Here is a 144,179-nt window from a genome sequence, read left to right on the forward strand (position 1 = left end):
CGCTTTTTCAAGTCTTTCATTTTCTGTCTGCAAAAGAAGAGATACATTTTTCTTGTAAATACGTATTTTGATCATTCTGTTATATGCTTGAATAATTTCGCAACTCTGACTGAAACAAACAGTTTTCTTGCATTATATCAAGCTTCCGTCGTAAGACAGATATGATAAGTGTATAATTCCACTGTATTTGCTCATACTTTTCAACTGTGTTAATAGAACATGTGCTCCAAAGATTCTCAAACCATTTTCCGCAGAGGCAATTCCCACATGCGTAGCGTTGTCATCACTGTGTCGGATTTTTATCATATTTGCATTATCATCTGTAAGTTTTCATACTCTCACACAGGATCACCAAAACAAGCAGATCTAATAAAAACCTATCAGTATACCTACTCTGTCATTTCCAGTTATCATATGTTCTTCTTACCTCCGTTCACGGTAGTGAAAGTCAAATGGACTGCATGCATACCATCCAAGCCGCGCTGTATGCTTTCACCCGGTATATCACTTGTTTTTCTTGGAAAAGGCGTGACATTGCATACTACACCATGAAAATTCGTATGATGCAAGCAGTGGCTATGGCAGTTAGCCACAGGTAAATGGTTCGAATAATGCACTTTCATGAATTTTAGTTCGTGGTAATTGTTATTAGCTTAGGGGGACAACGAGTATTGGTAAGTATTCATAATTTTAGAGAATTCATAAGTATATATAAGATGATGTAGTTGAATGAAACACTTTTTCTTTTCATGTCTTGTGATTTGTGCTTGGCATTAAAAGAAAATGATGTACCTTTTGTGCTTTCGTCGTATTCATGTCCTGCCTGCAAGTATATAAAGACAACACAAATTAATATAATGATTTTTCTTAACGGAAAAATTGTAAAACTTTCTCTGTGATGTCTTCATCGGCATTGACGTCATACGCCATGTGACAAAAAGAACTAGTTTTATGTTTGTCTGAGTCCTCTTGATCAATAGACGTAAAATAATTTAAAATCAAGGGTCCCTTTAAAGACTGAAAAGAGTGAAACAGACAGGATTTTTCCTCTTCTTCGAGGAAACGTAATACATTCAGTTGTCACAAAGGAAATTTTTTCACTAACAACAAGTTAACTCAGTAACCTGTCCAGTTCCCGTCTTCCTCTGCAACTGCATTTAGCCGCCGGGATGAATATGTTATTCTGTGACAACTTTTCTCATGTGTCATGAACTGCTTAGGACAGCACTCGCTTGGTTGCCGGGGTTGGTCCGCTACATGCAATAATTTTCTCCATCTCTGCCCATAAGCGCTCGATGGGACTGCGGTCAGCACCTTGTGAGGTCAGTCCAACAGCTCAACGTCTCCATTCCTTTGAAACCAGTGTTTTACACAGTTCGCCGTGTGGACAGCAAAACTGTCATGTTGTAAGATTATTCTGCATTTCGAAAATCTCGAACCAACAGAAAGAAGCAATATGGCCTCTAGTATTTCGCAGCAGTAATGGCTAGAATGCAGGCGGTCCATTTGGCACAGAACGCCACAGTCGTTTTCTGCGAAATAAACCTTTACGTGTTTTTGAGCAAATGGTTCTAAAAATGACCAGCAAGCATGTTTCCTTCTAGAAAGCGTGCAGCAGCAGTAGAATGAAGTTCATAACGATAATGGCAGAATCGATCAAAGTATTTGGTAAATTCATACTCTGGAATGGTATTTCTCTATCAAAGAAGTTGCTTGAAACGGTCAAAATTTCAAAATAGTTTCGAATCGAGGCTCTGATGGCTAAAAGCGTCTTAACTTACTGCTACTGTGGAATCAGCACAATTTCCGTGTCAGAAACCTGCTGTTTGTTAACCAGTTAATACATAGAACTGAATTTATTCAACATCTATGCTTTTTAAGCTAAGCGCATCACACGTTACGGTACAATGAATGTGGAAAATGTGGGCGTCAGTGGTCTTGTGGACTGAAACTGGTTTCGTGGATGCGAGGTATGGGTTTAAAAAATGGTTGAAATGGCCCTAAGCACTGTGGGACTTAATATCTGACGTCATCAGTCCCCTAGACTTAGAACTACTTAAACCTAACTAACCTAAGGATATGACACACATCCATGCCCGAGGCAAGATTCGAACCTGCGACCGCAGCAGCAGCGCGGTTCCGGACTGAAGCGCCTAGAACCGCTCGGCCACAGCGGCCGGTGGCATGGCTTCGATTCCCACTTCCGTCATGTATTTCAAACACACACGAACAGATCACATTCACGTCTAGTAATGTCAAGTGAAGAACGTCAGGTCGCACCGTAGTTCAGAATCCGCGTTGTAAACATCATACCCGTACGTTACCAACTGGGTAGAGTAGAGTTAGTTTGGGAAGGCCGAGGCGGATTGCACTCCCCACGATTTCTTCAGTGGTAATAATAATTATAATAATAATAACGATAACAAAAACAACTATAAAAATTTAATGTTACTCGATAGCCTGGTGAAATTATTTCAATTGGACGCCACTTTGACGTTTTCCATGGTCCAAATTACCCCAGTAACCCTACTGGAAAAGGTGCCTAACATTCTGCGTGGGGTATCTTTGTTCTAAGTCGTGTCTCCCTACCACTTTCGCGCAACGGCGCTCTGAGCGTGTTTTTTAGGGAATTGACTAGTTTGAACCTGGGACCTGTTGCTGGTAACGAGACGCCACAACACACATGACATGTAGAATTCAGAAGAGTTCAGTGAGACTAGCAATGATATAACAAAATACTTAATGATTTCAGCGTCAGCTCCACTGCACTCCCTGTAAAAGAATCTTAATACTAACTAAATTTAGTGGAATGGGTTCAAGGCTTTCCTATTTTTAGTTAGCTGGTGAAATAACGTCGAAAAAGCAGTTAAGTTTACCATTGGAAATTTTATTCTACTCACAAAATATTGTTTATAAATTGGACTATTGATAAAAGGAAATGTTTTAATACAGGATGGTAAAAACCAACTTCGTTCAACAAAAATGTGAACGAATATTCTCTGACTGGGTTTCCAAGTTCTACAGTGGATCGAAGGATGACCTATGCCATATCACAACTATAACCTAGGTTTAAATTAAGTTTCACAAAAGAGAAAACTATCAAAATGGTCTACAGTGACCCTCAATTATCTTTCATTACTTATCTAACTTGTCGTAAATTACAGCGGCTGATGTGGCTTCTCAATAACTATATAACAGAAAAATCATCGCGTTCCATATTTTTACCTCAAGTGGCAAATGTGAACACCATGAGCTTTAATTGACGAGCGACACTAGTATTACGCAAAAAGGGGATGTAACAGATGAGACTTCTGCAGTTCTGAGTGAAGCTTTATGTGCTGGTATGCGGCATCGCGTGCGTTCATTCCCTTGTCGGTGTTCGTCAGGGGGCAGCGGACAGCACAGCTCCGCTCACCTCGCCGTCTCAGAAGCAACTCTCTAATAACTTCTCCTTACTACAATTTACCGAAGTTGGTTTAAAATAAACTATCTGGCTGTGTTTTCATCTGACCGATCATGGTCTCAATGTTAACCTTAAGCTCCGCCCACAAAAATTCTCTCTATCCAATGAGAAACGTTATACTTTTCGTGGTGGGGCAATGTTTTTAAAGTTTGCAACGTAACAGAGACGCGAAAAAGTCTCACGCTAAAACTTGCAGCTTTTGTATTCCTCTTAGCGTTATCGTAAGATCTATACTGTTCTTCTGGAGGGCTCTATCTTTTAACATGGACTGGGGGGTGGTCCTGACGTAACAGAGACGCGAAAAAGTCTCACGCTAAAACTTGTGGGTGGTGTAGCCCTTTTTGTGTTATCGTATGATCTATACTGTTCTTCTGGAGGTCTCTAGCTTTTAACATTGGCTGGGGGGTGGTCCTGACGTAACAGAGATGCGAAAAAGTCTCACCCTAAAACTTGCGGGTGGTGTGGTCCTAGCGGTTAGCTGGTGACGTGGGTGTCCGTCCGTCCCTTATCGTAGGGCCTTCCAGCTTAACACGGTTCTGTTCTCGGGTTCTGTTCTCATTTCTCTCCTCGGAACTGCGTCTGGCTCACGGTGATAAGGTATGACATGCATTTAGGCGTTCTTGTGTTAGTCTGTGGTATTCCATTGGCTCACTCGTTACTCGTATTACTTTGGTTGATTTAATGTCACGATTTATTCGGAGCTCTGTGACATACTACTGCATTTGCTTATCATGTCAAGGTTTTATGGAAGGTGTTGGATTTGCCTGACACCTTACATATCACCACCCTTCGAACTTAATTTTTGCACTGAAGTTAGGCAATGATTTAATCGTTGTCTAAGTCACTCAAAAAGTATTTCGTTATCTAAATTTTGTTTCCTACTGTTCAGCCACATTAGTCTGTTCTATGCTAGTTTATATTACTAATTTATATTTTTATATTCTTCCACATTATTCTCAAAAGTGACAAGAGAAGAATAATTTTATGCTATTATTAATTTTTAATTACTTTCTTTCTTTATTTAAGTGTGAAGTTTATTTTTTAAGAAGTTTGTTATCGAAAGTGAGGAAACTTTTACATCGATTTTCTTAGAAATATATATTTTTATAAATGTAGTAATTAAGTAAAATCTATTCGTAACACATTTTCTAAATATCATGTACAAGTAAAATGTTTTTGTTTCTCGACACTCATTTCAACATTGTTCCACTAACAAATAAGAAATATTTCCAAGAATTTCTTTGACAAAGAAATATACATACTCAAGTATTGAGATATTATCCTAACAAATGGTACAAATGTTTAAAAAAAAAGGGAAAACCTCCAACAAGACAATTTTTTATTATTTGTTTTTATAAGGAGAAAATAAGCAAAATATAGTTATTCTTTTATTTTTATGAGGAGAAAATAAGTGGCATATAGTTTTAGCGTTTATTATGCCTTACTTTTGTTCTTTATATACTGCCCATTTCACAACTAATGACCTATTTTTATCGATATTCTATTTTTTACTTAAGTCCATAGTCAATGACTATTATTTTGTAGTTTATTAGCTGTCTGGTGTGCTTAACTTATTTAGTTTTTCACACGTTTATTTTGCACAATTCCTACATCACATAATTTGATTTCACACATTCACACAATCCTATGAATGTTTAAGCATGAGGTTGGCGAATGTTTTTGCACGAAGGTGATGGACTTGAGCAAGATGGATGTGGGCAAGTATTTGATGTACAGCTTCGTTCGTCATTCCTTGTTGGCCTTGCAAGTGTGTGTTGCTGTTGTGGAGGTCCCATAATGGAATGGACCTGTGAGTGCAGAATCTCGTGGTTTACTGGCTTTGTATGCGTGAAAGTCATCGTTATGTGTCGTTGCAATACTTCGCAGACGACTAGTTTACAATAGGATAGGGATTTGGGAAGGTATCTCGTCTATTATTCACCCATCTTCTTTCTTGGTCTCAATCTTGCGAAACTTCAACTTCTGTTCTTCCTGCTTTTTCTCTGCTTCTTACTTGATTCTTGGTTCTTCTGTGGGCAGGATATGGAAATATTTATTGATAACTAGTCGCTATAAGTTCTCCTCTTAGTAACAGTTTGATAAATTGTTTGGGCGTGTCATTTCTACTTTGCGGACGTTTTCTACATCTACATCTACATCTACATTTGTACTCCGCAAGCCACCCAACGGTGTGTGGCGGAGGGCACTTTACGCGCCACTGTCATTACCTCCCTTTCCTGTTCCAGTCGCGTATGGTTCGCGGGAAGAACGACTGTCTGAAAGCCTCCGTGCGCGCTCTAATCTCTCTAATTTTACATTCGTGATCTCCTCGGGAGGTATAAGTAGGGGGAAGCAATATATTCGATACCTCATCCAGAAACGCACCCTCTCGAAACCTGGCGAGCAAGCTACACCGCGATGCAGAGCGCCTCTCTTGCAGAGTCTGCCACTTGAGTTCGTTAAACATCTCCGTAACGCTATCACGGTTACAAAATAACCCTGTGACGAAACGCGCCGCTCTTCTTTGGATCATCTCTATCTCCTCCGTCAATCCGATCTGGTACGGATCCCACACTGATTAGCAATACTCAAGTATAGGTCGAACGAGTGTTTTGTAAGCCACCTCCTTTGTTGATGGACTACATTTTCTAAGGACTCTCCCAATGAATCTCAACCTGGTACCCGCCTTACCAACAATTAATTTTATATGATCATTCCACTTCAAATCGTTCCGTATGCATACTCCCAGATATTTTACAGAAGTAACTGCTACAAGTGTTTGTTCCGCCATCATATAATCATACAATAAAGGATCCTTCTTTCTATGTATTCGCAATACATTACATTTGTCTATGTTAAGGGTCAGTTGCCACTCCCTGCATCAAGTGCCTATCCGCTGCAGATCTTCCTGCATTTCGCTACAATTTTCTAATGCTGCAACTTCTCTGTATACACAGCATCATCCGTGAAAAGCCGTTTCGGACTTCCGACACTATGTACTAGGTCATTTATATATATTGTGAAAAGCAATGGTCCCATAACACTCCCCTGTGGCACGCCAGAGGTTACTTTAACGTCTGTAGATGTCTCTCCATTGATAACAACATGCTGTGTTCTGTTTGCTTAAAACTCATCAATCCAGCCACACAGCTGGTCTGATATTCCGTAGGTTCTTACTTTGTTTATCAGGCGACAGTGCGGAACTGTATCGACCGCCTTCCGGAAGTCAAGAAAAATAGCATCTACCTGGGAGCCTGTATCTAATATTTTCTGGATCCTATGAACAAATAATGCGAGTTGGGTCTCACACGATCGCTGTTTCCGGAATCCATGTTGATTCCTACATAGTAGATTCTGAGTTTCCAAAAACGACATGATACTCGAGCAAAAAACATGTTCTAAAATTCTACAACAGATCGACGTCAGAGATATAGGTCTATAGTTTTGCGCATCGCCTCGACGACCCTTCTTGAAGACTGGGACTACCTGTGCTCTTTTCCAATCATTTGGAACCTTCCGTTCCACTAGAGACTTGCGGTACACGGCTGTTAGAAGGGGGGCAAGTTCTTTCGCGTACTCTGTGTAGAATCGAATTGGTATCCCGTCAGGTCCAGTGGACTTCCCTCTGTTGAGTGATTCCAGTTGCTTTTCTATTCCTTGTACACTTACTTCGATGTCAGCCATTTTTTCGTTTGTGCGAGGATTTAGAGAAGGAACTGCAGTGCGGTCTTCCTCTGTGAAACAGCTTTGGAAAAAGGTGATTAGTATTTCAGCTTTACACGTGTCATTCTCTGTTTCAATGCCATCATCATCCCGGAGTGTCTGGATATGCTGTTTCGAGCCACTTACTGATTTAACGTAAGACCAGAACTTCCTAGGATTTTCTGTCAAGTCGGTACATAGAATTTTACTTTCGAATTCACTGAACGCTTCACGCATAGCCCTCCTTACGCTAACTTTGACATCGTTTAGCTTCTGTTTGTTTGAGATGTTTTGGCTGCGTTTAAACTTAGAGAGAAGCTCCCTTTGCCTTCGCAGCAGTTTCCTAACTTTGTTGTTGTACCACGGTGGGTTTTTCCCGTCCCTCACAGTTTTACTCGGCACGTACCTGTCTAAAACGCATTTTACGATTGCCTTGAAGTTATTCCATAAACACTCAACATTGTCAGTGTCGGAACAGAAATTTTCGTTTTGATCTGTAGGGTAGTCTGAAATCTGCCTTCTATTACTCTTGCTAAACAGATAAACCTTCCTCCCTTTTTTTATATTCCTACTAATTCTCATATTCAGGGACGCTGCAACGGCCTTATGATCACTGATTCCCTGTTATGTACACACAGAGTCGAAATGTTCGGGTCTGTTTGTTATCAGTAGGTCCAAGATGTTATCTCCACGAGTCGGTTCTCTGTTTAATTGCTCGAGGTAATTTTCGGAAAGTGCACTCAGTATAATGTCACTCGATGCTCTGTCCCTACCACCCGTCCTAAACATCTGAGTGTCCCAGTCTATATCTGGTAAATTGAAATCTCCACCTAAGACTATAACATTCTGAGAAAATTTATGTGAAATGTATTCCAAAATTTCTCTCAGTTGTTCTGCCACTAATGCTGCTGAGTCGGGAGGTCGGTAAAAGGAGCCAATTATTAACCTAGCTCGGTTGTTGAGTGTAACCTCCACCCATAATAATTCACAGGAACAATCCACTTCTATTTCACTACAGGATAAACTACTACTAACAGCGACGAACACTCCACCACCGGTTGCATGCAATCTATCCTTTCTAAACACCGTCTGTACCTTTGTAAAAATGTCGGCAGAATTTATCCTTGCTTCAACCAGCTTTCTGTACCTATAACGATTACGGCTTCGGTGCTTTCTATCAGCGCTTGAAGTTCCGGTACTTTACCAACGCAGCTTCGACAGTTTACAATTACAATACCGATTGCTGCTTGGTCCCCGCATGTCCTGACTTTGCCCTGCACCTGTTGAGGCTGTTGCCCTATCTGTACTTGCTCAAGGCCATCTAACCTAAAAAACCGCCCAGCCCATGCAACACAACCCCTGCTACCCATGTAGCTGCTTGTTGCGTGTAGTGGACTCCTGACCTATCCAGCGGAATCCGAAACCCCACCACCCTATGGCGCAAGTCGAGGAATCTGCAGCCCACACGGTCGCAGAACCGTCTCAGCCTCTGATTCAGTCCCTCCACTCGGCTCTGTACCAAAGGTCTGCAGTTAGTCCTGTCGACGATGCTGCAGAGGGTGAGCTCAGCTTTCATCCCGCTAGCGAGACTGGCAGTCATCACCTAATCAGATAGCCGCCGGATGCCAGAGAGGATTTCCTCCGATCCATAGCGACACACATCATTGGTGCCGACATGAGCGACCACCTCCAGATGGGTGCACCCTGTACCCTTCATGGCATCCGGAAGGACCCTTTCCACATCTGGAATGACTCCCCCCGGTATGCACACGGAGTGCACATTGGTTTTCTTCCCCTCTCTTGCTGCCATATCCCTAAGGGGCCCCATTATGCGCCTGATGTTGGAGCTCCCAACTACCAGTAAGCCCACCCTCTGCGACTGCCCTGATCTTGCAGACTGAGGTGCAACCTCTGGAACAGGACAAGCAGCCATGTCAGGCCGAAGATCAGTATCAGCCTGAGACAGAGCCTGAAACCGGTTCGTCAGACAAACTGGAGAGGCCTTCCGTTCAGCCCTCTGCAATGTCTTTCGCCCCCTGCCACACCTTGAGACGACCTCCCACTCTGCCTCAACGCGGGCAGTAAACTGGGCAACCACAGTCGTAGTCCGATCGGGGGATGCGTGGGACGACCTGGCCGTCCCCGACAAACCCCCATCCGGAACCCCACAGTGATGCCCATTGGCAACAGCCTCAAGCTGTGTGACCGAAGCCAACACTGCCTGAAGCTGGGAGCGAAGGGATGCCAACTCAGCCTGCATCCGAACACAGCAGTTGCAGTCCCTATCCATGCTAAAAACTGTTGTGCAAAGAACGTCTGAACTAATCAACAGAGAGCACAAACAAATCGACACAAAATTTAAACAGTTATTAAAATACAAGATTGCCTAGTAAATGCAGTAATGCTGCTACTTGCGCACTGCTGACACACTGCTCAGCGGCGGAAGGAGACTACGCGATTTTACACTATTCAGGTACTAAAACGTGATGCTACAACTCTCAAATACTATAATACGCCAGAAATTTATGAATTAGACAATGCAAGTACCAAAAACACGCAAAGAAATTAAGAATTAAACTATGTAGCAAATGAGTGAGCTAGGAGTATACGACTTGCTGTTGCAGCTGCTTATCCAACGATGGCAGTTTCAAGCATCAGCGTGCTGTTTAATAGCGGTAGTGTGACTTTTACACATATTTTTTACCAGTGGTGGCTTGCCAAAGCAGTCTTCTTGGCGGGCCGTTTTTTGCTCGCTTCGTTCATTCGGGGCGCCCCGGGGTTTATGAGCAGTGAAAGTCCGTGTTTGTTTGTCAGTCCCTGCACCGATCCCTTCCCTGTTCCGCCACCCTGTGGTTCAGCAGATATACAGCCCACTTCAGCTACAAGGGCCTTCTGTTGGTCTCGCTGTCCTTTCCGTTCTCTCGACGCTCCTGCCTTGTAGGAATCGTGTCTTGCTAGTTAAATCATTTTCTTTCTTGATACTTCTTGCGTTGCAACTTGTGGGTCGTTGTATCTGGTCTTTGTTGGAGTTTTTACAATGGTTCTTACAAAAAGTTTTACTTGTAATCATTTAACATATGTCTAGAACCTACATTGTTTTACGCCTTCTTAAAATGCTTTACAAATTTTGGTGCCCTTTCCATGTTGCAATTCTAAGAAATTTTGAGTCTTAACTTCTACAAAAATCCTCAAATTCTTTTTTTTAATTTTTTGTGTAGTGTCATGGTGTATAGCATTTTAATATTTCATGCTCTTAGACTATCTACGCTTTATCCCTTCACCTTAATCTATGGTACTATTGGTGTTATTTTTGTTTTTGTTTTTATTGAAACTACTTTCTTTTTCCCACCTTCCTCTCTCTTCATTCTTCTTTCTCCTGACGATCTTATCTGCAACATAATCTTGAAATATTGTGCTGATTATTTACCATTAATAAAATTAATCTTCAAACTTGTACTGAAAGTGTTTAATACTGCCAGTCTTAGGTAAAAATATCTCTGCTTTATCTCGTAAAATACCCTCTAATTCTCTTTTACTGTGTTCTGAAATGCCTTGAACTTCTAGCAATTTTTCGTCTATTTCTTTATGGACATCTAACATGGGTTGAGGCGATTCCCCCTTTTGTGCATACCATTCTAATTCTTCATCCTCTTTATCTCGCATCATTCTTAATTGTTTGTTTATAACTGGTATTTCTTCTCATTTTAGCTTTTGCTCAAAGAGAAGTGTGACATTCCCGAATGTTACGCTACCTTTGCACATATCTATTATCGCTCGTCTCTCATTTAAAAAATCTGCACCTATAATCAAATCTACAGTTAGTTTAGGTATAATCATGAAGTTGGTTTCGATCTTTTGACCTTGGCACGAAAGAGTTAACCTTGTTTGTCTTGTAACTTCCGCAGCATTGTTTCTAATAAGACCTGTTACTTTAATCTTAAGTGTTTTCAGAACTGGCAATTCCTCATTGGCATTACACTGCATGAATAAATTTTCTGAGATCGCAGTCAGTTCACTTCCACTATCAATTACAATATTGACTGGGACATGCTTTACCATGGCCTTCACAATTGGTTGAATTTGAAAGGGTTGGTTCTGTTCTTCTTCTTCTTCTTCTTCTTGCATCAACGAATCCTCCATTGAATCGTACATGAGTCTTTTTAGGAATTTCCCTTATTCTGTAGGATAAGCTTCGACTGTTACTTCTCTCTCTTTTATTTCCTCTTCTCTATTTCTTCCTTCATTTACACTTTCTTCAACATGCTCTACTTTTTCCTCATCCTCATCTATCTTCTCCTTCTTCGTCGCTACTTCCACATAATCTCATCTAAATGCTCTAACTATTGTTTCATAACTTCCTTCATTATATACGTTGGGTTGTGTGCCCACTCGTAACTTATTTTCAACTTCTGTCGACTGCGCATTATCCTCATAGAATTCGCTCTCCCAGGTTTCCATCTCAAATAGCTCTGCAATACTCATTACTTCGTCCTTTCCTCCTACACTCATTGTGCATGCCTCTGGTAATTCATTATCCTCGTCAGTATTCTCCCAATTAATTTCATCCCAACATGATATTGTTATTTTCTTGTCTTCATTTTCATCTGGTCCCTGCGGATTTGTTTCTTCCTTCTTCTTTTCTCGTCATAAGATTTTTACTTCTCTTTTCAAGGTGCTGAAATTGTCCTGGGTCGGTGTGTCATTCTCTTTGGTATGGGCTCTTAGCTGTCAATTCGAACGTTTATCGAGGTTTGGTGGTCTTACCTCCACCTCTTCTATGTGTATTCTCTTTCCTTGTTCAGCTTGTTGATAGTTGTTTCTTTGTTGATAATTTGTCGGTCTATTGGTTCTCCAGTACCCGTTCCGGTTGTCGTTATTCCCTCTGTAATAGTTGTTGCCGTTCCTGGGTGAATTATAGTTATTGCCATATTCTCTTCTAAATCCATAACCGGTTATTTGTTGAAATCTATTGTCGTTTCTTGGTGCGAAGTTATGACATGGTTCGTAATTATTGTTTCTTCGTACTGTGTCTTGTGGATTCCACTGCTTTTTGCTTTCGTTTTCACGTGCACTTCGTCTTTTTCTTGCGTCATCTTCCGAAAATATGAACTCTAGTTCCCTTAGAATACCTTTAAATGATTCGACGTTATTGCCTCCGCGACCTACTAATGATTGCTGGTATTTCAATGGTAGCTTCATCGCGCATAATTTAATCAACTCTCCGTCACTGTATGGTACATCTAAGCATTGATTTTTCTTTGCCATTAATTCGAAAAATTTCAAGGGACTCTTCTCTCCTGAAGTTTCAAAATATGGGTTCTGCAATAATTCGTACTTCACTCTGTTCTGTGCTTCGCTGGACCAATATCGTGAGAGAAACTTTTCTCTGAAATCTTCTTACGATCAGCATGTCGCTCCAACATTCTGCATGGTTTCTGCGACTTTTCCTGACATGTGTGCACATATAAAGTCTAATTTGTGTGCTAGCGTCCAGTGTTCTGGTAATCCTACTCGGAATTGATCAATAAAAGTTCGTGGATGTAATGAGTTTCCTTCTCGAAAGTGCTGAAATTTTATGACTGTGAGGAAATGATCGTTGTCGTACTTCGTCATAGTTCCATATGAAATTCGCGATTCTTCACCACTTTTGTTTCTGATCATTTCTCCCGTCGTTCTTTCCGGTTGTGGTAGATCCATTGGATACCGTCCACTGTAACTTTCGCCTACCCTTGCGTAATATTGTTGGAGTGGTACGCAATAATTTTCTTCCTTCGGTTGTGAACGTGTAGCTGAATGCATTGCACTGTACTCTTCGCCACCTGGCTTTCCCTTGTCAGGTATTGGTTTCGGTATCTTGTCTGGCTAACGTTGCTGCTTCATTGCACTATCCAAACTGTATTGAATCATACATTTGTGGTTCCACATGTGTTTGTGATGACGTTTATTCATCAAGAATTACGAAACGTGTTTGTTGCTGTGCGGGCTGTCTGATTTCACGTATGTTACTTTCCACCTGTGATTGGAATCGCAAATGCGTAATATCTTCGTTAATTTCTTGTTTTTCCGGTGCTGTTGCAGATACGGATGTGGTTGCAGACTCTGTATTTGTTCGATCCTGTTCACTACGCTCTTCAATGGTTTGCAACAACTCTGCTCGCAATTTCTGAAATTGTCGCTTCGTTTGCGCTTCTATTTTGACTATGCGGTTATCATATCTTTACAGCGCTGCTTTTGTGATACGTTTGTGTAACACACTTTTTTCAACAACTTCACTCGCTGTACCTGCTGCTTGTCTAGTAATTTCGTTTATCTGTTTCTCCAGTTTCTTGACTTTCCCTGGGTGTTGTTACGTAATGTTTTGATCTCGTCCTGAATGTCATTACGAATTGTTTGTACGTCCGCTTGCACCTTGTCAGTGTCTGTTCTCAATTGATTGTGACCTGTTATTAAGTTTCCTATCACCTCTCGAGATTCTTTTGACTCGTCTTCAGTATGACTTAGGTGTAACTGAATTTTTTTGTTTTGTTCTTTAATCTCACGCATTTGTCTCGTGGTTTCTGCAATTTGTTTCGTCGTTTCTGCATTTTGAATTTTAATTTGGTTCGCAATTTCTTTATTTTGCCTTGTCATGGTTTCTGTAATTTGTTGTAATAATTCTGCCAGATTGGTGGGTCCTATTGCGTTTTCTTCCGACGTCCTACTCTCTGTGTTTTCGCCCAACTGTTGGTTCGCAACCGATTGCATTGAACTGTGCTGTGACACGTGTCTGTTCGCATTCCATGTACTCTGTGGTGAGGGAGCTCTGATTACTTGTACTGTGGGTTCTACGTATTCAAGACGCCAGTTAGAATTCTCATCGACTGTCTCTCTACTTTTCTGCTCCTCTGTCGTATGCTGACTTACGTTTTCTACGCCTTGACGTACATTATCCTCGTTATGGTGCGTTATCTGACCTATTTCTCGTGATACTGCATCGTCTGTTGTACTGTCCTCTATTCTCTGTCCGTCTTCATGTTGCGTCTCTACCTCAAAACGGTCAAAGTCTCGATCTGCCATTGCTAATCTTTACGAATCCCTTATTTTCTGTTTTAAAAGCAATTCACGCGCCCTACTTCGAGTCAACATGCGCTCATACGATCTCACGCGTTTCATCAACTCTTTTTTCACACGACTTGACAAACCATTCACTTACTTGTTGGGTCAGAACCAACTTGTCAACGATGTATCCGCCACCTGTGCGCATACATTGGAGAGAAAACTTAATTCTAACAATACTAAAATTCATAACTTAATTATGCTATTGTCTCTGCCAGACTCACTTTCTATTGAATACTTTTACTATCTATCGCTGCAGCTACTGTTTTCGACTATGTATAACTTCAGAAAAAAAAATTTTACTACGAAAATTTTTCAACATGATATTTTTCTGACCTAGTTAGGCATGTGGTTGACCTTCAATCATGGTATTTTACCATGCTGGCAGGGTCGCCATTTTCTAACATTCTGCATGGTGTCTGTTTGTTCTAAGTCGTGTCTCCCTAACACTTTCGCGCAACGACGCTCTGAGTGTGTTTTTTAGGGAATTGACTAGTTTGAACATGGGTCCTATTGCTGTTAAGGAGACGCCAGACCACACATGACATGTAGAATTCAGAGGAGTTCAGTGAGACTAGCGATGATGTAACCAAATACTTAATGACATCAGCGTCAGCTCCACTGCACTCCCTGTAAATGAATCTTAATACTAACTAAATTTAGTGGAAGGGGTTCAAGGCTCTCCTATTTTTAGTTAGCTGGTAAAATAACGTCGGAAAAGCAGTTAAGTTTACCATTGGAAAGTTTATTCAAAAAATGGTTCAAATGGCTCTGAGCACTATGGGACTTAACATCTATGGTCACCAGTCCCGTAGAACTTAGAACTACTTATACCTAACTAACCTAAGGACAGCACACAATACCCAGTCATCACGAGGCAGAGAAAATCCCTGACCCCTCCTGGAATCGAACCCGGGAACCCGGGCGCGGGAAGCGAGAACGCTACCGCACGACCACAAGCTGCGGACAGAAAATTTTATTCTACTCACAAAACATTGTTTATAAATGGCACTAGTGATAAAAGGAAATGTTTTAATACAGGACGGTAAAAACCAACTGCGTTCAACAAAAATGTGAACGAATATTCCCTGACTGGGTTTCCAAGTTCTACAATGGATCGAAGGATGACCTATGTCATATCACACCTATAACCTAGGTTTAAATTAAGTTTCACAAAAGAGAAAACTATCAAAATGGTCTACAGTGACCCTCAATTATCTTTCATTACTTATCTAACTTGTCGTAAATTACAGCGGCTGATGTGGCTTCTCAATAACTATATAACAGAAAAATCATCGCGTTTCAGGTTTTTACTTCAAGTGGCAAATGTGAACACCATGAGCTTTAATTGACGATCGACACTAGTATTACGCAAAAAGGGGATGTAACACATGAGACTTCTGCAGTTCTTAGTGAAGCTTTATGCGCTGTTACGCGGCATCGCGTGCGTTCATTACCTTGTCGGTGTTCGTCAGGGGGCGTCGGGAAACACAGCTCCGCTCACCTCGCCGTCTCGGAAGCAACTCTCTTTTAACTTCTCATTACTACAATTTACCGAAGTTGGTTTAAAAGAAACTATCTGGCTGTATTTTCATCTGACTAATCAGGGTCTCAATGTTAACCTTAAGCTCCGCCTACAAAAATTCTACGTTATACTTTTCGTGGTGGGGCAATGTTTTTAAAGTTTGCAACGTAACAGAGACGCGAAAAAGTCTCACGCTAAAACTTGCGGGTGGTGTGGTCCTAGCGGTTAGCTGGCGACGTGGGTGTCCATCCGTCCCATATCGTAGGGCCTTCCAGCTTAACATGGTTCTGCTCTCGGCTTCTGTTCTCGTTTCATCCCTCGGAACTGCGTCTGTCTCATGGTGGGAAGGTATGACATGCATTTAGGCATTCTTGTGTTAGTCTGCGGTATTCCATTTGCTAACTCGTTACTCTTATTACTTTGGTTAATTTAATGCCACGATTTATTCGGAGCTATGTGACATACTACTATATTTGCTTATCATGTCAGGGTTTTCATGGAAGGTGTTGGATTTGCCTGACACCTTACAACTGACCTACGGATTAATGTGGTGTTCAAACCACTTTTCGTTCCTAGTGAACGTTCACAATGTTGCAAGGCGAATGCTGTATTAAAAGCAGATTGAAAAACATAATTGACCGAGAGGGATTCGACCCGGTGAGCATTTGGCTTCCAGCCAAGGACTTTACCACTAAATCATCGGCCTATACCTGTCAACAATGAAACGTTTCAATAGAAATGACCATCTCATACAGCTACGTCCGTGTTCTTTTGTACTGTAACCTCAAATTTCTTGTTTGTTTTTGTATTTACGAGGCACAGAATCGCATATTATCCACTATTTAGTGTAGATTTATCCTCTATGATGCACCTCTGTCGTTACGTTTGAGCAGGGGCAACGAGTGTTGTGTAAGGCTCAGTAAGTAGCTGTGCTGTAGGGCGCAATCATCCTCATGCGCGATAAAATAACATTGCCATTTCGATTTGCCGATTTCGCTCGACAACATCCTCCGTACAGCCCGGATATTTTACCGTGTGATCTTCACATCTATGGCGTCCTGAAGAAAGACGTCGGTTTCAGTCCGACGAGGAAGTGCGAGAGTGGGTGTGGTTGTGAAACAGTCAGCTGCCGACCGCGTTCTACGAAAGAGAAACTGATCGTCTCCCAGTAGCATATATGTTTTAAAACGTGTGGTGATTACTTTGAATGGAAGCATTCCATGGTCTCGTTGTGGCGGGTGTTCGTTTTTCATTTGACAGCGCCCTATATTACGAACTTCTAATGAGGAGCGAGTTATCTAATTAGGTTAGTCTGTGAGTCTCTGTACTTAAATCGTTTTTGATACCGTAGCTTTAAACCGTCTTTGCGATGGGCATGGACTGCGATTACTGTGTTCATGTACAAGCTAGTTTGGCATCTGTTTAATCACAGCTCCAGGCAGTGCTGGCTTCCATCATGCAGTTTGATGCTATTGCCAATTGACATCGCTGTTAGCGGCTGGACGTAGTAATTTAAGGGAAGTTTAGCATGCCCCACGAGTCCCCTGATCACTCCACTCTTGTGGTAAGCCGGATTACTGCTGGCAATGAGTTTGGCTTCTCACCCGTGATTGAGTGGCAAGATTTGGCAAGACGCAAAAGACTTTCCAGGAGAACGGTCGAAAGGCCACCCTGGTTTTCAAAAATGGTTCAAATGGCTCTGAGCACTATGGGACTCAACATCTTAGGTCATAAGTCCCCTAGAACTTAGAACTACTTAAACCTAACTAACCTAAGGACATCACACACACCCATGCCCGAGGCAGGATTCGAACCTGCGACCGTAGCAGTCCCGCGGTTCCGGACTGCAGCGCCAGAACCCCCTGGTTTTCCTGACGAGCTTGTATCAGGAGCAAGCTGTGACTGATGAAGAGCCTTATCCAGCTGCAGCTCTTTAACCTTTTTTCAGATGAAGCCTCTCAGCCCACAAGTTACCGGCATTCGCAGAGACTGGGAATATTCGTTGTTTGGAGCTCAACTGTTAGGCGCGTCATAGAGCGCCTTAGAGATATAGCTCCCAAGGAGGGGAAGAAGTGTAGTGTAGACTTTGTATCCACGTCGAGGGGTAGTCGTTCCAAATGTAGAAGCACATGGTACAGCCAACTGCATGTGGTAGCTCACGTTAATAATAACAATGTTTCTCTCTGCAACACCTTCTCCTCCATCATAGGGTGAAGGTAAGTCGGGATGCTCCTAATAGATTAGGGCTTCACTACACTTGGGAGATGGCTACGTGGAGCGTGGGGCTTATCGGGAGTGTAAATCGTGGTTTTGTTAGGTTACATGGTGTCAGAAGAGTACAAACAGGGTACGCTCTCAAAAGGAACATATAAGACAGGAAGAGCGAAGAAGTAAGAGTCATCAGTATTTAGAGTTGTAAATTACACCTAGCTGTGTTGGGAAAGAATCAGAGCTCCTGCTGCTCATATAAAACACTGGGGCAGAGATCGTTACAGGAACTGCAATTCTGTTGGTGGTAGCGTATTTGTTGCTGATAGAATAAGTTTAACTTATGGTTAAATTGAATTAGATGCTTTCTGTGAGTTAGTAGGTGTATAGGTTATAACCGGAATAAGTTAATAATTTGCCCCTTTTACGTACTCGCTGACTCAGATGATATATTTGGTGAAAGCTTCAATGAAAATTTGAGTGCCATTTCGAATAGGTATCCAACTCATACCTTCGATATGTTTGTAGAACTAAGTACTTGAAGTCGGAAGTTGGTACAAAATATCGTCTGATACTGTAATAAATGCTATCTAGATAAATTATTTTGAACAGTTTATTCAGAAGCCCACACAAGGTACAAGTGGATATGATAACGTAGTTGACTTTAAGAGGCAATCACTCCTGGGCAAGTATACTGCGTCATGACAGATACAGGAATTGGTGACCACAAGGTCGTTCCAGCATGACTGAATTTCGTAACATGCAAATTCCACAAAAATAAATTCAAATTATACCAACTTACAGGCAAATAAAAATCCACATGACACCTTCGTAAGAGACACTCTCCATACTATACACACCAACTGCTTCAGCGTCCACCTAATGTGGCTTGATCTCAGAGAAGTAGTATTGATGGCAATGGAGAGTTTTATACTAAGCCATAATTAATTACAGACAGAATAAATCCCACGTAGTACACAGAATAGGTCAGTACGCAATAGCAGAACAAACAAAAAGGCATGCCAGATTTAAAGGAGCGCAAAATCTCCAAGACTGGTGACGTCTTGCAGACGCGCGAGACTGAGCGAAGATTTAAATGCTGGATGTTTTTAATAGTTTACAAAACGAAACTCTCTCTCCAAATTTGGCAAAAATTAATAGAGTTCTGGTAGTATGTAAAATATATCAGCGACAAGACACAATAAACGCCTTCACTGCACGATAACAATGGTGACGTTATCAACGACTGCACCACTAAATCGGATTTACTAAGTAAGGTCTTCTGAAAATTCTCCATCAGATGCTCTAGGATTCATATCGAAAACACCTTCCTGCAGAGTAAACTGGAAACAGGTACTATAGGTTTAGCGAAGCAACGTAAGTCACTTAATAAAGGCAAGTATTTCTACCCATATTTTGTACCAATTAGGTTCGTACCAGAGTATGCTGATGAAATAGCTCAATTTTTTATACAATGGCTTGCTAGACGAAAGATCCGTGCTTAAATAGTGAAATGTTGCTCAAGTCACATAAATACACAAGAAATGAAATAGATATAATCCACTTAATTGTAGTCCCATATGATAACATCAATCTGTAGTAGAATTTTTGAACAAAAAATGGCTCTGAGCACTATGGGACTCAACTGCTGTGGTCATCAGTCCCCTAGAACTTAGAACTACTTAACCTAAGGACAACACACACATCCATGCCCGAGGCAGGATTCGAACCTGCGATCGCAGCAGTCGCACGGTTCCGGACTGCGCGCCTAGAACCGCGAGACCACCGCGGCCGGCAATTTTTTAACACATGAAGTGTTCTAATATGATAAGATACCCAGAAGAAAACGATCTATTGACACGTAACCCGCAGGAATTCCGAAAATATCGTTCTTGTGGAACACAGCTGCATCTTCATTCACACTGTGTAATTAATGTTATCTACAGATTATCTCAAATGGATATCATTTTACTATGTTTCCAAGAGCCTTCTCGCTGCATCCCTCACAAGCAGCTTCTAATCACATTCTTTGTCAATGGAGTACCTTCTCAGTCGTGTGACTGGATTTGTGATTTATTGTCAGAAAGGTCAAAGTTTTTAGTAACTGACGGGAAGTCATCCAGTGAAACAGAAGTGATGTATGATGGTGCCTAAGCCCTCTGCTGTTCACAACCTCTACAAAAGAAGAACTTTATTCCTTGTTAGAGAATGTCATTTTATGTTAGTAGCTATTTTTTGTTGAGAAATATGTCTCGTCTCGCTCATATTTGATTGTCATTGAATCAATATTTGTGTGTCAGCGACTAGCATTCTGTTTAATACTTTCGTTTAATGGCGCCAGGCTTGATTTCTAAGTCCCTGCTGTAAGAAGGCTCACCATGGTAGCTTAGCAGAATATTATAAGTTTTGGTGCATTCATAGAAAGGCTTCAAATTATCTGCAATAAAATTTAAATTTTAAGTCTAATATTTGAAGGAAATATTTTTAGAGCTAACGTGACACTGAACTGAGTGGGTTTGTTGTACTGCATTCAAAGGCAGTAACGTGTGATGAGCTCTCTGAAGTGTTCTCCGGCTACAGTGAAGCACCTGCAACTATGTGGGGGACTCGTCTTTGCTGCAACACTCGCAAGTAAGCGGCGGCCAACTCCAAGAGTGTGCTGTGAACAGAGGCTGCTTGCACGCGTCATTACGCTTGTTAACAGACCCAACTATGCATACAGATAGCGACTTGGCAGCACTGCGGGTGGTTAATTAGTGCAAAGAATCCTGCGCGTTGGTAGTTTGCGTTCCAATTTGTCGGGACGCGGCTACTCTTCCGTGTGGACATTATCTGGGTGGGCAACTTCCCGGCGCGTGGCACCATTAACACGCCGTCGCCGCTGCCTTCGCTTTAGCCGGTTGCGCCTCTCCTACTGAACCTACCACACTCACCCAGTAAGTCCGATACGCTGCAGTAGGTGAGTTATTTCAATGGATCACTCGCAGTTCACACTGTAGCAGGCACGGAATGATGGTTCATTAATACGGCAACACCTTGGTGCATGGAAAATACCCGTGTGACAATTTTGATAAGTATAATTTATGGCTAGTCTGGCTGCGACTGCAGGAAATACTGCTGTTCCCAAGATAAATCATGAAATGCATAACAGACCTATAATCGTCAGCCGTTGAAAAGATGCGTTACAACAGTTTCCGAGTTCGATGTTCTACAACTGGGTGTCAGAGCCTATGCAGTTTTTTTATTTATTTGACATATAGTCCACACGGATGTTTCCTGTAAAGACAAAAAGAATTGTTCGCTAAATCTTGTCTTATTGGAGTGGAGATCAGAAGTAGATTTCAAATACGAGTGCACGCTTATTGCGACGTAGTTTTCCATTAAACTTGCGAGATGAGATCCTGAGGCTTCCTTGTCCTCACCTCTCCTGCTGTCCCTACAAACCTGACACAGTAAATATGATAAGCTTTACTAGGTCAGTTATTTCAATCGATCACCTACAGCTCATCCTGCGGCTGGCACGGAATGACAGTTCATTAATACGACAGTACAACCATCTCACTTGGAAACAGCATAGTCACTCGAAGATGTAATAGCAGTCGACATATAATTTATAGAAAGAAGCAGATCGTTTAGAATTCAAATTTTGCAAATGTCTTTCTGTGTGAACATATTGGACGTTTTGATTTAAAATGTTCTAACTTTCATTAATCGTCTGTCCTGATAAACAGAGATAGCCGGTAAATTTCACTAAATCAAGTAATTCAGTCCCTACCTTTAAACAAAGACCTTCTGTACGAACAAATAGGATCAGTTTTATCTCCTGCGACACAATTCTACATTTCCGTAAAACTTCTTTCGTTACTTGTTTTATGCCAAAGTGACTTTGTGGGAATTGTATATGCAAGTTGCTATTTTGGTTTTTAGTGTTGTGTTAATCTGGAATTTGTTAGTTTACACGGTTGTGCATCAGTAAGGTATTGCCCTGCGTCGCCCAGTACTTAATGAAGCCACTGACCTATCATTTCTTTTTCGTATACCGCACATTCAAGATTTAATTTATGTTGTAGAAACAGATAAAAGTGTAAGATCCATGACGTTCATCAAGGAACCAGTTTTCAAAATGTTGTAGGCTAATGATTAAGATTTATATAAGAGTACTGTATTTTCCGCAAATATACAAAAAATGTCAATTTTTCCCCAAGCTGAACTCAAAACAGCATACAAGGAGCGAAAGAAGAGATAATCTCAACTCTAAGGCGTACATTATCAACAATGCTAATTTACTTTAACCTGCTTATTGTGATACCATTCCACTACAGCTGTTGTACTCTTCGGTATATGGACTCGCATTCGGGAGGACGACGGTTCAATCCCGCGTCCGGCCATCCTGATTTAGGTTTTCCGTGATTTCCCTAAATCACTCCAGGCAAATGCCGGGATGGTTCATCTGAAAGAGCACGGCCGACTTCCTTCCCTAATCCGATGAGACCAATGACCACGCTGTCTGGTCTCCTTCCCCAAAACAACCTACCAACCAACTCTTCGGTATCTAAAACTTAAAATTTTGTTGTTGTGGGAGTATCATTTTTCAGTACCTTTATTTTAGGCTTAATTTAGTTCACACATTTATTTTACAAAGTCTGCAGTTTTTTCCGTCACGTAGAGGTTTCTGGGATCATCTGTGTTCTAGGCATCTCGTCTTTGGTGTTGATCAAAAACACCCAGGGTTCTATGTTCGAACCCAGCCACTGCTTAAATTATGAAAAAAAAAATCACCAGCAATGGTGACTGAACACTTTCTGCATAAGATTACACCCTCTTTCTGCCAACGCTTTTATGAAAGACGGCGTAGGAACGGACAGAGTCTCGGGGATCGCACTTGTCCTTGGGGTAGTAAAACTGCTCTAAAAAGCCGAAGAATCAGCAATGATGAACAGTTTGAGGATGCAAAGGCAACTGAAACCTCTACGTTAAAGACATATAACGTATATCCACAGGAAATGTGGCCTGTAACTGAACAAGTGTCATGATGATTTGTCCATTGACAAAAGATTCCGATTTATGTACCCATTCGGATCTCTGAGAAAGAGCGGCCTAGGGGGTGTGACCTTGAGAAGCAGATGGGATAACCAAGTAAAGGGTAACATTCTACAGCTCAGAGAGTGGAGCGTTATAAGTTCCAGCGTGACAGGGAAGCTAGAAAATCTGAAAAGCGGGTGCAAAAGCCTTAACTAGGTATTGTGGAGATCATTGAAGTGAAATGTAAAGGGGATAAGGTTTTCTTGTCAGATGAGTAACGGATAATATCAACAGCAGCAGAAAATAATATAACGGGAGTATGATTCGTTATGAATAGGAAAATAAGGACGAGAGTGAGTTGCTATGAACGCGGGTGTTGCGAAGCCAACAGAAGAACGGATTACGAGAGAACACGGCCTTGTTAGTAGGCATGAAAGGCGCGAAAGATATGGGACAGCTACATATAGGTACATAGAAGGTGACTGCAAAGTAACCTTGGGTAACAACAGAAGTACTTGAACTGATAGAAGGAAGTAGAAAAATGTTCAGGAAAATACAGGAATACAACATATCGATCATTTAGGAACGAAATGTATAGGAAGTGCAGGACCTCAAGGCGAGATAGCTAGTGGAAGGAGTACATTGTAGGCCTCTGTGAGGGGGAAGACTTGTCTGATGAAGTGACAGAAAAATAAGCTGGGGTCTATATGGAAGACAAAATGGATCCAGTATTGGAGTAAGAATTCTAAGATCTTTGGAAGACTTGAGAGCAAGTAAGGCAGAAGGCATAGGTAACATTCCATCGGAATTCATAAAAACATTTATGGAAGTGAAACCAAAACGAATATTCAAGTTGGTCTGTAATATCTGGGACACTTTCGAAAAAAAAAGTCATCTACACAATTCCGTAGACTACAAGAAAAGGTAAGTACGAGATACATCGCACAATCAGCTTAACAGTTAATGCATCCAAGCTGCTGACAAGAATAATACACAGAAGAATGGAGAAGAAAACTGAGGATCTATTAGATGGAGATCAGTTCGGCCTCAGGAAAGTAAAGGCACCAGAGAGGCAGTTCTCACGCTACACTTGATAATGGATGAAACATTGAAGAAAATTCAAGACACATTCACAGGATTTGTCGACCTGTAGTTAGAACTGTACACTGTAACGTGGTCAACATCTTGTAAATTCTAGGAAAAATAGAGTTATACAATAGGGAAAGACTGGTAAAATACAGTATGTACAAGAACCATGAAGAAACAATACGATTGGAAGACCAAGAACCGGATTAAAATAAGTGTAAGTTAGGGATGCTGTATTTCACCCTTACTGTTCAGTCTGTATATCGAATAAGCGACGAAGGAAGTAAAAGGAAGGTTCAAGAGTTAGATTAAAATTGGGTATGAGTTATAAGATTCGCTGATGACATTGTTATCCTCAACAAAAGCTAAGAATAATTACAGAACCTGTAAAAATGAGTGAACAGTCTAATGCGTATTAAAGATGGATTGCGAGTAAACCGAAGAAAGACGAAAGTAATGAAACGTACGGGAAATGAGAATAGCTATAAGTTTAACATCAAAATTGATGATCACGAAGTAGACGAAGTTTAGTAGTTCTGCAACCTTGGAAGTAAAATTACTCATTATGGATGGAGTCAGGTGAACATAAGAAACAGCCTAGCACAGAAAAAAGTACATTGCTAACCCAGAGAAGCCTACCGTTACGAAAGATGAGTCATAACGCGAGGAGAAATTCCTGTGAGTGTACGTTTGTGGCACAACAACGTATGGTAGTGAATAATGGGCTGTGGCGAAACCGGAATAGAAGAGAATGCAAGGGTCTGAGATTTGGTGCTACTGAACAGCGCGGAAAATTGGATGGACTAATAACGTATAGAATGAGGAGCCTCTTCGCAGAATCTGCGAAGTAAGGAACATAAGGAAAACACTGGCAAGAATTAAGGATAGGCTGACAGGATTTGTGTTAAGCTATCAGGAAATAACTTTCAGGGCACTGGAGTGTTCTGTATAGCGTAAACGTTGTAGGGGAAAACAGAAACTGGAATACATCCAACAGATAATTCAGGGCGTGGAAGCGCTAATGTGAACTGAAGATGTTGGCAAAGGGGAGGAATTCGTGGTGGACTGCATCAAACCAGTCGTATGGATGATGACTCAAAAAAATTATATATATATATATATATATATATATATATATATATATATATATATACTCCTGGAAATGGAAAAAAGAACACATTGACACCGGTGTGTCAGACCCACCATACTTGCTCCGGAAACTGCGAGAGGGCTGTACAAGCAATGATCACACGCACGGCACAGCGGACACACCAGGAACCGCGGTGTTGGCCGTCGAATGGCGCTAGCTGCGCAGCATTTGTGCACCGACGCCGTCAGTGTCAGCCAGTTTGCCGTGGCATACGGAGCTCCATCGCAGTCTTTAACACTGGTAGCATGCCGCGACAGCGTGGACGTGAACCGTATGTGCAGTTGACGGACTTTGAGCGAGGGCGTATAGTGGGCATACGGGAGGCCGGGTGGACGTACCGCCGAATTGCTCAACACGTGGGGCGTGAGGTCTCCACAGTGCATCGATGTTGTCGCCAGTGGTCGGCGGAAGGTGCACGTGCCCGTCGACCTGGGACCGGACCGCAGCGACGCACGGATGCACGCCAAGACCGTAGGATCATACGCAGTGCCGTAGGGGACCGCACCGCCACTTCCCAGCAAATTAGGGACACTGTTGCTCCTGGGGTATCGGCGAGGACCATTCGCAACCGTCTCCATGAAGCTGGGCTACGGTCCCGCACACCGTTAGGCCGTCTTCCGCTCACGCCCCAACATCGTGCAGCCCGCCTCCAGTGGTGTCGCGACAGGCGTGAATGGAGGGACGAATGGAGACGTGTCGTCTTCAGCGATGAGAGTCGCTTCTGCCTTGGTGCCAATGATGGTCGTATGCGTGTTTGGCGCCGTGCAGGTGAGCGCCACAATCAGGACTGCATACGACCGAGGCACACAGGGCCAACACCCGGCATCATGGTGTGGGGAGCGATCTCCTACACTGGCCGTACACCACTGCTGATCGTCGAGGGGACACTGAATAGTGCACGGTACATCCAAACCGTCATCGAACCCATCGTTCTACCATTCCTAGACCGGCAAGGGAACTTGCTGTTCCAACAGGACAATGCACGTCCGCATGTATCCCGTGCCACCCAACGTGCTCTAGAAGGTGTAAGTCAACTACCCTGGCCAGCAAGATCTCCGGATCTGTCCCCCATTGAGCATGTTTGGGACTGGATGAAGCGTCGTCTCACGCGGTCTGCACGTCCAGCACGAACGCTGGTCCAACTGAGGCGCCAGGTGGAAATGGCATGGCAAGCCGTTCCACAGGACTACATCCAGCATCTCTACGATCGTCTCCATGGGAGAATAGCAGCCTGCATTGCTGCGAAAGGTGGATATACACTGTACTAGTGCCGACATTGTGCATGCTCTGTTGCCTGTGTCTATGTGCCTGTGGTTCTGTCAGTGTGATCATGTGATGTATCTGACGCCAGGAATGTGTCAATAAAGTTTCCCCTTCCTGGGACAATGAATTTACGGTGTTCTTATTTCAATTTCCAGGAGTGTATATATATTGGGTATGTGATTCTGATAGAAGTAAAGAAATTCTCAGAAAATAATAACTCAAGAAATGTAATAAATATTGACTGAATGGGAAAGCATTAGAAGAGTAGTAAAGATCAGACGAAGTATTAGACCATAAATTGTATATAGTAACCACCGAGACGAAAAATTTAGTATCATAGTAGAAAAGAACAATTCCTCATTAAAAATGTGAAGCTCTAGTGAGAGACGGTCCAAGAGATTCTTTGTGCATTAAAAATGTAAAGATCACACGTTGAAATTACAGTTAACTAACATATTAATTTGTTCTGACATCTACCTGAAAATGACCATAGCGGTAAAATCAGAGATATGTGACTTCGTACAAGGACTTAGCAACACTGGTTCATCCTGCCGGCTGTTCGTGAACAGTACAGGAGCGATGAATATGACGCTATTATTTAACGTACGCTTCACCATACACTGAAAGGAGTGTCGTGGAATATAGCTGCAGATGTAGAAATATTGAAAAGGTAAAATGATAAAAAATTTGAGCGCCTTAAAATTACTCTGGCGATTGCACACAATTTGATACGCTTAGTATAAAAGACGTTGGTTCTGCAATGTCAGATCCGACTGTATGAGTTCTATGGCTTAGATAATAACATCTCCGTCTGTTTTGCAAGTGGTGTTACAGCAAGTGCCTTCATATTAATGATTTCAGTCCCTTCACTTATGCAGTATATAATATGGAACACTTCGAAAATTAACTGCGACAGCATGACAGAAATGTTGAAACTGTAACAATCGAGTTTATTTATTTTAGAAATTTACTCACGCATCGCAAATTTATGTAATTTTTAAGATTAAATTCGTCGATTTAGAGCATATCGTGCACAATTATCACTCTCTGACTCACTGTCCACCAGCTTTCTAGCTTTCTGGTCGGAGTATCTGCCACAGTTGCCTAATAATACTTCATTCAAAGCGAAGTATCGGCAAAATCACGGAAAATCCTCAGTTACGCAACTGTTCGGAGTAAGAATATGCCTCTTTGACCATACTGTTCTTCCTGTCATTTTATCGTAGAATATCGGACGCTAAACAAATACGAAAAATTTTAAATATTCGCCATTTTAGCAGCAGTGATTTAGTAACATTAGTGGGAGATAAAAGATATAGCCTGACTATTTTCCAATGCTAGCGTGGACCATGTAGAGATATACAACTACTCACACGTTATCAGTGTTTGTAAGGAGAGACCAGACAATAAAACGGGAGAGATAATTGAGGAATTTGAAAACATAACTAGACAGCGAAGATGAAACATCTTGGCGTTCCCAGATTCACATCGAGGTATGCGGCGCAATAGTAGGACATTCGAAACGGAAAGGACCGTGGTACAGATCCACAACCCATCATATAGGTTTAGGTTTTGCATGATTTCCCCAAACTGCTGTAGGAAATTGAAGCCTTCTTGCTCTGAAATGGATACTACCTATCTTTCCCCGATCTGAGCTGGTGAACTGTGTCTAGGGACCTTGTCGTCGACGGGTTTTCCAAAATTGCTAGTCCATGTACGAGGCACGTGAACCTAGTGGTGTATGTATAAAGAATCGATTTCTCAGTACATGGAGTGAAATGTATTCTGGCGACAAATCAGTAACCGGCTTACGGCGTTCAATTGACACAGCGTAAAATCAACACACTATCATACTCGGCGGCCATTCGTTGAATCGAAGCAGTGCATCATCGCTTACATTGACTTGTGAACAAACTAAACTGTAAGCGGTTGGAACATGTAGTGGCATCATCTGTGTGTTCACATTTGATGACGGAAAGCATAGGCTTTTTCACAGAATACCGGCTGTTAGTGCGAGATCATTTTTCCACTGTATAAAATGGATATTAACGATTTTTGACTTCATTGTCATAGCGATATCTATCACATCGCTTCCGTGACACTCGTATGACACTCATTTCGAGGTAGCAAAATTCTCTATTTTGTACGTACAACTCAACTACAGCATGGAAAAAAGTCGACGAAATCGACAAACTAAATACAAATCTACACTCATATTTTGCAAGCCATCTTTCAGCGTGCAGCGGAGGGTATATCGGTTGCCACACATTTCCCACGTTTTCCCTTCCATTTCGCCAGCTGATGTATTGTTGGTAAGAGTTCGCCTGAACAGGAATTTCTCTTATTTTATCGTCATGATCACTTCATGTAATTTATGGGATATGACGGACGGAGAATAAGTAACGTAATGCTTGACTCTTCTAGAGACATGCGCACTCGGATAATGTTACTTGTAAATCGTGACGTGTAACAGCGATCTTCTCATGTCTGCTTATGGAACTGGATAAACGTTCCGTCACACTATCACACTTATTAAACGAGCCCGTGGAAGATATAATTAATGATTGGATAATCTGTATCTGCCCTGTAAGTGCTACCTACCGAGAATTAAGACTGAAGACCAAAAGTCAGGAATCTTCCGAACGAAGTGTCCGTAAGCTGCGTCCATGAGTAAATTACATTTGCTTAAAAATTATTCCCGTGAATTTTAGTACACTATCTGGCAGTCCTTCAACTAGTTTTATGTGCTCAGTTCCCTATAAACCGCAGAAGACTCACACGTTTCTGATTTGAAGACTGTGTACACAGCGACTAAGTTATAAAAATCACCCTTATATTCGTATTAGCTGGGGACATTACACTGCCCGGGTACACATTCATCAGAATTCTAATAGTCCTTCTCCTCCTTCCCCCTCACACATCCTGTATCCTCCATTGGGTCTTTGTACATCTGCTTCTGCCACTCTCTTTCTCCAATTCCTCCTCCCCACCTCTCCGTTCATATGCCATTCCCCATCTTTTCTGTCCATTTGCTCCTCCCCTTCCGTCCCTCTGTTCCTTCCTTCTCTGTCCATCTCCTGTTCCCTCCTCTAAGTATATCTCCTCCTACAAACTGTACCTGCTCCTCCCCCTCCCTCTGTTCACCTCAACTCCCCCACCTCTCTATCCATCTCCTCCACTCACTCGTTCTGTTTATCTGCTCCTCCTTCTTTCTCGGTCCATCTCCTCCCCCCCCCCCTCTCTCTCTCTCTGACCATCTCCAAAATCTGTGTATTGGCGCATCGTAGGCTACACTACTTTTAATCCACACCCCAAGCCCTTTGAGACGATGGTTGATTTTACCCTCACAGTGATTCCTTGCAGAAAGTGAGTGAGATGTATACCAAGTTTGACTGAAAGCGGTCTAAGGCTATAATATCTATGGATTTCTGTTTTCAGTGTTATTTTGATGTCTGAATATTGAGCTGAGTTGCTCTTAGAAGCAGCAGGGAAAGCACACTCGCATGTGGGTGAGTAGCATGAAAGTGTACAGCATCATCGTTTTATCAAATATCGCTGACAACAGTTCTGAAGAAAATATCCACATAACACTTGAATTCATGCGGTCTTCTTTAAGCTTCACGCTTCTAATATACAGGGTGATTCAAAAAGAATACCACATCTTTAGGAATTTAAAACTCTGCAACGACAAAAGGCAGAGCTAAGCACTATCTGTCGGCGAATTAAGGCAGCTATAGAGTTTCATTTAGTTTTAATTTGTTCGCTTGAGGCGCTGTTGACTAGGCGTCAGCGTCAGTTGATGCTAAGATGGCGACCGCTCAACGGAAAGCTTTTTGTGTTATTGAGTACGGCAGAAGTGAATCGACGACAGTTGTTCAGCGTGCATTTCGAACGAAGTATGGTGTTAAACCTCCTGATAGGTGGTGTATTAAACGTTGGTATAAACAGTTTACAGAGAATGGGTGTTTGTACAAAGGGAAAAGTTCTGGACGGCCGAGAACGAGTGATGAAAATGTAGCACGCATCCAGCAAGCATTTGTTCGCAGCCCAGGAAAACCGACTCGCAGAGTTAGCAGAGAGCTGCAAATTCCACAATCAACTGTATGGAGAGTCCTACGAAAAAGGTTAGTTATGAAACCTTATCGTCTGAAATTGGTTCAAGCACTGTCTGCAGCTGATAAGATTAAAAGAATCGATTTCTGTGATTTTATCCTTGCTCAAATGGAAACAGATGAATCTTTCGTTTCAAAGATTGTGTTTAGTGATGAAGCAACTTTCCACACTAACGGGAAAGTCAACCGTCACAATGTCTGTATATGGGGCACTGAGAATCCGCGGGAAACAACTCAGTGTGAACGTGACTCGCCTAAGGTGTACGTTTTCTGTGCCATTTCAGCCAATAAAGTTTTTGGTCCCTTTTTCATCGAAGGTGCTACTGCAACTGAACTACAGTATCTGGAGATGTTAGAGAATTGGCTGTTCCCTCAGCTCGAACAAGAAGCACAACAATTCATATTTCAGCAGGATGGAGTGCCACCTCATTGGCACTTATCTGTCCGTAACTACCTGAACGTCAACTACCCGAGGCGATGGATCGGCCGCCAGGCAGCCCGTGACAGAGCACTTCATCACTGGCCTCCAAGAAGCCCTGATCTTACCCCCTGCGATTTTTTCTTATGGGGGTATGTTAAGGATATGGTGTTTCGGCCACCTCTCCCAGCCACCATTGATGATTTGAAACGAGAAATAACAGCAGCTATCCAAACAGTTACGCCTGATATGCTACAGAGAGTGTGGAACGAGTTGGAGTATCGGGCAGATATTGCTCGTGTGTCTGGAGGGGGCCATATTGAACATCTCTAAACTTGTTTTCGAATGAAAAAAAACCTTTTTAAATACTCTTTGTAATGATGTATAACAGAAGGTTATATTATGTTTCTTTCATTAAATGCACATTTTTAAAGTTGTGGTATTCCTTTTGAATCACCCTGTACATGACACTAGTACACAGAGTCATATCACAAACAGAACAGACGCTAATGATGAGGTCGTGGTCCGCCATACTTTATGTGCTCCATTCTGGCTGAGAAACGACCAGGTAAGAGCCATTCAATCATCTTTTCGTTGGTCTCACTAGAAATAGTGTGAAGTGAAGGAGAAAACAATAACATATTTTCAACAAAAATCGGTTTTAAGCTTTTCTGTGTGTGCACCAGTTAACCTGTGCGCTTAACACCAACCTCCAATATTTTTCCAATGTAATTTATAGGTAACAGACAAATGTCAAATAAAAGTAATAAATGTCATACGTTGATATTGCACTTTCAAACCGAAATTAAACGTGGAGAATAAGTCCTTTCTTACCACAGTTAACAATATTCACAGTAAAATATTAACAAAGGGATAGATGAAACCATAAGAAACTCCTTATGTTTGATACCACATAAATCCTTAAAAACAGTATCTGAAAACTCAAGACTACGCCACTTCAGTCTGCCATTGTGCGTCACCTTGTTAACATATTACCTGATGTATAAATCGGGCGCATCCCTGCACTCTACAGTTTTAATGTAGCGGGCGCATCCCTGCACTCTACAGTTTTAATGTAGTTAGTGAAAAACTCTGTTCTACAAATCACCATACAGATACTTGACTTCAGATGTCCTCACACATAGAAATATAATAAGTGTTGATTTGTGGCTGGTTGCTGTCCCAACAACAACAACATTTCGCTTCAAATAACAGTCACGGTCTCCATCATGTCATCATATGACAGAATTGCAGAAATATAATTAACTTGTGTCTGGAGAACATGGCAGAAACTCCACAGGACTTCTAAAACTTTTCCATCTCCAGAGGAGTTTTATATCAAGGTGTGCCGACAGATACCCCGTAATAACGTGGAGCTCTCCCGAGATGAGACAAGGCGAAAATGTTCCGTCTTCAGACACCAGAGACCGCAGCAAACTTTCGTCTAATAACTGTTGCTTCTAGTGCACTGTGAGTGAAAAAGAACCAAGCGATACGACAATCCTATATTCCAATCCGAAACATCACTTCCGATGAGCCAGCTATTTGCGAAGGATTCAACCTTCAAAGCTCGATTCTAACCAGTATCTTTGATTCTGTTTATCTACGTCTCCATTCACACAGAAATTAGCTTCAGCCGTGAACAGTGCATCATAGCCGAAGCGACGATCATCGTCCAGCTTGCGTCTCGACCATTCTGCAAATGGTAACCGACGATCTGGATCGTCCGCGGTGTGATGCGGTAAAATTTTCATTTTGTGAGGGTGACATACATATGTGTCCAAATTGTCTTTATTAACGGATGGCTGACCTAAATTCCTTAAGACATGCGAAAAGTACTGCGCTCGGGACCCATACTGAACAATGACAAAAGAGCGGTTGATGTTGCTTCATGCACAGTCATTTCCGATCTTCCAGCTATCCGTTTGTCTACTACGGAACCATATCCACCGGACTTCCCAAGAAATTTCATCAGCACACTGTGGATAATGAGAGGTCTATTTTGGTGGTACTGTTTGCAATCCTATACGGAAATATCGGTGATCTTCTCTACATGTAAACAGGACGATCTCAGTGCGTCCATGCTGTGTTGACACCACGAACTTCACGACACTTGTAAAGAAGAAACATCGCTGATAACTCGAGAATGCATAAAACAGTCCTCAAATGAAAGGGCATCGTTGTTTCCTCTCCCCATCTGAAAGGTACGCTTTGCATCCAAGATGTGGGCTACCGAAATGGCCATCATGCTGGTAATACAGCCCCATAAGTTTCCACCCTCTGCCATCTCATAGTGACCACCTATGGGTGGTAGGGGAGGTTGACTGCCATACGTAGGATCCAAATTCAGTTCCCAGTATTTCCAGGGATTTTTCCTTCGTAGGAGGACCTCTAATTGGGACCATACAGGCTCGTGATGCCAAATGAGGAACAATTTGAGTGAGAAGTAGCGGCTACAAGATCTGCAAAGCCGAGAACGGCCGGAAGAGAAGTATACTGCCCCACCTCCATATATCATCCGAATGACACCATTGGCAAAGGATGACACGGCGGGTGGTCGGTACCAATTCACCAGTCAGAGCTCAGAACGGTTGACCTTTCCATCACACAATGCCTGAATTTAAATTTCTGTTTATGCACCTGTTTTGATTTTGGAAGGATGGTTCCACACCTATGGACCAGGATATGGAATCAAATGATCATGTTTGGACGCTTCGTCTATAATTACTTTCGTTTTATACATTTCAGAATGGTTTGATGTTCGAACGAAAATGATATAGAGCTCTTGCGCCATATGATGATTTTTCATAAGTATTTAAAACTTGAAACTTATCGTGTCTTTAAATTAATCAAAAATAATGTTACCTATGCACATAAAGTGAAATACATCTCGATCCCAGGGGAGGTTAGTTTTGGATCCGGGCACACTGAGAGTCCTTACACTACTTAAGACGAAATACTGCTGTTAGAGTTACGAAATAAAATTTGTAACGCCATAAATGTTTGTGTGTTAGTGAAATTACACTGAGGTGACGTAGACAAATGGTTCAAATTGCTCTGAGCACTATGAGACTTAACATCTATGGTCATCAGTCCCCTAGAACTTACAGCTACTTAAACCTAACTAACCTAAGGACGTCACACAACACCCAGTCATCACGAGGCAGAGAAAATCCCTGACCCCGCTGGGAATCGAACCCGGGAACCCGGGCGCGCGTAGTCAAAGGATGCCTCCTAATATGGTGTCGGACCTCGTTATACCCGTCGTAGTGCGGAAACTCGCAGAAATATTGAGCCATGGTGCTCTATAGCCATACGTAATTGCTAAAGTGTTACTGGTGCAGGATTTTATAAACGAACTGATCTCAGGATTACGTTCCATTAATGTCCAATGGGATTCATGTTGGGTGATCTGGATGACGCAATCATCCTCTCAAACTATACAGGATGTTCTTCAAACCAATTGCGAACTATTGCGGTCCGATGACATGGCGCATTGTCGTCCATAAAAATTCCCTCGTAGTCTGGGAACATAACGTGCACGAATGGCTGCAAATGCTCTCCAAGTAGTCGACCATAACCATTTACAGTCAGTTACCGGTTCGGTTGAACCAAACGACCCAGTCCATTCCATGTAAGCACAGCCCACACCATTATGGAGCCTATTACCAGCGTGAACAGTGCCTTGTTGACAGCATGGTCCGTGGCCTCGTGGGGTCTGCGCCACACGCGATCCCTACCCACAGATATCACCTACAGAAATCGGGACTCATCTGACCGGGTCGCGGTTTTCCAGTCGTCGAGGACCCAACTGATACGATCAAGACTCAAGGAGAGGTGCTGCAGGCGATGGCGTGCTGTTAGCAAAGACACTCGCATCGGTCGTCTTCTCCCATAGCTCATTAATGCCAAATTTCGTTGCACTATTCTAACCGATATGTTTACCGTACGTTCCACAGTAATTTCTGCGGTTACTTTACGCAGTGTTGCTTGTCTGTTAGCACTGGCTGATAGTGTACTAAAATTCATTGGAATAATTTTAAGCAAACGCCACTGCTCTCATGCATTCATTGTAGGTCATCGGCCACTGCGTTGTCCTTGGTGAGAGGTAATGCCTGAAATCTGGTATCCTCGAAATACTCTTTACGTTCTGGACCTCGGAATATTGATTTCCTTATCGATTTCCGAAATGGTATGTTCCATGTGTCTACCTCCAGCTACCATTCCGCGTTCAAAGTTAGTTAAGTCCCATCGTGCCGCCATAATCACGTCCGAAACCTTTTCAAGTGATAAGACAGCTCCGCCAATGCACTGTCCTTTTATACGGTGTGTACAGGATACTACCACTGTCTGTATATGTGCATATCGCTATCCCATGACTTTCGGAACCTCAGTGTACAGAGTTCATGATTTTAATTTTTCTTGTACATTATAGATTGCAGCAATCTGTCGTCTTTTTCAAATTTTATTATGCGGATCTAGATTTCGGCAAGAAGCTAGCCATTCTCAATGCTAAGATTACAAAAAGTACATAGTCAGATGATGTCACAAAAAGTTACAAGTAATGGTTTAACTCATATGGTTTGTATATTACATACCACTCTTATTTTCGCTCAATGCAAATTTCAAGTGGTTTACTTCCCCTGAATTTTATATACGTAGTTCATCTAGATGGTGCCATGTAACGAACCGATGTGTTCTCCATAAAGCTTGCCTTCTGCAAACAGTAGTATTCAATGAACTGTGGGTGAAGCTCGATCAGCAGGGACTTACATGCATTGATCGAAAATAATAGTTGTATGTAATATACTATCCATTTGAGTTACCCTATTACTTGTAACTTTTTATGAAATCATCTGACTATGTACGTCTTGTATTCTTAGCACTGAGAATGGCTAGCTTCTAGCCGAAATCTAGATCTGCATAATTAAATTTAAAACGGACGACTGATTGCTGCAATCTCTAATTTACAACATAACGGTCACTGAGTGCAACCGCTTTCCGGATGGAAGGTAATCTGATTTAATTTTTCTTATTAATTTAAAAGTTTTAAACAATATTTTAAATATGAACAGTTTTACAGAGGGAGGGATGTTGGGTGAGTGACTCATGACAACACGATACGGATATAGAGAACAAGTAAATTACTGAACAGGAGTAATAATCATGAATACTAACGCTGTTTAGCAAACTAGGAAAATTGTTATTTATGTATTATATTAGTTAGTGAAAAATAATATGAGATCTACGCTGACGTCTAGGTCGTGCTGCATTTGTCGTGATCAGTAGCACCATTTTCCCGTAGCATGCCACACTAGACACGCTCAGCGAACCTCAGCTGAGCAGTTCGTCTTGAATGCTGAAACAGGCAGAAGTGGGGAATTAGTTCTGTTCGGTCCAGAATATCTCACAAACTTGCCTAATAATCTGGCACTCTTCGTCATCTTTCATATTTATAGGTCAGTGACTGGATATCAGTTTCGTAAATCACTACGACGCGATTTTCAGAAGCCTCACACTAACATTAGCCAGTAGCTTATTACGTAGTGCATCAGGAATGTAATCGGCAAGTCTTTGGTTCAATACCTACAACTTTAATTTAAATTTATCATTTACTCTCATCGAAAGTGTTGAATAAAATATAATGAATCATAATTTTTGCCTGTGGTGGTGGTAAGTGCCTATGGGACCAAACTGCTTAGGTCATCGGTCCCTTGACTTACACACTACTGAATATAACTTAAACTAACTTACGCTAAGGACGAGACACACACACATGCGCGAGGGAGGACTTGAACTTACGACTGGGAGAGACGTGTGAACCGTGGCAAGGCGCCTTGGACCACGCGGCTACCCCGCGCGGCCATCATGTATTATTAATTCCGTATGTACAACAATAATTGATGTACATATATGTGGCTTAGAGTAGTCTGCGTTTTTTCAAATTTCTTGTTTCTTCACACACACTACCTTATCTTCTTCCTTTGGTTTTAAGAAGCACTTGAAGACCTACTTTGTTGAAATTGTAGAAGAGGTACCCATGCCGCAATTGTCATCAAGATGTTTCATGTCACTAAGTGTTGTTTACTAGTCCTTAAGCGTGTGATTGACTGCTGTCATACTACAGAATGAAAGTTTCTCTGCAGAGGAATGTGTGCTGATATGAAACTTCCTGGCACATTAAAACTGTGTGCTGGACCGATCTCCGAAATGAGGACCTTTGACTTTCGCGGGCAAGTGCTCTACCGACTAACCTACACAAGGAGGACTCACTACTCGTTCCTCACAATTTTACTTCCGTCGGTAAATCGTCCCCTACCTTCCAAACTTCACAGAAGCTTTTCCGCGTAACTTCCGGGACAAGCACTCCTGCACAAAGCACACTGCAGAGAACTGGCTTAGGGACAGGGTAGTGAATGTTCAAAGAATGAATTCTTCACACTAAAGCGGAGTAGTGAGTTCACTGCTGTCAAGAGTTTGTACATGTTAAAGGTGATAACCATAGATTTAGATTTCTTAGATAAGTTTCCTTTTTCTTGGGATTCAGACACTTCCTACCTGAGTGCCTAAGAGGCAATATCCTTTCTTCCAGGTGTGTTAGACCCGCAAGTTTCACAGAAGACCTTTGTTAAATATTGAAAGGCAGGGGATGAGGTACGGGCGGAAGTGAAGCTATGAGGGGCGTTTGAGCTGTTCTTGGATAGCTTAGTCGGTAGAGCAGTTAGGGTCTCGGTCCAACAAACTGCCAATAAATCATATATCAGCCTACACAACGCTGTTGGTAGAGTGAATATTTCGTTCTACATTATGATAACAGTCAAGCACACGCATAAGTAGTAACAAACAACACTAGTGGAATGACGCAAATTGCCGGCCACTGTGGCATGCGTTTCTCGTCTTCAGTTTCAGCAAAATAGGTCTTAAAATTCTTCTTAAGACCAAAGGAAAAAGACTACGCTGCTTGTGAAAAGAAATACGAAAGCAGTGTAGCACACGATGCCCGAAAACCCGTAATTTAATCATCCAGCATGTGAGAATGAGAACACTTACACATTTACATCGACAATTAAATATAATTGCAAAACTTTTGGAAACATTTCATCGTTGACTATTCGCACAAAAGGATGAAAGGAAAAGAGTTTAGTGTTTACCAGATTTTCGCTGTTCGTGCAGTAAAAGCGCTGCACGAAGCATAGTGTTTTAATATATTACTTCTCGACTGCCAGTTACATTCGAGATACATTTTACAGAAGTTTTCACATATACCACTGAATATACCAGAAAAACTGTATCATTGTATGACACATATTTTAGGAGATATGACACACAGTGGCAAGTGTGGATAATTGCCACATCATGCATGACGATTTAATTTATTACTTCCTTGTTATTAACAGTATTCGAAACACATTTCGCAGACAGTATCCTCGTACCAGGGGGTACCGGAAACAAGGTGAACTTCGTTGAACTTGTTTATTCACATATTAAACACAAACCTTCAGTACCCTTCAAAGTACTCTCCGCTTGCACTAATACACTTGTCTAGTCTTTTATTTCAATTTTCAAAACGTTGTTTAAATTCATCTTTTGTGACGCTAGACAGTGCCTCCGTCGTTTTTTTTCTTCACTTCAGCAAATCAGCAAAACGCTTTCCTAACATGTCTCCTTTCACTCTAGGAAACTAAAACCGTCGCACGAGGCAAGGTCAGGTGAGTATGGGGTTTGAGGAACAGGGTCTTACCGTTTCTGGTCAAGAACTGTCACACAGGCAGGGCTGCATGAGCGGGGGCACTGTCATGATGGAAAAACCAGTCACCCGACTGCCACAAATCAGGCTGCTTCCGTCGCTCACTGTTGAGCAGTCTTTCCAGAACTTCCAAGCAGAAAGCCTGCTTAAACTGTCTTACCCTGCGGATTTAACTCTGAATGGGCTACTCCTCTCAGACCGAAAAAACAAATCAGCATTGTTTTAATGCTTGATTTCACTGGACAAACTTCCTTGGGGCGAGGCGAACCTAAAATCTTCCACTGACTTGATTGTTGCTTTGATTCGGGATCGTAAGCACATAATCAAGTTTTGTCCCCTGTGATAACTTTTGAAGAAAATGTACTTGTAGATCATTTCGGGACTCCACCCTCGTTTTCTTCAGTAGTCAGCCGTGGCTGGACGAATTTGGCAGCCACCATTTTCATTGCCAAAACTTCGCTCACAACTGGCTGCACTGAACTCCAAGTAACTGTCGTCAGCTCCACAATTTCTGTCATGGACTGTCATCAATCTTCGTTGATGATTGCGCCAATGTTTTCGACATTTTCATGTGGTTGGGTCTTGCAAGGACGACCTGAACGATGTTGGTCATCAGTTGACATTTCACAATTTTTGAAATGGGCAAACCACCCGGATACTTGAGTTTTTCCCGTAGCATCGTCATTGTACGCCATTTTCAACATAGGAAGAAAGTATGTTCCTTATTTTCCGAACGGAAAGCAGAATTTCACCACCGCATGACGTTCAGGAAAATCATCCATTGCAAAAATTACAATCACTGGAAACAGTTGTCACTCTAAACTCTGCCGAAACCGGTCGTGACCTTCTTCAGCGACGGCACTCGGCTTACGGACTCTGGAATGTTCACTCTGTGCGCTCTTAGTGGCAAAACGCTTTGCTACAAAAGATTTGCCGGCAAAAAAATAATTGTTCGGCTTCTTCTGGATACTCCCCCCCCTTCCCCTCGTATGTCGTTGAATGTGTCTACAAAAATACATCTTTGTAAGACACATAGTTCATTAGATATGACGTCAAATTCTGAGTTGTGTCTCAAGCTGCCGCATCACGTACTATGCTTTAATTTGTCACTTCTTTACCACCGACTCTATTCGTAACAAATTTGGTAGACAACATCCTCACATGGCGCTGAATATACTTAGATAAATATGTTACAGTACGACATATTGTTCAGGAAGTATGAAGTTATCAAAACAAAGATACGTGAAACACTGCAACAGTTTAAATGATGTTTTAATTTATTACTTTTTTACTAGTATCTCTATTCGCAACACGTTTCTCAGACAGTACCCACATACACCACTCGACATACATGAAAAATTGTATCAGTGGACAGCACATAGTTAAGGAGATCCGATGTCATAAATAATGACCAGCGTGAAAGTGAAACTGCAGGGTGAAATTCGCTAGAGATACAGGTGAAATGTACGTACAAATACTCGTGAAAAATCTTAAAAATGTGTGGAACGGATCTGTCATATGCCTACGTGGGCAAAGCCACGGATAGAGAGTTCATCCCAAACCCCCGCAAACATTTCAGCCAAACTTGGAACACATGTTAGTTACAATTTGGAAAGAAATACTGTGGGGCTATGAACCACCAGCCTCCTATTGGGGTGAGCGTGATAACTAGGAGAGTGAAGTGGGTCATGCAGATGAATACGGACGCAAGGCAAAAGTGATTTCAAGATGATATCCAATAAGCGCAAACACTGCATTACATCTCCACTTCATTGACAAATTTGTTTAGTAAATCGGACACGAAAATAACAACACACTCTAACCTGTATCAGCTTAATTACTATTCACGGGCAGGGCTGCTGTCGTTAAGTTTAGTGACAAGAGAATATCTCACACTAAGGTACACTATCCGCTTTAGAGTGTAAAGGATACTGTTAATTATAATGAGCAACTCAAAACAAGAAAAGTACTACAATCTGGACGTGAACTGGCTCTAAAGCTTCATTGCTGAAGGAAATTAATTTTGAAATAGTTACCAAGCTGTTATCTGAACTAACAAGAACAAATGGTTCAAATCGTTCAAATGGCTCTTAGCACTGTGGGACTTAACATCTGAGGTCATCAGTCCCCTAGAACTCAGAACTACTTAAACCTGACTAACCTAAGAACATCACACACATCTATGACCAAGGCAGGATTCGAACCTGCGTCCGTAGCGATCGCGCGGTTCCAGACTGAAGCGCCTAGAACCTCTCGACCACAACAACAAGAACACAAGTAGCTTTTATAGAACTTATGTAAGCTTTTGTTTAACACAGAGCAATGAGTGACGCATGGGGTTCACTGAATGTGTTATTGATTTGCTCAGTAATTGCCAGTTATATTTTCAAGTACATAAATGTTTCTATAGTAAAACAGGCTTGCGAAAACTTTCACTATAAAATTATTAAACCACTGACTCAACGTAGAGGGTATCAGAAACTGTTCTGTGTGCTGACTGAATTTCGGACTAACACTTCTAACGTGGCACAGTAACAATAAACACGTAAACACAAGTATAGAAACAAAAGCAAAAATCAGGTGAGTGCAGGCTTATGAAACTTTTACGTCCTATCCTAAATGTTTGTAACCACTGTTTTACTATGCAAAATTTAAGAATTGTTGAGTGATTTTAATATTTATTGAAAATTATCACTTCAGTTAAGTATTATAAACACTTATTCATTTGCTCTGCTTTAACGCGGCACTTTGGCAACCACGTTGGGCACTCTAAAGAAAAAGGCAAATAAACCAATAAAGATAATTGTTATACCACGAAGTTTAGCAGAATAGATATTAGGAAAAGGGTCTTATGAAGGTAAACGATTAAAGAGAAATCACAGTTCACCTCACAAAGTCAAAACTAGTACAATTATTATTTGAGGCTTTGCCAATCTTTTTGTCCATGAATACAGATCTAAAGTTTATATTTAACTTTGCTTGAAGATGATTGCAGCGGAGCTCATCTGTCGCATCAGAACGAAGTCGAACGATGAAATTGTCGTTCTTGAAGTACACTCCTGGAAATTGAAATAAGAACACCGTGAATTCATTGTCCCAGGAAGGGGAAACTTTATTGACACATTCCTCGGGTCAGATACATCACATGATCCCACTGACAGAACCACAGGCACATAGACACAGGCAACAGAGCATGCACAATGTGTCACTAGTACAGTGTATATCCACCTTTCGCAGCAATGCAGGCTGCTATTCTCCCATGGAGACGATCGTAGAGATGCTGGATGTAGTCCTGTGGAACGGCTCGCCATGCCATTTCCACCTGGCGCCTCAGTTGGACCAGCGTTCGTGCTGGACGTGCAGACCGCGTGAGACGACGCTTCATCCAGTCTCAAACATGCTCAATGGGGGACAGATCCGGAGATCTTGCTGGCCAGGGTAGTTGACTTACACCTTCTAGAGCACGTTGGGTGGCATGGGATACATGCGGACGTGCATTGTCCTGCTGGAACAGCAAGTTCCCTTGCCGGTCTAGGAATGGTAGAACGATGGGTTCGATGACGGTTTGGATGTACCGTGCACTATTCAGTGTCCCCTCGACGATCAGCAGTGGTGTACGGCCAGTGTAGCAGATCGCTCCCCACACCATGATGCCGGGTGTTGGCCCTGTGTGCCTCGGTCGTATGCAGTCCTGATTGTGGCGCTCACCTGCACGGCGCCAAACACGCATACGACCATCATTGACACCAAGGCAGAAGCGACTCTCATCGCTGAAGACGACACGTCTCCATTCGTCCCTCCATTCACGCCTGTCGCGACACCACTGGAGGCGGGCTGCACGATGTTGGGGCGTGAGCGGAAGACGGCCTAACGGTGTGCGGGACCGTAGCCCAGCTTCATGGAGACGGTTGCGAATGGTCCTCGCCGATACCCCAGGAGCAACAGTGTCCCTAATTTGCTGGGAAGTGGCGGTGCGGTCCCCTACGGCACTGCGTAGGATCCTACGGTCTTGGTGTGCATCCGTGCGTCGCTGCGGTCCGGTCCCAGGTCGACGGGCACGTGCACCTTCCGCCGACCACTGGCGACAACATCGATGTACTGTGGAGACCTCACGCCCCATGTGTTGAGCAATTCGGCGGTACGTCCACCCGGCCTCCCGCATGCCCACTATAGGCCCTCGCTCAAAGTCCGTCAACTGCACATACGGTTCACGTCCACGCTGTCGCGGCATGCTACCAGTGTTAAAGACTGCAATGGAGCTCCGTATGCCACGGCAAACTGGCTGACACTGACGGCGGCAGTGCACAAATGCTGCGCAGCTAGCGCCATTCGACGACCAACACCGCGGTTCCTGGTGTGTCCGCTGTGCCGTGCGTGTGATCATTGCTTGTACAGCCCTCTCGCAGTGTCCGGAGCAAGTATGGTGGGTCTGACACACCGGTGTCAATGTGTTCTTTTTTCCATTTCCAGGAGTGTAGTATGCTCTGTAAAATATGTTCATGGAGTTGGAATTTAACGTATCACAGCAAACCTATAAATGCCATGATATAACAGGGGATAGTAAACAACATCTGAGGCATATTTCTTCCTCTTTTATTGCATTTATTGTCTCGTTAAGCACTCTGGATATTAACTCGCAGGACGGTGGCCACAGACTATCAATGCCACAAAGTCTCATCACGCCACTTCGCGCTTAACCCCCTTTCACACTCCCGCCTTCGCCTTTTCGTTGCCGAGGGACTTCCCTCCAGCTCTTTAACATGCAGTCCTAAGTCGCTAAACGTTAAACAGTTATACGTATAATAATTTTGTGTATATACACCTAGAAAGAACAAAGTTTTAGAAAAGACATTTACAAAAATATTTCAGCTTACATAAAGTTACAGAATAAGAAAAATTATTTCCGTGTATTTCAAGTCAAAGAATATACGTAACATCAGTCTTACAGTCTCTACTGGAAACATAGAGTTTACTTAAAACTGTCGCAGTTGATTTCAAACATAAGTGCTATAAAATCCCCATGTTTCAGTGATGTTTCCTGTTAACTATACCATACTAGAAACCACAATAGCGCTTCGCACTGTTGGACGCTACAATATACAAGCACTACAAAAAACACAATTCTTGCATAGTTTGCAACAAATGGAAGATTATCTCCTCAACATAACATAAATGTATTATCGCAGAAATTTGTTTGTGTGTCACAGATAAATTTTGTGTAACAGTGGGTAAATACACATAGAAATTTTATACATATGTAGAACAGGTAACACTTATACAAGGTACACACTTTGAAGATATCACTGCACAAAAATAATGGACAGGAAGTTACCCTGAGAGTAAATTTTCAGTTGTAATTCCAAGCAGGTGTTTTCACTTTACCTGTTATTTACTTTTCCTAATTATTTAAATTTCAGAACAACTAATGAAGATTTAGCTGTCAAGCTTTTGACAGACATTTCGGGGAAAAGATTCTTTTTATCTAAAGTATGCTTTTATCTTCTCAAAGTATTCGTTGTCCAACAAAAGATCACAAAAAATTATTAAACACACTATATACAGGAGTAGAAGACCTTTAGATTCCCATTTACTATTTCAGGCAGCCATATTAAACGTTTTCTTGTTATAAACTATTATCGTTGGGAAACCCAATTCGCTTTCCCTTTTCCACCCATGCGGTCCATATTAAACACTGTTTGTCCATATTTACTTAGCAGAAGGGTGAACTGTCCATTTATAGAGGTGGCAAGAGATTACTCACTTTCCATTTGCTTAGCTACTCACAGCATTAGAATACAGATCACTGTGCAATGTGGTCATGTCTCTGTTAACATCCTTCCATTCCATTTTATGGAATGTCCATTTTATCATATACACCGTTATTTGATTCAGAATCTGAAATTTAGGTATCTGTTAGTGTGGTTATAGTAGAAATTCTCCACAACAGTAGATACTCAAAGGCACGAGAACAGTGTTTGCCGGAATATGATTTTTGTAATTAGTATTTAGGTCAGTTTTCAGATAAAATTGTTACTTGGTTCTACGGACATAAGATTTCAAGTCCACTATTTTATCCACTATTTTACGAACACCTAATCGTTTCTTGGCCTTCAGATGTGCCTGACTGTATGCAATAGTTTAAGGAGTTCCCTGAACTCTGCAATTCTGCTGTGATGTTGTGTCACAGCATATAATTTATCTTTCCTGATCCTCCCACAAGTACTAAAGAGGCCTAATTTCGTCCCAAGGGATTTTATCTATATGCGCTTTATCTATATGTGGGCATTTCTTTGATTTTGGAATCTCAAAATCTTTTTCGACCTGAACCCATTGTTGACAGTGTGTAGTGTTGTACGGTGGTTCTTCCTTTTTAGGTTCTGTATTCACTTCTAGCTTTCTCTTTGAAAACATTTAATTTTTCGCATGTAACACTATTTATATAAGAAATCATCAGTTCCAGTTTCCTCTCCACATTCTTCATCAGAATCTGACCACTCTCGGACACTGTTTGGTTCCAACCCAAACACTTACCTCAGTTGTGAGGTAAATTCTTTGTCTGATCTTTCGTCATAATTTGAACATTTGAAGGTAATGCATGCTTGTCCGAAGGAACATTGTATTCTTCTTCTTAAGAACACAGGAAATGCTGTATCTTATTTATCCGTTGATACCAGGCAGGAGCTTAAAAATAAAATGTCCTACCCATTACGGGAATTACATATAGTGTGTATAAGTACAGGTTGTGACGCAGGAACGATTACATATGTAAGTTCGGTTCTGGCCGTGGGTCGTGCACTGATAACTAAAGAAGTTAAGGTGATCGCTCCAGTAATGCAGGGAATACGGGTTGGAGCCCCGTCCGGCAGAAAATTTCACTGTCGTCACTGCCTTACAGAGCAGGTGGTTGTTCATCTTCCTAAAAAAGTCTCACATTTTGTACATAAATCCTTATACAAATATCACTGTAAAAAGTAGCGGTCACTGAAGGGAAATAAGGAAAAATAAGCATATTTTTCCAAGCATTTTAGCAACATTTTTCAAACATTTTCACTACATTTGCAGTTTAAGTTACAACCTTTTTCATGTGTTTTCAGCAATTTCCTCCAACACGTTATCTAGTTACCTAATAATTACCGGTCATTTCCAATAAAATTCCGTGAAAAACATGGTCAATAAAGGAAAGTTTTAAAAACATTATTAATAATATAAAAATAAACAAAAAAATTTTTGCTGCCTAAATATTTGATTGGATATTGGAGTTTCTGCCTTTCTTCTTTAAAAAATAGCATTTGAAGGTCAGCTCACAGTAAAGAGCGTACGACTCAAAATCCCGGTCAAAACCTTCATAAAAAAGCCTTACATTTTGTATATAAATCACTATAAAAATATTACTCTAAAAATTACCGGTCACTGATGGGAAATGAGGAAAAAAAGCGTTTTTTACAAGCATCTTAGCTACATTTTTCAAGCATTTTCGCTACATTCCCAATTTAAGTCACAGCTTTTTCAAGCATTTTCAGCAATTTTCTCAGACACGTTACCTAGTTACCCAATAATTACCTGTCAATTCGCATAAAATTTGGTGAAAAGCATGATCAATAAATTAAAATTTTAAGTACATTATGAATTATATAAAAAAACAACAAAAATATTTTTGCTTGCTAAGTATTTGATTAGGTAATGCCTATATGATAATGCACGTATTTCATTCTACAAAGCATATCTCTTATCATCATCATGACTTAATGCTTTTTACTAACCTCAACTAAGGCAATTTCATGTTTATTTCTACGTATCAAATTCAAAGTTCTATATTGTTCCATATTTTTAGAGAAGCAATCTTTCTAACTATCTGAGCATATTTTTTTTACTACAACATTTTTCTTAACTTATTTCGCTTTCTCTCAACAAGACCACCTTTTATGCATAATTTTTTGATCTTAAACCACGAATGCTCTCCATTATTTTCCACTTAAGACGGTGCGGGTGCAGAATTTGGAAGTGACCACTTTCTGGTCAGGGACACTTTACAAGAACAGTGCACAGGAAGGACCACGGAGAAGCCAGACAAGGCTGACAGATACCACGTTCAAAGGTGAAGCGTTTTAATGATGGGTTTTTCAAAGACTGAGGTGACAAAACCCTAACCAATGGTAGAGAAATCGCCGAAAGGTGGAAAGAGCATTTCAACAACCTTCTCAGCAGTTACAAACCCTATGTGCCGTTCGATTTCAAGTCTCTCATCACAGCCGATGCAGACCATCCCCCACCCTCTTGCTTCCCACCTATATTGGATGAGATCAAAATGCAAATCAAATCGTTTAAGAAGAATAAGAGCGCAAGTGAAAACGGAATAGAGGCCGAGATTATCCAGGCAGAACGGCTACACCGGAAGATACAAATAATTTTAGCCAAAGAAGAACTACCTACAGAATGGACGGTTCCGATCTATCCAGTCCCTCAGAAGGGCGACTGATTGAAATGTGATAACTATTGAGGAATCGCCCTGCTTAATTTATACTGCAAGATCCTGTCCAACTGCGTCGTGCATAGATTTCAACGCATGGTAGAATAGTGATTGGTCAATATCAGGGAGGTTTTCAGGCATGGCCGTCAACAACAGGTCACATCTTCTTCCTCCGACGCCTCACTGAAAAACTGGGAGAATGCAATAATGACCCACACATTCTATTTTGTAGGTTTTAAGAATACCTACGATAGTACACACCGCAAGAGACTATTCAGTTGTCTTAAACAGTTCGGGTTGCCACAGAAGGTCACTAGCCTGGTTAAGATCTGCGTGACTGAAACAGTTTTGTTCTTGCGAAGATCATACGTGTGACTTTAAAACAGTTCTACTTGGAAAGAAATACACAAACAGCAATTAACTCCTTATCATTCAGAGAAAGTGCAAATGTTATATCCCAGACTTGGGGTCACACGTCGTGTACACCCAATGGGTGCAGCAAGACTGTATCGGCTATGACCACGTCACTGCTAATGTAATTTTCTCGGATAATGCCTGTCACACCAGAGACGGAATACCAATCAGCTGCAATAGTCATGTATGGTCCTTTGAAGTTGTGACTGCAGGCTTCACACGCAGAGCCAAAAACAAAGGTCGGAACTGTACATATTGGTGTGCATAATTGATGACTATACATTAAGAGGCCCATATCTGCTTCCTACAGCTGACCTATACCAGTGTACACTGTTTATGTAACTGAAATATTCCCCACATTCTTTGAAGATATCCAACTTGATCTCCGAGCATGAGTGTGATTCTAACATGAATGTGTCCCAGCACGGTGTGCATATCTTGCTCTTAAACATTTTTATCCGACTTACCTTAAAGCAGAGTAATATGAGGTAGTTTTGTCTTCGTGACCAGCTAATCCGTATCATGTGATCCCAAATGATCTTATCTTGTGGGGACATTTGGAAAGTTGTGCAAGTCACATTTCGAGACTAAAGAGGATCTTCGGTTCGCGCGGCAACATTTATCGCTGCCTGTAAAACTGAGGTAAATACGTCCAATGTCATTCGCTCTAGGGGAAGAATTTTTCCTGTCGCCGGCCGGTGTGGCCGAGCGGTTCTAGCCGATTCAGTCTGGAACCGCGCGACCGCTACGGTCGCAGGTTCGAATCCTGCCTCGGGCATGGATGTGTGTGATGTCCTTTGGTTAGTTAGGTTTAAGTAGTTCTAAGTTCTAGGGGACTGATGACCACTGACGTTAAGTCCCATACTGCTCAGAGCCATTTGAACCATTTTGTTAGATCAATATTTATGGTGGATACTATATCGGATACTACAGAACTTTGAGGGAAGACATTATGTCTGCATAGTAGCTGAGAAATGCCACTTGAGGCAAATTTTCTGGATACATCAGCTTGTGCAGCTTGGGCAAATGAATGAAATTCTTACCATAATGTGTTTAATTTAACTTTTACTTTCACCAACAGACTAATGGAAGATTCGATGGGTTGTCTTTTCAATTATGTAGGGCTTGGCTTGGTGTTCTAGCCTATTCTGCTTGAAACGCCTTACAGGTAGGACGTTGTTTACTTTCGCCTCGTCACAGAGCTACGAGGATTGGAAGTTCGATATTTACGAGACGCTTTGTGCTTTATGAGTGTATACCCTACATCGAGTTCGTTTAAGTGCGCTCCTCGTACCCGTGTTGTCCTCTTCTTTTGTTCCCATAGTGTCCACATCTATTCCCAGTAAAGCTAGTGTGAGTTTTTGTTTCTACAAGTCGACCTGTCGTGTGCAGCCCTTTTCTCTGGAACTCCACGACTGTTTGGTAGATACAGTTCTTTGACTTCTGATAAGGTACATGCAGCGTGTTTTGACACCGAACTCTATGTCTTTTACTTTGCTAAATTTATGAATCTCTTGCAAGTCGAAAACTTACTGCTTAAACATGGTTCCCAGACCTATTACGCCACAAAATTACTCAGTACAGTGTTCCTTAAGCATGCTGACGTTGAATACACGAATGTTCGTGTGTTCAACCTGCCTCCATGAAGTAGATAATGTTTACTGTAATGACATTTTGCTTAATGTTGAGGTCAAAAACATTCGATTGTCCAGCCACTACAGCCTTCAATGTTACAGTGGCAACTGGTCTGTAGAAATGTAGGTGAAACAGAATGTTCCATCCCATTTACAAGTATATGGTTACCGTATACATACAGTGGCCAGGTAGGGATGAGTTTTTGATGGAATGATAGTCGTCATCTTCAGTAGTGTGAGAAAGAGAGCGTCGCCCCACTCTCCATTGTTGCCAAATTTATTCAAGGTGGCGAATCTAAAATGCCGACAATAGATATGGCAATGTCACGATGACGTCATGGCGGGAAGTTCAAATTTTGGCAGGGAAATAGGTCAATTGTACTAACTTTGCAAACCTGTCTCAACTCCCCTCTTCCTACCCATGCTCAGAAAATGGCGGCAAGTTCAAATTCCAGCAGGACAATGCAACACAACATTGCTACTACCTCCACTAACCTAAGAAACTGGCGGGAAAATAGGTCATTTTGGCTACCTCCACTAACCTAAGTCAACCGACCGCCACCTCTTCCTAGGAATTGGACTCAGCCTGTGCTGTATTGGATGGACTTTACTATGAATACGGTGTTCATGTAATCAATTTGAGGCAGTAGCTCCATCCAGTGTGTCCTCCATGAGGTCTGGAGTCCAACTGACCTAGTACACAGTACTGCCACCAGAGGACACTGTCGTCACTTCCGTGACGAAATCCAAGATGGTGGTCTGGGGTAGATAGTGGGAAAAGGGATTAGCCTGTTCTGGGGACTGTACTTTATTTCTTTTGGAACAATTTACTTATGGATGAATTTCACGTATTTTGTTACACTGACACAGAACACTCACTCTGATGTGCGTCGCGCCTCAGTAAATAGTCTAGAGACCTACAAACTACTCGTAAATCACCGAAATAATGCAGTACACTCATGAGCAAACACGAAAACAACTCGTAAATTGTCAAAAAATAATGCATGTTCAAGGCTGTGCAGACATGCTCACAACGTTTAAACAGCCGAAAATAATACATTACACAAACACTTACTGCACGCAAGAAATGCTTTCGAACTACCATCAACTGCAACTATTAGAGGCTCCAACAAACGCACGCGCAGACGCTGCTGTGTGCCACCGGCAGATGCAAGCCAGCGCCAGAGTGCGAGCCATCACTCTCACGCCTCTGCCCCCTACAGCAAGCAGGTGAAAGTCGTCTCTCTTTCTGAGTATACAGATAGAGTTCTTCGAGTGTTTTACTGCTGTCACATGTCAATGTAAACAAGAGTCAAGTCACCTGGGGCGAACGTGCTTGTTTCCCATTGCCGCCACGAAACCTCTCTACTTACGGATATTGACGTCACATACGGTGCTATAGAAATATGTTCCAGTGCTTCCCAGAATAGCAACGGGTGCATTGTTCATAGTGATACTAATGGGGCACACGAGACACCTAAAGCCGTGTAAATGTTTTCCCAGCCACAACGAGTAGGTGACGGTCCAGCGCAGGAATGATTGCGAAGCGGGAGGTGTCTACATAGCGACTCACCCACGCAGATGCAATTAAATGTTCTCAGTGTTATTCTGATGTGTCATCTCTATATAAATAACAGCCATTCCCCCCCTCTGGACGAGCTGTGGAAATCTTCTGCTATGTTTTCAGATAATGTTAACGAAAATAGTCGCGAATTACACCTAATGCATTCTTCCTGATTCTCCTAATGGCAGAGCCCATAATTCACATATCAGCCCCTAACGGAAATCGTAAAGTGTCCCAGAAATAGTTAACGGTCGCTCTTGCAGAAACTTTCGTGATGTCTCAGCTTATCTGCATGGAAATTCTTACACTAACAGGAGCTGTTTACGAAAATAGCAAAAAATAACACCGAACGCATTTCTCCTGACGGTCCTAATGTGGTCTCCCCCCCCCCCCCCCGTCCATCACCCGTCCATCATGTGTTGCCCTTCCTAGTAGGAATCACTAGGAATCATTAAGTCCTGCTTTCAACATATGTCTCCGAAACACAAATGTTCTCACAGCTGTGTAGAATCTCCTATGTCACAGCGTAAAAGATATCTTGTGGATGAATGGAGCATTTTAATTGGCTCTTACTGAATTTACCCGCCAAATTACGGATGCTGCCAGTGTGGAAGAACTATCTGCATTTTCCTTTCTACAGATGCGACTTTCAGCGACAAAACTGCTTTGTACAGATCACCATATTGCACAGACAGTTAAGCAGTGCAAAGAGACCTACAGATCATCAAATACATCCCACGTACTCACCGTGCTGCAGTCCAGTGCCAAAGGAGGAAATTGTCACTGCAAACGCGGGCCCATGACTACATCTGGGGAAGCGTGTTTCAGCCAGAGAGAGCTCAGCTAGCTGAGGACGACCCCTTAGCCCAGGAGTATCTGAGTAATAGGAGTTTGCAGTCCATGCTAGCAGAGCAAACTCCCGTTGTATTGAAGCTTCTCAAATTTCTGCAAAGCATACACGTGACACATGCTGTCCCGAAGTCAGCTCAGCCCAAAGTGAGGATTAGTTCTCCATTCACCCATGCAGGGGTAGCTATGAGCCAAAACATCATAAGTCAAAAGGTTTTTCTGACTCTCTAAACAGCTGTATTAAAGATGGCATGCTTGCATGCTGCTATGCTTCCTAAAGCCATCCCCAGACTCACAATAATATTAGGAACCAAATAAATATTTCTCAGTGTAACTACGGTTAAATATTTATATTGCTGCCACAGTTTGACACTGGATGTGACACTGGATGTGAGTGCTCTCTACGACTGTGTTTCTGGAATGAATCTCAGTCTCTATAGCGCACATAATTTTCCAGGCAAAGAAATTTTTTTTTCATTCCCCTTATGCCTATCGATGTGCTGAATCGACACCTCCCTCACGATTGGACACGTAGTAGCGACCAATTGACACTCGCACATATACCACGAAGACTCTTGTACAAAGGCTGGGTCGGTTCTCCTCGGGGCAAAGACGCCACTGTTTCTGGCCCCGAACTATTTGCTTGCTTGCTTGCTTTCTACACACATCTCCAGACTCTCGATGTATAAGAACACATCTATTTTTACTTGGTTTTCCAGAATATTATACCATTTACGTGTTACTTCTCGATCTCAAGCACGTAGCAATATCACTTGCTTAGCAGTATCATTCGGGCAACATTATTCCGAAGATATAGACTGGAAAGTATTTCCTTAGAAGCCCAAAGTTTAGTGAGGTGGAGCGTGCTATAAATGACTGAGTAAATAGAAACTCATCGCATGTCTTAGACGTTTACGTGAAAACTAGAAAAAAAAACCGGAAACTGATAATTCCGCTCGCGAATAGCAATGTCGGTAATGTAACAGACTCGAAACGATCCCCATAATTTACAAAGTCCACTAAGCTGTTTTTCATGTCTATAGAACCAGCAAACGCGTCTTTCATCTGTCTCATACCTGCTGATGCACACACCACAATCGATGTTCCCTCAACTAAATAAAGGCGCGATATGTGCTTAACCAGTCAACCGGACAATTTACGTGAGAGGGAATAATGGTCCAGTGTAAAAACACACGTCCATATTGAATCTTCTCAAATTTCCAAGCGATCACGAAAGCTGTCCAACACACACTAAGTATTAGTTAGCTAATTCGTCGTCTAGAGGACGACACGGTTACGTCAGCTACAGTACATGAATACCAACAGCCTCTCCATTCAGACAGTTCCTACCGTTAGTTGGAAACGTGAATCACGCACCCCTACACAGCATCGCCCTAGGAACCTGGTCACAAACATATTTGATAGCCATACTTAAAATTAAATGTTACGATTGCGTTCTCAACTTACGAAATTCGACAATGATCGAAGTAACGGTAATACACCCTGCTGACGGCTGCAGCCATGTAAATATAAATATCTGTACTGTTATTATGACTTGACATACTTCTCCCTTTGCTGTCACAGTATTCCACTTCAGATCCATACCTTCCTCACGAATGGACGTGGTCATTCCCTTTGCATATGTCGGAACTCACAAACATCCTTTATCGTCCTGATGCTCAAGGCGAACCTATCACGCATCCGCTACTACTAAGTATAATTCTTCGCCAATAACTGACTGCTGACGATACGAAATAATACTGAGAGATAATCAGTGATGGGTGGACATGTCTCATAAATTTTTCTTGCGAGTGCTACCACTTTGTCTTAGAAAGAGAGGCGTAATCGTCTTACAAACCATGAGATGTTAAAAAACACGATCGTAACAACAATTGTATGTTACTGTCACAAGCGGTCATGGTTCTACAGGCGCACACAAGTATCCACGTTAAAGCCTATACTAGCTTTATAAAACAAGGTATGGCAGTACCTTCGAATGACGCATTCTGTCTCGATGCCATGTCAAAGTTTCTGCGATATATCCACTGAGTTATAGGTAATGGTTGATTGAGAAGGATTACTAATAGTAGTAGATGGTGTACTGATTGATATCGTAAGAAGTGTACACTATCATTCCAGATCTCTAGGGCTATGCTTTCCGTAGAAATGATGGCTATGATTTGGAATCAAGTCTTACCATTCAACCACATGCCTCCAATATAACCGATGAAGAAGTCTTTTAATGATTACAGCCACTAGTGAGTTATGTTTCTGGCCTCTCATATCTCTAAATGAGTCCAACGTCGTTTTATCTAGTCCCTGTGAATCTTGCGACTGTCCCTCAGGCTCTGCGCTACTATCCCTTTCAAAATGTTCAAATGTGTGTGAAATCTTATGGCACTTAACTGCTAAGGTCATCAGTCCCTAAGCTTACGCACTACTTAACCTAAATTATCCTAAGGACAAACACACACACCCATGCCCGAGGGAGGACTCGAACCTCCGCCAGGACCAGCCGCACAATCCAGGACTTGTTGCCCCTCTAACAAAACTCTTTCTCCAACTCAAACAAGCGATGTCAGTCGATCATTATGTGGTAAGCAACAACGTGCCAGTGGACAGATGGAATGGAAAGACACTGTCGATGTACTGTAATAATAAGCATCACAGTTGATGGTGTGAACAATTTTAGAAATTTTGCAGTAATTTCAACACTGACCAATGATGCGACAGCATGTTTCCCAATTTCAGTATCATTGCTAAACTGCCCCTTCTCTACTATGGGAGTATCATTGCAAATGTAGATAACTGACCGTGCAGTATGTTCATTCATTACTAACTCTCTAACACATACATCATCAAAGTATACCAGACAGCACTCTACACATTTCTAGCACCTCGAGCAAAGTGCATAATTTACGATATATCTATATGCAGACTCGAGTCACAGAGCATTCTCGCAGTCTTAGGATAAAATTAGAGGCTGCACGAGCCCGTCGCCCAGTTTTTGAACGGCCGATTTAATCTGCGGTTGACCAGACATAGACCGCTACATTCTCCGTCTCGTCAATGAAGGGACCTTACCGAGTCCTCGCACAGCCCAGTGCACAAGATGTCTCCAGATGTGTCCACGTCGAGGAGGTTAGCACTCCTTATCGATGTATAGTAGCAAATGTGAAAGTATTGTGATGTAGTAGCAGACGGTTAAGAAGAACCCGAAACGGATGATTTTTGTTGCATGTTGAAGCTCCAGGCAGATGGAGTTCGAAGCATTTTACGTAAATCAACTACACTATCAACTTTAAAGTATTTTTGTAGGGTCTGGGATCAATACCAGGAGGATATTGGTAAGAGAGGACATTAACAAACGCACTCCTAAGGCTACATGGTTCAACACTTAAAACAGGCTATAATGTTAGATCGCTTGAGTTTCCGATATGTGAGTCGTGTGGAATGTAGTGCTGTTAATATTACAATGTAAGAAATATATTTCCAGAACATCACATACTTTCTTCTGGCAGATTTCTCTATGATACACTATGGTAACAAACTGCAAAACGGAGAAACTACTTCCTTAAATCTGTGGCTCTGTGTGATACACGCACAATATAGTTTTACCGATTTATATTGCGTCCAGTGTTTACATCCGATCATGATTCAGAAATTATACTAAGCCCACATCAGTCCTATATACAATGATCCTCAGTAACGGCGAATACGTCCTACAAGGTAACACATAAACGCATACCAGCGACGTCCGGTATGTGGAATGACAAGTCATTCCGCCACTAACTCTGTAAACAGCACAACTGTCAAGTAGATGTAACTGTCTTTTATTTAAAATCATCCAATGTGTGTGGTTCGTTATGGTAGCAGCAGTAACAACATGATTTACACGGTGCGACGTCTAATTTTTTGCGAGAGGCAATGGATCGGGACGTGCTAAAGTCAGTTTAGAACCTGACAGACCTCAAAGTCGTGTCGGAAAACCAAAATTTATGGCAGTGTACAAAGCGTGTTACAGCAGAGAAAAAATCATTGTTTCAAACAACGACACAGGGTCACAGGGAGCGTCTCTTGAGACTTACAGTATATATAGTCTGTGGGATATGGTCACCCTCCTACAGTACAGGTGAAGAAACTTTAAACTGGTCTGTCAGTGGATCAATACCCGTTTATTTAATACCTGTTAACAGGATTCTCACATGTGCTCGATGCCGGCAGGCATGTGGTATTTGTTTTCGACATATGGGAGGACAGAGATGCATTAAAAATCTTCTCGAGTTCTCTATCGGAAGAAGTTAGTGGACCTTTAGCACGCCCGGTTGGCCGTGTGGTGTAACGCACGGCTTTCCGGGCGGGAAGGAGCACCTGGTCCCTGGCACGAATCCGCCCGGCTGATTTGTGTCGAGGTCCGGTGAACCGGCCAGTCTGTGGACGATTTTTAGGCGGTTTTCCATCTGCCTCGGCGAATGCGGGCTGGTTCCACTTATTCCACCTCAGTTACACTATGTCGGCGATTGCTGCGCAAACAAGTTCTCCACGTACGCGTACACCACTATTACTCTACCACGCAAACATAGGGGTTACACTCGTCTGGTGTGAGACGTTCCATAGGGGGCCCACCGGGGGTCGAACCGCACAATAACCCTGGGTTCGGTGTGGGGCGACGGAGGGATGAAGTAGCCTGCGATAGTCGTCGTGGGGTTGTGGACCACTGCAGCTGCGGCGGGGACGAACCCTCTCCGTCGTTTCTAGAGCCCCGGTTAACATACAATACAATGCAATAGTGGACCTTTTATAGTTCGTAATTACTCTCTGTTGGATCGGACAGAATAACGATGATAGAATGTTAAGGTGATAGATGTGAATGGGCCCTGAGGGACGTGGGTCTGTAGTACCTGTTGGGAGTTTGGAGAAGCGTCACAATGCAGTAGCAAAATCCACAAAATTCCATCAGTTCCAGTTCTATCTTTCATACTATCTCGTGTGGCAGGAGCAGGCTTCGTTTGTCACTAACCTTACACATCATGCATAGTTGGCAGTGCCACGACGACATGTTCCCGTTTCTCTCGAATGGTCAAAACACAGTCCTGTCACAGTATCTCAGCTTAGCGTGTTTCTACACTCGTTGGCGAAGGTGGTAAATATAGATTTATCCCACTTCTACTCAGTTCTGACTTACATTGGAACATTCACATCTGCAAAGCTTCACGGTTGGTAAAGCAGAGTCTGGGGGGCATTTGCAAGATGCATAGGGACTACGTAAAATCACTTTGGAATTTTACTGTAGCAGATAGGTTACAGAAAGGCGACACCTTTCGAGATATGAGAGGCTAGAAATATAATTCCTTAGTGGATGTAATCGTTAAAGGACTTCTTCATCGGTTACATTGCAGGTATGTGGTTGAATGGAAAGATTTGATTCCAAATCATAGACATCATTCCTACCGAAAGCATAACCCTTGAGATCTGAAAATAAAGTTTACACTTCTTATGACATCAATCAGTACACCATCTACTACTTTTTGTGATCCTTCTCAATCAACCATCACCTATAACTCAATGGATATATCGCAGAACCTCAGACATGGCACCGAGACAGAATGCGTAACAAATACTGGAGAAATATCTAGCGGCACCATGAGGCAGTTGCAAATACCCATTTCATACCAAGCGCCTTAGCCGAATCACTTACAAATTCGGTAATTTTATTACGAGAGTGCACCGTTGGTTACGTGTAACTGCACTGCTGGTCTGATAATATACATTTCTTCGATCACCGTCTATATTCAGTGTTTCGGCATTTGTCTGGAGAAACCAAGTCATTCGGAGGAACTCCCATACCTCGATTTATGAAGCTAGTATAGCTTTTAACGTGAATACTTGTGTGCACCTGTAGAACCATGACCGCTTGTGACAGTAACATACAGTAGTTGCTACGATCGTGTTTTTTTAACATCTGATGGTTTGTAAGAAGATTACGTCTCTCTTTCCAAGACACAGTGGTAGCACTCGCAAGAAAAACTTATGAGACATATCCACTCTTCACTGATTATCTCTCAATATTAGTTCTTATCGTCAAAAACCAGTTATTGGCGAAGTTTTATACTTAGTAGTAAGCGATGCATGATAGGTTCGCCTTAACTATCAGGCTTATAAAGTATATGTGTGTGTTCCGACATATGCAGAGGTAATGACTACGTCCAGTCGTGAGCAAGGTATGGATTTGAACGTGGAATACTGTGAGAGCAAAGGGAGAAGTATGTAAAGTCATACGAATGGTACAGATATTTACATTTCCAGGGCTGCAGCCGTCAGCAGGGTATATTTCCAGTACTTTCCTCATTGTTGAATGTCGTGCAACTGAGACCGCAGTCGTAACATTCAATCGTAAATATAGCGATCAAATATGTTTGTGACCGATTTCCTAGGACGATTATGTCTAGGGGAGCATGGCGCGCCGGCGGGAGCTTGTGGCGGAGATAATTCACGTTTACGGCTAACGCTAGCAGCTGCCCGAATGGAGAGATGTGTTGGGATGCTGGAATGTAGCTGACTTAACTGTTTCGTCCTCTAGATGGCCCAAAAGCGAACTAATACTTAGTACAAGTTGAACAACTTTCGTGATCGCGTGGAAATTAGAGAGGATTTAATATGGACGTGTATCTGTTCTGGACCATTAATCCCTTCGTTTTAATTTTTCCGGTTGACTGCTTCCGCACATTTCGCGCCTTTATTTAGTTGAGGGAACATCGATTGTGGCGTGTGCATCTAGCAGGTGAAAGGTGGGTGGAAGACACGTTTGCCGGTTTTCTATACATGAGAAACATCTTAGTTGACTTTGTAAATTAAAGGGATGATTTCGAGTCTGTTACCTCACCGACATTGCTATTCGCGAGGAGAAATACCGGTTTCCTGTATTTTTTCTAGTTTTCACGTAAAGGATTTTGCGGATGGGATACCTTTCTAGTTACGCATTGATTTACAGCACGCTCCACCTCGCTAAGTTGCGGGTTTCCAGAGAAATAATTCCCAATCTATATCTTTGGAATTTAGTTTTGCGAGTGATACTGCTAAGCAAGCGATATTGCTATGTGCTTGATATCAAGAAGTATCGCGTAATTGGTATAATATTCTGGCAAAACTTGTTAAAATACAACTGTTCTTATACTCCCAGAGTCTGGAGTTTTGTGTAGAAAGCAAGTAAGCAGGCAAATAGGTCGGGGTCAGAAACAGTGGCAAATTTGTGCCAAAGGGAACTGACCCAGTCTTTGCAGAAGAGTCTTCGTGGTACATGTGCGAGTGTCTGGTGGTCAATACTGCGTGACCTATCGTAAGAGAGGTATGGATTCACCACATCAATAGGCGTAAGGGGATTGAAAAATAATTTCTTTGTATAGAAAATTTCATCCGCTGTAGTTACGGCGATTCATTCCAGAACCACAGTCTTAAAAATGTCACATATCTAGTACACTGCTCGGTGTCTGACTGCGGCAGCAATCCTAATTGTAGTTACACTGAGAACTATGTGTCTGTTTCCCAATATTCTTGTGTGTCTGGAGATGACTGTAGAAAGCGTAGCAGCAAGCAAGCATGCCATCCTATGTACACCTGTTCAGAGAGTCCAAGAAACCTTTCGATTTATGATGATTTGGCTCATAGCTCCTCCTGGATGGGTGAATGTAGAGCTAATACCTAGTTTGAGCTGAGTTGCCTATGGGACTGCTTGGGTTACGTGTATGCTCTGGGGAAATTTGAGAAGAATCAACATAATGAGTGAATGTGCTGGGAGTATTGACAGCATTCGAACTCCTACTACTCAGATCCTCATGGGCTAAGGGGTCATCCTCAGAAGGCTGAACTCTCTCTGGCTGAAACACGCTTTCCTAGATGTTGTCATGAGCCCGCGTTTGCAGTGACAAGCCGACCGGAGTGGACGAGCGGTTCTAGGCGCTACAGTCTGAAACCACGCGACCGCTACGGTCGCAGGTTAGAATCCAGCCTCGGGCATGGATGTGTGTGATGTCCTTAGGTTAGTTAGGTTTAAGTAGTTCTAAGTTGCAGGGGACTGATGACCTCAGAAGTTAAGTCCCATAGTGCTCGAAGCCATTTGAACCATTGCAGTGGTAATTTCCTCCGTTGGCACTGTACTGCAGCACGGTGAGTACATGGGATGTATTTGATGATCTGTAGGTCTTTTTGCACTGTTTAACTGTCTGTGCAATATGGCGATCTGTACAAAGCAGTTCTGTCGCTCAACGTCGCATCTGTAGAAAGGAAAAGGCGGATAGTTCTTCCACACTGGCAGCATCACTAATTTGGCGGGTAAATTCAGTAAGAGCCAATTAAAATGCTCCATTCATTCACAAGATATTCTTTGTGCTGTGACGTAGGAGGCTCTACACAGGAAAGAGAACATTTGCGTTTCGGAGACATATGTTGAAAGCAGGACTTAATGATTCCTAGGAAGGGTAACACGTGATGGCCGGGAGGTGGGGGGAGACATTAGGAGCGTCAGGTGGAGTGATATTTGCAGTATTTCGGGCTATTTTCTTAAGCAGCTCCTGTTAGAGGAAGAATTTCGATGCAGATAAGCTGAGGAACCATGAAACGTCCTACAAAAGCGACCGTGAACTATATCTGGGACACTTTACGATTTCCATTAGGGACTGATATGTGATGGACAGGCCTTGCCATTAAGAGCATCAGGAAGAATGTTTTCGGTGTTATTCTCGACTATTTTCGTTAACAGTATCTGAAAGCATTGCAGAAGATTTCTATTGCGTCCGGATGGGGCTTGGCAGTAATTTACATAGAGATGGGACATCAGCATAACATTGAGAGCATTTAACTGCACCTGTGTGGGTGAGTCGCTATGCAGACATCTCCCGCTTGGCAATCATGCCTGCACTGGACCGGCAGTTACATGTGATGGCTGAGTAAGCACTTACGCGGCCAGAGGCGTCTCACATGCCCTGTTAGTATCGCAAGGGACAATGCACCCTGTGCTGTTCTGGGAAGCATTGGAAGAGATTTCTATAGCGCCACCTATGACGTCAGAATCCATAGGAAGAGAGGTTTTGCGCCAACAACTGTAAAGACACATACATGGCCCAGAGGGTGACTTGGCTCTAATTTACATAGACATGTGACATCAGTATAACACTCGAAGAACTCTAACTGTATACCCAAAAGTAGACGTGACTTTCACCTGCTTGCTGTAGGTGGCAGCAACATGAGGGCGATGACTCGCACTCCGGCACTGGCTTATGTCTGGCTGTGGTTCGCAACCTCGTCTATGCACGCGCGTGCTGGAGCCTCTGATTGTTGCGGTTAACAGTAGTTCGAGAGCGTTTTGTAAGTGCAATGAGTGTTTGTGTAATGTATTATTATCGGGTGTTTAAATGTTTTGTGCGTGTTTTCAGAGCCTTTAACATACATTATTTTTTGACGATTTACAAGTTGTTTCCGTGTCTGCACATAAGTGTATTGCATTATTTTGTTGATTAACGAGTAGCTTCCCGGTCTCTAGACTATTTACTGAGACCCCAAGCACGTCAGAGTGAGTGTTCTGTATCAATGTAACAAATAAAATACGTTAAATCCATCCATAAGTAAATTGTTAAAAAACATGGTAGAAATGGCTCTGAGCACTATGGGACTTAACTTCTATGGTCATCAGTCCCCCAGAACGTAGATCTACTTAAACCTAACTAACCTAGGGACATCACACACATCCATGCCCGAGGCAGGATTCGAACCTGCGGCTGTAGTGCTCGCGTGGGTCCAGACTGTACTGCCTAGAACTACTCGGCCACCCCGGCCAGCAGTAAATTTTTCCAATATAAGTAAAGTATAGTCCTTCCTCTCTCTGGCAGCCCAGAACAGGCTGAATCCTTTTCCCTTTATTTTCCCCAGACCGCCATCTAGGATTTCGTCACAGAAGGGACGACAGTGCACTCTGGTGGCAGTACTGTGTACTAGGTCTGCTGGACTCCAGACCTCATGGTGGACACACTGGATGGAGCTACTGCCTTAAATTGTTTAAATGAACACTGAATGCAAAATAAAGACTTACGTCTGTCCTATCCAGCTCAGGGTGAGTCGTTTTTCAGCCAGTTCCTAGAAAGAGGTAGCAGATGGATGACTTAGGTTAGTGGAGGTAGCTCAAGTGACCTATTTATCAGCCATTTTTTTTAGGTTAGTGGAGGTAGCCAGGGTGTGTTGCATTGTCCTGCTGGAAATTGAACTTACTGACATTTTCTGAGTGAGGGAAGGGAGTGGCCTGGGGAGGGGTTAGGTAGTTGATGTAACCCAATTGACATATTGTCCCATCAGAATATGAACTTCCTGACATGACGTCACTGTGAAGTTTCCATATCTATTGTCGCCATCTTGGATCCGCCATCTTGAATAAATTTTGCAACAATGGAGAATCAGGTGATGCCCTCTTTGTCACACTACTATCTTTGTACCAATAGTCCTCGAAGAGTTATTGTTTTGCGATATTCTCTTGAACAGCAGCAGATGGTGGATCTTGGCCCCAATGGCACTGAATCAGGGACTGGGAAATCTACCAGTGATGCCCACCAGGGGGATTTAAATTTCCTAGCGTGTGATTTTCCGCCCTGACGACTGGAGACAGGTCCTGATGTGGCTATTCGCACAGATACTTAAGAGATTCAAAATATCTGCTGCCAACCACCAGCCAGAATCTCGTGCACCTGCTGGTCCTCTGGATGCTGGGTATAGAGTTAGGACTAATGAGCCACGAATTCAGATGGAAGATTCTGGTGGTCTTCCGATTTTTACAGACATTTCCTCTGACTCTCTTTAGCTGTCGGAAAACTTTGTGTCGATACCCTGTAACCTATTCTGTTTGATCCACCAGTTGAGTCGCTGCACTCTCCTTGTTCTTTGCCTAGTACTCCTCACGAAGGCTCTAATTACTTGCTCTTGGAGAAGCCGGACTCGGGGGTTCTTTCACGTGTTTTGTCTCCTGTGACGCCCTTCCTGTTGTCTGACTGGCTTGCTGAAATGGGTCGCTCTTACGCTAGGGTTCCGCCTGTGCTGACAGCTTCGATTCAGGTTTGGCATTGATTGACTTGCATGCGTTGGACGATCCTCCCACTTCGCTGGGGGCTGGTGGTCACTTGAAACACAGCCGGTGTAAACAACGAATCCAGCTGGATTGTACTGTTGCACGGAGAAAGCATAAGCATAAAGATTCGGTAGGAAGTGGCACTGGAACCCCTCCCTGCGATTCATCGACAGATGCGGCGATAGATAGTGACGGCCGAGGGGTGGAATAAATTGTGTTTCTTTGTTGCTGCTTTCATCTGTCTCTTACTCTGACTGAGAACCCAAGCTTATATCTTTATTACCCTTAATGTTAATAGTACTGACTCACATCTAAGATTTCTTCGTTATGTTAATTTATTTATTATTCCCGTGCTGATATTGTGCCTCTACAAGAAGTTTTGTTAATCAGTTTTACTCTTTTTGGATTTCAGACTGTTTTTAATGTGCCCCTCAATGTGCAATGAATATCGCGCTTTTCTTTCGTGAGCGTATTCCCATTCCGATATTGAAATACTTGATTCTGGTAGGGGGATGGACAGTCGTCTTTCTTACCTTGACTTTGTTGTTTTATATGCACCATCTGGTTAGGATTGCATAGCGGCGCGTTCATGTTTTTACAATGAGTAGGTTGTCTATGTTTTACGCAAGAGTCCTCGCTGTCTCATGACAGGTGGCGATTTTAATAGTGCTTTACGTCCTGGCCGTCAGTCCCCACATTTGTCCTGGTCTAAGCGAATTGCTTCATTCGATGAATTTGCTTGACGTGTGGGAGCAGGCCCGGCCGCGGTGACCGAGCGTTTCTAGGCACTTCAGTCTGGAACCACGCGATCTCTACGGTTGCAGGCTCGAATCCTGCCTCGGGCATGGATGTGTGTGATGTCCTTAGGTTTGTTAAGTTTAAGTAGTTTTAAGTTCTAGGGGACTGATGACCTCAGATGTTAAATCCCATAGTGCTCAAAGCCATTTGAACCATTTTTTTGATCCAAGAACGGAGAAGGAAATCGTGCGTGCCCTTTCGAAGGAACAGTCCCGGAATTTGCCTAGGGCGATTTAGGGAAATATGGATGGCCAGACGATGGTATGAACCTTCGTCCTCCCGAGTGCGAGTCCAGTGTGCTAACCACTAGGCCACCTCGCTCGGTGGGAAAACTGTACCCGCTGACTTTAAGGATGGCCAAATAGTATTAAACCGAAACACTCTGGGCGTGTCTCTGTTGATTCATTCCGTCCTCTCATTTTCCTTCATTTTCATCATAAAACTGTTTCTACTACAATCAGTAACCAGTTATCTCTACTGTTGGCGAACGTAATTGAGGATCCTGAGAGGTTCCTTCCTATTCTCCCGATTTTGACTCCAGTAGTGGAGTATCGGGATGTGAATTCAGTTGCTGCAGTCACTTGTGTTCACTATACCCTTACTTTTCTGAGTTTTCACAAAATCCACTGTGTTTGCTATAGTTATTTGGTCCGTATCTAGGAGATACTTGATTCTACAGCTGAGGCTCCAGTAATTCTTTCTCACATGCATCAATGCATAGCGGCGAAGATACTTAAAGATAAGCTGATGCCACCGATTGCGTTTAGTCGGGGTGTGCTCCAGGGCAGGCCTCTTTCCGTGTCCTAATTTGTTCTCTGTCTGAAACCGTTGCCTCGCAGTCTCTCACTTCAGTTACGTAGAAAGCCCCCATCTGATGCAGTCCCCACGTTAGGGCATATGCCGACGATGTGGTGGCTTTCTTCCGCCGTAGTGAGGTTTTTCCCTTGCTAAACGCTGTGTTATTTGATTGTTGTCTGGTTTCTGATGCATAGCTGAATGAAAGCAAAAGTAAAATTCTTACACTTCGCGGTTTCGACGATACTATTGGTTCCTGGGTTGCTGCTGTAGACCGCCATAAGTCATGGGGGATCATCGTAGATGGTCGCCCTATTAAAATGGCGACATTTAACAGGAAAGTAGGATGAAAAAGAGTGTTCTGGAATATTTTTATCTAATTTACGAGTTGACTCCTGATCCCTGATAAGACGTTCAACATCGTGTAATTGGGCCCTACGTAATAGTACTCTATCTCTCTCTGGACGCTGTCAGTCACCCCCTGTCCACTCCTGCCTCCCTGTATAGTGTTTTATGGGACGAATAGCTTTTGAGTATCAGGGCCTTATGGCCAATGAGGATCTTGAATTTAACGCTCCCAGTACTCCGCGTGGTGTGGATGTTCGTACTATCAGTTAGGCGAGAAGCGCCTACACCACTTGCTTCCAGTACTTCGAGCAGTAATTATGATGTAGGGCATCCAGCAGCAGCGAGAAGTTAGGAAGAATAAGACGACTGCATTTGAAAGTAAGTACTTGCTCATTATTATTATTATTATTATTATTATTGCAGCTGTTACTATGAATGCTCTTATACCTTCGTTATTGTACTACAATTGCTGACCTGCACGAGTCCAAACAGCCACCAAAGGCAGCTGCCTTGACAGCTGCGCTCCCCAACCTGATGGTGTTTGAGCAGGCACTGAAGCAGCAGCAGCAGCTCTCTGCTGTTGAGCTCCTGAACCGAACTTGCTGGCGTTCGATCGACGCCACCCAGCAGCAGCAGCACCGGAACTGCAGTCGAGTGCTGATACTACTAATAGCTGAATGGTGCAACTGCTCTTCACTAAGACGTAGAATTTAACACTAAGTGGTTCAAAGTGTACGAATGTGGGGCTAGCACTAAACAGGGACTTTAAGATTGTCATCGACATAGAGAATGTGCAGTGAAGTGGTTGTAAAGTGCACTACACGTGGCTGGAACTAGACTACTACTACTTGTATGGTATGTTCGAGTGCATAAAAAGAAAATGACTGACGAGTATAATTCACCGCCTCCTTCGATTAATGTTGGAATGTTAAAAGGTGGAACAGCAATAGTGCACATGTAAGAGAGTCAATTGTCGAGTTAAGAACTGCTGGTGCGGCCATATACATCAAACATTCATGTGTCGTGAATTTGCGAAAACTGTACTATGCATTAATGATCACGTCAGACAGACTGTGTCACTGGTGACGACATATTAGAACGGCTGTTTCAGCGACAACAAAGTGAACCTAGACCAGCTAGATCAATGAATAAACCCATGTATTCTATATGTACCGCAGTCTATAAAAGCTGAAACTGCGAACTCTGTGGACACTGAGTATACTGAATACATCAATGTAAGTAATTGATCCAATAGGATTAAATACAATGGAAGCCGAATTAAAGACGTATAAACATACTATTTGGACAATATTATGCACAAATGTTAAAAAAAATATGACGTTCAAAATATGACTTCCTTTCTTTCTGGCACCTAATTGTTTGTTGTTTTGGCCTTCAGTCCTGAGACTGGTTTGATGCAGCTCTCCATGCTACTCTATCCTGTGCAAGCTTCTTCATCTCCCAGTACCTACTACAGCCTACATCCTTCTGAATATGCTTAGTGTATTCATCTCTTGGTCTCCCTCTACGATTTTTACCCTCCACGCTGCCCTCCAGTACTAAATTGGTGATCCCTTGATGCCTCAGAACATGTCCTACCAACCGATCCCTTCTTCTAGTCAGGTTGAGCCACAAAATCCTCTCCTCCCCAATTCTATTCAATACCTCTTCATTAGTTATGTGACCTACCCATCTAATCTTCAGCATTCTTCTGTAGCACCACATTTCGAATGCTTCTATTCTCTTCTTGTCTAAACTAATTATCGTCCATGTTTCCCTTCTGTACATGGCTACACTCCATACAAATACTTTCAGAAACGACTTCCTGACACTTCAATCAATACTCGATGTTAACAAATTCCTCTTCTTCAGAAACGTTTTCCTTGCCATTGCCAGTCTACATTTTATATCCTCTCTACTCCGAGCATCGTCAGTTATTTTGCTCCCCAGAGAGAAAAACTCTTTTACTACTTTAAGAGTCTCATTTCCTAATCTAATTCCCTCAGCATCACCCGACTTAATTCGACTACATTCCATTATCCTCGTTTTGCTTTTGTTGATGTTCATCCTATACCCTCCTTTCAAGACACTGTCCATTCCGTTCAACTGCTCTTCCAAGTCCTTTGCTGCCTCTGACAGAATTACAATGTCATCGGCGAACCTCAATGTTTTAATTTCTTCTCCATGGATTTTAATACCTACTCCGAACTTTTCTTTTGTTTCCTTTACTGCTTGCTCAATATACTGATTGAATAGCATCGGGGAGAGGCTACAACCCTGTCTCACTCCCTTCCCAACCACTGCTTTCCTTTCATGTCCCTCGACTCTTATAACTGCCATCTGCTTTCTGTATAAATTGTAAATAGCCTTTCGCTCCCTGTATTTTACCCCTGCCACCTTCAGAATTTGAAAGAGAGTATTCCAGTCAACATTGTCGAAAGCTTTCTCTAAGTCTACAGATGCTAGTAACGTAGGTTTGCCTTTCCTTAACCTTCCCTCTAAGATAAGTCGTAGGGTCAGTATTGCCTCACGTGTTCCAACATTTCTACGGAATCTAAACTAATCTTCCCCGAGGTCGGCTTCTACCAGTTTTTCCATTCGTCTCTAAAGAATTCGTGTTATTATTTTGCAGCTGTGACCTATTAAACTGATAGTTCATTAATTTTCACATCTGTCAACACCTGCTTTCTTTTGGATTGGAATTATTATATTCTTCTTGAAGTCTGAGGGAATTTCGCCTGTCTCATACACCTTCCTCATCAGATGGTAGAGTTTTGTCAGGACTGGCTCTCTCAAGGCTGTCAATAGTTCTAATGGAATCTTGTCTACTCCCGAGGCCTTGTTTCGACTTAGGTCTTTCAGTGCTCTGTCAAACTCCTCAAGCAGTATCATATCTCCCATTTCATCTTCATCTACCTCCTCTTCCATTTCCGTAATACTGTCCTCAAGAACATCGCCCCTGTATAGAATCTCTATATACTCCTTCCACCTTTCTGCTTTCCCTTCTTTGCTTAGAACGGGGTTTCCATCTGAGGTCTTGATATTCATGCAAGTGGTTCTCTTTTCTCCAAAGGTCTTTTTAATTTTCCTGTAGGCAGTATCTATCTTACCCCTCGTGAGATAAGCCTCTACATCCTTACATTTGTCCTCTAGCCATCCCTGCTTAGCCATTTTGCACTTCCTGTCGATCTCATTTTTGAGACGTTTGTATTCTTTTTTGCCTGCTTCACTTACTGCATTTTTGTACTTTCTCATTTCATCAATTAAATTCAGTATCTCTTCTGTTACCCAAGGAGTTCTAATAACCCTCGTCCTTTTACCTACTTGATCCTCTGCTGCCTTCACTATTTCATTCTTCAAATCTACCCATTCTTCCTCTACTGTATTTCTTTCCCCCATTCCTGTCTATTGTTCCCTTATGCTCTCCCTGAAACTCTGTACAACCTCTGGTTCTTTCAGTTTATCCAGGTCCCATCTCCTTAAATTCCAACCTTTTGGCAGTTTCTTCAGTTTTAATCTACAGTTCATAACCAATAGATTGTGGCCAGAGTCCACATCCTCCCCTGGCATTGTCTTACAGTTTAAATTCTGGTTCCTAAATCTCTGTCTTACCATTATATAATCTATGTGAAACCTTCTAGTATCTCCAGGTTTCTTCCATGTATATAACCTTCTTTCATGATTATTGAACCAAGTGTTAGCTATGATTAAGTTATGCTCTGTGCAAAATTCTACCAGGCGGCTTCCTCTTTCATTTCTTATCCCCAATTCATATTCACCTACTACTTTTCCTTCTCTTCCTTTTCTACTGTCGAATTCCAGTCACCCATGACTATCAAATTTTCTTCTCCCTTCACTACCTGAATAATTTCTTTTATCTCATCATACATTTCATCAATTTCTTCATCATCTGTAGAGCTAGTTGGCATATGAACTTGTACTACTATAGTTGGTGTGGGCTTCGTGTCTATCTTGGCCACAGTAATGCGTTCGCTACGCTGTTTGTAGTAGCTTACCCGCACTCTTATTTTTTTATTCATTATTAAACCTACTCCTGCATTACCCCTATTTGATTTAGTATTTATAACCGTGTATTCACCTGACCAAAAGTCTTGTTCCTCCTGCCACCTAGCATCACTAATTCCTACTATATCTAACTTTAACCTATCCATTTCCCTTTTTAAATTTTCTAACCTAAGAAATATTTATGTAAAAAAACTTACACACTCAGAGAATAATCCACACGCACTCATGCAAACACATCTGTTTATGTACAAAAATAAATACCCCATCCAAACACACATGTATTCAATCATATTCAGGTGAAGGTGTGAAAAAGGTAGAGTTCTAATCCCTTCATAACAGATGAACTGCCTGTCATCGTGACTCACAAATTCCAAAGATGCGTGCCATTTACCTTGTCCGTCTCTAACGTGCTATGATTGGAAAAAGAACAAAAATGTGCCTCTTATGAATTCAGTACGTGACACAGCTACTATCAACGAACAACACCCTTAAAAGCTACGAAAATCAATGGCACACTAAGTAACACCGAGTGCGGCACCGGCGTTATCGACCAGATCGTTCGACTTTACACTGTGAAGTATGGATGTGGCAGATGGCCCACGCCTTTTTTTCAGTGGGCTTGGCGGCTGTTAATTCATTGGTACTCTGTAAAGAAGTAACAGGTGAAAAAATAAGCAGACGTCACTTCATATGCAAGTTTGTACAGAAATTGGTTTCAAAGTATAAGGCCATACATCTACATCTACATCTGCATCTACATGGATACTCTGCAAATCACATTTATGTATCTGGCAGACGGTTCATCGAACCACATTCACAATTCTCTATTATTCCTATCTCGTAACGGGCGCGGAAAAAGGGAACACTATATCTTTCCATAAGATTACAAAATACACTTCCAGATATAGTACCGCACCATTCATGAGACTTTCCAAGTTGGAGAATGTTGGGGGAAGAATACGAGTAAGCGTTTATATATAAAATGCAGCAAGTATAACGGTGGACGAATCAACGCTGAATACACATGTGCTAGGTGTCACAATGCAGCAGGTGACCTTCAACAGGCCAAGCTCATAATTGGTCCTTTCAGACAGATGGACATGCAGTGACGCGGTGAAATGTGCGTACACCAGATTTGGAGGACCAGTCTTACATGATACTGAGACGAACCCTAGTACAAGCTCCAGGCAAATGGCCCACCAACATGGTGTAAGACACAGTACGATTAAGTGTATCCTGCATGACAGCCCCACTGTCCCTATCACCTGCAATCCCATGCAGGCCACTTTGAATGTCTGTGGTGAAGTGGATGCGACGCAGTTTTATACTGTGTTCCGGGACGATTTGTTGTCGTTGCATGCACACCATCCATTTCCAGACACTGTTTCATAGGACCTTTTTTCCTCCATTTCAAGTCAGGAATCCGTTACCGCAGTTTGTCGGTTTTATTAATGTTTCCCCTATATATTTGGATTAATTATTAGGTATAAACGTTCATTGTAGCATGTAATTGTTCAGAAAAATTAAAATATATCCTGGTAAACTATATAAATAGTATGAAACAAATTGGTATATATGCAAATCTGTTTCCTATTTCTAAAAAGGCAAATAAAACTGTATCTGTCAAAATGGCGGGTTGGTCTTTCTAGGTAGACCATAATCCGTGGTCCATCTAGTGTTACATCAATATACTTGCAAAACTACCGTAGGCTACCGCAGACTACCATAAGTAAGCGTAGACCATGGTAGTTTTCCTCGTGGGTGTGATCAGTTAAAGTCATACGTTAAGTGAGTCGCACAATTATCAAGCGTTACCTACTAACGATCCCTTTCTATACGTATGCGAAATGTATCTTACCAGTTTCCCCCAAAAACTGGAAGCGGTAAACCATATACAGACTGATTGACGATATCTACAGGGCAGCATAGCCTACGGAATATTTTTGTTCTACATAGTTATTCTCCTGTTCGTTACTTAAAAATAAACGGTATCTATAGCAAAACTGAACATGCCAATATTTAATTCAGGTTTATTGACAATTATTGCTTTTTTAACGTGAAACAGAGGCATGTTGTAGTAACGATAAGGAAAACAATACAGATCTATCATGTAGCGCTAGAAGAGTCGACATATCAAACATTGCTTCAATACATCGTCGAACATGCTGGTGGTTTTCATAAACAGCTTCCGTATGTATCAGTAATAACAGGAAACTCTCGCCTGTCCTCATGATGAAGAACATTCTATTGCGTACAGAAAACAACAATAACTATTTATAATTTTTATGTATGTGCATGTAATCTGTGCTTGCATCAAAAGTAACTGTTGTAATTACATAAAAGCGCGGAAGTTACGCGATTAGCTAATTCAGGCGTTGAGATTAAAAAGGGGACTTATCATTATTAGGGTATGTGAGTTATTACTCCGGTTACTATTTTAATACGATTCTGTAGCTATTGGTTCTAAAATCTGACTTTTTCAGGGATTATCATTAGACGGCTCCTCACTCATTCGATGGTTATTCGCCTTAATATATCTGTGCGCCCTTTGCAAAGTATCCAACGTATTCCGTATTCGAAAAACAGTAGATTATTAGCATCAGCCAAAATAGAGATGCTAACATGCCTATATCATAAATCTACGTCCCACAAAAATCTCAGCACAATGTAATAAAAGGCAGGATCCAGAGAGTATGTGTCCAACTATACATTCCAAATCTTCTCAAAAATGTGTGGGAGCAGTTGTATATCAGTGTTGATATACAATCTTGCATACTCCTTTAACTTAGGAAAGTGAACCCCTGCCAAAAATTCATTACTTGCTTATACTTCGTATCCGTTGTCACAGTGCCTCGAAGTCTGCTGCAGAATGCCGCTATGTAGAGCAGGGTAGTATTACTGAGTATCTCCTACGAATCCAAGTATTCATACGAAAAAATCCCCACTTCATCGCAAGCTGAAACTTTGCATCATCGGGATATGCTGCTCTAATGCTAAACGTACACTCTTGACACATGATTTAACCAAAGAGATTCCAAGAAGCGAAGCGTTTTCCTTGGCGTAATTCTCTTCGAAAACGAGATGTACCGTTCATCGGTGTCGAGTGTGACACTGACTTTGTCATCTATCAAGCTGAAACCACAGAAGTGCTCAACAAGAAACTGAGCATCATACCGTCTCAAATTATGAAAGGAAACCGGTATGTGTCATGGTAATTGGTACTTCAAGTTGCGTCCATTTTGAGATGGACAACTTAACTTCCCTATTAGATGACAACGGTCTCTACAAAAAGTTTCCGCATCTTTGTCCAGTTGTAGTGTACACGTATGTCAGTCAACGAAAATCTAGTACAGTTCCTCATTGGCCCTGGAGATGTTGTCGCTGTAGTAGTGATCAACCTTCCATTGGAGCTCACTGAGCAGCAGTCTCACAGGATTATCTCCTACACGTGATCTGAAACGACTGGGATTTGAATCATATGTACACACAACTTGAAATGGAACCACATACGGTACGTGTCATTCTGTGATGATCGTGTGAAAGCCAGAGGAGATGCCTTCACAATGCCTTACAAACTTGTCTGCCTCAGTAAGCATTTCCACATTTACTGGCTGCTGGGATAAACAATCAGTCAGATATTTCGATAAATACTCGCTTCGAAGTAAACGAGTTGAGATATCTCAGACAAAAACGCTACGTTCTCTTATGATGTGACAGCTGGGCAGAAAGAAGGCGGGATATGCTCTTGATCGAGACTTAGTGCTGATGGTCTCAATTGGAAACTAACAGTAAGTCTACATATATCGCACGCTGACCGGCTACTTTTGAAAAACAGAGTGGTCCTACCACTTTATGCTTCACATCTTTTGAAGAGTGTGTTCATTTTTCCGGGCTAGATTTCATCCAGGCCTTAAGCACGTGCAGAATAATTGGGATTCTGCTCTCAAATTTTGGTTGGTCCCTGATTTTTGACGAGGAATGATATATCGTTGTAGTTATAATGCCCACAGATGTTATTCGTTTAGTATTTAGTATTACGCTCTCCACCCCATTCATAATTTCTATCATAAGGAAAAAGCGACCATGCAAAGCAAACTAAATGTCCCTTAGCAGTACTTCGGACAATGATACAGACCTTTTTAGCGGTAGTATCATTCCGGAAGACGGATGAAGTTGGACCGTTCCATTTACTGAATCACAGGCGTACAAATCAAAGTTGCGTAAGGAGGTCTATTCGTGAAGCGTTCAGTGAATTCGATAGTAAAATTCTATGTACCGACTTGACAGAAAATCCTAGGAAGTTCCGATCTTACGTTAAATCAGTAAGTAGATCGAAACAGCATATCCAGACACTTTGGGATGATTATGGCATTGAAACAGAGGATGGCACGCGTAAAGCTGAAATACTAAACACCTTTTTCCAAAGCTGTTTCACAGAGGAAGACCGCACTGCAGTTCCTTCTCTAAATCCTCGCACAAAAGAAAAAATGGCTGACATCAAATTAAGTGTCCAAGGAATAGAAAAGCAACTGAAATCACTCCACAGAGGAAAGTCCACTGTACCTGACGGGATACCAATTCTATTCTACACAGAATACGTGAGAGAACTTGCCCCCCTTCTAACAGCCGTGTACCGCAAGTCTCTAGAGGAACGGAGGTTCCAAATGATTGGAAAAAAGCACAGGTAGTCCCAGTTCTCAAGAAGGGTCGTCGAGCAGACGCGCAAAACTATAGACCTATATCTCTGACATCAATCTGTTATAGAATTTTAGAACATGTTTTTTGCTCGTGTATCATGTTATTTCTGGAAACCCAGAATCTACTCTGTAGGAATCAACATGGATTCCGGAAACAGCGATCGTGTGAGACCCAACTCGCTTTATTTGTACATGAGACCCAGAAAATATTAGATACAGGCTCCCAGGTAGATGCCATTTTCCTTGACTTCCGGAAGGCGTTTGATACAGATCCGCACTGTCGCCTGGTAAACAAAGTAAGAGCCTACGGAATATCAGACCAGCTGTGTGGCTGGATTGAAGAGTTTTTAGCAAACAGAACACAACATGTTGTTCTCAATGGAGAGACGTCTACAGACGTTAAAGTAACCTCTGGCGTGCCACAGGGGAGTGTTATGGGACCATTCCTTTTCACAATTTATATACATGACCTAGTAGATAGTGTCGGAAGTTCCATGCGGCTTTTCGCGGATGATACTGTACTATACAGAGAAATCGCAGCATTAGAAAATTGCAGCGAAATGCAGGAAATCTGCAGCGGATAGGCACTTGGTGCAGGGAGTGGCAACTGACCCTTAAGATAGACAAATGTAATGTATTGCGAATACATAGAAAGAAGGATCCTTTATTGTATAATTATATGATAGTGGAACAAACACTGGTGCAGTTACTTCTGTAAAATATCTGGGAGTATGCGTACGGAACGATTTGAAGTGGAATCGTCCGCAGCTCGTGGTCGAGCGGTAGCGTTGTCGCATCCCACGCCCGGGTTCCCGCGTTCGATTCCCGGCAGGGTCAGGGATTTTCTCTGCCTCGTGATGACTGGGTGTTTTGTGATGTCCTTAGCTTAGTTAGGTTTAAGTAGTTTTAAGTTCAAGGGGACTGATGACCATAGATGTTAAGTCCCATAGTGCTCAGAGCCATTTTTTGAAGTGGAATGATCATATAAAATTAATTGTTGGTAAGGCGGGTGCTAGGTTGAGATTCATTGGGAGAGTCCTTAGAAAATGTAGTCCATCAACAAAGGAGATGACTTACAAAACACTCGTTCGACCTGTACTTGAGTATTGCTCATCAGTGTAGGATCCGTACCAGGTCGGGTTGACAGAGGAGATAGAGAATATCCAAAGAAGAGCGGCGCGTTTCGTCACAGTTTTATTTGGTAAGCGTGATAGCGTTACGGAGATGTTTAGCAAACTCAAGTGGCAGACTCAGCAGGAGAGGCGCTCTGCATCGCGGTGTAGCTTGCTGGCGAGGTTTCGAGAGGGTGCGTTTCTTGATGAGGTATCGAATATATTGTTTCCCCCTACTTATATCTCCCGAGGAGATCTCGAATGTAAAATCAGAGTAATTCGAGCGCGTACGGAGGCTTTCTGGCAGTCGTTCTTCCCGCGAACCATACGCGACAGGAGCAGTAATGATAGTGGCACGTAAAGTGCCCTCCGCCACACACTGTTGGGTGGCTTGCGTAGTATAAATGTAGATGTAGATGTAGATCGAGGTGGATTACGCTTCTGATCGCCTTACTCTACCCTTTTGCTGCGTTCAGAAAACTAGCCCTGAATGACACTCTGTGATTGAATCCATTTGCGAAATCACATCATTTTCGGCCCAAATGTAGACAACGTGTATCTTTCCAACACAATCCGAGCAAGGTGGCGCAATGATTAGCACATTGGACTCGCATTCCGGAGGACGACGGCTCAAAGCCGCATCCGGCCATCCTGATTGAAGTATTCCGTGATTTCCTTAAATCGCTTCAGGCAAATCCCGGCATGGTTCCTTGGAAATGGCACGGGCGACTTCCTTCCCCACTGTTCTCTGATCCGACTGGACCGATGACCGTGCTCTTTGGTCCCCTCCCCCAGATCAACCAAGCACAACCAGTGCTACCTCTTTTTTTTGGGGGGGGGGGAGGGGCGGGGGAAGTCGGTTTACAGCACGTAATCGCACCACACTTAATGGCAGGATTCCGTCAATTACTAATGATTCTAGGAAACTCCCTTTCCAAAACAGGAAAAACCACACTGAAGAAAGTGGTAAGATCTCTATAGCCCAATGTAGAGTTATCTATGCAGACATTTGAGGAGCTGTTCCTAAAACTGCCAGCAGTCTGTGAGTAAGCTAAAGCAGATGTGTGACTACTCTGATGATCTACTAAGAGGATGAGCTGCTGATGAACTGCTACTTTTGGTGTATAGCGAGAGTGGTGTTGTGGGACTCCGCACTAGTCTGTCCTGGATGGTGGGCCGTGGAGTGGATGGTGTTGGTGGTGGTTGTCAGCTCAATGGTCAATGGTGCTTCTTCCAGTGAGAGGACCGAGGTAGCGGAAATGGGGTGGTGGCCTGGCTGCAGAGAGAGTGGTGGCAGTGGTAGCAGCCAGTCTGATGGCCCAGGTCGTGGTTGCCAGTGAGAGATACCGGCTTGAGGGGTAGTATTCAATGTGAGACCACCATCTCTCAATATATCTGCACAGAAGATGAAATAAACGATGTTGATAAGCATCTAATGATTAAGAAATAATAGAAACTGCATTCAGTCGTCCATAATAATAACTTCCGATTACTTACGCATAAAATGATTGTTGCCCTCACTGCTGTAATATACTTCTAGCAGCCCATCATCAACGGTTGTGTCATCCTCTAGAAGTATATCGAGCAGCTTGGGTCTCGCTAGAGGCGGAAGAAGAGCTGTGTTGCGTTGGCTGAGGAGTGCATACGGTAGAATACGGTCAATTCCGAATGACAACATAGGTGCAAGTAATCCAGCGGCTGGTGGTTGCGCCAGATTATTGATATTCTCATCGGGCACATCTACACACAAAAACATCTCATAAGTAATAACAACAAAAAATTACTATTGTGGAATAATGAATGAATTATTGCTCCATATCTGGATTGTGCAGGAATCATTATACTTATCATCATCATCATCAACTGCTGGGCTGTGATCCAAAAGCGACAGCGCATCTAGAAAGGAAGAAGTAGAACAGATAAGAATCACAAATAAACAGGAAAAAAAATGCTTTACCACAACGGGTGACCATTAATAAAACCGACAAACTGCAGGGGCAGATAGCTGCCGGCAATTCAAGGAGAAGAGACCCGATGAACGTGTATCCGGAAATACATGGTTGCCACGGTAGATGGTGCTGACGCATGAAAGCTCCTCTGACCAAGTGCTGTGTATTCCTTGTGTGTTCCAGGTTGTGTGATTTACGCAGCGTACTGTAAGCCACAGAATGGTCCGGTATTAATGTCGGGATCAATCGGAGATAGTGTTTGTGCACGGCGACTCAGATAGAAACGGTACAGAGGCAGCACGGCTATACAAAAACAAGCACACTCACAGACACCAACCACATCACAAAACATTTGAAGCCCTTTCTGAGCGTTTGTGTGATCATTTTCAGACAGACGAACGTGCAGGGAGGCGGCGGACTGTGCGTGCACCGGGTTTGGAGGGCTGGGTTCTATAGGATACTGAGACCAACCCTAGTGCAAGCTCCAGGTAGATGGCTCTCCAACGCAGTGTAAGACAAATTACCATTATGTGTATTCTGCATAACTACCGCTACCATGGAGGCCACTTTCCACATCTGCGATGTGGGTGCGATGTAGCTCTGTACCGCGCTGCGGGACGATTTGTTGCCGTTTCACGCACACCGTCCATTTCCGGACTCATGTTCATAGGACCTTTTTTCCTCCATTTACAGTGATGGATCCGTTCCTGCAGCTTGTCGGTGTCCACTCTGTATAAAGATACGTCTACTTATTTTCATCATGATCTGCCAAGGTCGTTCATAATGCATGATATCACGCCATCGTCCGTAAATAGTAACAACAGTGTGGTGCCATCACTTCTTATCTTATGCGTGCGGCTGTTTACTGCATTTTTCATCACGATTACCGCCTGGTCATTTCATTTTCCTCCTCTAAGCTGACCGCCGATTGGGGAGAGCATGAGAGCGGGTCTACATTCCACAGAACTATTTACAAGCTCCTGCAGCAATGTGGTGATCGCTGATAAGGCGTTGAAGACCCGCAGTGCTTCTTCTTTCTTCTCTCTCATGTTTTTGTCAGTAACACTACTTATCCATAATGTATTGCGACAAAGTACTACTGTTGTTACTTACTAGCCAAGGAGGCCGAAAGAAGAAGTAGTTCACATATTTAACGACAGGAACTATACTGCATACAGAGATGCACAATACGGAATACGTTGGAAGCAAGCAGCTGCTAATCATCTGCATTTTGAGCAAAATATTACAGTGACTGCTAAAATCATTTCTCCAATTCCTGAAGAATAACAAGATGTCGGGTGTTAAGAAAATAATAAAAAATAGAGTTATCTGATAAACAAACCTGTAGAACAGAAGGTAGAGAGTGTCTAAATAAATACAAATTTTTATTAATGTCTCAAACATTCTAATAATGTTTGTACATTATGTGAACCACAGATAAAACTGCAACACCATACACATGCTTCAGACGCCGAACTGATGGGCAGTTGAATGATTCCAAATTCTGAATATTTGAAATTCACTATGCTGTATCTCTTATCAGAGGTTCAGTGTGACGTCGGGATATCCTTGTAGCTGAGTCCCTATTCATCATAGCTTTTGACGTGATGGAATCGAGTCAAGCAAGCAGCTGTCTTCCGAGCTTTGGCACCTTTTGTTGTTCTGAATGGCTGGGGTGAAGAGACGTTTGTGTGGAAACTTGTTAAAATACACCCTGAGTCGGTGAAGTTGACGAAAGCCATATCTTTTAACAGAAAATGGCCGCACTCGTCGGGAAAGCGCTGCACACCAGCAACAATGTTGGCACACTGGGGATTCCTTTTGAAATGTTGCACATGTGAGACACATACACACTTGTATTGAGCTCGCTGTAAAACAAATGTCGGAAGGCGAGTAATAGAAGAAGCAGTCATGCTGTAAAATTGTATATGCCGCAAAGCCTTGTGAGAAATTTTCGTATGATTAAAATTCAGTTCAAATATCAATGGGGCTCATTTTAATACTTTCTGTTCGTTTAGAGCAGTCTATTACGAAGACTGGTGCCAAGTCATTAAATAGCTTTTCGTTGTGCATACATCCAGATTCATCTCCCTCACAGTAAGAAGAGCGAAACCTTGAATACATTTTATACAGTAGACTACATACGTCAATATCCAACTCATTCTGCTAATTATTGTTGTGTGGAAAACACTGAGCATTCAGAAACATCCCCGCATTGATTATTTTACAGTTGTCGTACACGCTTGAATCGTTTTTTAGATTTCTCTTCTTGTCTGTTTACAGTGCCAAAATTGTATAGCGAGGTGTTTCTAGTTGTGTAGCCGTTTTAATGGCGGCAAGCCTGTGTTTATGGTGTTGGTAGAAATGGGTATTCATAAAGTTCCCACGACCAGAAACTCAATGGGAGTGTAATATTCGAATCCTACACTTGAAGAAATTTTAGCTTCTCTTCAAGTGGAACAGAAACGGGCAACAATATCCATACTAAGTTATCAGCAAAATTTTTTTCACTTTCTGGTCACCTTTTGCTACTTGCTTGTATGCAGCATTGTGCGTTGCAGATTATACGAGAATAAGCTCTTGCTTTACACGCACTAAAACTTCCTTGATGTCCACCAATAAGCCCATCCACATCTTGAGTGGGATGCAAAGACTAAACACATTGTTGATCGATCCATCTATGAACCATCTTGCATTCAGTAAACCATCCAGGTCAGAAGTTGATGTGGACATGTATGTCTTAACTGTCTAAGTGATATCAACAAACCTGATGCATTTGATTTCGACTCCATTGAGTTCATAACATTTCTCCGGAAACAGGCAGGTGAACACATTCCAGTAAGCTGTAACGGTGTTGTAGGTGTTCCGTCCTTCTTCAGAAATCATCCTTCCTGATAGAGGAAACTGCTGCTTGGAATTACTTAAGCATCCTGGAGCTGAATGAGAATATGGTCTAATACCTGAGTAGTCATTGGCAGGTATTACGGGCTAGCTGCCTCTTCAGTGATTTTGTATCTTGGGACCACTACAAGGAAAATCCCGTGAATCATGTTAATCAGTCTGCCGTTGAGATATGAATTCGGTGCTATATTACAAGCAATGAAAACAGTGCTGGCTGGTAATATATCCACTGCCTGTTGCGACACGTAAATTTTATCTGGTTCTTCTCGAAAACACGACTGAAATCTAGTATTATTCCTGTTAAGCTATACTTGTTGAAGTCACTTGTCTCTTTAGCCGTTTTTATTTCCTTCCTAAAGGGGTAAACGTTTTCTCATAGCTCAAACCCCTTTACAAATCAGTTTATAAGTGTATTTATACCATAAATATCATATGTGCCTGGAGATATTTCCAGAACGTTACTAACTCCTAAGTGTTGTTTATTGATAATCTTGGTGATATTCGGAATGCTGCCATATGTTTCCAAAGCAGTCAATGTAATGCTCCATTCACCACTGCTTAGGTCTTTCAGTGGAATGTAATCCGTATTTAATGCTGACGAACATCCTTTCACATTCAGCGTGTACAACATCGCATCTAAATCGCAACTGATGCTATGCTGTATGGATCATTCGTTTTTATATATTTTCCAGGCTAAACGTGAGGCACAGATGACTGCAAACATAGGAATCGAAGTCTTAGGAGCGCTGAAAAATTTAGAGCATGTTTTCATCGGCGAAACAGCGCTGTAATGACTGCAAATCACCATACGAGTGAAAGTAGTATAAAATAATTCGACTTTTCTTATTAACATATGCAAGGCAGCGGGTTCCAGATGCACCAGAAACAACCTAATAAACGGTCTCACTCTTTTTATTAGATTTCCACATAATCTTTTCCATTGTATTCCGCATAAACACACCACGAAATCTCGGAATGTTGACTTTTTTAACGAATTTAAGCAGGTCTGTATTAGTTAGTGCCCTGCATGGTAGAAAACTAGTAGATCTGTTTTTAATAAATATTTTACGACACTTGCTATAAGATTTTACAAAGAGTTCCTTCCCGCTTTCGATAGATCCCTTATCTTTATTATGTCTCCTCGCTTCCTTCGGCTGCTCTTTTGCACTTCTGGCATTCTTCACAGTGCGTGCTACGGCCACAGCTCCACCCACCAGAGAGCGGTTGCATCTTTCAACATGATCGAGTATCTGTTCATAATAGACGGCCTGTGGCGGAGTGGTTATAGTACAATAACATCCCTGTATAGAGTCCTGACCTGGATCCTACAGAACACCTTTGGGATGTTTTGGAACGCCGACTTCGGGCCATGCCTCAATCACTGACATCAATACCTCTCCTGAGCGCAGCACTCCCTGAAGTATGGGCTGCCGTTCTCCAAGAAACCTTCCAGCACCTGACTGAACGTATGCCAGTGAGAGCGGAAGCTGTCACGAAGGCTACGGGTGGGCCAACACCATACTGAGTTCCAGTATTACCGATGAAGGGCGCCACAAACTTGTATGTCATTTTCAGCGAGGTGTCCGGATACTTTTGATCACATAGTATAATTTGTGCAGCGACGGTTACCACAGTCCTGCGGTGGTGTAATGGTTAGTATTTCTGCCTAGCAAGAAAGATGTTCCGGGTTCATGTTCAAGCCATCGTACCAATTTCAATTCATTTCTTCTGCTTCCATCATTATCGCAGAAAGGATAAATGTTCATTACTTACTAGTTATTCGCTGTTCATGCTGTAAAAGTACAGTATAGGGCATGGTATTATAATTTATTAATTCTTTACTACTATCTGTATCCACAACGCATTTTACAGACAGTAGGCAGAAATACCATTGAATGTAAGTGCAGAATTGTATCATTGTAATTTAAGTAACTCAGGAGATATGATGTCATAAACAATGAGATCCGTGAAAAAAAGCCGCCTCATGCATGACATTTAAACTTATTACCTCTTTGTTACTAATTTCTTTCGCAATATGCTGCTGTATGTACCTACAATATTAAGTCGTTGCACGACACATAGCTAAGGAGATATAACCGTCATAATCAGTGAGATGTGTGAAAAAGTGCCCCATTATGCAAGACGTTTACATTTATTACTTTGTTGTTACTAACTCTACTCGCAGCTTATTTTGCAGACAGTATCTACATATGCCGCTGAATGATCCTATACGCTGCGCGGTAATGGCGTGGGTGCACAGCTGTAAATAAATACCTGGGCAAAGCCAGGTTTCTCCGCTAGTTACATAATAATTGCGGAAAATACTTACATCACATCATCTAGAATACGGCAACTGCAGCAAGATGCTTTAATCCCATCCTCAATTCTGTGTCTAGAACTCGTCTGCACATCATCATTGTCTTCATCACGACGTGCTGTGGGAGAAATAAAAATATAAGAAACACTGAATATTTACCACTGCAATGTGAGAATGGAAGACTTTCAAATAGTTAAGACTGCTATCTTTCGTTGTCATTGTCAAGCCTCAAACGAAGTGAGAGAGCAACTGATGGCTCAGTGTTTTTCTCACAGCCTCTGACACTTCCACTAATGCTCTAGTAGGAAAAACAAAGGCCTATGTATCTAATGTCATACAAACGTAATAATAACAATAATTATTATAGACAGATTAAAACTTACTGCAACCGTTTGTGCTTATTGTGTGAGGTGAGACTGGACAGGTATTTTTAAAAGGAGACATAATTTCAACACAGGCAGAATGTATCTTCTTGCCATTCTGCCGCATAGATATTATTTGCTGAACAATGTTCCATCGGTCTACAATTTTACGCTTCTCTACTGTCTTTCCCCACAAGACACAACGTAGAAAGCTGTGATTACATTTTTCGACTTGATGTTTGCAGCAAATACACTCGTCAAATTTCTCCTTGCTCAACGCAAGCGTCTCGTCAGTTGAACACATGACGTACAGGCGTCGGGTAAAAAGAAATTATAATAGCAACAATCTATTTTGGCAATAACAATAGTTTTCACAAATTCTATTGCTTTACACATACACACTAAACGCTAGCTGCTGCTGCTGCCAACAACGCTTGTTGGTGGCTGGTACTACGACTGCTCACCCAGTCGATAGTATGAAATCACAGTCCATGTCGAGTCCTGGGAGCACTAAGCTCAAGAGCCGCCATTGGCCGAAAGTCCCTGATACTCAGACACTACTGGCAACCTAAAACATTAGATGAGGGGACTGGAGGTGACAGGGGAGCGCCATAGACAGTCCAGACATAGAGATGAGGATGGTGATGCTTTGGTCTGTGGGGCGCTCAACTACGCGGTTATCAGCGCCCGTACAATTTTCCAATCTTTACTCAGTCCACTCTCGCCACTTTCACGGACGATGATGAAATAATGAGGACAACACAAGCACCCAGTTCCCGGGCTGATAAATCCCCAACCCACCCGGGAATCGTACCCGAGACCCCGTGGTCCAGACATAGAGATAGAAAGAACACAATTACGTAAGAGACCAGTTACACGATGCTGTATTTGTATCAGAGTTCACAGGTCCAGTTGATAAGTAGATAAAAATGTGCCTGAACACCTACTTTCATCCTACTGTGGAAAACTGTAATTGGTAAAACCTAGGAGGCCGTACTGGAACACGAATACGCCAAGCTAAAATTCTCCAAAACGTTCGCATTCTGGATACCTAGATATTGTGTAACGCATTTTGTATTGCCCAATTGTTGGCCCTCCCTGCGATGATGGCAACAGAGCTGCAGGAACTGTCAGTGCGGTTTTTATGGAAACGTTACATATTTAGGTTGCGCAATGTGAACACGACCAAATTTAGGGGCTTTTCGGACTCTGACAGCAAAACCAAAGCTTCTTCTGCTTAATACATTCAGGCCACGGTTTTTATTCCTTTCCACGAGTCACTCACGTGGATGTTGTTCTTTTCTATTGCAACGAAACGGATGATGCCATCACACTTGGTGAGCCTCCTGAAATAACCTTTAGTGAAGAGGTGTACCGTGTCGCGCAGCGCGACAGCTGGCGTGGTAGTGCCGGAATAGCACGCGGAAGCGGAATTGACAGACAAGCACTCTGGTCGCCCACGGCCAGTTATTTCGAGGCGACCCTCATGCATCTTGTAGTGGCACAACATTACAGACTTGATGAAAGTAACCAATACTGCCGTCAGCCCCACTATTCTGTTGCCGTAGTGCATGCAGTGAAAGTGATTAGCTTGGTTAAACTACAGTAGAGTTGGTTCCCTGACAGATGGCACCGCTGTTGCCACACCCAAGGCAGATTAGTCGAAGAACAGCAAATTGGGGAAATAATTCATAAAATTTTGAAACTTCGGGAAAATACTCGTATGAGGTGCAGTAGCAAGAGACAGAAAAGGTCTCCCCTGCACCGAGGGCAAGTCGCCCCTTCTCCTCTCTCCCAACCAGAAGCCAATATCATACATTGTTTCGATTTTTGTTCAAAATGGTTAATTTTTAGAAGGGAACTGTAATTAGAAAAATATTCATTGTAACATTCTAGACAAAAAAGATCTTGGGCTTATTTTAAGTCAGACGCTTAGTTTTAGAGTTGTATAGTAGTTAGAATAGGATTCTATTATTCCATAATTTTTGCAGATTTTGTTGCTTAAACCGTTATGCACGTGAAAGGAGTAATTAAGTACAATATGTAGAAATATGTCGTATATTTTCAATTTGTTGCCATTTCTTGTATGTTCAGTGTTGTTCAAATCAGGATTGTATACCCAGCAATCAAAACGACAAGTTCTTCCCATTTAATCTGCTGTCTCCTACCACTGTCACTGCCGTTTCTCCCTACGTATTTCCACTTTTGTTGAGTTTGTCGTGAACTTATCAAAGCTATGCGAGGCAGTTCAGTTTGTTGTGCTATGTAGTATTTCTTCTAACTCTCTTCTCTGATCTGTGGACTGAGATAAGAGTAATGCTGGACCCTACCACCCGTATTATTTGCAGTAAGTCTATTTCGGCAGAAGGAACGTCAAAAGTAACGAAGGGTTTGAAAAATTTTATACGTGTCAGCAAGGAACAGAAGGATGAAGCTCATACTCTTCTACAAAACGGTGGAATGATTGAACTGCATTAGGCATGTCGAGGTGAATATATTAAGAAATGGAATGCAAAGAAACTAATTATCTGGAAAGCTACACAAGTAGACGATAAAAGTTTAAGATCATCTTCATCTTATCTACTCGATTGGAGGAAAGGCCGTCTCATAATTGTTAAACAATGTGACTTAGAGGTTGAAAAGAAAGCACTTCAGAAACGGCGTGGAATGTTTTATGTTCGCTCCTTAACTCTGAAACATACACCACTTCAGAATGCAAAGAAACACGACAACGATTTAGATAGAACAGCTGCCGAACGCATTAACAGTATATTGTGTTTAGTAGCTGAAGAAGCCCGTTATCAACAAGACTGCTATACTAACTTAGCTCGAACACCTCCTCTGTTCGAAAAACAGCCACTCTCACGATAGTAACGTTCACGCTGCTTCCGACAACTAGACAAGTTTGTAGATTCTTTAGAGGAATGTCAATATTCACTTCATTATTTATTGCAGGAGGAGATACAGTGACTATAAAAACTTAAAAGAAAAAAATGACTGAACATCACGACGGTGTAGACGTACCTATCACAATGCAAAAAAAAAAGTTCTTTATCTTCGTGACAGTGGAAATAAACTGTTTAAGCAATGAGACGAACTGCCAGCGAAAAAGATGAGCGAATGAGAATAGTGGAAGTGGATGCAGCCATCACCCGTGAAGATATAAGAATGACTCCTTCCTGTAATGCCGATTATCGAGATACCACTGACTTGAAAGAGAATGCTGAAGTTATAATTCTATAACTGTGCGAGAATTTGTGAAGGGTGTGGTTGTTTCAGAGAAGAAATGTAGTGGATAGTCAAGTTTAAGAAAATGTACAGCAATATCCAACGCGTTTGTGTTAGGTTTCGGAAGAAAATGCCAGTGTGTGAAAGGTGACTTACGCTGAAGAACAATGTGTAAAAGCACACGAAGGCAAAGGTGCTACTTTAGTTGTGTAGGTGTTGTACATGTGGTGATCATAAATTTACTATAAAGACAATAATTATTGTCTAATTCTACGATAATCCTTCGTTTTCATGACACAGGTTTTTCTTCCACTAAAAATATTAAGGAGCATAATACTGAACAAAATCTGTACGAAAGAATTGTTGTGAATCAATAAATGTCAGTTTTAAAAGGTATTTCGCTCTCGCCCTTTCTTTTTTATTTATTTTAATTTTTACCTTCATATTTTAGATCTAACATTTATGAGTTACGTATACTGAGATGATATAAGTAATGAAATACCTCAAAATCCCGCTACGTGATTGGTTGAGGCACCGGGTGAAGCTGCCGAGCCCAGCCCATTGCAACTGTCGAAGTATTTTCTTACAACTCGACCACACTTCGGTATCTACATTCTCGTACAAAATTTTCCCACATCAGCGTTTCATATCAGCGAAATTTGACTCTAGATCCTTGGAATTCAGTAGCCTTTTAAAATAGGAGACAACACATTTCATTCCAGATAGTCGTTGCAGGAAGAGACAACATTAGTCAAACTATGATTTTTAGTCTTCCAATAGAATCTATTACGTGACTGATGTGCACACAATGAAAAAGGCAAGACCTCCTAACTTAACATGCTAACAAAGAAAAATACGAAAGCCACAATGATAAATGTTACGGAAAGTAAAAGATTCAATTAGTTTCAGTCGATTGTTACCTGTAAATAAGGGGATTGTGATTAATTCGACACTGTAGGAGACGTTTGTTAATACTAGATATATCAATTGAATCCCTGGGGTTAATAACTGTTGTACCACACTTATATCTGTTTTATATGTTACGTGTGACTTTTTCACGTATTTAAACAATCGTTTGTCTTACTTTCTCCGGTAATGATATTCATTGTGTGCTTTAAAAATGAATATCATTCACACCATTGTAAATCTGTCAAATGGGATCGATGTACCACATACCGACAGAGGACCTGTGTGTCCTTCTTTCGTAACTTTCCTATAAATTGCATTAATTTACAATCACTGTTTTCGTTTTCCAGGAAACGTCTTTTTTTAAAATGATAGAAGTGTAACAGGCTGTCTCGAGCATATAGCTTCAAAATTGTACAAATTGATCCGAATGCTTCGAAATAAGAATATTACGGCTGTTGGATTTTTCTTTTTTTTTTAGGTAAACAATGTATATCTTATTGTAATAATTTTAGTTCATAGCAACCGTCCAAAGAAACAACCGCTGGCCTCGTACGTTGATTACGAAAGCGCATAAAGTTTGCCGCACTCTGTCGACTGTGCCTGTTGTACAATGAAACACACAGCTAGAACCTAACAAACTGGTTCCTCTTCAGTTTCTACTGGAGCTTTTACAGCGTGAGCTTCATGTAGTCTTATAGGGAAAAATCCATTGGCGTGACATTCGGTGATTACACTGCCCATGTGACAAGATTTCGCACGCCAGTTGTGTGCTGTATAAATGAATATCATTCACACCATTGTAAATCTGTCACGCTGCTTCCGACAAGTAGACAAGTTTGTAGATTCTTTAGAGGAATGTCAATATTCACTTCATTATTTATTGCAGGAGGAGATACAGTGACTATAAAAACTTAAAAGAAAAAAATGACTGAACATCACGACGGTGTAGACGTACCTATCACAATGCAAAAAAAAAAAAAAGGTTCTTTATCTTCGTGACAGTGGAAATAAACTGTTTAAGCAATGAAACGAACTGCCAGCGAAAAAGATGAGCGAATGAGAATAGTGGAAGTGGATGCAGCCATCACCCGTGAAGATATAAGAATGACTCCTTCCTGTAATGCCGATTATCGAGATACCACTGACTTGAAAGAGAATGCTGAAGTTATAATTCTATAACCGTCGTGTAGAAACACATCCTCGTGCGAACTGCAAGAGGTACAACCTCCATCAACAACGGCATCGCATTTCGAGTGAACACCAGTTAACGAGAACCAATTAAGGTGCTGTTATACGTCGTTTCACAATTACAGCGCGGAAGTTGATTGATAGCCGTTGATAGTGATCTGCAACGAGCGTGGCGTATAGATTCTCATGATCCCAAATATGTCTACTGCAGCCGCTGAGAATCCGGTCACTGCAGCACTGTGGTAGATAATCCAACGCCAGAATTGAATTGTGGGTTCAAAACCATTTAACTGCCGCTCTCTCACGAACTCCTAGCTACAATATTCAGAGGGTGTATTTCAGGGCAAGGTAGCTAGTAGGCTACTTACTGATTAATTTTCGCTGCAACACTCTCTCCTCGAATTCTTCTGCACTGACATATCTTTTTCGAGAACCTTGGGTAGCTCTCGGTGATTTGAACGTCTGAATTTCTGTCAATTTTCTACACACAGCGTAACAGTCCTTTTAGTAGGATGACGTCTGTTGAAAGTAACTTCTCTGTAAAATAATTTTCCATTCACTGTATCCTGCTCTGTCACACATTATAAGCATATGTGCAACTTTCTGTAATGCTGCAGTACCAGCAACAACTCATGGATTGTAAATGACCCAGTTGCCAGAGTTGTAAAACAATTAAGCTGATATGAAAGCTGTATCAACAGTCTTTTGTGGGCCTTACGAAAGACTTTAAACGGGCCTACGTTCATATTTCCATCTAACAATCATTATTTCACTGATATGAATTCTACTGAGAAGGGTCAAATTGAGTCGAGCAAGAACTCGTAAGTGCCCACTCTAGTGATCCCCTTTGCTTTCGCTGGAAAGCAGTAAACCTAGAAAAGTGCGCATAGAGCCCTTTGACTGTTTCGGCTTTTCCTATTGCCTGCTAAAATGTTGCTGTACTTTTGCGCGTGTCTGTGCTCTGCGTAAATATGTCTGACTCTGTACATACGTCTGGAAAAGCAAAGCTGTAAGTCAATTTTGATAAAGGAAAGAATTAATTAATATTTCACATGCGACCAAAATTCAATTTTGGTCTAATAAACGGGCTGTAAAAGCAACAGGAAATAAATGTCCCAGAATCGGGGTTATAAAGAGACATCATTACGAGTGTTCCGAGTTGCTTGTAACACAGTAATTCAGGACGCTTTAACCACATACACACAAAAATACACACACACACACACACGCACACGCACACACACACACACACACACACACACACACACACACACACACACACACACACAGACACATACAAACAAACAAACACATATCGATACAGATGTTTCGGTCCCTGAGGAGGAAAAAGGGTAATTTGCATGGTAATTCATAATTTCCTCTCTTACCAAGTTCAAAACAGATTGATTATAGAACAATTATTTTTCTCTCTTCAAGCACGAGAGCTATTTGGAAAGTAAGGAACGATAGGTCGCGAAATGGGAACCACAGTGGAAATCAAAACTGTTTTATCTGCAACAGTTAGCTACACCTCCAGCTACTTATCTCCAAAGTCGACGATCCGACTTAGACGTTCGTCGTAGCGTTGGACCAACTTTCCAATACCCTCGATATAGAAGGCAGCCGCCCGTGCTTTCTGCTAATTCTCTACGCTGGACTACAGCTCGTTGTCTGTGCCAAAATGTTGTCTTTATAGCCAGCGGTTCGTGTGAGCAGAGGGAGACAATTATGGGCTGTATTGTGGGTAATGAAACATTTACAGATGAAAACGATGCAGGAGCATCTTCATTGCCCCCGCAGAATGCGGATGAGAATTGTCTTGAAGAACAAAACGCGCAACAGTTATGTAATGTTGGCAGCATAGCTTCAGGCGAAGTTTCTCACCAGGCCCTCGTACTTTGCGGGAGACACTATTGTTCTAGGTACCTTTATGTGTTCCCTGTGTGCTCAAAACTAAAAAGAACCACGTAATGCGATCGATGGGCATACTAGAGACACTGCCCAACACACCTGTGCCAAACTTCATCGGATTTTCAGTGTGGTTTAAATTTCACTACTGATCCTTCCTTATTTTCCGAATAACCCTCGTACAATTGGCTACTAGTTTTTGTTTTCATTTCTGAACATAGTTTGTATGAACTTTTACTGTAAATCTGTAGTATTAAGTTATAATGTTAGACATCTGAACACATGTACAGATTCTTTGGGGAACAGGGTGAGGATGAGATTTTCCTGGACAGAAGAAAGCATATTACCTAAATACGGCCCTGCACTGAAGTGAACACGGTCCTCAATACACCAGCATTTTTCTCAGTAGAGCCGATATCGGTTGTTTCTCACTCATTTCGTTCGTCATTAGTGTAACAGAATCGAAATGTGTTGACATGGTATTGTGGGAGGAGGCCTCAGGAGTTTCCAGATACCACCGCTAATGAAACAGGCTTTTCAGATAGAAGCATACTGCACTAGAGAGAAACATTCGACACGTCCTACATTCGAGGGTAAATGCTTTAGAAGATCTTTGTCTCTATCATACCGTAAGTATGCATTACATTACCTACATTTACACATAAAAATTTTTTGACGGTGAATTCCAAATGGTTGATACAGTTTTATAACTTACAGTGAATTCGTGTACCCACCCTGTCTGAGTGCTCTGACACTCGTTATTTACATTTCCCGTTCAGTACCATATGCCTTGCAGTTACGTTTAGTGTGGTTTTCGTGACATTATCCATGCTGGCAGCAGTGTAGTTTTGTATCAGTATGGATGAACAAATAATTGGAAATACAATCTGAATCGAACCAAGAGAAATGTTATTAATAGTTGAAACATCCCCTTCGAAAAATTATTGAATTACTGTGCTGATAAACCTCTTACGTTATTTGCTTTTCAAACAGCTGAGCAAAACTGAACGTACTCAGACATTACTCTCTTTACTGATTCTGATCAACACTAAACTGACACATTATTTTTGGCGCAACGCAATCTGACTTTCACTAATCCCTACAAAAGAATGGCCCTGACTAACATTAACCTATACCTTTCACAAATCACTTACATCACAAAAATCTTCGTTACTCGAACTACTGCAATACAGCGAGCGCCACTACTGCCAGCTAAACAAAAGATTCATGCTACTGAAGACACTAACTACTAATAGGCATAGTTAGGAAATGAAAGATTTTGATAGAGAACAAACAATGTATTTGCCTTAATAGGGTTCAAAAGTCATTATACAAGGTGTTTCAAAAATGACCAGTATATTTGAAATGGCAATAAAAAGTAAACGAGCAGCGATAGAAATACACTGTTTGTTGCAATATGCTTGGGACAACAGTACATTTTCAGGCGGACAAACTTTCGAAATCACAGTAGTTACAATTTTCAACAACAGATGACGCTGCTAGTGATGTGAAAGATATAGAAGAGAACGCAGTCTGTGGGTGCGCCATTCTGTACGTCGTCTTTCTGCTGTAAGCGTCTGCTGTTCACAACGTGCAAGTGTGCTGTAGACAACATGGTTTATTCCTTAGAACAGAGGATTTTTCTGGTGTTGGAATTCCACCGCCTAGAACAAAGTGTTGCTGCAACAAGACGAAGTTTTCAATGGAGGTTTAATGTAACCAAAGGACCGAAAAGCGATACAATAAAGGATCTGTTTGAAAAATTTCAACGGACTGGGAACGTGATGGATGAACGTGCTGGAAAAGTAGGGCGACCGCATACGGCAACCACAGAGGGCAACGCGCAGCTAGTGCAGCAGGTGATCCAACAGCGGCCTCGGGTTTCCGTTTGCCATGTTGCAGCTGCGGTCCAAATGACGCCAACGTCCACGTATCGTCTCATGCGCCAGAGTTTACACCTCTATCCATACAAAATTCAAACGCGGCAACCCCTCAGCGTCGCTACCATTGCTGCACGAGAGACATTCGCTAATGATATAGTGCACAGGATTGATGACGGCGATATGCATGTGGGCAGCATTTGGTTTACTGATGAAGCTTATTTTTACCTGGACGGCTTTGTCAATAAACAGAACTGGCGCATATGGGGAACCGAAAACCCCATGTTGCAGTCCCATCGTCCCTGCATCCTCAAAAGTACTGGTCTGGGCCGCCATTTCTTCCAAAGGAATCATTGGCCCATTTTTCAGATCCGAAACGATTACTGCATCACGGTATCTGGACAGTCTTCGTGAATTTGTGGCGGTACAAACTGCCTTAGACGACACTGCGAACACCTCGTGGTTTATGCAGGATGGTGCCCGGCCACATCGCACGGCCGACGTCTTTAACTTCCTGAATGAATATTTTGATGATCGTGTGATTGCTTTGGGCTATCCGAAACATACAGGAGGCGGCGTGGATTGGCCTCCCTATTCGCCAGACATGAATCCCTGGGACTTCTTTCTGTAGGGACACTTGAAAGACCAGGTGTACCGCCAGAATCCAGAAACAATTGAACAGCTGAAGCAGTACATCTCATCTGCATGTGAAGCCATTCCGCCAGACACGTTGTCAAAGATTTCGGGTAATTTCATTCAGAGACTACGCAATATTATTGCTACGCATGGTGGATATGTGGAAAATATCGTACTATAGAGTTTCCCAGACCGCAGCGCCATCTGTTGTTGAAAATTGTAATTACTGTAATTTCGAAAGTTTGTCTGCCGGAAAATGTACTGTTGTCCCAAGCATATTGCAACAAACGGTGTATTTCTATCGCTGCTCGTTTAATTTTTATTGCCGTTTCAAATATACCGGTCATTTTTGAAACACCCTGTATATATATCTGTTCATGACATCCAGTCTTACAAATGTACTGTCTCTGATGGACACACGTTCAGATCATCCACTCTCAAAACTCCGCACATCCACCACTGCTGGCGGCTCACCTCCAACAGCGCAACGCTACGCGCTGTTAACATCGAACTGCCCAACACTACAATGGCGAACAACAATGCAACCAACCACAGCCTGCACACAGCACAGCCAGTGATTTTCATACAGAGCGCTAGGTGGTGGTGGCGTTACCAATATAAGAACCTAAACAGCCTACTTAAGTAGCCTCAATGCTCCCCACAAAAAATTTTACAAATTGTTTTGGGCACTGGCCAATACAATAACAATAACAAAGCTATCAAATGCACACACTTATAGATACACTGTTGGTCAAATGCAAAAATTATTCTCATAAAGACAGTCGTGATCATTTATCACAATAGTAATTACAGTTTTTTTCATTAAGTCTCAATCGTAAAAGAAAATGCACACAGAAGTAGTGGATTTCCATGCAATCTTGAAGAAGTAGTGTTGTCCTTCCAACGGAAAGACTGTGCTGACGTTTGACATGCAGACAGGTAATGGGCCACAACAGAGCAAACCCACAGCAGAGTCAGTCGAAGTTTCGAAGAATACTGGTAGGTAGGTCATCACAGAGCAAACCCACTGTAGTCCTGGTAGAAATAATGGTATTGGTGGGCCATTAAAGATGCAGACCCACTGTAGTCCTTGTAGAGATGGCCAGCAGCCATCTGTTGTGACTGTGCAGGTGCACAATCACCATTGAAGAGTCTTGCAGATAATATAGCAAGTCCATAACCACCACTTGTGCACTCACAAAGTTTTTGGAATTGTCCTTAGAACCAGCAATGCTGTTAACGAGTCCCGTGCTTAATTATTAACACACGTGCAAGCACTAACAGTCCCAATTTCTCACATACTGTGCATATATTATGACCTACAGAAACGTGCGCACTGTAATGTAACTTAATTTGAAGAACTGGTGTCTATACAATTATAAATTTACAACATAAGAAAACAATTACAAAGGCATAAAATACATCATGAAAGAACATAACAGTAAAGATAACATTTGTAGTAACACAGGCTTTACAAAAGAATAGAAATAAACATATACCTCAGTGTTACAGGAATTATGATATAAGTAAATAGATAAAAGATCAGCATAGCTTTTGGAACATTAACTTCAGACATGAGCATTAAAACCGAACAGAATAAATAATGTCTAAACATCTTTACAAAGAAAATAGCATATTATAAATGCAAATTATATTTGAGGATAACAGTATTCCTCATCATAGTGAATGTAGCTTAGTACTCGAAAAATTCTACAACATAAATCTTATTAACTAAACACATAAAGACAGTAAAAACACAAATACACAAGGGTACACAAACACATAGCGGAATAATACAAAAGGAAAGGACAGGTTTGTGTTACTGCAGTATTTTGCAAACAAAATTTTCTTTACTTCTCGGAGATCTCCATTCATTCATCATTATTCCCAAAATGTCCTATCTATACCTACTTTCTGTATTCTATTCATATCCTCTTTCCAAATAATTATTTTTCATTGTACAGTACCTTTCCTTTTTAAAACTTTTTTCGTATATCTTCTCAATGCATTCTTTCCCTATCCTCTATAGTTAGTTTTTTATATAGTCTACCCCCTCTTAAGCTAACTTAAATTTACTGAGCTCAGATATATATACTAAGGGACGAGGCAATGCAGCAGTACAAAACAATTAACACAAACAGCAATGACAAAAAAATGCAAATTGGCAAAGCAAGCAGCAATATATATAAATTAGCAAAGAAAATGCAACATTATCACTAATATGAGCCAATTTGCAGCAAAAAGAAAAATAAATCAGTAGTAAAACAGGCTTAACAGGGTAATACAAAGTGAAATTTAGTAGCACTATGCCTGGCAAACAGCAGCAGCAAATGCAAAAACTTATACATAAATATGACATAGCTCAAGCAGAAAACATAGTACACTAAAGACAACAATGCAGATGAGGGAAATTTCTATTCACATCTTAATATCTATGTCATTAAAGTGGTGCACCACAACTTACTCTACAAAAGAAATTACCAAGTACTTGAAAAGAAAATTCTGTATACAATTCCTGTGAAGGGAAATGTATTTTTGTGCTCCTTCTTTTTTTTTGTTTTTTTTAAAGTAGATCATAAAGTTATTATTTACTGGATCAGTAGGCATAAAATATTTATATTAGTACATCTATAAAATTTTATTTTAATCAATGCTGCAGTGCAGCTAGAAACTAGATATTAAATAAAATAGACAAAGCAAGGCGTGAAACATCATTCAATAGCCAAATGGCATTTCATAAGGCAGTAAAAAACTGACTACTAGAAAGACAGTAGTCATAACCAGGTGTATAGACATAAAATATTTCTCGTCATTTCATTAGGCATTTCAGTAAATATCGTAAATTAAGAGCTCCACAGTGTAATCACATGTTTTCAAGTTTGAGCGTGTCGTATTTGCGATGCTTTCTACAAAGAAATGTCAATAGCGAGGATAATGGCCCTTCTGTTTTACCTAATGGCTTTTTCTCCAGGCGACTGGCACACCTGGGCGCCACGTGGGTCACTTAGCTTCCTTACCGAAATATTTATGACAGCAGTTTGCACTACAGTGACAGTCTCATACAAAAAAATTTCACAGGTTGAGAAGTTGCGTTACAAATGTGTAGAAACAAAATCCTATAAATATAACAGTGTCCAAAAATTTTCACCGACATTGTGACACATTCACGCATTTACACACATTTCATAACTCTTAAAGTACGATTCTTGGTTTCCAACACCCTTTTTCACAAATCAGAGTCCCTAACCACTACTCATTATTCCTTACCTTATTACACATATACATATTCGTTGACACGTCAATCTTGCGTCGACACTTCAATATTTCATCATAATAAATACATAGCGTAATCAGATTCCTCATATAGCATCAGCTTATTGATCATAAACATACCTCAACAGCATAATACACATTGTCATCGTAATAATAACATCATAACACCTCAGTCAAATCTCAAAAACGTCGTAGCTTTCTCCAATAATTTCAGAACCTAAAAAAATTCTCTGCTCGTTTTAATAGTGTCATCTACCTCAAAAGTACTTTAAAAATCATGACCCCAAACCAAATGCGACATTCAAAGCTCTCATAGGATCACAATGGTTAAAAAAAAAATGAACAGTTCACAAAGGACAGACAAAATACAATTTCATAAGTGTGAAGTTATCCAACTGTGTAATTACGTAATCATCTGTCACTGACGTAGTAAAATAAATGTTTGTCTCTCTCAGTTAAATGATCAGATAGCTGTGTAATTTATGTGTTAGAGAAATATGGTACCGATTTGTAAAGTTGTATAAGCAAATACCATATTAGGTAGGGCTCCTTGTGCTTGCCAAACACATGGTACACAAAGCAGGCGTGTACCTCCATGAGGATTCATGTAATTATACCATCAAGTGTTAGAAATTACAGCAATCGAATGAAATGTATCACGGAAAACCTTTGTATTCTTGTAATTCAAAAATCTTTAAAAATAAATGTTTTAAGTACAAAATTAATCACTCAAATACGTGTACTGTAGCGCTAAACTGTGTGTCTTGTTGTAAGATAATCTCTATCATTACTTAAGGATAAAAAACGTGCCAAGTGTCGTAATTAACGTCGTCTGTAAGCAAAGTTCTGTGGAAGTCAATGTACTTATGTCGTCATAAACAAAAGCGAAATGCTATGCGTATAGATATCGTAGCTATTACGTACATTACTGTGATCAAGAAAGTACTATACTGTAACATATTATTGTGCTACGAAAAAGGCTGTCTCATTGTAGCTATACCACAAAAGTTACTACTAAAACATGTTTTACTTTCCAGAAGAATTCAGAAAAACTGTGCAGATATAAAACAGATACAGTACAAAAGCAACAATGTAAATTGTGTCACACATTAGTAGCATCGTGATATAATCATGTAGCTGTCAAAGAAACCAAATACTAAGTCATCTTTAATCTCACAGAAAGTACTTTAAATCCAGAATGTATTCTCAAGTAAACCAAAATGTTGCATTAAAATCTCATTAGCGGTACTGGTATATGCTCTAAGTATGTGAGCCTTATAGTCGTTATGTAATCATACAACTAGCAAGCAAGAATGTACACACACAGAAACACTGTGTCGTCTGTTCACTATAACAGTGCATTCGTAATTACTGTCTAAATATGTTCCCTAGGTTATAGACTGGATAGTTAACTTTAAAAAATTTTGCATGTTAACAGTTTCTTAAGACTGACAAAGCGTACTAGTAACGACAACTGAAAAATTTAATAGCAGAGACTAAGTTAAAAAACAGATTATCTTTCAATAAACGGTTTTGCATGTGAAATATGGTGTAATCTTTTACTTTTCCTAGTGAGCAGAGTTTCAACTTCGAAGCAATTATCATGTTGTGTACGTTGGTAAGGAACGCTAAAATTTTTCTCAAGGTTAGCGTCTGTGTTATTTTTCTCTGAGCCAGACGGCGCACGTGGCTGCCTGTGGTGCGAGTCATTGTCTGTCTCTTTGTTGGCGCGCGTCGTTATTGGGCTCAGGAGACCTAACTTCTACAAATTCACCCTGTCGAGAGGGATCTGCCCTGTTTGAATCCCGCCAGTTCTGATGAAATTCAAGTGTGTCGTTACGATTATATCGTCTGCCGTCATGTCGGTAGATTCCATAGTTTCTTATTTGTCGGTCATGTGGTGGAGAATTTCTCCCGTAATCGTAACTGCGCGGTGGACCGTTGCGTCTGAAGTTATTCTGTCTCCCTTGATAATAATTATGTTGGTTCCCATATTGTCTGTTTCTCTGATTGTCTCTGTGATAGTCATTACCGCGGAGAGGTAATCTTTCCCTGTAATTATTACTACTCTGCCAACGGTTGCCGTACGGGTGGTGTCTATTTTGGTCACGTTTTACGTTGTACAAATAGCCTTATCGAGTCCATTTATTATTTCTTTTATCGCAGAATTGTGACGGATGTTGAGCTCCTGTTTTCGCGTTCCGCGATTGTCAGTGTCAATTTCCAATTCTTGTAACAGTCCCTGTAAAGCTTCAATGTCGTCTTTGCAACGTCCTGCCAAAATAATATGTCGTAAATGTTCAGGCAATTTGATTAAGCAAATGCGGATGAGTTCTGAGGGGCTGTATCAGTTTGACAGGTACTGATTCTTGTGCAACATGTCTTCAAAATATTTCACAAGACTGGAAAATTCTGATTATTCGAAATGTTTCATCATTATGATGCTATGTTTTACTCGGTCTTGTGTAGCTTGAGACCAGTATGCTGAGAGGAAGGCATGATAAAATTCTCCTTCACTGTGACAACCATGAATGACAGATTGCATTCTTACAGCTGGTTCGTTCTCTAAATAGCCACACATAAATTCTAATCTGTGCTCTAATGACCAGTTGGGAGGAAAACAATGAGAGAATTGATGAAGCCACGCTTTTGGATGAATGTCGTTGCCGGAATTCTTAAATGGTGTGAATTTATGTGTAGTAATAAATAGCTTATAGTCAAAATCATCATGTCGGCGATTCGCACATCGGTCATTGTTACTTCTTTTCGGCGGTTCCATCTCAAAATTCGGTGTGCCTTGCCAATTTCTTTCATAACTTCCGAAGTGCCCTGTGTTATTATTTTGTGGCTGTTCCGTATTTCTATGTCCCTCTTCCCATATTGGAGTGCGAGTGTCCTCTGAAATATGTAATTCTTGTATTACTGTGTCAACTGATCTTGTACTTCCCGGATTTCTCTTCGGTGTTGCGTATTAATTTGATTCTGATTTTGTTTGAATTTCATAATTTGTTCATACTCTTCTGTGTCAGTGATGGCTACAGGTCTTGTAGATAAGTTAGTGAACTGATCCGAAAGTCCGGCTACTTTCTCCGATAGTGAACTTGTTTCCTCAGTGTGTTTTTCTGAACCAGGTTTCAGAGTGTCCATTTGTGTTGAAATCGTATCTACTGTGTCCTTTAAGTTTTCCTGAGTTTTTGCAAGTTGCGTAACAGAATCGGTAGATGCAACTGAGTCAATTTTAGCTTGCAAGGTGTCGTGATTTTGATGAACAATAGTTTGCAGTTCCTTTATGGCTGCTTCGTGATTCTGTAATGCATTTTCATGACGCGAAAAATAAGTTGGAAATGCTCACAAATTTGTGTTTTTACGTCATTACAGACTTTTTGACATTTAGATTCAGTGTTATGTAACTCACTAGTCAAATCCTCACGTGTTTGTTCAAGCGTGGTGTCTAACTTCCGAAGATTTTGTTCCATTGGGTTTAACTTTTGAAGCTTCTGCTGTGTTTGTCTCCGATTTTGTTTCATTTGTTGCATTAATTGCAATAATAATGTATTAGTGTCTGGAATATGTTTCTCTATGCATTTTGGCAGTGCATTTTCACTGGCAACATTCACATTTTGACAAGCAGAAAATGTGTCTTGATTCACTTGAGAAATCGGTGAGGACCCAAACCCAGAATCTATAGTATTTGAAATATTGTGTTCTGTCATATCGGATTCCTGAGGCGAGCTGTTGCCGAGCGATAGATCGATAATGCTTCCCTTTTCACTACTTGTTTCACTGTCTACACCATTATTTGCCACCTGCTCCATTTCCCTATGTACAATTACCAAATTACTACTTTGAATGTCTGTTAATTCATTACACAGTGGTGCTGATAAGCTACGCTCGTCGTCACTATTATTTCTCAGTTTACTTTGGAGCCTAGTGTTACGTTTTTCACACGCCATTATTGTCACAATATTTCACACGATAACACAGAAAAGCACAATTTGAAGAGCAAAAATAAGAGAACACATTAACATAGTACCGAAAATAATATCCAGTTAATTGCAAGCGCAGCTGCGAAATACTTGATGAAAATCTACATGCATGCCACAACTGTTTTATTGTACAACAATGAAAGACTGCAACCACTAAGGAGATTCTCTCTACAATTACGCGCTAGCAATAAAAAAAAGCTACACTAATTACATAAACTACAAGAAAAAATCAGAAGATTCCAATGAGGTATCCTCGGCTAAGGGTCGACAAACGAAACGCCCCCTTAGAAAAATTATTGAATTACTGTGCTGATAAACCTCTTACGTTATTTGCTTTTCAAACAGCTGAGCAAAACTGAACGTACTCAGACATTACTCTCTTTACTTATTCTGATCAACACTAAACTGACACACAATATTTTTGGCGCAACGCAATCTGACTTTCAATAATCCCTACAAAGGAATGGCCCTGACTGACATTAACCTATACCTTTCACAAATCACTTACCTCACAAAAATCTTCGTTACTCGAACTACTGCAATACAGCGAGCGTCACTACTGCCAGCTACATAAAAGAGTCAAACTACTGAAGGCACTAACTACTGATAGGCATAGTTAGGAAATGAAAGATTTTGATAGAGAACAAACAATGTTTTTACCTTAATAGTGTTCAAAAGTCATAATATATACAGCAGTTCATGACATCCAGTCTTACAAATGTACTGTCTCTGATGGACACACGTCCAGATCATCCGCTCTCTAAACTCCGCCATTTCTCTCCCCACATCCACCACTGCTGGCGGCTCACCTCCAACTGTGCAACGCCACGCGCTGTTAACATCGAACTGCCCAACACTACAATGGCAAACAACAATGCAACCAACCACAGACTGCACACAGCACAGCCAGTGATTTTCATACAGAGCGCTAGGTGATGGTGGCGTTACCAATATAAGAACCTAAACAGCCTACTTATATAGCTTATTAACAACAATAATTGCGAATTCAGGATGAAAGCCTTTACAGTAAAAGATCATGTCTGTTACAATGAAGTTAAAAATGAATTTGGGATAAGTATACTTTATTTTGTTTAATATGACTTACGCATTCGATTCTTCTTGCTTCTTACTGTTACATGTTGGGCAATATTATGAGCACAGTAGTTATGTATGAAGAAGCATTGTTACGGTGCAGGAAATTAAAAGTATAGTTTCATTATTTTTTAATTGGAATTAAATTTAGACGGTTTCTACGAAAGAAGTAAAAAGCTGGTTAAAAGCTCTGGAAGTTGCCATAATTATGATGTAGTGCATATTCGATACTACTGCGTGGTTTAATTGACAATCGTTTTGTCAGTATTACTCATATTTAGCATAATGGTACAATTCTCTGACCATTCATTGGAATGGCTCTCCTGGTTATGAGCAATTTCCTGAAATATTGACGTGTGAGCTGCTACATTAAAAAGCAAATGGATCAGTGAATGCAACGGAGATAGAGCCCTCTGCAGAAAGGCGTGTGGAGAAGATCAGCACCTTCGCTTTGCTTGGCTTGACACATCGGGCGCCCCATCTCCTAAGTTGTTGAAATGGCTCTGAGCACTATGGGTCTTAACATCTGAGGTCGTCAGTCTCCTACAACTTAGAACTAACCTAAGGACAGCACACACATCCATGCCCAAGGCAGGATTCGAACCAGCGACCTTAGTGGTCGCGCGGTTCCAGACTAAGTTGAACAGGATCTGAGGTTTTTAAGTGCCACTATGTGAAATGTGTATCGTAAGTATCTCATTCTGGATAAATCCTTTACATCCACTGTCATCTGTCATGGACATCGATGTGCTGATGACGTTAGTCACCTCACAGTATCAGCCAGACAATGGATCTCACCGTTTTCTCCAGGTAGTGTCACAATAGTTTTGACATCACTCTACAGAGCTGCGACTGCTAGTGTGGCCACCTAGGTCACCTTAACTCCACATTTGCATGCACCTTTGTCACATTCCCGACCAATCTTTGTGAACTGTTTGCCGCAGATAAGCTCTGATGGATCAAGATGGCTCCCCAGCTATTACGGTCTCTCGTGGGTGACATGACACGACGGCCATCAAGTCTAAACGGATATCTGTAACCTCATAGTCAAGTGTCTCAAACTTAGTTGTTCTTGAGTGTGTGGTAGAAGGTATTTGGGATAATACAAGTAACAAGTGTACAAGAATTCCACTCGACAGAAAGACAATATGAATGTGAAACATGTAAAGTATTATTGATAATCTAGTAAAATCGCCACACATACTACGGAAAAATAATCAATATGAGTGGGAATATGATAGCAATTAAGAGAATTTAACACATAAGTTCAAAACGAAAAGGAACGGGAAAAGTAAGTACCGTAATGGCTTAGTGTTGGGCATTCATAAATTAGGGAGACTAATTTCCACTCTACCAAAAATGTCTGTGTTAATTGTTAGCGTCAAAGAAGAGTGACATTAAGAAACGTTCCACATATAGTAACAGTGACTAAATATGTCTGTATAGCTTCCGTGGTCAAGATGATGCTGCTCTTCTGCTCTTTAATATGGATTTTACAAAGTAACTGAGAAGCTCTCTCGTCGTTTACTCATGCGACGAAGAGCGTGGCAGTTCTTGGCGGTCCTCCGCGCCTCCTACGCTGTGAATGGCGCCTTTGTTCCCTGACTTAGCCTTTGTTCCACATACGCACGAGTTCCCCACACCATCAGGTTCTGCTGCTGTCGTAAAGTTAACCTCGGTGTAAGATACCATCAAAAGCAGAAAAAAAAGTAAGAGATTGTAGACTGGGTAAAAGGAAAGAAAGGGAAAGTAACCTGGTGGAATTTTGCACTTGGTACAATTTGCTTATTGTTAGCACCTGGTTTTAAGATTCATGAATGAAGCTTGGATGCCTCGAAGAGACCTGTAGATGATGGAACGTTTCAGATACATTATACAATATAATGGTTGAATAAATATTTATATGCCACATTTTAAAGTTCCAAACAGTTTCAGTATCAAATGTGTTTTTGACTACACTTTTTTGGTTACGGACTGCAGATTAAAAATGAGGTAATTGCAGAAATGTTCGAAACAGCGGACACCACATATATATAATCAAGGCGACGACGGTCAATGGCCCCATCAGTGCGGATGCTCACCAGTCTCGAACTCTTGGGGGAATCGGCGACATGCCCCGAGTTACGAGGGTAATGGACAACGGGCACTACATTAGTAGTGCGTGGATAAGATGAGAACTTGGATTCAACGGGATGGTGCTAGGGAAGTCCGTCCAGATGCAATGACCACTGTGTCCGGATGCTTTACTTGTCGGAGCATCTACTTAGTAAGCAGGAGACGACGCAAAGAATCGGGGTTCAGCATAAATTTTCAACTTCGCCATCGATTCAAATTAGTGTCTACACGAAGCCAACGTGTGTAATTCCTTTGTGTCCTAAAACCTGTAAGGTTTGTCGCTGACACTGCAATTCTGTTCAAGGAAACGTAGTTGTAGAAAACACGTAATGAGATTAACACGTATAAAGTTAAAACCATTGCTGCGGAGTATACTAGAAATAAGTCAGGCGACGTTGAGAGAATTAGGTAAGGAAAAGAGACGCTGCAAAAGGTCATTATCTGGGGAACAAAGTAATAGACAATGCAAAAATTGAAACGACATCGCAGCCTAGGAATAATAAAAATTAATTTAATGAAAAGATGAATTTTTAGAATCGTTTGGGATTTTCAGCGTCCTGATGTCTTTTCCGGAAGCGCTTTCGTAGTAGCTCTGTACGTGGATGGTTAACAGTACAGACAAGAAGATGTCATTCGAATATGATGTCTCACTGTAATGTTGAAGATTAGATAGGTAGGGCACTTAACTAAGAAACTGATGCTGAGCGGCATCAAGTACAAAACATGTTAGTCAAATGACTTTACTAAATCAGGGTGTAGGATGGCAGCCCACATCCTTCCGCGTCAAGGAAATACGCCGAAATGCTGTCCCGTCTTCCAGAGCATCTCCATCTCTAAAATATAACTTTAGTTTCCAGTATCTGGATGAAGAAAACGAGTACTCAATGGACGAATGTTTTCCGCACCTAATCCACTGATGCAACAGCCTGCCGGTCTTAGGGGCTTGCCTCCCACCAGGGTCTAAAAAGGACGTATATTTGTCGCAGATGTCAACAAAAATCTTTTACGAATGCCACTAACGTTACCCTATACAATCACGTTCACTACTTGTGCTAATGCACCCACTGTCACGAAATAAGTCACTTTCGGGGCCAGTTTTGGTGTAGATCTGACTGTAGAAAGTAAAAATAAAATATGCCATGGTACTAACCCAGGTCAGGAAGGTGGATGTTCTAGAATCGTGATGATCTTACTATCACATTGTTACACTGAAAAGGCGTAATGGAAGGATATTTTGTTCCTCCACAACTGAGGGAACATAATCATCAAATGTTTACACTTATTTGATCAAAACTAGTCTTCTGTACTAATAGCGCACTGAGGTGAGAGAAGTCATGGGGTAGCGATATACAGATACACAGTTGGCTGCAGTACTGCTTACACATGATATAAAAGCGCAGTGCTGTAACAACTATGACGGCTTATGACACTAAATGTAACAATTGTGTTACTAAATGTGACACTTCTGTCACTCAATGTAACTGTGTTTTCTCTTTTGATGCTGTCAATTGTCAGGATGAGCATTCTAAAGCATTCTGTCAGGGTGAAAATATTAAATAAATTAACTTTTCTCTCTTAACAACATGTGGGCAGGGTGGGTTCTTCCTTGGCTCGGGTATGAGGTCGAATGAAACATCATTCTTACATAAGTTAACTTTTATTGAAAGTTTCGTACAACTGTATCTTACTGGGACGTTCTGGTTCGGAGAGCGGCAGCCGTGTCGTTTGCGTAGCCTTCTGTTGCGACAGCGGCGGCGGCGGTGGCGGCGTCTGATTACGCGTAGCGGTGTGTATCTCGTGTCGCCGTCTCGCCCAGCTGACCGGAGACGCGCAGCGCGAGGTGGCCGGTTTTAACTATTGCGAGCGAAGTCGTGCATCGGATGATACCTTGGGTGTGGCGTCCCAGTGTTTCTCTTCTCTAAGCGGCCGCGTGTGTTGTGCGTCGACCAGCGGAGCAGCGCGGCGGGGCAAGGCCAGTGTCCCGAACTCGAACCACGGACTCCCGCTTGCCAGTCTTCGGCTGTCAGGTCTTTATCCCAGCTCACAGGTGACTGCTGAGGTGAGGCCGTCTCCTTCCCGTCCTCACGAGTCACCCGGGTATGTAAAAACCAGACTTCCAATACCTTTTAACTTCTGTCTTCTGGCGCCGCGGCTGCTGCTTGCTATTCCATTACAGCGGCGGACTTGGTGCGTCTGTGCATGATGCAGTCTCTTCTTGCATGACGGTCTTCAGCACCGAAACTGACTGAAAACTACTGCTACTCTTCTTTTCTTCCTTCGTCTCTCGTCTTCGTCTCCGTCTGTCTTCATCTGTCTTCCTCTGTCTTCCTCTGTCTTCCTCTGTCTTCAACTGTCTTCAACTGTCTTCAACTGTCGGGCCCACCGCGTCTCGCGTATTTATTCACTTCAGTTTACTGGAGGTGAACGACTTCACGGCCATTGCCTCTTCTGTCACGTTGAAAAGCTTCTCGAAGAATCTTCTTGACCTCGGTCATTGGCTCTTGGAATGTAGGCGGGGCCCTCTGATCGCAGGTGACGACTGAGAAACACGTGAGCCGGTCATTGCCTCTTCCGTCACGTTGAAAAGCTTCTCGAAGAATCTTCTTAACGTCGGTCATTGGCTCTTGGAATGTAGGCGAGGGCCTTTGCTCACATGCGACAACTGAGAAACACGTGAGCCGGTCGGGCGATGTCCTGACGGCTGAATCGACAGCGCCCGCTTATGTGGAACTGCTGACTTCACGGTCATTGTCTCTTCTGTTCTGCTGTTCTGCACGCTGAATGCCAGTATGTAACTCTCTAAACTAAACCAAGGTTTCCATTTATATTCTAATTTCTAGTTCACTTTGATTTCACTAATTTATTTACTTAAGTAACACTCAACATTCCTCCACCCTTCGGAGAAATTCGCCCTCGAATTTACCACTCAACATTCCTCCACTCTTCACACGGCAAAAGCACAAGCACTGAAAACTCTCGACTTAGAAGATTACACACGCTTCACATTAAGTATGTGGAAAATACTTTATCACTTTACAAAAGCACTGTACGGTCATGAATCACATAGTTCTGACATAAATGGTTGTAATAAGTGTACAAATCTTGATGACAATGAATAAACAAAAAATAGATTGTGCACTTAGAAAATTACAGAGCAACAGCTGTTTAATCTACCCTATACTAATGCAAGAATATCTATTCTACAGTATTGTATATGTTAACAAGAGACTGTTTAATAAAGAATGAAGTACAATAAACAAAATTAATACACTAATGCTCAAAAGTAACTGCTGAAGTACACCAGTTAAGAGTGTGGTATCCAGTTAACAGGGATTTAATGAAGTGGTATATTATTATTTGGCTTATTTTTTCGTCTTAAATAAAAGAAAACTGTACAAAGCAGAAACACCAACACAAAGGTTCCAGATATACCCGTTTCTAGCATTATAATTTTAGTTTTGTTCACCTTTTAATTTTAAGACATGTTGCATCATAACATTGGCATCAATTTTGCCTTGCTGTGAGTTTATGAACATATCTAATGACTTCAGAAGGGAACTGTCAAGGGAGTCATTGAGGTAGGATAGGTTTTACGTAGGAAATGCTTGCATGGCGTTTTCTGAAAAAAGCAAACAACATGGTTATGAACCTACAAACCCAGTAAAAACAAAAACAAAGAAAAGAAGGAATCCATTGTTAACTACAAGATCTACATGTTTCTACGTTCAACTTTTCTTTCTTAAAAAATAAACCATTATCATTTATTAATTATTTACATTTGTATACTGTCCACAGTCTACTAAGATTCAACTAGGACATTCGCACCCTTGAACGAAGATTGTATGGTGCCATGTCTGTATGTTGTGCTGGCGTGGCCACTCTTTTTCCTTTACGGGAACTTCCTCCACCCCTCGGAAAAGCAGACACTATTGTTGAAGGAATTACATCTGGAGCGCCCTTAAAAGGTTTTAAACGACTTGCATGGACAATGGTAGTTCGGGTGGGCAGTTGCAATTTAACGTTGACTGGTGACGTGATCTCAATAATTTGATAAGGACCTCTGTAGTTTGTTACAAATTTCTTCGTTTTTCCTTTAGCTATGTAAGGAGTTGAAAGCATAACCCACTGACCGATTTTGTAATTTGGATATTTAGCTTGGGTATTACCTAATCTTTCCTGTCGTTCCCAAAGCCTTTGTATTAGATTTTTGAACCTTTTTCCATACATCCTTCATCATTCGACTGAAATCTCTTACTGTTTCTCCGATTTTTCCGTTTTTCTGCCTGATTACATCAAAAGGGGACTGCATTTTTTTGCCATAGACCACTTCATAAGGTGACATGCCAGTTGCTTCATGCGTTTTGGCGTTGTATACCGACACGATTATTGGTAAATACGTATCCCAATTAGAATGTTGTTCGTTAATATAATAACTAAGCATCTTGCCAATTGTCCGATGAACTCTTTCTGTGCGCCCGTTACACTGAGGGTGTAACGGAGTTGTGCGTAATTTGCGTATTTTTAATAAGTGGCATAGCTGTTTCATTAATTCAGACATAAAATTAGATCCCTGATCTGTGATAATAGCTTCAGGTACTCCAAATTTAAGTATCCAGTTGTTAACTAAAGCTTGGGCAACTGTATTTGCTTGCTGATCTGGGAGACTCACCATAGCTAGATAGCGTGAAAAGTGATCGATAATTGTAAGAACATACTTATTACCAGCAGGTGTTTTATGAAATGGCCCGTAGAGATCGACTCCGCAGATTTGAAATGGACATGAAGCCTCGGGGAGCCTCTGTAAGGGTATTTTTGAACGAGAGAGTTCAGCTCGTTGTGCGCACGCAATGCAATTACGAACGTACTGCGCAACATCCTGCTTTCTGGTTTGCCACCAAAATCGCTCTGCTACTCGTCTTTCGGTTGTCCGCTGTCCACCGTGTCCTGCAAGGATATGATCGTGGGCCTCTGCCATTATTTCTTGTCTAAGGTGTTGGAGAACAACAATTCGCGGTCCTAGTTTTGTTTTACGGCATAATACACCATCTTCAAAGCAAAATTGTTTTTGAGTTGCGTATTTTTTACATTCTGTATCCTCATCTTGTGCCTTTCTCCAGTCCTCAGTATCTCGGCCTGTTGCTTCCAAAAGTGCTATTTTCCGACTTAGGCAATCTGCATTCGTGTGTTTTTTGCCTGGTTTATGGATAACTTCGAAATCCATTTCGGAAAGACATAGGGCCGAACGGGTAAGACGACTAGATGGATCCTTTAATCCAAGCAACCATTTTAAAGCTGCGTGGTCTGTAATGACCTTGAATTTCCTACCATACAAGTAGCATTTAAAGTACTTGATACCATAAACAATACTTAACAATTCTTTCTCCGTTGTGGAATAATTTCTTTCTGCCGTTGTTAGTTGTCTCGAAGCGTAGGCTATGGGGTGTTCCGCGCCATTAATATTCTGACTCAAAACAACTCCTACTGAATGACCACTTGCGTCACAGGATAAAATAAATTCTTTGTTATAATCTGGGTAGGCTAATACAGGACTGTGTGTTAACTTATCTTTAAGGGTTTGAAATGCAGATTCACAATCTTCAGACCAATGAAATTTTGCACCCTTTTTCAATAATTGGGTTAAGGGTCGGGCAATTTCAGCAAAATTTTGAACATATTTTCGGTAATACGATGCGAGACCAATGAAACTTTGTACTTCCTTAACGCGTTGTGGTGTTGGGAAGTCCTTAACTGCCGAAATTAATCGAGGATCTGTTTTAATTCCTTTTTCACTAATGACATTCCCTAGGTATGTAACCTCTGTCAATGCAAAACTACATTTTTCCATATTCAATGTTAATTTAGCTTTTCTAAGTCTCTGAAAAACATTACGCAGACGCACAGGATGTTCATTAATGTCTCTGGAGAATACAATAATATCGTCTAGATATACACAACATTGCTGAGTTTTGAGTCCTCGCAATACTCCATCGAGTAGTCTTTGAAAAGTTGCTGGTGCATTTTTCAAACCGAAAGGCATTCTTTTAAATTGCCAGTGGCCTCCAGGGGTAGAAAATGCTGTTTTATGCCTATCTTCAGGAGCAACTTCCAATTGATGATATCCGCTACGTAGATCGATTGTTGAAAAGTATTTACTGTTACCTAAACTGTCAATGATATCTGTAATGTTGGGAAAAGGATAAACATCTGAGATACACTCCTGGAAATTGAAATAAGAACAGCGTGAATTCATTGTCCCAGGAAGGGGAAACTTTATTGGCACATTCCTGGGGTCAGATACATCACATGATCACACTGACAGAACCACAGGCACATAGACACAGGCAACAGAGCATGCACAATGTCGGCACTAGTACAGTGTATATCCACCTTTCGCAGCAATGCAGGCTGCTATTCTCCCATGGAGACGATCGTAGAGATGCTGGATGTAGTCCTGTGGAACGGCTTGCCATGCCATTTCCTCCTGGCGCCTCAGTTGGACCAGCGTTCGTGCTGGACGTGCAGACCGCGTGAGACGACGCTTCATCCAGTCCCAAACATGCTCAATGGGGGACAGATCCGGAGATCTTGCTGGCCAGGGTAGTTGACTTACACTTTCTAGAGCACGTTGGGTGGCACGGGATACATGCGGACGTGCATTGTCCTGTTGGAACAGCAAGTTCCCTTGCCGGTCTAGGAATGGTAGAACGATGGGTTCGATGACGGTTTGGATGTACCGTGAACTATTCAGTGTCCCCTCGACGATCACCAGTGGTGTATGGCCAGTGTAGGAGATCGCTCCCCACACCATGATGCCGGGTGTTGGCCCTGTGTGCCTCGGTTGTATGCAGTCCTGATTGTGGCGCTCACCTGCACGGCGCCAAACACGCATACGACCATCATTGGCACCAAGGCAGAAGCGACTCTCATCGCTGAAGACGACACGTCTCCATTCGTCCCTCCATTCACGCCTGTCGCGACACCACTGGAGGCGGGCTGCACGATGTTGGGGCGTGAGCGGAAGACGGCCTAACGGTGTGCGGGACCGTAGCCCAGCTTCATGGAGCCGGTTGCGAATGGTCCTCGCCGATACCCCAGGAGCAACAGTGTCCCTAATTTGCTGGAAAGTGGCGGTGCAGTCCCCTACGGCACTGTGTAGGATCCTACGGTCTTGGCGTGCATCCGTGCGTCGCTGCGGTCCGGTCCCAGGTCGACGGGCACGTGCACCTTCCGCCGACCACTGGCGACAACATCGATGCACTGTGGAGACCTCACGCCCCACGTGTTGAGCAATTCGGTGGTACGTCCACCTGGCCTCCCGCATGCCCACTATACGCCCTCGCTCAAAGTCCGTCAACTGCACATACGGTTCACGTCCACGCTGTCGCGGCATGCTACCAGTGTTAAAGACTGCGATGGAGCTCCGTATGCCACGGCAAAGTGGCTGACACTGACGGCGGCGGTGCACAAATGCTGCGCAGCTAGCGCCATTCGACGGCCAACACCGCGGTTCCTGGTGTGTCCGCTGTGCCGTGCGTGTGATCATTGCTTGTACAGCCCTCTCGCAGTGTCCGGAGCAAGTATGGTGGGTCTGACACACCGGTGTCAATGTGTTCTTTTTTCCATTTCCAGGAGTGTAGTTTGTTTGTTAAGGTGTCTGTAGTCACAACAAAATCTATATCGTTTCGTACCGTCGGGGGACTTCTTTGGAATAATTACAATATCTGAATTATAAGGCGAATCAGAATATTCTATAATTCCATCTTTTATATGCTGTTCTATAAATTCATCCAGTACTGGCTGTAAGTGATGCGGAACTCTATAAGGCTTCCTATAAACTGGGGGGCTATTTCCTGTTGGGATCCTATGCTGTGTGATGTCTGTTGCTGGCAATGGACCTTCTGCATTAAATAAATCTTGGAACTCAACTAAAACTGCTTCTATCGTGTCTCTATCCTTTCCTTTCAAATGCTCAATCTTCTGGCGCAATGCGGTTTTATAGGCGTCTGGTTTCTGACCATCATTAATATCTGACCAAATGAAATCTTCTTCTTCAAAAGTACTGACTGTAGCCACTAATATTCCCTTGTGCAACTCTTTGTCCTCCACTCCGAAATTGTCTATATGTACCGGTACTTTTCTTTCTCCCTCAACGTCTTGAACCCGTACAACACTCCTACGTACAAAACAATGTGATAAATCTAATTCCTCATTTTCCTCTAAAGGCTCTATTAGACACACTGTATCTGTAGGTACTTCGTGGTCAACGGTCATCCAGAGAAGTTTTCCTGAGCCAGATGGTATCTGATCCCGCGAATCAACCTTCAAGGACGTTGCACGCAGTATAGTTGATTTCGCCTTCCGGTTAGGGAAATCTTGCGGCAGAGGGCCCTTTGTAGCGGTGTCACCTAGCTGAAACACTATTCCGCTAAGTTCTACAGTTTGCTGTCTGAGGTCGATTTTAGCGTGATGTTTATTCATGAAATCCAACCCTAGGATCGCGTCGTACCCGTCAGTTACCTTTGTTACCACTTCTACATCTTCTTGAAATTGTACACCGTGAATATAGAAAATCAATGATGTACATCCTAATGACTTCACTGTACCTCCTCCTACTCCACTCAATCTATACCTTGGAGGGTCATATTTCTTTTCTCCCATACATTCATTACTTACTATTGATACGTTTGCGCCTGTATCCACCAGTATCTTTGCCTCTTTATCCTGTATGGTAGCAGATAACCAGCATTCCGCCTTCACATTCGCCTTAATGGCATGAAATTTTATTGGGAACGCCTGGCGGCGGCTCCGACATTCCCGTTTGAGTTTAACTGATTTCTATTTCCAAAAACTTTCTTAGACCGGCATTCCTTGAATGTGTGACCTATTCTTTGACAATTAGTGCATTCAGGTTGTCTGCAGTTTTTTGCTATATGTCCGTGTCGATCGCACCTAAAACATCGTACTCCTGCTGAAAATATATTTCGCTTCTCCTTGTATCTGGTGGCAATGTCAATTTCTTCAAAAGCTGTCGCCACAGATACAGCTTCTGCTAAATTTTTAGGAAACTCTGCCCTGACACGACGGGACGTTTCAGGAGGTAACCCACGTAAAAATGTATCCAGAGCTCTATTTTCTGCCTCTTGTAAAATAAATTTATTTGCTTCATCACTAGTTGTCAATTGATAGGTGTTAATATTAACTTTTCTAATCCTATCTACAAAGCTTTCTAACGACTCGTTTTGCCTCTGAGTGATAGTGTTTAACTGTTCCCTATAAAATCTACAGCTGTTCTGTTTTTGAAAACGTTTAAGTAATCCTTTCTTCAATTCCTCAAATGTTGGAGCATTCCGTAATTCTTCATGGTATAAGACGTGTGCTTTAGCGTCTCCTGTCAATCTTAACTTTGTCATTTGTAAGAGCTGTTCATCTGACCATGATCCTAACTTTGCAGCTGCTACTAAATCATCAAAAAAGGCCGTTATGTCCTCGCCAGGTTTACCTGAAAAAGGATTTACTAAGGCTGCTGCTGAGGAATCTAGGGTGGGAGGGATTGAATTGGTTTGCCTAACCTCACTCAACTGTTTAAATAATGTATTATTATCATTTTTAAGCTGTGCTATTTGATTAACTAAGCTCTGAATAGCTTCCTCAGTAGAAACCGCTTGTGGTGCTGACTCTGACTTTGTACGATTTCGTGTCATCATTTTACAAACTGTTAGTTACACTATCTTACTATACTGAATTTAAAAGATGTTTAAATATTTCCGACAAACTCTTAAAATCATGAGAGAAAATACACTTCTAAATAAAGAAAGTATTACGACTGCTATGCAAACCTCTATCCCTTCACACATTAAAAAAAAAACTAACTGTGGACCTTTAGTGACTGTCATTCACACCTCATATTGAGCCAAGGGTTTTTTCTCTGACACCAATTGTAACAACTAAAACGGCTTATGACACTAAATGTAACAATTGTGTTACTAAATGTGACACTTCTGTCACTCAATGTAACTGTGTTTTCTCTTTTGATGCTGTCAATTGTCAGGATGAGCATTCTAAAGCATTCTGTCAGGGTGAAAATATTAAATAAATTAACTTTTCTCTCTTAACAACATGTGGGCAGGGTGGGTTCTTCCTTGGCTCGGGTATGAGGTCGAATGAAACATCATTCTTACATAAGTTAACATTTATTGAAAGTTTCGTACAACTGTATCTTACTGGGACGTTCTGGTTCGGAGAGCGGCAGCCGTGTCGTTTGCGTAGCCTTCTGCTGCGACAGCGGCGGCGGCGGCGGCGGCGGCGTCTGATTACGCGTAGCGGTGTGTATCTCGTGTCGCCGTCTCGCCCAGCTGACCGGAGACGCGCAGCGCGAGGTGGCCGGTTTTAACTATTGCGCGCGAAGTCGTGCATCGGATGATATCTTGGGTGTGGCGTCCCAGTGTTTCTCTTCTCTAAGCGGCCGCGTGTGTTGTGCGTCGACCAGCGGAGCAGCGCGGCGGGGCAAGGCCAGTGTCCCGAACTCGAACCACGGACTCTCGCTTGCCAGTCTTCGGCTGTCAGGTCTTTATCCCAGCTCACAGGTGACTGCTGAGGTGAGGCCGTCTCCTTCCCGTCCTCACGAGTCACCCGGGTATGTAAAAACCAGACTTCCAATACCTTTTAACTTCTGTCTTCTGGCGCCGCGGCTGCTGCTTGCTATTCCATTACAGCGGCGGACTTGGTGCGTCTGTGCATGATGCAGTCTCTTCTTGCATGACGGTCTTCAGCACCGAAACTGACTGAAAACTACTGCTACTCTTCTTTTCTTCCTTCGTCTCTCGTCTTCGTCTCCGTCTGTCTTCATCTGTCTTCCTCTGTCTTCCTCTGTCTTCCTCTGTCTTCAACTGTCTTCAACTGTCTTCAACTGTCGGGCCCACCGCGTCTCGCGTATTTATTCACTTCAGTTTACTGGAGGTGAACGACTTCACGGCCATTGCCTCTTCTGTCACGTTGAAAAGCTTCTCGAAGAATCTTCTTGACCTCGGTCATTGGCTCTTGGAATGTAGGCGGGGCCCTCTGATCGCAGGTGACGACTGAGAAACACGTGAGCCGGTCATTGCCTCTTCCGTCACGTTGAAAAGCTTCTCGAAGAATCTTCTTAACGTCGGTCATTGGCTCTTGGAATGTAGGCGAGGGCCTTTGCTCACATGCGACAACTGAGAAACACGTGAGCCGGTCGGGCGATGTCCTGACGGCTGAATCGACAGCGCCCGCTTATGTGGAACTGCTGACTTCACGGTCATTGTCTCTTCTGTTCTGCTGTTCTGCACGCTGAATGCCAGTATGTAACTCTCTAAACTAAACCAAGTTTTCCATTTATATTCTAATTTCTAGTTCACTTTGATTTCACTAATTTATTTACTTAAGTAACACTCAACAGTGCATTGGTGGAGCTGTCATTTGTACTCAGACGATACATGTGAAAAGGTTCGTGTAGTGATTATGGCCGCACGACGGGAATTTAGACTTTGAACGTGATATGGTAGCTGGGGCTTGACGCACGGGATATTCAATTTCGTAAATCGTTTGCGAATTCGATTTTCTGAGATACACAGTGCCAGGAGCAAGCCGAGAATACCAAATTTCGGGCATTACCTCTCACCACGGAAATACCGTGACTGATGGCCTCACTTAACAACCGAGAGTAGTTGAGTATGCACAGAGTTGTCAGTGCAGTGCTAAAACACAAGAAACACTGCGTGAAATAACCGCAGAAATCAATATGGGACGTACAAGGAACGTATCCGTTAGGATATTATTGCGAAATTTGGCATTAACGGGGTATGGCAGTAGGCGGCCGACGAGACTGCCTCTGCTAAAAGGACAACATCGCCTCCAGCGACTCTCCTGGTCTCGGGACCATATCGGTTAGACCCCAGACGACTGCAAAACCGTGAACTTGTCAGGTGAGTCCCCATTTCAGTTGGTAAGACCTAATGCTGGGATTCTAGTGCGGCGCAGACCCCACGAAGCAGGCTGGGTCCTCTGACGAATCGAAATGATCATTGTCCGGAAAATATTGTATTCCGCTACTTGGAGATCATTTGCAGCCATTTATGGACTTCACGTTACCAAAAACCGATTGAATTTTTATGGATAACAATGCGCTTTGTCGCCACAATTACTCGCGATTTGTTTGAAGAATACTCTGGACAATTCCAGCGTATCATTTGGTCATCCAGATCGACCGACCTGAATCGCCTCTACAATTTGTGGGGTGTAATCTAGAGCTCAGCTCGCGCGCAAAATCCTGCATAGGCCACATTTTCGCAATTACGGAGGACTATAGAGCCAGTATGTCTCAGTATTTCGGCAGATGATCTTCATCGACTTGTTGAGTCCATGTTACCTCGAGCATCTCCACTTGGCTGGGAGAAAGGAGGTTCGGCACAATATTAGGAGGTATCTCATGACTTTTGTCATATGAGTGTAAATCTATAAAACTGTTGCGTCTGTCTGTTCGTATGTTTAAAGACGCATCTCCAAAACTACTAGACAAATTTTCATGGGGTTTTGGGAGGTACACTCGGTATAGCTCAGGACACCGTACAGGCTTTATTTCGTCAAAATTCTATTACGAAAAATAAGAAATTGTGATTCAAGATTTCATTTGAAACTGTCGGATCTGTTTCAACACATTAATCTCTTTCATGAGCATTTAACAGGGAACTTGAGGATAGCTTGAGGCACCGTATGGGCTTTAGTTTATCAAAATCGGATCACAGGAAAAATATACAATAATTGGTACTTTTATTCACACTAATATCATAAATGCGAAAGTAGCTCTATGTGTTAAGTTTTCACGACTATTCCGCTATACTCATTTCGATGAAATTTGGTATGGAGATAGCTTAAATCCAGAGGAAGAACACAGACTAATTTAGAAAGTGCGCAGTAAAAGACAACCACTGATTTTAAGAATACTACGCGAAGTAGGAAAAACTGTTTTCTCTTTGAAAAAACATTTTACGATTCATCTTTTAATCTTTATCATATTTGTGAAAAAGCTTTTATTCGTTCATATGTGCTACATCATACGGTTTAAAGTAATGAATACATTGCTTACACAACATTCATTATGTTTAATCCATACTTCTACACTTGTTTTGCATAGTGGACACTCTTCAATGTACAGTTGCTTCAGTAGCACGATGCATAGATGCGCACTCTTGCCCATGCCTCGGTGCACGATCTACTCAGCAGCGACGCAACGTGTGTTAGGACAGCTTACGAGGAGAGAAGGGAGGCATGCATCACGAGTTACGCTTATTCGAACAGGCAGACAGTTGAGGGCAGCTGATGTTATTGCACGTACAGTAACTTACTTACTCACAATGACTCATCCTATCAAAACCATGCCGGCCGGGGTGGCCGAGCGGTTCTAGGCGCTACAGTCTGGAACCACACGACCGCTACGGTCGCAGGCTCGAATCCTGCATCGGGCGTGGATGTGTGTGATGTCCTTAGGTTAGTTATGTTTAAGTAGTTCTAAGTTCTAGGGGACTGATGACCTTAGAAGTTAAGTCCCATAGTGCTCAGAGCCAGTTGAACCATTTGAACAAAACTACTTATATGTGAGCGCAACCGTGGGTAACAGCTAGTTTCTAATTTTTTTATTAAATGTTTGATAGCTGGATAACTATTATGCTGCACAAATATCCTGTATACTGAAAAAATTGATAACCTCTCTTCAATTCCGAATGGCTGACACTGATTCTCGTGGGGACAAGCAGTTACCAATACAAGCAGTTACTTCGATTCTGGGATGTAGGTAAATCTCTACGTCATTTCAAATGTAATAACAGCCTGTCAACAGGTCTCTCCATCAGACTGTACCAAAAAGTGAGACTAATAGCTTCCTATCTCCTTTCTACTACATCTCAGTCACGTTCATATTCCACAAACCACTGTTAGGTGCATGGTGGAGTGTCCTTTTTACCATCATTAGTTGGTTGTTTTTCGTTTACAGTTGCCTTATTTTGTTCTTACTTTTATTGTAAGAGATGAATGATGGAAAGTGCAAAAATAATTTTGAAATCTTTCATCACTTCACCTTTCCCAAACTACCTGTATAGTATTCGGTGAGAATATTTTGTTTTCTTCTCAAGGATATCCAGGTAAGTTCACAGAACATTTCAGTAACCATCTCACACTGTTCGAACAGACCGGCAAAAATTTTGTAGCAGGCCTCTGAATTGATTCAAATGGCTCTGAGCACTATGGGACTTAACTTCTGAGGTCATCAGTCCCCTAGAACGTAGCACTACTTAAACGTAACCTAAGGACATCACACACATCCACACCCGAGGCAGGATTCGAACCTGCGACCTCAGTAGTCGCGTGGTTCCGGACTGAAGCGCCTAGAACCGCTCGGTCACCCCGGCCGGCCCTCTGAATTGCTTCGACATCTTTCTTTAATCCGATCTGGTGGGAATCCCAAACTCTTGTGTAGTACTTAAGAATCAACCACACACGCTTTCTCTATTTAGTCTCCTTGAAAGGCACGCTATATCTTCGCAGAACCATCGCAAGAAACAATAGTCGACCGTATGTTTTCCCTACAACTAACGTTACGTGCTCCTTATATCTCATGTCGTTCTACAATGTTGAACCTACATATCTAATCGAATTCAAGCAGCGTACCACAATTATTGCATCCGAACATCACACAAACGTTTCTCACACCCATCCACGTGTACTATGCTATATTTACCACATTTAAAGTAGGCATTACACCAAACAAAAATTGTTTTTCAAGTAATCATGTATCACTCTGCATTCACTCAACAACGACACTTCCCCACACAGAGCTCCGTCATCAAAAATAGTCCCTGATTGTTGCCTACCCTATCCGCCAGACTGTGTTTGTACTTGGGGAACAGCACTGGACCTTCCACATTTGCAAGCAGCATTTATGACATTACCTTTGTCTATTACTGGTTCTTGATGTTTAGACTATAATCCTCTTCTCTCTTCAGGCATAAAATTTCAGTACTGTGACACCCACTTTAAAGTATTTCAATATTGCTTCTCTAACTTACGTTATATTGTCCTCGAGCTTTGAGGTGCGTGGCTGTCATCTCTGACAGCGATCAAAGTTGTACAACAAACTCTCATTTGCTTAATATCTGACAACTTCTGAAAGTTGTGTGTTATTGACGTTAAGTACTGTAAGAAAACTCGTGATTGCTCACAGTTCCCATTAGTGAGCGACATTATCTGCCCATGTATCAAAAAGCGGCCGCTGCATACTGCTCTTCGACTACGATCGAGTAGCTCGAGTAAGTTGAAACTTTCGTAAGGACTCAGTTCAGTGTAGTTGGCAAAATGGGTTTCGAGCACGTGATGCGAGTGATGGTGAAATTAGTGAAGTCCTAAATGAAGAAACAGAGGTAGGGTCAACGCCTCTGCGTCACTCACATTTTCGTGTAATTTTCCTTGGAACAATTGTAGAGGTGCACTGAGGTGCCTACAGTCACAGGCAACGTAGGGGGTTATGCATAAAAGTTTAGCAAAATGCTAGGTAGCTCACTACAACGTAATATTTTTAATTTGTTGTAGTGGCTTTGTTTACTTAGGAAATACAAGTAGCGTAGAGTGTCTGGCATTCAGAATCATAGTTTCCTCTAGAAACGACGGGAGAATTCCAGACAAAATATACCGGTAACAACAGATTTAGTTTGTGCTCATAATACGGGTAGTCATTGCTACTGACACTGGGAGACGGACCCTTCTAGGGCGTGAGCAGACCTTAAGTATTTTGCACGAAAATCACAGAATCAGCAGGCTGATGGCGGCAAACTGAAAATTAGCTTGTAAGATATCCATTTCATCTAGACAACCTTGTCATTTCTATTTCCTGTCCCGCAGAATCTTTGAACATAACGTTGCATTTGTATTAGCGGTACTAACTTACGAAGAGATGTTTCCTTGCGAACTTTGCTTATCTTTGTACAGTCTATGGCATTCCTATGTAGCATATCTTAGTCTAATAGTGTTTTCTTAGATTTACACTCACTGTGCTTCATTTGCCTCTTGTGAACTGGGTCTCATACGATATGATATGCCCAATGGGAATGTTGAAATTAGAAGCTGAGTTGAGCAGTTTGACTCTATAGCCGTTTAGTAGGAAAACGTACTCTATCAGTGCACGAACACGGACTCACTTGTTTCCACCGACTAAGCGTTTATTGCAGAGGACGGAGCTGGGACTAGAGTTCTCTGTAGAATGCAACTGTTTCAGCAAACAGTGAAATAAATAACTCTTACACTTGATTTGTGTTATTACATGGCTTTCTTGACGTCAAGATTTAAGATCGTAATAATTCCCCGCTGTGCGACCATCACAACTAGATCTAGTGACCAGTTTTCCTAGAGAAGTATCATGTTTAATGGGGCCTTCTGTGGTGTTGCAAAGCTTGCGTATTGTTGATGATTCGGTAGAATTATAACTGCAGCTAACGTCCAGTGCTGTGAATGTTCAATATATGTTGCCAATAGCTACATTACCAGCGTTGTCTAAATCGTTTGCCGGCTTCGCTGGCCAAGCGGTTCTAGTCGCTTCAGTCCGGAACCGCGCGACTGCTACGGTCGCAGTTTCGAATCCTGCCTCGGGATGGATGTGTGTGATGTCCTTTGGTTAGTTAGGTTTAATTGGTTCTAAGTTCTAGTGGGCTGATGACCTCAGATGTTAAGTCCTATAGTGCTCAGAGCCATATTCTAAATCGTTTCCCTCGTTCACTGCTACGCTGTAGACAAGTGATGTTTTGGTTTGTGGATTTATGTACATATATATTTTTCGTTTCAAAATTGTGACCATTCTAGTAACGTGTCTGCATACTGAAATCTTTCCGCCATGCCGGCCGCTGTGGCTGAGTGGTTCTAGGCGCTTCAGCCTGGAACCGCGCTGCTGCTACGTTCGCAGGTTCGAATCCTGCCTCGGGCATGGGCATGGACGTGTGTGATGTCTTTAGGTTAGTTAGGTTTAAGTAGTTTCTAAGTGTAGGGGGTTGATGACCTTAAACGTTAAGTCCCATAGTGCTTAGAGCCATTTGAACCTTTCCGCCACCTGAAATTTTAATAAAACCAAGATTTTCTTTCCATTGTGCACCCCTTGATGTAAATGCTCCTCGGCCTTGTACTTCGGCTTGTAAAATGAAATTAGTTTCGTGTCACGTCGTTCTCCAAGCTTCCACAAACAATGGATAACTCAAATCCGCATCCTCTTCCCTCCTTGCATTCCGTTACCATTCAGAATGAAACTGACTAACTTAAATATCTATAGAAATCTGTACAGAAATGTATTTTCAGCAAGTGAAAACAAGTTCATTCTCAACACAGCGGTGGTCAACAGTATGCAGATAATTCAGTGTACCAATTGTTAAGGTTTTGGTTAGCCCTCGCTGATGCAAACTAGTATAAGCTTCATTTATGATTTTGTGCACATATATTTCATACGGAACTATATGCAGTCGGATCATTTACTTTAGCACCTTGGCATTTGTGCTGTTTTATAAATACCGTGTTCTGATGAAACCAATCTATCAAGCTTCTTCTTGTTTTGTTTTCTGTTCGTTAGGTAGCTCATTCTGTACTATTAACTTAGCGTTTGGTTTCTGTTCTTGATTTGTTATTCCATAGTCTTCTAAACCTTTAAAGTGCTATTAGCTACAAATTCACTGAGATAATGAAAAAGCTATTATGAGGTAATATTTCGCAACCTATTTCGTAGAATAATACCCATTTTAGGCAGCAAGGCAAGTGGTCATATATCTGCAGAAATAAATAAAATATAATTCAAGGAACAACAAAGTAGCGCACAAATACGCGACGACAAGTATTCTGCTCGTAATGCTAGCAGTCTCGTTTCTCTCATTTACTGATACAACGACCTGAATAAGCTGCTGTTGTACTTATTCAGTAAAACTCTAGGTAAGCCACTTCAGACACACCAGAGCGTGAGACAGAAAAGAGTAATGCTGATGAATTCTTCTCAGGTTATCAGCCGATTGATGGCGTTGTTTTCTCGCAACGTTTCAATGAGTTTTGTACCCATCATCTTCTGGCGAAGTCATTTCGCCAGAAGATGATGAGTATGAAACTCATTGAAACGTTGCGACAAGACGACTCCACCACTCGGTTGACAACCCGAGAAGAATTCATCAGTGGGATATGCCGAGAAAGACTGAAATTGCAGAAAACAGTAATGTCTTGAATTAAACTAATCAAATTATTTTGCTGCATGCACACAACCAGGAAGAATCATGAACAGCGAGGCTCTGTGGAAACGTTAACTGAGTGAGATAGACCTGAATGAATCATAAGTGCAGACAGTCATGAAGCAAATGTAATATGGGCAGCCTCTGACATCATGTGACCAATTCATGGCCACACTGTCAACAGCGCTGCAACCCGAGCCCAGTTTACAGCACTCTGAAGCCAATTCCCTGACTACCAACGAACGTGCTCTACGCCTAACATACATAGGATTTACGGTAACACTGATCTACTGACCTGTTGCCCAAAAATAATTTGTAGAGATGAAAACTACTGGACTTCTTGTGAGAATGACGTTATCCACAAAGCGTACTTCTAAGGAATAATAATCTCCACTAAGTCCGCCCCCGGTGCGTCAGTTCCGCTTCGAGCGCCGAGCAGGAAGGTTCTTATTTACTTCACTCGCCGCAGGGTCGCTTGTGTGGAGTTTTCTTCGTTAGTATTGTTCTGGCTGCTGAGTGAGTCGTAACGCTTTCGCTCCGCCTTTACTGTCTGTTTGTGTTCGTCTACTTGCAGCGGCGTCCGCCGCTCCGCTTTGACTACCATGGTTTCCACGAGTATTTCACGAAAAGGTAGTGTGAGCTTTACTTTCGATGAAACAACGCGACACGTGCAGCCCGGGTCCCTAGAAATCCACGACTGGCTTGTCGATACAGTTTATGTGAACTCTGATCAGGTCTACACCGCTTATTTTGATGCAGAGGAGTACGTGTTTTCCGTGAAATTTATGGATCCCCTTCACGTTGAAAGATTACTGTCGCGATATGGTTCACAAGTTCCGTTCAAGAATCGTGATAATTCCGGTAGTATGGTGTCACTCGCAGATACTCAAATCGAGTGTTCAGCCTCCAGCCGGAAGTTGATGACAATTTTTTAAAGCCCATATTGACTCCTTATGGTAACGTGAAAAACGTCCGTCGTTATCGCCGATCTACGCAACACAGATTACAGTGCTACAGTGGAACTTGGTCAGTGGAAATGCATGTCAGACGCAATATTCCATCACATATACAACTGTGTGGTTATGACGTCCGTGTCATGTATACTGGTCAAGAAGGAACCTGCTTGCTATGTAAAAGTGGACACGTTCGGTCTAATTGTTAGCGAAGGGTTTTCCTATTAAAGCTGTCATTTTGCAGCGTCGCAAATTGACGGTTGCAGATCTTGTTCCTTCTATTCCCACCGTCGGCCCTACTCCTGCTTTGGATTGTAAAGAACAAGCAGTCAGTTCAGATAATCGTGTCAATGAATTTCGGCCTTTACCTCCGCGACAGGTTCAGAATCTTTTTGGCCCCAGGACAGAACCTAAAACAAGCGACGTCGCCCTCAGGATGGTGATGGTTAGGATTTGGATGTGCCTTCTAGGGCCAGTCTCCTCCGCATCGATCGTGTCCCCTGCTCCTCTCGGTGCTACGATACCTCCCATCCGTAGTACGGTGAGTGCCGAAGAAGTTATCTCCAGCATCCCTCCTGCTCGCGAAGTGGCTCCTTTCGAGCTTCCTGTGTGTGAAGAGGGAGTGGAGTCACCCCTTCGTCTTTGTGTCCTCCGTTACACTCTGAGACGATGCAATGTCTTCCTGTTAATTCGGCTTCAGCCGCCGACGGTTTCCTGAACTTTCCGACTACAGCAACTCCCGAGGAGAATAAAATTAATGACCAAGTATCACCTGTTGTATTGGTAGTTCCACAGCATGCTCCCGCCTTAGTGACTGGATCTGCATTGCATGATCCTAGTTCTGGAGGGGAGGACGCTGTGCCTATGACCCCTCCCACGCCTCCGTCTGCAGAGGCCGCCATCCCAAGTAGCCGACAGAAACAGCGTATTCAACCTGACCGTGCGGTGGCACGTAAGAAATCTAAGAAAAAAGGTTACGATGACGGGGGTTCAGGTCCCCCGATGTCTGACTCCTATGTTTATTCTTCAATGGACCTTGACTCTCAGCTGTCTACTTAATTCTACTCGGAGGTTCCGTACATCCCAGTCCACCTGCGATCAATGACCCAAGCCTACATGTTCCTTTCCTTAAAAGTTAATCGTGTGGAATCAGATTTGCGATTGGCTTCGCTGTGAGTTCGTTTATGATTCATGTGCGGATATACTTTTCTTACATAAGGTGTTATTTAATAACTTCTCGTTACCTGGTTTTCGTATGATCTTTAATGTGGCACCCGAATATTCTATGGGGACCGCCGTATTCTTTCACGAAGGCATTCATATTGCTGAGGTGGAAATGCTGGATTCTGGCAGGGGCATAGGTTGTCGACTTTTAAATCTTACCTTGGTTCTTTTATATGCCCCTTCTAGCACTGGTCGCGCAGTGGATCGTTGGCGCTTTTATATAGAGGATACTGTTTATCTGTTGCGTAAGAGTCAAATGGTTCAAATGGCTCTGAGCACTATGGGACTCAACTGCTGAGGTCATTAGTCCCCTAGAACTTAGAACTAGTAAACCTAACTAACCTAAGGACATGACAAACATCCATGCCCTAGGCCGGATTGGAACCTGCGACCATAGCGGTCTTGCGGTTCCAGACTGCAGCGCCTTTAACCGCACGGCCACTTCGGCCGGTGACGGAAGAATTGACATCCTATTATCATTTGCTTCGGCATCAGACGTGTTGCCGACGCGCTTGTATTCATTCTCTCAAGACGCATGATGGAAGTATCGTAATGGCGCAAGCTGATTTAGTGCATATCTTACACCAGTACTACACAGATACCTAGATATCGATGAGTCCAGTGAAACCTTTTACGACCCACTTGTCAGCATCTTGGATACGACGATTACACCTGAACATTATGATACGCTCTTAGCTGTCTTTCAGCCTGAGGAATTTTGCAAGATTATTGTGGGATCGCCTTCTCAAAAGTCCCCGGGTCTAGATGGACTTCCATATGAATACGTGCGCATTTGGCCGTTGTTGGGAGCTACCTTAACCTCGCTTTTGAATGAAGTATTACAGGGTAGAGTAGTGGCTCCCTCGTTCCAAGTGGAAAATATAGTTTTAATCCCGAAACGCACTGGACCGGCTGCCCCTGATCACTTTCGCCCACTTACTTTGTTAAACTTTGATTATAAGACTGTGGCGATTGTTGCAAGCCGGCCGGAGTGGCCGTGCGGTTCTAGGCGCTTCAGTCTGGAGCCGAGCGACCGCTACGGTCGCAGGTTCGAATCCTGCCTCGGGCATGGATGTGTGTGATGTCCTTAGGTTAGTTAGGTTTAATTAGTTCTAAGTTCTAGGCGACTGATGACCTCAGAAGTAAAGTCGCATAGTGCTCAGAGCCATTGTTTTTTATTGTTGCAAAACATCAAAGCTATGTACCTGGTCGTACCATTCTTACCCCTATTGTCGAGTGTCGTGACATGCTTTCGGTTCCTGCTGGATAACGTCCGTCCCTTTGTGCCCTTGCTTTTCTAGACTTGGGGTGTTGTGTGATGTCCTTAGCTTAGTTAGGTTTAAGAAGTTCTAGGGGACTGGTGACCATAGATGTTAAGTCCCATAGTGCTCACAGCCATTTTTTTTTCTAGACTTGGATAGGGCATTTGATAGTGTTAATCACGACTTTCTGCTTCTGATTATGGAGGCACTTGGTTTCACTGTTAACACGGCGAGTGCTCTCAAATCAGTTTACGGGTATTTTGGCTTCGGTTGTTGTTAATGGCCAACTGACGCCCCCAACAAATATCCGTAGGGGAGGGCCTCAAGGAAGCCCGCTGTCAGTGACTTTGTTTGTGTTGTCTCTGGAGCGCCTACTTCGAATTCTAGCATCCCAGCTGACAGGTTGGACGCTTTCGGGCGAGACTATAGCAGTTCATGCATACACGGATTACTTGATGGTTCTACTTCGCAATCCTGCAGAGATACTTCGACTGAAGGCAGTCAACGATAATTTTTGTCAGAGTTTAGGTGCAAAACTCATCCCTTGCGAGGTTTTGATGACACGGTTGTTCCATGGGCTACTGCAGTGGATCGGCATACGTCTCTTGGTATCATAATTGATCGATGTCCACTCAAAATGGCGGCGCTCAATTGAAAGTCTGTTACGGAAAAAATTCAGGGAGCGATATTAGAGCATGAATGGCGTTCTCTTACTCTGCCCCAGAAATTCTGAATACAGGATACATATGTTTTACACAAAGCTTATTACGTGGCCCAAGTTTATCCCCATCGCTCGATGATGGTGAAGAAACTACAACAATTATCTGGTCGTTTCTTATGGAAAAGACAAATATTTGGCTTACTGTATGAGGTGATCACGGAGCCTGGTTCCTTTGGGGGGCTGGACCTGACTGATATACGGAGGAAGTGGCAGATGCTATATGTGCATTACTATTTTGACGATGACTCAAGAAACTCACACATTCACGTCTCATTTATTTCTGTATCCATCCTACCAGTCTAAAAACCCCTATTGACGTTGGTCGCATAAATTATAAGTTAAAACACATTCGTGATTTCTTTCTTGTGCTGAGCTATTTCGGGGCTGATATGAAGACTTGTCCACACCGTGAAATTCCTACTGACTCGTGTGGAAGCAGCCCCTTGCCCGAACCTCGTTGAAAGAGACTCGCCGCAAACCACCTGGACGGGAGTTTGGTTAATATCGGTCTTCCGGTTTTGCCGATGTGCGTAGCGTCCTCGTGGTATAAGGTAGTAAATAACTTCATTCCAACGAACGAGCTGCTTTTCCGTTTTTGGCTTAGTGACACGGAATTACGTAGTCGTTGTACGTCTCTCGATACGATACGGCATCGCTTTACTTGTGAAGGTTGTCAGGCAAACTGGTCTTGGATCAGGACACAATTGGCCTTCCTTCCTCGATCTTCTGAGACTGCATTCACTACGGGCATCATGTTGCGCCCACATTATTCTTTCTTTCCACGGTCGAAAACCCATACCGTTATGTGGTTGCTGGGACACTTCGTTCATTATGTTGTAGAAGGCGATTGGGGAAGATCACATGAACTTCATGCAGTACATGACTACTGCCTATTAGACATGCTTGCCAATGCCTCGATATCGAGACCTCTTCACCAACATGTTGAATCTCGTGATTCGTCGGCAAGGTGTTGGTTGATTTAATTTATTCTGATGGTAAGTATCTTTCTTTGTTAGGTATGTTCGCGTCTGATCTGCTTCGGCTTGTCCTGTCCTGGTTTCCCTGTTCGTTTCGTTTTGTGTTTTGACTCAGCATCGCCCCAGTTCTATTGTCAAATGAGTATGGATGAAGTATAGATACACGTGAACATATACACTCCTTGCACTCAACTTGGGATTTTTCTTAGTTTGCATATTTCAAATGTACTCCTGCTTCGTTTCCTTCTACTTTTAGATTTAGTTATGAACTACAAAATTATATAAAAACATAAAATAAAAACTGAAAACCATATAAAAATAATTGTTGATACATATCTTGTGAGCTTGGTGGTGGTTTGGCGGCTACGTTCTCGTTTTTTTCTTCCTTTTATTATTCTGTTATCGTAATTAATTTTTTCTCTCTTTGGCAGTTTTTATTACATGATGATTTGACTATAGGCTACTGAAGTGGCATGATAGTACCAAGTCATTATGATAAAAAATAGTAGCTGAGTGGTCAGCGCGAAAGAATGTCAATCCTAAGTGCCCGGGTTCGATTCCCGGCTGGGTCGGAGATTTTCCCCACTCAGGGACTGGGTTTTGTGTTGTACTAATCATCATCATTTCATCCCCATCGACGCGCAAGTCGCCGAAGTGGCGTCAAATCGATAGACTTGCAGCCGGCGAACGGTCTACCCGACGGGAGGCCCTAGTCACACAACATTTATATTTTTATCACCACTAAGAAAATGCAGCCTATGTTAGAATGCTGAAGGAGGAACAGATCACATCATATCTACAGCCTTATTCATCACAAACGAAGAGAAATCCTCAGTATTAGTAGCTTGTACACCGATGAGCCAAAATACCATGACCACCAGGTTATGTAATTCGCTTGAATAACAGACCGCCGATTTATGCACGCGGTAATAGCGCCCAATAGTGACCCAGATGGTTTCCATAGCATTTACACCAGGAGAATTTGCTCGTCGAGTCATCACCATCGGGTCACTATAATTCTCCTCAAATCACTGTAGTGTGGTTCCGACTCCCAGACATGGGAAATTTTACTGCTCAAAGATGACATCGCCGTCGGAGAAGACATCAAGCATGAAGATATGCAGGTAGTTAGCAGCTGCCAGCATGTCTTCGGTTGCTACCACAGGTACCACGCAAGCGTAGGAGAAAGTCTCCTATAGCATATTACCGCTCCAACCAACCAGAGTCCGTGACGCGCCGCAGGTTTCGAACGCCCATTCACCTCGATTACAGAGTTTATGGAGACGACCATCGACCTAGTCTAGCAAAAACTTGATTCACCCGAAGAGCCGACACGTTTTTATTGATCGGCGGTCGAATCATGATGGTCCCTTGCCCACTGCAATCAACATGCGAACACGTAAGGGTGGTTTGCTACGGAGCTCCATGTTCAAGAATGAACGGTGTCCTCCGAAACACTTGTGTGTGCACCAGCATTATGCGCTTTCTGGAGATATGCCACGTATCACCGTCTATTCTACTTTACAGAGGGGACAAGCCTCCGAATCCCACATTCTGAGAATAGTCGTGGATGTACAACCACATGGCGCCTAACGGTAGTTTCACTTTACTACCGGTTTCTGTAGATGCTCACGACAGTAGCACGCCAACATTCGACCAGCTTCGCAGTTTTCTGGATACTCGTTCACAGATTCTGCATAATAATAACCTGCCCTTATCTCAACAGATTTCCCCATTTGCAGTCCATATCTTCGCTAGAGTGATGGTCGTCCTTGATCCGCGTCACGTGGTTGTAACGCCATCAGGCGGCATCCAACGTCACTGTGGGCAGTGGTTGTAAATTTTTGGCTTATCAGTGAATGTCAAAATTTCTTACTTCCTGAGTTACTCAAAAAACAACAGTTTAGAAAGTTAAATAATCAGAAATATATGTTCGAAACACCAGATGTTTATCTTCTTGACTACAAGGGGTCACTCGCATTCGGGAGGACGACGGTTCAATGCCGCGTCCGGGCATCCTGATTTAGGTTTTCCGTGATTTCCCTAAATTTCTCCAGGCAAATGCCGGGATGGTTCCTTTGAAAGGGCACGGCCGGCTTCCTCCCCGTCCTTCCCTAATCCGATGAGACCGATGACCTCGCAGTTTGGTCTCTTCCCCCAAACAAACCAACCAACAAGGGCTTACAAAAGGTCACTTTCTGTCAAACATCGGGATGTTACACAGATTTCTATGACACACCGATGATGCGCCTTTGCATCAGGAATGTCAATTGCGTTTAAAAAGCTGTTACAGTTGACCCTACGGGTAATAATCGTAGGCATTGAGGTCAGGCAAAACTACAGGCCACGGAACTGTCCCTCTCCTGACAAACTAACCACCAGGAAACGATATCAGACATAAAACAGAGACTAACAACAAAACATCATATTTTGGGGGAAAACCCAGACGTCCAAGACATTAGTCCCAGCAATCGATCCCATGTGAAAATTTGGGTCATAATTCTGATAGTATGCTATTATGACCTTTCTGTAATTTCAGCTTTTGAACTTCTGCTCTCACCAGTGTTTGTCACATGCTCTACATCACTGCAGCCACCTATTGGACGAGGGCGAAGTGCTATACAGTGGAATAGGTAAGGAATCTGTGAATTACTAATTCACTTAGTGAACGTGCTTTGTCCATTGTCTCAAAGTATGGGTTTTCTTAACTGTAGCTGGTGACAGAGACCTCATTGCTTTGAACAGTTCTATGTTGCGATTCAAAATGCAGTATGGTTCAAATGGCTCTGAGCGCTATGGGACTTAACTGCTGTGGTCCCCTAGAACTTAGAACTACGTAAACCTAACTAACCTAAGGACATCACACACATTCATGCTCGAAGCAGGATTCGAACCTGCGACCGTAGCGGTCGCGCGGTTCCATACTGTAGCACCTAGAACCGCTCGGCCACTCTGGCCGGCAAAAATGCTGTATAAATCAATGAAATAAATTAGAGAGTCATTAAAGAAGTAGAGTAGTACTATTTAATAACAAACATCGTTTCTGTGTGTTACTTTCTTAGGACTCAAAGTGATGTACATTTGCAGAAGATGCGCTAATCTTAAACGCGATTGGCACGATCAAACTGCAAGTCGAAAATCATTAACTCTGTTTCATAACATTTCCTCAATCGTTTAAGTTTATTTATTTTGATTTTGAGACGTAGGTTTAGCTGCAGAATATAAATACGAGAATATTGTTAAAATCGTATTGAACGTATATGAGTGTGAGGCTAACATCTTGCGTACTCTTATGGTTTACTACTTTCCGCATAGAATAACGTGTTATCATATTTCCAGAAACACTGACAAGTGTGTCCGCCTCCCGCTTTCGCCTCCCTCGCCTTCAAAATCCCGCGAATAGGAGAGCTCTGGTTGTCACTCCGCTGTGCAGTACTTGGCGCTCTGGCACGGGGCGGCTGCAGTGGGACGGGGTGAGTCACAAACAACTTGTATGGGCGAAAGTTTGAAAGCCGTAACTTGAGAAGGTCATAACTGCGTATTTTCAGAATTATGACCCAAATTTTTGCGAATGCTCGATTGCTTGGGCTCGTATCTTCTATTCGAGATTTTTCATCCTTAAATACGAGAAAATGTTGGTGGCGCAAAGTCCGAGTCGTCCACCTACGGTGACCAATGTAACCGATTGACCCTCAGAATACTAAGTCTGAATATATTAACGATTTGATAACACTGTGCAGCACGGAAGTGTCTGGAAGAAGTGTCATCTCCTTCTCAGGGTTTTACAATGCGCAATCAGCTCGTGGTCTAGTGGTGTATGTGCCCCCATGTAGACATGAGGTCGCGAGTTCGAGTTTACTTCTTCCTCTCCTCTAGTTTTTAAACTGCATTTTGGCCATCTGCTTAAGTTATCGGTCTCATGGACCCTCAAAATTAATTCGCTGCACTTTCGAAGCCACTAGTAATAACAAAAAATTCCAGAAACAATTCCGCAGAAGAGCTTAGGCCTGCGTCAAGGTCAGAATAGTTTGCGCTCGAAAGTTTGCTCCGTCTACTGTGGCCACCGGCTACTGGCTACACGCTACCAGCCACCAACAATTTTCTTAAAGTTTGCTTAATGATTTTCGAACTTGCTGCTATTAGTCCTGTCACAGAAAACCTTAATATCCGGCTTTCAATGAAACAGGAACCGCGAGCCTAAGCAGCCATCAACTTCCAAGCGGCGCCCTCCGAGCAAGACACAGCGGCGTAGCGCTATGAGTGTATTTATCAACTGTAATTTTCGTATTTGAAGTTCTAGTTTTTATCTCGGAATTGCATTTAGCATTGTACAGTACAGCCTCAAATGGCAAAAGGTCAAACATTTGCGACGTATAGTTCACTTCCGGTTTGAGAGACTGCTGAAGGCAGCAGAAGTAGCTCTAAACCTATGTATTGTGTATGGGGCGAGTGCTTTTCGTGAAAACACTTCCGAAAAGCATTTTCTTCTTCCAGGAAAGATCATTCTGGCAGGTATGATTTCCCACATTCAGGAAATCTCGATAACTAATATACATTTTAGCGTTGTCCAACATACGTATTCAGTAGTCAAAGTTCATAAGTCCCATGTAAGAGTACTGTATGCTCTAATTCAAAGCAACAAAATCAGAGGAGTGACTATTTCTGCATTTTTAATTGAACGTCATTAGTTCGCTCATTGAGCATTTCTATGCAATAGTGATACTGGTGATGTGCTGTGATGCCTTTATGTTAACTTCTTAAAAAGTTTAATGTCTGAACTCCAAAGTAACACATGTAATCGAGCAAAGGACTGTGTAAACAATATTTGGCATCTGATTGCTCAAAAAGGGTGTTGTGCAGTACGAACTCCTCCCCAGGCATGTGCCTTAAGCAGCTGGTATTTATTGTCAACAATAAAGACACCGTTTGGTTTGCGGTGTAAAAAAAAAGTCCAAGAGTTTGTTTGGGAGGTCCTCTCACAAGCACATAGTTGTGTAGTATCGATGAGGCTGCTTGTAGCTTAGTCAGCAAACGTCTGAAGACATGGCTTTCGTTGAGAGTGGAACCGTGAACCAAAGCCGCCATCAACTCACAGTCGACCATCTCACCTCAAAGCTAGTGAAGATCTATGATTGTAGCCTTTCTCATGTTGGTTCAGTGTTTGCTTTAACAAATTAATCACAACGTAAAAGACGACATTAGTTGCAGTCTCTTCTTACTGATAAAGCAAAACCATCATTTGTCGGAACACAGTCCAGATTTAATTTCTACCTGTGACGGAATTGGTGAGCAGTGGCATAGTATCAATACCCCTGCATTCCACACAGAACACAAATGCCAATTAATCGCAATAACATTCACAATGCTTGATTTCTTGCAGGAACGTTGCTATTCTGCTGTTGCTCTGAAGATAAACACGCAAGGTAAACACGAGTATTCTGTATGGCAAACATCCAATACTTTCATACTTCCAATTCCATCATTCAAGAAATAGTAAAAGAGACAGAAAAACCCCAGCGAACTAATAAATTATGATGTTATAAAAAATAATGGAATCTGCCAAAGTCCATCAGTCATCTGACACGTAAGGAAAGCTATTGTTTTGGCCTGCTCAGCACTGCAATACGAACTCAGGGCTTTCCGTTCTCCTGCCTCCAACATTCAAAAGACAGTGGACAGGTAGACCCTTATTAACTAATGAACAGTAATATAGTAATAAGTAGTGAAGTTTGACAAACTCCTTCAGTCATTTGCCGATTATGAAAATCTACTTACCTACATGTAACCCACGATATGTTTAGAATATTTGATCAAGCTAACAAGTAAATAACTACTGAAGTTAGTACGATAATTCTGCTCAAGTTCTGGAAATATTTCGACTATCACTTAAATGCCAAAATTTCTGGATGGTACTTTATACATAAGGACATTACAAGTGATTTGTGAACGTTTTGTCTCCTTATCTCCGTATTGGGACTTCAACGGCATCCTTTTTCAGTCACTAGCTTGTGATAGAACTCAGTCATGTAAAAGACATGTGAATTAGAATTTAGTGACTATTTGTTCAAATAACGTACGGTCAGCATATTTTAGAACAGTGGACGAAGGAAGGCAGCGCACTGATTTATCAATTAACTCTAACATAAAGAATCTGTGACGTGACTGTCAATTCAGTTGCAAGGAATATGGTGATAGTTGTTAAGAAATTATCTGCAGAATTAATGTAATTACTCGAAGAAATACCTCTGTACTCATTTTTGTTTCATTCGAAGCTCATGAACTGACGACTGCCTTCGTTAGGTCAGATTACTGAAATTGATGCCAAATAAAAGAAACATTTTTTTAAAACTGAATTAGAGATGTACTTTGCAAACAGCGCTGCATGATTTAACTACAATTTGAGCAATGTTTAATGTGTCATATAGCATCTAGGAACATAATTTACTAAACAAGTTGCGAAAAGAATCATTACAAGTGTAAAAAAGACTTCTATAACAGGAAGGGTAAAGTGTGAAGCAAGCTCTGTTTACTAGCATTATATACAGTAACTACTCATATCATGAAAAATAGCAGCTAGAACTTGTAAGTATGCGACTGACGAAACTACACTATAAATGAATACTAAAGCTACAAAGGTAAATTTAAATTTGTTTCATATCAATATTCCACTGTAAACATGTGATGAAGATTATATGTGCCATTCTCAAAGTAGCACATAAGAGTTTGCATAATTAGAAAGGTCCCTAACTGTTCATTTGTTAACCTGTAGAAGCTGTAGAACGACATGTTACTGTCAAATGTATACTTTCCAGGAAGTCGGACAATACAGCTACTGACTACGGCCAAATGATGTCTCTGCTCTGGTAAACAAAACCTCTCATTTAATTACTTACAAAAACGGTACAAACACTACATTAACAATATCAAAATAGTCATTAGATGGCTGTGGTGGTAAAATCATTAACATAGGTGGTAACTATAACTGTCATTCGACATTACATTGCAGTCACTAACTGTAAAACAAGAGAAACAACGACCTCATTTGAAAACGAATACCCCATGCCAGCCGCATTCGCAGCACGGTTCATATTAAACAAAAATTTATTTACTGCATTACTCAGTTGCATATTTCCCTGCATTCACCCAAGAACTCAGTGTAACTCAATATCCTCAATAACATACTTGTCTGTTTGGTGCTAATGAGATGCTTGCATCGTGTATTATGTTAGACAGTTTGACGGGTGTGTAACTTTAAACATAAAGAGGTTTTGTTTCCATTCTCGGCCTGCTCTTAAGGGAAACGTGAATTGGTGTAGCAATGTGTCCCTAGTAGCACGCCGGCCGAAGTGGCCGTGCGGTTAAAGGCGCTGCAGTCTGGAACCGCAAGACCGCTACGGTCGCAGGTTCGAATCCTGCCTCGGGCATGGATGTTTGTGATGTCCTTAGGTTAGTTAGGTTTAAGTACTTCTAAGTTCTAGGGGACTAATGACCTCAGAAGTTGAGTCCCATAGTGCTCAGAGCCATTTGAACCAGCCTAGTAGCGCATCACAGCGTAGTTTGTGCTACCTTGCGGAGCCGGATGAGATAGGCAGAGCTTGATCAGCATTGTTGCTCATAAGGCTCACATTACCATCGCTTGTAAGCAGAGAATAACTGCTGTCTAAAATTAGGGTAAGTCCAGAAGAGTTGGACCAGTGGGTGAGACACACCAGTGGCGTATTTCACAAATGCGCTGATAGTAACTCCCGCTGTATGTGAGAAAGCTCTTTTGTGGACGAATGAGGTGCAGAAGTGTTGCTGTTCTTTTCATGTTAGTTCTGAGAAAATCACATTTTTTGTTGAGGTAAGCTGAGAAGTTTAATTGTGTCGTTATGTAAATTTAGGTTTAAGGGTTAGTTTGCGCAATATCGATACATATTTTCTTCTGCGAGACTAACAGATGTGTGGACACGAAACTATCGTAAAATGACCACCGAGTTCGTCACCAGCAGTCATAAGTCTGGGTTGTCCATTTCTTTCAGACAATCGGGAGGAATGGACCAGTGGCATTTTGGAGTGATGGACCACGTGTTTTAATACGGGGGTGGGGTGGAGGGGAGGAGGTACCACAATTAAATTAAACTTAAGTGATAAGGAAAGTTTAATTTATGTTTTGAAAAAGATCTGACTAACGTGTTTTTTTCATCGTTGGTATCGGTTAAAAACCCACCTCACACCCGGGAAACCAGTTGGGAAAATATTGCGTGTACTTGATGGACAAACGTCTTACATAAGCTGTTTGGAAATAGTGGAGTTTCCAGAGGAACGAGGGACTATGGCTCAAATGGCTCTGAGCACTATGGGACTCAACTGCTGAGGTCATTAGTCGCCTAGAACTTAGAACTAGTTAAACCTAACTAACCTAAGAACATCACAAACATCCATGCCCGAGGCAGGATTCGAACCTGCGACCGTAGCGGCCTTGCGGTTCCAGACTGCAGCGCCTTTAACCGCACGGCCACTTCGGCCGGCCGAGGGACTATTTTAAAGAGTCTACCTCCAAATACATCCCCTGGTTGTTTCCCCTGCACCGCTCATTTTGCAACGCCTGCAACACTTGCATGATAAATAATCCAGCCAGAAAAAATAATAGTCTTCAGTTTCGAAAATTGATCAGCTGAGCATGGGCTATATCAGCCAACGTATAAAATGGCACAGGTGGCTCAAGGCAAGTGGAATAATGCCACGGAATATGGCCTCAGTCCCAGACCATGCTTAATCTGTCGGAAAGTGCGCTTGCACCTACAAATGAAAGAGCTGAATCTCACACACAGGCTATCCAGCCACTTCAAATCTCATAAAAAGACGTAGTGAATTGAAGCACATCAAAAGAGAAGAGTTATATGCTCAGGACAAATTCCTTCACTGACACAACTTCTGACTGAACTCCTACTAAACCTAAGACTTCCAAGATTACCACTTCAGAACTGACTACTCCTAAATCAACTGCTACAAACCGTTTGAACAAAGCTAACAGTTCATTAGAAAAGCCTGTGTTCGGTCAAGCTTTATACAGGGCGGCGACAATAAATGTGGCGAGTGAATACGACTGGACATGAGTGTATGCATACAACCACCCCGCGTGACGCGCACACCAAGTGTACGCCCACCAGTGGTCCAAACCGCTTCAGAGCGGGGCTGTGTTAGGATGAGTGGAGCAGTGCAAATGATACGACGATACTCGAAGTAGACAGTAACGATACAACAGAGTTCTGGAAGCGGTGTGGTCAATTGTTTGTTGTGAAATTTATTGGCGTCATCAAAAAACATTCGGAAACGTGCACGCACACCAGAAAATGCGGCTGCAGCTCATCAGAAAATGCTTCAGAGTCCTACCAACCCGACACCTGTTGCAACAGACCGGCATATGTCGATCATGCTGACGAATACTCCAACAGGACCTGCACATACATCGCCGCCGAGTGCCTGTTGTACGTGCATTAGAGTCAATATATGCTCCTCAGCGCCTCCAGTTCTGTGAGTGGCCGTGCACTGAAATAACAATGAATGGCTTGGACATGAATCTGTTCTTTATGTCTGATGAAGCCTGGTTTCACCAGAGTCATTATGTCACTTTCAACATCTGCTATAGCCAGATTAGTACTGTATTTAATTACCTCCGGTGTGTTTCTCTGAACACAGAAACTCTGTTCTCAGGACACCTATATTTCCCTCACATTGTAACAAGCCAATAAAATTGTTTTGGGCTAAAATATTTAATAGCATACTTATGTACCAATTACAAAATGTTCCAAATGGAAATACGTAATTGTAATTGGCTTCTACTTCATTTATAGCTACTTTTATGTGATCTGTCTCACCCAGTACATTGGTCGATCTCATCCAGACACCTATGCATGAGAAGAACCAATCACGTACATTTCATTTTATCATATCTGTTGTATTTTAAGTGGCCGTCCCTCAGTAATATATTGTACTTAACTTTTAATGACATTTTACACGAGCATGCTGTCAGAAGTAAAAAAAAAGCTAAAACAATGATACAAATTCTATAACGAAGGAAAAAAAGTGGTCCCACTCTCCCGGACTTACCCTAATATCCGCGTTAAAAGAGTGTATTTTTTCTCCTTTTTCCAGCGCAAGAGGAAAGTAGCAACCTTGATGTAGTCATTGTCTTTCTGTGGAATTATTTGTGAGCATTTCTTTTCATTTCGGCTCGTATAAACAAATATTGATGTTTTAAAACTCCAAAATTTGTTAATGCAGTATGCCTCATCTACTTCTAAGAGTAGAAAGAAGCTGAGTATGGTAATCCCCAGAGTAAAATTGTGGGGACAAGTGTCAGCTCACCTGTTTCTTGTCTCAGAAAAAAACAAGCCGCAGTTTGCTTAGTTCTGTCTGTTTCCTCACGCTTGGTGGGAAACTGGCGTTTAGGGAAATGCGATTGCACAATCTGTGATTCAGGACACGAAATAAGAAATCTATGCTCACTCAGCAATGAGGTGAGGGTGTACCCTCAAACTCTCTGAAGCAATTTTCATTTCGTCAGTCCAACTGTTAACATCATGCGAGGACCATCTGTGGGTTGAGAGCACGGAGTCGAAAATTCCACAACAGAAATGTAAGTATATTTTTTTATCCAGTATATCATTCAACATTTTGTTCGTCATTTCTACCAATACATGTTTTCTCATTTAATGTTACAGAGTCTTTCGTCCTACTGCTCGAGCACACGAGATAAGAATGCTGACTTAGCAACATAGGGAAGTATTATGAAGTATTCAGAGGGATAAAGAGCACAGCTTCATTTCGCAGAAATCATTCTTGCTTTATCCTCGGAGCTGCGAACATCTTCCCTTTTGAGCTCCTGGAGCAGTTAGGAGGGGGTGGGGGGGGAGAAAGGGGGGAAACCTGCAAATGAAACACTGTACGAAAAAAAGTTTTTTGCGTTTCTGAACTGCTGAGAAATAAAAAAGTCTGTAAAATAAACAGTGAAGCTTTTTCTGTACTAAGAAAAAAAAGTTGGGAGTCGGAAATTCGAGGAAAATTGTGAGCATTCCACTCATTATGTACGCTATCATTGAAAAATTCAGCTTATCGTATCCGTGAACATATGTTTTTGCTGTTTTAGTATTACAGAACCTGAGGTCCCCACGATCGAGCAGCGGTCTGATCGAGCAGCTGGGATATGTGCACGAAGAAGCAGTAGCAGTGGCAGTAGTGGCAGCAGCAGCAACGGCAGAAGAGGATATTAGGAAGACCATCACTTCGTAGTCCGAATTTCCGTCAACCAAATTTAACAACATTATTGTAATGGCTGAACCAGCAGCCAAACGTATTATATTAGATGATGATCTCGAATGGCTTGATGCCGAGTCCACATTCTAAAGACGAATATGTACAGGTGATAGAGATAAAATTCGCGAAATTTTAGACCCATATACATTTCTTCGATGCCTTTTCTCCCGTTTCAGAGAGTCGAGTTCGTCAAATGAAACAACCTATTAAGATTAATTGTTTAGTAGTTCGCAACTTTCTCGTGCCAAAGACAAGTCAGGAAAAAGCAGATGTACCTCAATCATGCCCCTCTATCATTGCCTGCTGCTGGCATCAGTGAATGGTACTTAAACATAGTCAGGGAGCAACTTTTAAATAAACTAAAACTCTCCAAGCTTACCATTCTGGCTAGCCATTGAAGGAAATAGTTCAACACCGAGTTAGCGTAAGTGAAAATGTGAGGTCCTATGCAGGAGTATATACGAAAGTGCCATATCTATTTGGTGATTATATTTAAAGTTAAACTTTCAAACCGCTGTAGAAATAACACCACTGGTCAGAATGACGTCAAATTGCAACGGAATGTTATCTACGAAGGGGGAAAACGTATGACGGAAGAAAAATAAATGGTTACACAATGTAGCAATAGACGGCGCACTAAGCATCATAATTTAATAGTTGTAGACTACAAATGACAAATGAATCATACAACAATGCCTAAGGTGTACGTTCGACTTTAAACAAACTGTACTACTCATTGCGCAAGGGTGTACAGGTGTGATACAACCACGACAACGTCATATCACATTGGATGGGAAAAATCGCTTTTTAATTGTTCTGAGACCAAAAACCGCATAAAAAGCATCACTTACATCGGTTTTTAATTGTCCTGGGGACAAAAACCGCATAAAAAGCGTCAATCAGAATCAAATCGGATTGTAAACTTCCTTATGACTAGCGCAAACCATGTTCAATATGCTCTCCACCTTCTTCTGCAACGAGTTGAAATCGAGATACAGCATGTGCCACAACTGACCGAAGTGTTTCCGCGATGACGTTCAGAATGTGTTGCGCGATGTGTGCATTCAGTGCAGCTAAGTTGGGAATCGGAACACTGAACACAACTTCTTTCAGATAGCCCCACAGCCAGAAGTCACACGGATTAACATCAGGTGATCGGGACGGCCAGGCTGTAGGGAAATGGCGGCTGATAATTTTAGCTTTTCCGAAATTGCGCTTCAGCAGCTGCTTAACTGGATTTGCAATGTACGGAGATGCTCCATCTTGCATAAAAATGATTCCCCCCACACATCCACGATGTTGGAGAGCTGGAATCACCTGGTTGTGCAAAAGACACTCAAGCGCTTACCAGTGACGGTACTGGTAACAGGACCTGAAACACCTGTCTCTTCGAAAAAATATGGCCCTATGATAAATGATGCCGTTAACCCGCTTCACACCGTGACCTTTTCAGGATAAGGTGGTACTGGTTGATTTGCGTGTGGCTTTCCCGTTGCAAATATTCGCCAATTCTGTGTATAGCTGTATAGTATCAGATGGAAGTGGGTTTCCACGGTCAATCGTTGTCCACTTCCATGCGAGCAAGAAATTTTAAAGTAAAGGTCTATCTTGGTTCCAGATCAACAGAAAGTTACTCGTGTACATGGGTAATTTTGAATGCATAGCAAAGAAGGATGTTTCGTAGGACTTTACGCACCCTGATCACGGGAATGTCCAATGTTAGGGCAATTCTCCGTGCACTACACGTTTGCACACCAGCACTCGTCTCCTCTTGCATTGCTGTGGCCACTGCTTGCACTGACGTCGAATCAATTCGTTTCCTACCTCTACCAGGTTGCACACCATGACAACCCGTCTTTTCGAATTTCCGAATCGTTTTCTTCAGACCCACGGCAGTCATCGGACCAACGCCTTTTTTCAAACCCTTAGGTGTCCGGAACTTTTTCAGAGCGACGTGTGCACAGTTATCATTCTTCTAATGCTGCTTTACAAGCGCTGCATTGAGAAAGTCATGGCGAACCTTGCAGATGCGGAAGGAGAAAAAACCGTGTACCCGGCGGGCTATACCAACTTCAATGGGTCGTGCGCGTAACAGGTTCAAAATGGCTCTGAGCACTATGGGACTCAACTGCTGAGGTCATTAGTCCCCTAGAACTTAGAACTAGTTAAACCTAACTAACCTAAGGACATCACAAACATCCATGCCCGAGGCAGGATTCGAACCTGCGACCGTAGCGGTCTTGCGGTTCCAGACTGCAGCGCCTTTAACCGCACGGCCACTTCGGCCGGCGCGCGTAACAGGTGTTTTCATTTATGTATTCTGATACATACAGCGGCATCTACTGATCAGTTTCCACACTATTATTTTCTTCTGCCATAGATTTCCCCTCTCCTCCGGCAATATTCCGTTGCAATTTCACGTCATTCTGATCTGTTGTGTGCCGGCCGGAGAGGCCGTGCGGTTCTAGGCGCTTCAGTCCGGAACCGCCCGACCGCTACGGTCACAGGTTCGAATCCTGCCTCGGGCATAGATGTGTGTGATGTCCTTAGGTTAGTTAGGTTTGTGTAGTTCTAAGTTCTAGGGGACTGATGACCTCAGATGTTAAGTCCCATAGTGCTCAGAGCCATTTGAACCATTTAATCTGTTGTGTTATTTCTACAGCGGTTTGAAACATTAACTTTAATTATAATCATCTTGTAATAGTAAATAAACACGCAGTAATAAACATTTGGTCAATGGACAATGCAATGTTTAAGTGGTAAACTCCTGCAAGATTGTTTCCTGTAAATTAGAAGGCATATCTGGTATCTAAATATTGGTGAACTGAAAACAAATTAAACTTTGACAACATACCATTGCATGCAGAGCTCAAACATATTCAGATTTCTGGTAAATAGAATATGGACGTGTCTGTGAACGTCTATGGTAACCGTTAGTCGGATTATGAATGGATGGCTGTGGAAGAGAAGAGGAAAGACAAGCAAGAAATTATATATTTGCCACTGAATATTACGAAATACAATTGTGAGAGACATGTGAGTATATTAATGCTGCAGGCTGCTGATAACACAGATATGTGTTATTTCTATTGCACAAAGAAGTTGATGAGACTCACAAGTAGTAGCATTACTGGTCGTCAGCATTCGACTTTAGTACGTGAATACTTCCTCTGTTAATTTCATTCCCAGGAAGAATCAGATGCACACTCAGTTGCCTGTGCCCAGTTTAAACCAGTTGTTAGTACAATGCCAGCAGGTGAAAACTAGTTTGTGAAATTTGCTGGGTTTAGCAAGAAACTGAAACTGTCTTTCATGATTTATGGTGACACAGAATGCATATTGGAACCAGTCACTGGCTGAAGTCATAGTAAACACTCTGGTTCGTTTTCCGATAGGGTACCTTTATATAGATCATTCAGTGTCGCTCACTATATACAGTGCAGCTACGAGGGATATTCAGAAAGTAAGTTACGATCGGTCAAGAAATGGAAACCACTGTGAAAATCTAATACAGCTTTGCATATATGTGTTCGACAGTGTCACTGGTATCCCTGTCGGTTCCATCACTTCGCTCTTTTCAGTTCTGAGCTAATGGTGAGCACATAAAGATGCGTAGAAAATAGTGTCTCCCGCCAAGTATGAGATCGTGGTGGGAGATTTCGCTTGATGTGATGCAGCCCACATTACAGAACTGTCATACGGTTCCTACTTCGTGACAATTCTCGGTCGCAAGCTGCAGGGGCAATGAAAATGCACCTGCAGCGTTTTCGGTGGGAACCCACACTCACAGCTCCCTCCATGTTTCATCTCTGCTCACATTAACTACTGGCTATGAAGACAACATTTTTCCACAGACAACGAGCTATAGATGAGCGTAGAGAATTGGTGGGAATCGCAGACGGTTGCCTTCTATGACGAGGGTATTGGAAAGTAGTATAACGTTGCGACTGATGTCCTAGCTGGAGCGGCGACTAAGTGGAGAACTAGCTGAAAGGTTGAGCCAACTGTCACAAATACAACATTTCTGATTTTCAATGTAGTTTCCATTTCGCGACTGATCCAAACTTACTTTGTGGACAAACCTTGTATACCGACGAATGTTCCCATTCTATAGACACAGCGATGGAACGGTTTACATAACAGCTCTGCAGTCATTGTGACAGTGAATGGCTTTTTATTACAAAATAAATAGATGACATAAATAATCAGCGGTTTGCTCAGCAAAAGTGTGTCACAACTGTGACAAACACTTTGAGGAAGGTGATGCAACGGGACCATTGTCGTTTCAAGGATGCATACCGAAAGTTAGCATTTCTTGGGTGAAGTCTTAAATACAGGCCTCACTTTACAGTGTCCGTTGTGTTCTACAATCTTAGCAGTTACGGCGGGCATCTCGATCGGAAACACTTACAAAAAGCGGTATCAGATATTGACGAATAAGTACATTATATCCAAGCCGCGTTTCTGTTTCACCGTCGAACATGAAAGAATATACATCTGTCACGAGACATATTCCAGTAGTGTACATTGAGAGGAATTACAATATGAATTTAAATTTATTGATCTACTGAATTTCCTGACATGCTTCCTTGAAAACTGTGTGACCGACGTAAAACCAGAACAACTCGGGAAATGAGGTCATTGTTCCAACGTTCGAGAGTTTAATTTAGTTACCCAGAAGAGGATTTTTCCATATGACTACGTGGGCAATGAATCGGATATTCTGGAAGACTGCCTGCTCACAATAGATAAGATGGAGTTCAGAATGAGATTTTCACTTTGCAGCGGAGTGTGCGCTGATATGAAACTTCCTGGCAGGTTAAAACTGTGTTCCTGACCGAGACTCGAACTCGGGACCTTTGCCTTTCACGGGCAAGTGCTCTACCAACTGAGCTACCCAAGCACGACTCACGCCCCGTCCTCACAGCTTTACTTCCGCCAGTACCTCGACTACTACTTTGATACTTGGGTAGATACTTGGGTAGCTCAGTTGGTAGAGCACTTTCCCGTGAAAGGCAAAGGTCCCGAGTTCGAGTCTCGGTCCAGCACACAGTTTTAATCTGCCAGGAAGTTTAATATCAGCGCAAATTCCGCTGCAGAGTGAAAATCTCATTCTGAATACATCCCCCAGGCTGTTGCTAAGCCATGTCTTCGCAATATCCTTTCTTCCAGGACTGCTAGTTCTGCAAGGTTCGCAGGACAGCTTCTGTGAACTTCTGAAAGTAGGAGACGAGGTACTGGTGGAAGTAAAGCTGTGAGGACGGGGCGTGAGTCGTGCTTGGGTAGCTAAGTTGGTAGAGCACTTGCCCGTGAAAGGCAAAGGTCCCGAGTTCGAGTCTCAGTCCGGCAGACAGTTTTAATCTGCCAGGAAGTTTCAAGGTTGAGTTCCATAACAGGCGAAACAAAAACAGAGGCTGAGTGCTAACGAGCATACACTGTACGGAAAGCAATTAGCTGTAAGACACTTTATGTATACTCCAATTTATACTTAAAAATGGATGTACTGGTCGTTGCTGTGTGTCTGGGAACCTTGTTGGTCTTGGCCTTAAGACCTATGAAATGAATACTGCACAGTATATTATTGCTCCTTGATGACAGTTTCAAAGTTTATAGCTGGAGGGTCCCGAGAAGAACCTTGCGAGTCCATGTCTTCTGAAAAATTCATTTAAGCCAGGAGATCCTTGAGATTATCTCCAAAGTTCGCGTTTCGTGTTACAAGACTTCCCAAACACCCAACGCTGTCCCATCTTAATTGAAATGGGGACAAATATCCCACTGTTTTCATCCTCTCCGCGACCTAAATCGAACTTCATGAGATCAAAGTGGGATGTTCTTCCTAAAAATCTGTCACAAATGTCTTGTAGGATTCCCCAAAATCCAAATGACTACGAGAGGCTTGTTGGAGCTATGATTAGTGCAGCAAAGAAGGCCATCCCTAGGGGCTACCGGAAGCAAACTATTCTAGGTTGAAATGAAACTACTGAGACACAATACGACGAATTTATAAACAGCGGTGACCCAGAAATAGCGCATAACATACCCCATAAACTCAATACAGCCAGACGTATTGGGTGGACAGAGACTGATGAGTCACTTAGTTTTCAAACATCTAGAAAAGCGTGGCAAATACTAAGGAAGTTGAATTGAAACAAGGTTAAACTAAGGAACAGCACTCATATATCAGCTAATAGGATTGCATAACCTTTACTGTCCACATGAAGAGCACCAAGTAATAAAACTCATACAAGATACATCAAATGCAAACTTACTATGCTGAAAAAGCTATCTGACTGTTCAAGAACTTTCTCTATACCCGAAATATCTGATACTTTTAAAACTCTAAAACCCGAAAAGGCATCAGGAAGTGACGGAAACCACCCACAATTTCTTCTCAGACATTATGATATCTGGTTCAGTCCCACAAAATAATGAAGCAGTCAAAAGTCATAACAATACTCAAGCCACCCGAAGCACCAGACCAGCCTAAGAACTATAGCCCAATAGCATTATTGAGCATACGCTCCTTGGCAGGATTCTATAGAATTGGATTAGTGTAGTAACCTTTCAGAACCTTTCTATTAAGCAAACTGGATTCAGACCCGGACGGAGCTGCGCTGATCAAGTCTTAAGTTTAACAACATTTGTTGAAGTACGATAGCAACTGAAGCCGACAACATCTGTTGCTTTCGTCGATCTAAGTGCAACCTGTGACACAGTTTAGAGGCATGGGCTGCTTTATAAATTATAGCAACTTGTCCCACGTAAACGGACAGCATGTTAACTGGAAGGACATTTATTGAAAGTACAGGAAAATGAACTAGCTGCCCAAAAGTATTGAATAATGGCTCACCACAGGGATATGTCCTTGCTCCTCTCTCGTTTAATTTATACCTGTATCTGATATCCCTCCAAATGAGTGCAGATAGTTTCGGTATACGAAAGACTCGGCATTAGCTATTGAACACAAAAGTTTTGAAACAACTGAAGAAATCCTGACTTTTAATCTAGATATCTTCTGCCACTGTTTCCGCAAATAGGGGTTACAACCAAATTCAAATAAAACAGAAGTTAAACGTTTTCATCTGTACAGTAGACTAGCACACGAAACTCTCGATATTTATTATGAAGGAAACAAATTTAA

This window comes from Schistocerca piceifrons, chromosome X, assembly GCF_021461385.2.
Source record: "Schistocerca piceifrons isolate TAMUIC-IGC-003096 chromosome X, iqSchPice1.1, whole genome shotgun sequence".
In the NCBI taxonomy this organism is placed as follows: domain Eukaryota; kingdom Metazoa; phylum Arthropoda; class Insecta; order Orthoptera; family Acrididae; genus Schistocerca; species Schistocerca piceifrons.